General features: G+C 48.4%; 2 protein-coding genes, 2 long non-coding RNA genes and 2 other non-coding genes across 12 annotated transcripts; 3 read left to right on the plus strand and 3 right to left on the minus strand.

Moving 5' to 3' along the window:
• Positions 1 to 982: 982 nt before the first annotated feature.
• Positions 983 to 5,671, plus strand: LOC149336185 (uncharacterized). Of its 2 annotated transcripts, XR_016284179.1 has the most exons (3): positions 983 to 1,408; positions 3,833 to 3,905; positions 5,335 to 5,671. It is a non-coding gene; the product is annotated as an uncharacterized LOC149336185 (long non-coding RNA). The 2 variants fall into 2 exon arrangements; XR_016284180.1 differs by lacking the exon at positions 3,833 to 3,905.
• Positions 3,613 to 11,200, minus strand: LOC149336186 (uncharacterized). Its single transcript, XR_016284181.1, has 2 exons — positions 7,697 to 11,200; positions 3,613 to 6,269 (listed from the first exon to the last, which is right to left on the minus strand). It is a non-coding gene; the product is annotated as an uncharacterized LOC149336186 (long non-coding RNA).
• Positions 11,201 to 38,737: 27,537 nt separating this feature from the next.
• LOC149336187 (uncharacterized) lies at positions 38,738 to 113,631 on the plus strand. Of its 6 annotated transcripts, XR_016284186.1 has the most exons (19): positions 38,738 to 38,873; positions 38,961 to 39,145; positions 53,314 to 53,473; positions 60,414 to 60,502; positions 63,383 to 65,468; positions 69,125 to 70,091; positions 72,236 to 72,816; positions 73,717 to 75,823; positions 78,626 to 83,951; positions 84,615 to 85,234; positions 94,375 to 95,772; positions 97,247 to 97,438; positions 99,326 to 102,155; positions 102,964 to 103,477; positions 103,543 to 103,743; positions 105,461 to 106,559; positions 107,443 to 108,358; positions 109,493 to 112,732; positions 112,828 to 113,631. XR_016284186.1 is itself a non-coding variant. In XM_089552714.1 (18 exons), exons 3-5 carry the CDS (start codon positions 53,463 to 53,465, stop codon positions 63,637 to 63,639), a joined length of 357 nt encoding a protein of 118 aa, XP_089408840.1. In that variant the 5' UTR covers positions 38,738 to 38,873; positions 38,961 to 39,145; positions 53,314 to 53,462; the 3' UTR covers positions 63,640 to 65,468; positions 69,125 to 70,091; positions 72,236 to 72,816; positions 73,717 to 75,823; positions 78,626 to 83,951; positions 84,615 to 85,234; positions 94,375 to 95,772; positions 97,247 to 97,438; positions 99,326 to 102,155; positions 102,964 to 103,477; positions 103,543 to 103,743; positions 105,461 to 106,559; positions 107,443 to 108,358; positions 109,493 to 112,153. The 6 variants fall into 6 exon arrangements, 1 of the variants encoding a protein (XP_089408840.1); XR_016284184.1 differs by lacking the exon at positions 112,828 to 113,631 and having other exon boundaries at positions 97,195 to 97,438; positions 109,493 to 112,153; XR_016284183.1 differs by lacking the exon at positions 112,828 to 113,631 and having other exon boundaries at positions 78,889 to 83,951; positions 109,493 to 112,153.
• Positions 62,535 to 62,606, minus strand: TRNAM-CAU (transfer RNA methionine (anticodon CAU)). Its single transcript has one exon. It is a non-coding gene; the product is annotated as a tRNA-Met (tRNA).
• A 12,840-nt stretch (positions 113,632 to 126,471) lies between the features above and the next one.
• On the minus strand, positions 126,472 to 126,543 carry TRNAA-CGC (transfer RNA alanine (anticodon CGC)). The gene has a single exon. It is a non-coding gene; the product is annotated as a tRNA-Ala (tRNA).
• Positions 126,544 to 133,335: 6,792 nt separating this feature from the next.
• LOC149336190 (endothelin-converting enzyme 1-like) lies at positions 133,336 to 140,447 on the plus strand. The gene is made up of 3 exons (XM_089554091.1): positions 133,336 to 133,719; positions 138,516 to 139,328; positions 139,359 to 140,447. The coding sequence occupies exons 1-3, from the start codon at positions 133,336 to 133,338 to the stop codon at positions 140,445 to 140,447; spliced, it is 2,286 nt and encodes a 761-aa protein (XP_089410217.1).
• The last annotated feature ends 3,732 nt before the right edge of the window (positions 140,448 to 144,179 follow it).

Here is a 144,179-nt window from a genome sequence, read left to right on the forward strand (position 1 = left end):
TTTCGATATTCGCAGCTTCTGCATAGTCCGGTCGTTGATGACTGAACACACTGCACCAGAGTCCACCTCCATCTCTAGGGGACTTCCGTTGACGCGCACTTCCACTCTCACGGCTGGCTCTTCACCAGACAGCACGAACACGTCGTAAACGTCCGACGCAGCATTCTTGTGACGGCCTCCACTGGCCCGTTTTTTGTTCTGAGAGTTGGGTTCAGCCGAAGCGCGAGCTGCCGCCTTCCTCCTGCATGCTCTCACTATGTGCCCTCGTTGCTTGCAGAAGTGGCACTGCATATTCATGAATGGGCAACTGCTTGGCGAATGCGCACCCTTGCAGCGGAAACATACGCTTGTGCTTCCAGGCGAACCAGCCTGCTTATGGGTACCCTCCTTGGCTGTCACTGGCGCAGAGACCTTCGCAACACACGGGTCGAAACGCTGCCCGCTCACGCTGCCAACTTCACACGATGCGGCACTGCCGCGAATTTGCTCGGTCTGTCGCTGCGCAGATTCCATTGCAATGGCTTTCTCCCGAGCTGTATCAAACGTAAGCTCCGGCTCCGCCAGCAACCGACGCTGAAGGGTCTCGCTTCGCACCCCGCACACTAGCCGGTCGCGCAACATGTCATCGAGCGACGCACCGAAATCGCAGTGTTCCGAGAGACGTCGCAATTCTGCGATGTAGTCGGCAATTGACTCACCGGGCTGCTGTTGACGTGTGCCAAACTTGAAACGCTGTACTGTCACCGACGGTCGCGGCGAGAAGTGGTTTGAGAGACGCCTGACGATCTCATCGTAGGCCACGGCCGACGGCGCATCCGGAGAACAAAGGGAGCGAACGATGGCATACGTTGCTGGGCCGCAAACGCTGCAGAGCGTTGCTCGCTTCTTCTCGTTACCGTCGATGTCGTTTGCTTGAAAGAAAAATTCGAGGCGCTCCAAATACAAGGGCCAAGACGTCGCCTCTGTTGGCACGAATTCCCCAATCGTGCCCAGCGCAGTTGCCATTTTTACCTCGTCGCCAATTATATGTTACGTCCTTTATTGCTGGTGGCAGGGTACAGACTGGCGGGAAAGCCGCCAACACGTGACACATGGTAGCTCAGGGTTGCTTGGCCCTAAAGATTGTCCCGCTATAACAAGTTGCAAAAAAAATTGCATTTCGTAGGTGGCGCAGCAGCGCCATCTGCCTGGGACGGCCTGCCTATCGACATCAGCATCATTCTCTGCGTGCCGCGGGTTGTTTATATCTGTGGCTGGATTGGTGCTGTTCGTGCTGTTCGTGTTTTTGTTGCGGTCGTGTACGTTCCAGCTTCAGTTTATTGTGCAGTTGTAACACTAAGTGCATTTTTAAGCGTAAACAAAAAGTCATCCTGCAGTGTTCAAGTATGACACGTTGGAACCAGTTCAGGTGAGCTCTCCGTGCTGCGCAGCTGCCTACACGGCCTTCTTTGGTACTGTACTAATTTATGAGAAAACAGCGGTTGAGGTACCTTATGGTCACTTTTATTTTATCATTTACTTTTATTTTATCATCCAGAAATCTTGAGTCACAGTCATGACCTTGTGCTGCACTGCTATCTTCTATTTTGTCAGCCTCAAAAGTTTGCGGAATGTGGCTGTATAGGAAAAACTTCATTGCTGTGCCTTGTGTACCAGTTTCCTGGCATTACACCAGTGAATGGAGCGTGCATGTTCTCTCATGATTGCCTTGCAAATGTTGCTATGGGTTATGGCGCATGTATATGGGTTTTTCTGCGCACCCAAATTTCGTTGGGTTTTGTCAAGATCATACATGTCAGAAGGGCTGGTGGTTATTACATCAGAGCAGTGTGAATGTGAAAAATGTACTGCAGTGGGTAAATGAAAACTAAAAAGAATGGTACAAGGCAAAGCTGCCGAAACCGCTCACCAGTTCTTGAAACAAAGTGAACATAGCAGCACTAATTCTGTTTGGGCGAGTAGGTAATGATCCATTTTCTTCAGCAGTTGTGTTGCTTGTCTTCCTTTCATGTGTCCCCTCTTTCCGCACTGTTTAACAATGATATCACTACTATGCCTCACCATTTTTTACCTAATGTGTTTCTCTTGGGTGGCTTGCAAAAATGGCTCACGCTGGCATATCATGGTCCACTGAATGTTAAATTATGGAATAACTTGGATGGTTCTCTGTGTGCATTGCCGAATAATCAGTTTCAAAGAGAACTGCCATACCATTTCTTTGACATTGCTGTAATCAAATGCTGTGTAACCCATCCCTGTTATGCCTCTAACAGAAGAGACAGCAGTATGTGTAAGTAAATAAAAAATACTCGAATGCTTCCTTCTCAAAATTGACGCCATGTAATGACACCATTTTAGTGAGCAAATCAGTCATGAACTGATAATTCTTATCACATGCTTTGTAGCGTTTCAGTGCCTGTTTTTGTCAGCCTGTCTGTAAAGGCTTTCTTTGTTATTGTTTAGGCGAAGTAAGTGCCGATTATACCAATGCGCAGTGTTAGTGCATGAATCTGTCAATGAGAGCAGCATGTTTATTACTGAACAGGTTCCAGTTGACCTCCACTGAACGTGTTCAAAAATTGAGAAGAAAGTGCTCAGAAAAAACTGTCAACTCAGCATTTATTTTGGCGAAGTTTGCTCGGTTGTAGCACTTGATTTGTTTGTTGCGAGTTGCTTTTTTGTGGGGCTCGAAATTGAGATTTCCCGTGATTATGGAACAATTAGTAAGGCCTTCTAAAAGCGTAATATTGGAACAAAGGTTTGCTGGTTAGGATAAGATCAAGAACTGTGGTATAACGACGCGTGGGTTCAGAAATATGTTGTTGCAATAAAAAAACAAGGCAAGACTGGAGGAAAGTCTGAGCTTCAGGATCATTAGCTGGAGCTGTTAGTGAGGACCAACTAATTGCTGGAAAGTTAAAATCACCTATCAATAGTAAGCCTGAATTAGGAAATTGAACAGTAACTTCCCTTAACATTTTGCAGAATTCACATAAAATTAAATGTTCATGTCAGAAGGGTAGTAAACACCAATAATGACATCCGTAGAGTCACATTTCACACGAACCCACACTGGCTCGAGGCATGACATGACCTCAATAAGCACAGCAGTGACTTTTTTGTAATGGCAAGAAGTACACCCCTACGGCTTACGCGGTCACAATGAAGTATGTTAAATTCGGAGTCGCAGAGGAAAATGCAATTGTCAGGAACCATGTCATTTAACCAGGTCTCGGTAAGTGCGATGATAGACAAACTGCATGAATCAATTAGTGAAGAAAGAGCCTTATTTTCAGATGGAACGCTTATGTTAGTGTACAGGAAACTAACATGTGTCTCGTCCCCCCTTTCTGCGTCCTTCGTGAAGTTCGCGCTGTTTTCGTGTGTGTGCTAACATCTAAATCAGTGTGGCGCTGCATGTGACTGAGAGTGTGGTTTGACTGCCAGTTTATGAGGACTGGAAGGAATACATCACTCGTTTAACATCCGCACTGTGCAGAAGAGTTGTCCAGTTCCTTAACTTATGTTTCGAACAGAGAACTCGCAGTGCCTTGGTGCGAAGTACATTGTAGGAAATGTCTTGTTCGTTGAGAAGGGGTCTGGTCTCGCAGCATCAGTACTAGTAATTTTTATTTTTGGTTAAGTACACAGACAATGAAGACAGAGGAAAGGATGACACACTGCTGCTGCTGCTTGCCATTTACTGTTCGCACTCTTGCACAGACTTGTGCAGTAAAGAGTGCTGGCACTGTGAATGCATAAGCATCATCATGACTGAAGGTTTTTGCAGTAAAATGTCGGATGGAGTAGACGTGCATTTTTTTCTTTTCAGACTAGGAATTATTTCTGCTCAGACAATTTCTCGGTTTATCAGAAATGCTTCTTCCCGTGACAATATGTCAAAGGTATGTTGGCATCTGCATACTCTGCAACGAAAGTTGAGGAAACCACCATTCTGTGACTTTGACATTTTTGCAATGCTCATGAAAACAGTCATTTTAATGTACCCCAGTCTGCCGTTGAAGAAACCATACCTAAGACAGCGGGATCCAATGTACAGTGAATCCTGCGCACTGAACAAATCTGATATTATGTTTGTTTGTTTTTTCACATTCTTTTCATGCAAGAAATGGCTGGCCTAGTCATCTGGCATAACGATTGCAGCTCGTCTGGCACAGAAAACAACCACTTTGACATTGCATCACTGTCCGATTTTCTCTTGGCTATATATATGGCAGTTTGGTTGCTCTGATGAGCAATGAGGAGACAGTGCCTTAATAAAGGGCTGCTTCTGTACAATTCATTCCACCGTAAACTTGTCAAGACAGCTATCGTGAAGACAGCTCTTGAATGTCATGTTCACACCATGTTGGCATCAGGTCCTCAAACAATGCACACTTAGCAGAAGCACAGTACCTTAACTACATTTTGGCCAATGTTGCTGAAGGCTTCACTGATATAGTCTCCAGGGCACCTTAGCTGTCGCATAGCTTGAAGAAAATCAGACAGCGAAATAATGTCAGTGGTTTTTTCGTGCATAGCACAAGCTGCAGTACTTTGTTGGATGACGGGGGCAACCACTTCTGGAAAAAAAATGTTCAAAGATACATGGAAGGGAAAAAAACTTCACTGCACAATATTCATTGTATATTAGATTCTGCTGTCATTGGGCAGGTGTTTAGAAGGGCACACTGGGGTATATTTTTTCTTTCATCTCCTCATGCCACAGTTTCACCTGAGGCTGCAGGATGTGAAGATAAATGTTCAAATGGCCATCTCCATAAACGTTTAAACATTGTAAGAAAAGAATGGAAGCTTCCTCAACCTTTGTTGCGCCAACCTGCGTTGCAAATTAAGCAATGTTTGGTATTGAGATATGACTGCAGTTAAGCGCAGAAGAACTCAGCTTAACAGCAGTTCGAAGCTCTAAATTTATAGGTATAAGCAGCAGGAACAATTTTAGTCCAACCAATGAGGGATGAAACTGAAATTAAACTTTGGGAGTTAGACAGGTCCCACGCTTGACCTCAGCTTTGACACACACTCTAGCATCGATACTGCTGAACTGGGGAACGGCTCAACTCAGCAGTGCAGTGTCTGTCATTGTGGAGCAACATCAGAATTGGGATTTGCTCAGGGAACATGCAGATGGTGCTGTCATGAACAGAGAACCATATGCAAACAGATAGGTGTACCAGGGAATCTGTGACTCCAGTACAAAAGGTGCAAATGCACACACAAACCTAGAAGGATTCCGCAAAGCCAACAAAGCCCACCTATACATTGGCTCACCATCGTTGTCACAGATCAGCCAAGAAATCGCATTCTTTGCAGGAAGGTCACAGGCAAATGAATGTGCGCATCAATGACATCCTCCTTGCAAGTCTTCAGGAATGCCTGCAGCTGATGCAGTAGACCCAGGAAGTGGTGAACAACAAGTCATCTACAGGGCTATTGTGAATACAACAGCAAACGCAGAATCGGACACCCAGTGCTAATCCTGACATGTCTCTCAAGGCCTGGGAGGCATTTCGCACTGCAGTGCAATTTTTGTGACCAGGAAAATGTTCAAGTTTCCAAGATTATAATTTGGAATTCACTGCTTGCTGTTATGCAGAAAAGCATACTGTAATCTTAGTGTATATATCTGAATAAATGTGTGTTTGTTTTATTTTTCTTCCCAATTTGTTATGGACAGTTTTGATGGAGGACCAATGTACCATAATTAACGAGGCACGCCTGTATAACCATACAGTATCCAAAAAACACCACCTGGTTTTGCATGATATGTATGGCCTTCCTAAGAAACATCCCTCGTCCCTGCTATGACAAAACAAATGCAAAAATGGTAGAGCAGTTAGTTGAGCTCACAGAAAAGGTATTATGCAAAACTTTCTGAAGTAAACAGCAGCCAGCCAAACAAGTGTCGGTGCTCATTTTCAGAGTCCTTTCAATGCTCCTGTTATGAGGAAGCCCACTAACTTTGCATGCATCTTCTACTGCTGTGCCTGTATCAAAGGATGAACAGCACGATAAACACTGCCACTATAGTGGGAGCAATGTATAGGAAGACTCTCAGGATACCAATGATGGCAGGGGGTCACCTTTATTTTGGCCATGGTAGAACAGATGCAGTAACTTGCAGACATTGGCTATTTAAGAGGGCTAGAAGGTGGCATTTCTGGAGTGCACCCATGCCAATAATCAGCCTCACAGTAAAGGTGTTCCTGCATCACAGTCGGCTGCTGAAGTGTCGAGAAGCTTGATTTCTGCATATTTCCAACCAGTGTGTCGCCGTTTAGTGACTGCAACGAGTATGACCGCTGCTTCAAACTACATTTCTGGTCATGTACCGCTCTAGTGTCAAAAAGAGGTGGCACCTTGCTCATTTTAAAAGTTCACTCGCACTTGACAAGGAAATGTGAGAACCAGTCAGAAAGGCAAAGTAGCAAGCAGTACGGCACTTGATGTAAATGATAGGATTTCAAGTCAACGTAATGTGCCCAGCAGTACATTATTTAAAAATAATTTTACTCATCAAATGTCACTGTTTTATGTGCAGAAAATTATTTTCTGATATATATTTTTCCTAAATCTTATGAAAAGGCTGCAAAGCTAAGAAAATGTGGCAGAAGGCTAGTTCAGCATTCATTGCTCTAGCAGGGTGAAGTCATGTAATTTTTTTTTTTTTGCAAAGGTCAAATTTTTGTTTTGAATTTTTGAGATTCAGTGTTTGTTGACATATTCAAGTTAGAAGACAATTTCATACACGAAGTTTAAAATTTTTAAATGTGAAAAACAAAGGTTGCCTAGACTTGCCGCTGTGGTCCTAGGAGTGCAACAAAACAAGTGCTCAAAAAAGATAAAACTGTTGTGAAGAAGTATGCTCCAGGAGGCAGCATCTAGGCAGAAAACCTTAACAGAGAAAATTGCCCGTTTCTTGAATGTTTCGTCACAATTCACAGCCGCCGAGGTTCACGAAACAATTTTTTTACAGTACTTCCCAGTTGATTTCAGAAATAAAATTTGGGGACAGGAGGGTCATTCCACGCGAAAGGAGATGCGCCAAATTTTTGACATTTTAGATTTGGCTGAGGAAATTCATGCCAGTTAAGACCAGTCCCAACAGAAGTGTAGAGACCTTTCGAAGAAAAAAAATTTTTCTCCAAATATCATGCTCCAAAGTGTAAGAAATCCCCTTCATGTGGGCATTTTGTGAAAATTATTGTTCAGGAACCGTTCTGCCGGCAAAGTTTCTCTCCGCATGTAGTCTGGTATTGAGATGCCCTGTCATGCCTCAAAAAATAAACCGTGGATGATGCCATTTTGGTTTCAAATGGAAGTGCTTAACATGGTTTAAAATGGAAGTGAAGATTTCCGCATTTTTTGAACTAAACTTGGAGTCTAAATTTAAGCAAACTTTTTTGCAGTTTTGCCTGAAACCTTGAAATAGCACTGTTTGCATTAAAGGGTCAGTCTACTCACCGAGATGAGTGTATAAATAATGGCATATTCTGGTAGTTGGCACCCTATAACATCAATAACGAGGGGTCTGCGCCCGGTTTAGGCAGGAATTTATATTTTATTTCGGCGTTAAAAGTCGCGTAAAAAAGCATGGTGGCGACCCCAAACGTTCATTTTGTTCAAGAAAGTGGTAGTCTTTTTTTGTAGAAGCATAAGTGGATATACTACGTACCATTTGTATGCCCCAATGTCAGAGAAACGCATGTTTTGTTCTAGTAAACTGTAGAAGGCGCACCGCTCGCTTTTTCTGTAAATCACATGAATATTTATAGTTACACGTACGCAAAACGCAGGCACATTCCCACTTTTAGTTCAGCGTATGCTAGCAGAGACGCAAAAATAAACTCAGCCTATAGTGGCGCCATCTGGTCGTCAGGACGGGAACCAATGATGTAAACAAACCGACTCTACACTTAAGCCTAGGAACGGCAGAATCGTCACTCTAATTATCAAAATAAAGCAAATTTATCTCTTATATGTTTTCTTATAGGCGAGATGAGACGAAGCGAAAGACAGACGCCCCATTTATGGCCAGTGAACGTACTGAAAAAGGCAGCAACAACGAGAATTCAGTCCGAAGCGGGAGGTCCGGCTTCGACGGGCGCCTCCATGTTTGTCGCCGCGCGGCGGAAATCCAGATGGTTGCCAGATGAGACTACCATCTCGTACAGATGTGTTCCCACATTAATAAATTCTATTTTAAAATATTCTACCGCACTCCTTGGCACCACAGCTGGCTAAACGGTAATTTGAGTAAAGAGCTATCGGTTGCCGCAAAGAAAATATGGTCGATAAAATTCAGTAGACTGACCCTTTAAAGTTGAACCTTGCGTTGTTCTGTAATTTAATTAAAAGTATATAGATTTCTCCGAAAACGGCCACATTGTGGACCAGAAAGCTCTAAGTGGGCAACGGTGCTAGACAAAAAAAAAATCCAAATGGTCAACCCATTCAATTAGTTTCACATATAAAAAAAACTAGAAAAGTATTTTTTGTTGGTGAGAAATAAATTTTTAAAAAGGAGTTGCAGAATGTGGCGCCAGCATCTGTTATGGTACGGTAAAACACTGCTTTTATTTCCAGCCTCGCTAAACTCTAGTAGCTGCCATTAGCATTTGGACATACTGTGAGAAGCCACTGCACTGTTTCAGTTATCTTTAAAGAATATGTTTGGGCAGAATACTCATGGTATACAGGGTGTGCCATGTTATTCCCTATAGATCTGACCTAAACGCAGGATTTAAAAAGCCAGTCTGAACGGGTTAGATGGATAAGCATTTATTATTTACATTTGACTTGACTGAGGCATCAGCCTGTCAGATTATTCAACTTCCAAAGCTGTGGTGTATAGCGAATACATGCAATGTTTAATAGACCATTTGTATTGAATTAAACAGGATGCCCTGTATATACACAAAATATGAAGGGGAGATGGCATAGTACAACAAAAAAAAAAGGATTATAACATCATGTAGGTCTCTTCTGTGAATACTGAAAATTTTTAAATACCGAATCAAATATCCTGGTATTTTATTTGGTGAATGAATGAAACAGCGTATGTTTAAAATTATTTGGAATGAACTGAATCTGTTCTCAAGTTTACTAATCATAAGCAAGTCCAAATAGAGCACGTCAAGCAGAACCTGCTCTGGCATTGCACAACATGTTGTAGCTATCCGTCTGTGCAGAAAGGAGGGTCCAGCACCACGACGCAGTTAATTCGTGAGACAGCATTCATAATGCTCATATATCGCCTTCAAGATTGTGCGATGCTGCAGAGTTGAACCTGGTTTAGCAAACACTGCCGTTTTGCCCAGTCTCTGAGGTCATGGCCTAAACTGTCGTTCCTCTCATCAACCGAGATATTGCATTAGTTTGTATGCTGTCATCATCGGTAGCAAAAGGTAAATGCCCTATGCAAATTTCCTAAAGATCATAGTGGTAACATACAGACTTCGTGTTGCATGTCCCCTGGAGGACATCGGTGCTGCGTCTTTCGATTGCTACAGCTGCAATTTCATGACTTATAGCGTAGCCGTTGGTGATTCCTTGTTTCACTTAAACATTTGTTTTGCACTAATATTCGTATAAGTCTGCACAAGCAACTTCAAAGCTGCAAATAATCGCACATATATTCAATTCATATTTCATTCGGTCCTTTCACTGTTTGATTCCTGTTCGATTTGGTTTTTAATTACATTATTCATGTTTTATTCGCAAAGCTGGCCTGCTTGTATTAGATTCAATTTCAAAATAACGCTGTTCGCACGCCCCTAATGCTGGATTTCCCAAACAAGTTTGCAAATTGGGCTCTTGTACACCTATTACATACGCTGGAAGAGGTGCAGACAGTACTCTGCAGTGCAGAATTTTCAAATATCATTCAGTTTAGGAAGACTGAATAGAGGCTGATCAGGGGCAAAGAACGGCGTCCCTCATAGCCTGAGTTGCTTTGGGGCGTTAAACCGCAATAAACCAAACAGAGGCAAAGAACAAACTCATAGCAAGTTCAGCATGTGTACCATTGACTGCTTATTGTTTTGTCTTCTGCGGTAAGTCAGCTGAGTATGCTCAAAAACAAAAATGCACCAACTTGCCGAACTTTCACTTGTAACTGTAATATCCTAGAAATTAAAAATGTGTAATGACAGGCACAGTCCCTTGACCTCCGCAGACTGCCACTAGTGACAATTTCGGTGCACTCAACAAAAGCTCTTTTCAGCTCATAATAGGAGCATCAGTAACAATTCAATAAGTGAGTTGCTGAAAGACTGCCAAACAAAAAATACTGCTAGCTGCTTTCTATGCAAGGGTGTGCGTTAGCAATTTTTCAAAACCGAATCAAATACGGAAGTAAAGCTGGAAAGTGGATAGAATATGAGTAGGATAACTTTACAAATATTCACTATTTCACCACTTGAGCGAATATTTGTATGAAACAAGTATGATGTAAAACAGTGAAGCGAAAGTGGTGGCATTGTAGCACGCTGCTATGCTATAATTTATCAATTTTTAGCTACAGCTGTCAAAAAACAGCAGTGGTGACCTCAGCTAGGGGCTATGCAGCACTAAGAATATAAACTCTGACTATCATGTCCAATGTATAGAAAAAATTACATTTGCTATTGATTGCACTATGCTCTGCAAGACCTTCATGCGCGTGCGACTTGTATATATGTTATTATGTTAATATGTAAATGGATTAGTTGCCAGTGTACCTCTCCCCTGTCCTTTCTACTTTCCCCTCACCTCTTTCAATTCCTTTCTACACACTGCCTGCTATCCTTTATTTCAGCTGCCCCAGCTCAGATGCTTCCAGCAGCAATGGCAGATGCCAGGGCGAGCAAAAATCTTTTTCCTTCCATTTACCATGTTTAATAAAACTACTTACTATTGATTGCAACAGCAAATACACCGACGCCCTGCGTCGATAAACACATGAGAGGCAAGAAATACCTATAAGTATGGCCTCAGAGATCAGGGCCATTTGGTAAACCTGCCAGAACACTGTTGCGTCGCCCAATCTTGGTGGCCATGAGTGAGCATTGTGAATCTGTTGTGTCCCCATATTGCTTTTGTGTGTGTGCGCCCCCTCCTAACGACCACTCGCATTCCCCTCCTAACGACAGTTCGCATCCTCCTCCTAACGACCACTCAATCCTCCTCTTAACGACCGCTTGCCCCTCGTCGCACGCTGTCGCCAGGACCCCCCCACGGTGCGCCCCCGCACCCTCCTCCTGTTCTGGGAAGCCACTCCCTGCCGTGGACGCTTCTCCACTCCCTCCTTTCTTCGGGCGGCCAGTTCGGCTCCTGCCTCGGTCGACGCTGGTCGCACCCTCTTCAGCTTAAAATAAACGAAGTCTTAAAGTACCGTGTGCGTCTTTCGCTGCATTCAACACAGCGACCGGACACGACAGTGGCGACGAGAAAGTGGATTCGACCCGCGCTACGCAACGCTATTGACAAGCCATGGCTACGCGAGGGTTTCCCAATCAGATACCAGAGTTCAACGGCTCATCGTGGTCATCGTGGGTTGGACGCCTTCAGTTCTACTTTGAAGCTAACAACATCACAGACCCAGCCTTGAAGAGGGCCAACCTGCTGACGCTGTGCGGGGAGCAGACCTACGATACTGTCTGCGCCCTTATTCAGCCAAGCACACCAGCGGCAGTGTCTTACGACGACATCGTAAAAGCGCTGCAAAAGCACTACGACCCAAGGCCATCCGAGGTCTACAGCCGGGCTCGCTTCCAACGACGAGATCAACTGGGAGGAGAAACTGTGAGCGCCTACGTAGCCGCGCTCAAGAAGCTCGCTGCCGACTGCAATTTTGGAACGCTGTCGACAACAGCTACCGGGCAGGAGGGAGACGCAGCTTCTTCTGCTAACACCACCATGCTTCCCTTGGACGTGATGTTACGCGACAGATTTGTGTGCGGACTGAGTGACGAGTCACTGCAGCAGCGCCTGTTCGCTGAGAAGGACCTCACATTCAGCAAAGCTTACGACATCGCCGTTCGAGCGGAGAGCGCCGGTCACCAGCAGAGAGGGATTCGCCGGAACACCGAGCCGGTACACCAGACAAGCAACCAGGTGCGCAAGCCTTCTGTTGTTGTTAAATCGGTCAAAAAGGCACAACGCTGCTGGCAGTGTGACGACCAACACAACCCCCAGGGATGTCGATTCCAGTCAGCCACGTGTAACTTTTGCCACAAGCGAGGGCATATCGAAAGAGCATGCATTACGAAACGGAGACTTGCCAAGATAAAGTCACCTTCCCAGCCTAATCACAGCGTCAACGCCTCAGAGAATACGCCGCTATCTGATCTCCATGGAACAACATCAGCAACACCATCTGTGTTGTACGACCTGAACACCATGAATCTCGGCACGCGACCGAAGATTTTTACAGAAGTAAGCGTACATCACCAGCTGATTAAGTTCGAGGTGGACTCCGGCGCAGCCTGTACTCTGATCAGTGAGGACACGTTCCGAACTTCATGGCCATCTGACGCACCCGCCCTGCAACAAGACGACACGCACCTGCGAACGTGGTCAGGACAGAATCTGCCACTATTGGGCTCTGCCAACGTGCAGGTTAACTACAACGGCCAGACCCATACGCTACCTCTGCTTGTTGTGAAGGGCACAGGATCAAGCCTTCTAGGGAGAAATTGGTTTTCTCCACTAGGCGTGATGATATGCGGTAAACATCAAAACGCCGATGCGCTAAGCCGTCTGCCACTAGACGCAACTGTTGACGAACCATTTCCACCAGGAGACGTTCTGATGTTCGAAGCACTGCCAGAACCTCCGCTTACAGCAGGCACAGTTGCAGCATCTACGCAGAAGTGCGCAGCTCTCCGGCTAGTTTACACAGCTGTTCAACAAGGCAACGTGCATAAACTCAAAGGGGACAACTTCGACGCTTACCGCAGGCGAGCTACAGAGTTGAGCACCCATCGCGGCTGCATCATATTTGGGTCCCGAGTTGTGATGCCGAGAGAACTACGCGCACAAGCTATGTCTCTCATCCACGCCGGACATCGGGGCATCGTTGCAATGAAAAAGTGTGCCAGAAGCTACATGTGGTGGCCTGGCATTGACAACGACATCGAAACAGTGGTGCGAGAATGCAAGCCTTGCCAGAGCAGCCGGAGCGCCCCGCCGAAAGCTCCTGTCCCAGAATGGGAAAAGCCAGACACACCATGGCACACACTGCACATTGATTTTGCAGGACCAATTGAGGGCTGCACTTTCCTTGTGGTCGTAGATGCCTACACAAAGTGGCTTGAGATAAGGCAAATGGGACAGACGACTTCGGCAGCAGTCATTGACAACCTCCGATCACTATTTGCAACGTTCGGCCTGCCGCGCAAGGTAGTGTCGGACAACGGAACACCGTTTGTGTCTGCGGAGATCCTCAAGTTTTATCGCGACAACGGGATCTCATCAGTTACATCGGCCCCCTACCACCCAGCGACAAACGGACAAGCCGAGCGCTACGTAGCCGAGCTAAAACGCGCCCTTGAAAGAGATCAGACAGGCTCGCTGCAGCGCCGCCTTGCGCGCTTTCTCTTCAAGCAGCACACGACGGTTCAGAGCACAACAGGCGAGACCCCCTCGAAAATGATGTTCGAGCGTGAAATGCGAACCCAGCTCACAGCCATCCTCCCCGAGCCAAAGGCAGAGACGTTCCGGGAAGAAAAAGCAATTCCGCGCTGCGGCACGCTTAATGAGGGGCAGCGCGTCCTCGCCCGACAGTTTCTGAAAAAGCCACGCTGGGAGGAAGCTACAATTGTCAGACGCATAGGCCTGCGCTCTTGGCTCGTCAACATACATGGCACAGTAGCACGCCGACATCTCAACCAGCTGCGTAGATTTACGACGCCGTCTGAGAGCTGTCCGCCAGCGGAGAGAACACGTGCACCATTTTCCCACATAGCCTGGCACCTCTTCCCGGAAGAAGAGACTTCGCCCAGGACAGACCTAGGAGACACAGCGAACAACAGCCAGCCTACAAGTGTTTCTCCCCCGAGCGCACAAAGCCAGCGCGCCTCCACGCGTGAGCGCCGACCCCCTGCACGATACCAGGCAACTTTCTAAGGGGGAAGGAAGTGTTGTGTCCCCATATTGCTTTTGTGTGTGTGCGCCCCCTCCTAACGACCACTCGCATTCCCCTCCTAACGACAGTTCGCATCCTCCTCCTAACGACCACTCAATCCTCCTCTTAACGACCGCTTGCCCCTCGTCGCACGCTGTCGCCAGGACCCCCCCACGGTGCGCCCCCGCACCCTCCTCCTGTTCTGGGAAGCCACTCCCTGCCGTGGACGCTTCTCCACTCCCTCCTTTCTTCGGGCGGCCAGTTCGGCTCCTGCCTCGGTCGACGCTGGTCGCACCCTCTTCAGCTTAAAATAAACGAAGTCTTAAAGTACCGTGTGCGTCTTTCGCTGCATTCAACACAGCGACCGGACACGACAGAATCCCACCACACAAATGGATGCCGTCACGAAACTGAAGCCTCTATCTCATGCAGACCAGTACCAGCAAAATGCTGTGTGGTGTTGTAGTGAACGCTGTTTTTAAAATGGTCATCAAAGAAAACTATGAAAACTATGGTGTGCCTGATTCAAGCTTCATGCCCATTATACAGAAACTATTTGAGAACAAAAGAGCATATTCGAACCATTTCACATAATTTTGAATGTGTACTATTGAAGGCGATCAGAGTATTGAATAACATGATGATTCGCTATAACAATTTTTTAAACCTTTGCTCACCCATAGTTTCATGGCATAGCATCACCATCATTTCATCTAGCAACAGGCATGGGCAGTATTGAAGCTACATATATCTTCTATACTATTTTATGTATCGGTATTAGGTATCGCTTGCCAAAAATGAAAGAATCAGAGTATCCATATCAAAAACATATATTTACTATACCGTGCATTTTAAAGATACAGTGAATGAAGGCACATTAATGAAGGCAGTGATAGCATAGCAGTAGAGCATCTGCCTCACGTGCAAGATGACCGGGTTCAAATTTCGGTGTTACGCAATTCTCCACCGGGTTAAAACAAAAAACCATGTCGATCGAATTGCACAACCAGGCCTGGTTGTGAAATTCGATCAACATGTTTTTTTGTTTGAACCCGGTGGAGAATTGCGTAACCGGTGACCAGAACCGACAACGCACTCCCTCACCAGAACAGGATTTGGCCGCGTTTGAGTTAATGGCATGATCGTAATATTGACATTTTTTCATGCAAGTCGAAGAGTTTCAAAATGAGTGGTTGTGTCTTGTTTGTTTCCTTTTAACTCATCCTGAGGAATCTTTTGACACCACTCACTGTTAACCCTAGCCTTTCCATAAAAACACCATCAATTACTTCCTTTTCCAGGTCGTCACTAGTCTCCTCGCTTAGCTCTTTTATACTGTAAATGACCAGGTTATTTCTGCTGCCTCTGTTTCCTAAACAGAGGTTCCTAACTGTACTGAGCCGCTCCCGAAGTTCCAATATTGCCGATTCTATGTCTTTTACCTTCGTGACTAAGACATTTAGGCTCTACAGCAGTTTCTCAATACCATCAATTACGAATGCTCAGTTAAATTGGAAAGTTTGTTCTCAATTATGTTTTCAGATGCCTGCAAGCCCTACATTGTCAAATTAATCTTGGTCTGGCCTTCTAGCAATTCCAATAGCATTTGTTTTTCAGTCGGGCCAGGATTTGCTTCAACATCGCTACAATGTCACGGATCCCCCGAGAACACTCGGGCCGAAAGAATGGACTAGGCGAAAGGTGTACCCCCACAGACGCACATTTAATACACCCTACATGACACAAACACTAGCACACAAAACTAATACAAAACACAAAGACTACCAATACACACGACCCGGGAACACCCAGTCAGCAACTAGCGTTCGGCGTTCGTGCTCATGGTTTGGTGCTGATGAAGCGTTGCATGGGTCCAGTCAGGGGCATCTAGGTAGCCGACGTCGAGGTGGCATTCGAAGTGCTCAGGCTGGCGTCGCCTCTTTAAAGGAGGCATTCAGAGGGCTGGATTGGGAACAGTTGGGGATAAGAGTCAATGGAGAATGACTTAATGATCTGCGATTCACTGATGATATTGCCTTGCTAAGTCACTCAAGAGATGAATTGCACATCATCATCAATGACTTACCTAAAATATAACACGCAGAAAACTAAAGTAATGTTGAACTGTCTCGCAAGGGAACAGCAGTTCGCAGTTGGTAGCAGATGCTAGAATTGGTAGGGCAATATGTCTACTTAGGGCTGTAGTGACCACTGATCTGTATTATGGCAGGGAAATAACTAGAAGGAAAAGATTGGGGTGGAGCACATATGACAGGTTCTCTCAGATAATGAATGGCAGTTTACCAATATCCCTCAAGAGAAAAGTATACAACAGCTGTATCTTGCCGTTACTCACCTATGGGGCAGAAACGTAGAGGCTCACAAAAAGGGTTCAGCTTAAGTTAAGGACAACGCAGCGAGCTATGGAAAGGAAAATGATAGGTGTAATGGAGGTGGGCGGAGTGGGTGAGGCAACAAATGTGAGTTAATGACATCTTAGTCGAAATGAAGAGGAAGGAATGGGCTTGGGCAGGGCATGTAATGCGAAGGCGACATAACCGCTGGTCCTTAATGGTAACGGAGTGGATCCCAAGAGAAGGCAAGCATAGCAGGAGGCGGCGGAAAGTTAGGTGGGCAAATGAGATTAAGAAGTTTACGGGGATAAAGAAGCCGCAGCTGACGAGGGACACTTAATTGGAGAGACATGGGAGAGGCCTTTGCCTTGCATTACGCACAGTCAGGCTGATGATGATAATCATGCAGAAGATAGACGGCGTGCTCATATACTTTTGTCGGCATTCTTGGCGATATGAAAGCCTCAGTTACCTTCCTTTCAGTGTTACCTCTTGCCTTTGCAAAGAACACTGTGTTTTCAAGGACAGGGCAGCAGCCATGCTTCTTGCACTTACTACAGCGCATTGCCAAATGGGCATACTCCCACATGGTAGGCGAATCTCGGCCTGCATTCCAATGTGTGTCCCCTTTGAAAACATCCCTTTCAGCGATACCTGATTGGCCAAAATGCCAGAAGCAGATGTGCATTCACTTCCGCCATTTGGGCCAATCAGTTGTCACCGAATGGAATTTTGAAAAAAGATGATGCGCAAAACAGACAACACAGGAGAAAGACAGGCGAAACACGCGCAACTTTGCAACTGTTTATCCACTTAAGCGAGTGAATAAAAGGCAAGAGCAGGCTTCAGCAAGCTGGCTATCCTACTTTGCTGATAAGCTCAGTTGCCGAAGCATTACTGAAAAAGGTGAAAAAGTAAGTGCAATAACAGTGCAAAAAACGATGTTACCAAACAGAAACTTGTGATAATTGCTTATATTCATAAGATGGCACACAATCTGAAACATGTTGAGAGAAAGTTTAATGTTCCTGTAGTTTTTTCCACCCGCAAGAAGCTGTTCTCCTTGTGTGGCAAAATGGATCCCAACAAACTGAAAAAAGCAGAATGCCAGAAAAAGCATGTGATGCCGCTTGTAAAATGTGCAGTGGGCATAGTTTATCAGATCCCGCCAACATGTGGGAAATCTTACATTGGCCAAACGGGCTGATGTATTAATTAATGATTGCCTTGCTGACCATAATCGCGCGTTAAAGAAAGGCTCGGGTACTCTCTTACCACGTAATTGTAAAGCCTGCGGGGAAAAAGAGAAAAAATTTCAGGCGAAGCTGAAGGAAACAAAATTCTACGCAGGGGCAAAGACACCACAGCCCATGTAAGCACGCCCTGTCTTACAATTTACAAAAAAGAAGGTGTCTTTTTAGATATGTGCTGAGACACATTTTTTTCCTTGAGCCTTTTGTTATCTTTTTGTTTCTACTTGTGCGCATGTGTGGGTCCTCTCTGGTTTTGCCTGTTTGCCTATATATTCACTCGCTCCCTAGGTGAATAAACAGTTGCACTTGTTTCGTCTGTCTTCCTCCTGCATTGTCTGTTTTGCACGTCTGTTTTCAAAACCATGCACCAACTAGCCCCCCCCAGCATGTATTACTGAATGGGATGTTTTTGAATGAGCCGCAAGTTGGAATACAGGTCCTCGTTGATGGCCATGAGGCATATTGTGTTTGCTGATGTCTTTTTTTTTAACTCTTTCAGCTATTAATCTTTTGGTCAACCTTGGGTACACCTCAGCAAGCTTACGAGAAGAGGTCTAAAATTTTTGGCCTTTAGCTGATGGAACGAAAGACAAGGGTTGTACCAAAAGAGTGTATTCATGCAAACATTTTCAACGTATTTGCCACTGATGTCAGTGCGTTTTTTCTTGTAACAGATTTATTTTTCCTAATATGCTTTGAAATCATTCCTTTGTGACTTTTGCAATTCACTGTTACCAATGGCAGTGGTCTCATTTGTGGAAATAAACAGTGGTCCTAGATGAATCTTCACTCCAAAGATGCTGTTGTAGCTCGAAAAGTTGATAGGTGGGCCTGAGACCACAGTGAAAATGGTACAGTATCTTTGTTCATTTTTGTTCTTTCAAGAATGCCGCTGTTGTCTTTGTACCATCTCCACTTTTTTCTCATATTTATAGTCAGTATGTGTATTTGGAAAAGCACCATGAAGCAGTTATGGTTCAAAAACAACGTAGAAACACCACTGTAAGCTTGACAAGACAGAACATTCATGTATTGCCAAAGTTCACAAAAATTGGACCTCCTTGCATAAATGGCATCAAAAACAGGCTTACTCATTACCTGCCTGCAACTTTCTTGACGTTGTGGGAAACGTAATGCAGGTAATGCACAGAACACACTTGCTTCCTCTCTTCATTGCTCTTCAAATGGTGTGTGTGTGTGTAGTTCTCAGTTCTCCTCCTTCCTTCCTCCTTGCTTTTTCACGCAGTTTTTTTTAAAAGGAATATATAGCCACTAAATATTTTCTTGCATGTTTTCTTGTTTGAAACGATGCCTTAAGATATTAGTATATATGGATCACCCCGTGTATGCCAGGACTGCTAAATAATTTACAATCGAATTTCATCTTGGTGCTCTTTCGGTTCCAGTGGCTAGGAGATGGGATGGTTGTGACATCAAAGGTCTGCATATGCCACATGCGGCATAAAGAAAAACTGCAATATAATTGCTCCTTCTTTGTTTCCATTAAGTGCAATGCTAAAACCAGCCTGTCTCAAGAGCGATAGTGACTACAAATGAAGAAGCAGTGACCTATATTGACCTTTGATGTCATAGTGATTGTCTGGCTGTCTAAACTGTTCAAAAACAGCACAAGAAAATAAATTTAATTTCAAATTATTTAGCAGTTGTAGCTAAATACCATGTGGTGATCCATGTATTCTAATATTGTGTGCTTCACTACAGAGAAAACATGCAACTAAAACTAGGTGTCATTTTCAAAAGTGAGTGACAGTATGACATTCACTGCGACCTCCCTTTATCCTTGTTTAACCATGTTAGGACCTTGTTCATAATTCATCAACATTTTCATGCAGTTCAGATGATAGTGTAACGTACTTGTTGACGAAGGGGGGCTTTAATAACAAGTGCGAAGACAGACAAGGCCACGCAAGCTGGGGCAGCAAGGGCGACAGATTCCACACGGCGCGAGCCCTTCTTCGTCGTCGTCAGCAGCTATGCGCCACCTGGCAATGCTAGGTGGCATTATTCCCCCCCTTATGAAAAAAGAGCGCTGTCGACGAAACAAAAAATAAACAAGAAACGAGCAAAGTTCCGCAAGTGAACCGTTCCAAGACATCAACACGTCTGCGTCACCGAGTATAGTACGGCTTAAGCCGTACAACGTGCACAATGTCAGAGCTGGGCTGTCGGCGTCGGGGTTGCGCAACACCGTCCGGAACCACTTCATAGTTTACGTCACTCACACGCCGGATCACTCTGTAAGGGCCAAAATAGCGGCAGAGCAGTTTCTCGCACAAGCCTTGGCGACGGACAGGAGTGCATACCCAGACTTGGTCACCGGGTTTGTAGTCAACCTGTCGGTGGCGAAGGTTGTAACGGCGCGCGTCGGTGCTCTGCTGTTGCCCGATGTGCACACGGGCCAGCTGACGGGCTTCTTCAGCACGTTGGGCAAATTGTTGGGCGTCTGGGTCGAGTTGGTCATCCGCTGGGCACGGGAGCATGGCATCAAGCATGCTCTGAACTTCACGTCCGTACACAAGGCGGAACGGTGTAAAGCGCGTAGTTTCCTGCAGGGCGATGTTATAGGCGAAGGTGACATACGGCAGGACCTCATCCCAAGTTTTGTGCTGGACATCTACGTACATGGACAACATGTCCGAGAGGGTCCTGTTCAATCTTTCGGTCAAGCCATTGCTCTGCGGATGGTAGGCTGTGGTCTTGCGGTGCGTTGTGCAACTCAGCCGAAAGATGTGGTCGATTAGCTGCGCTGTAAACGCCGTCCCCCTGTCGGTAATGACGTGCGATGGGGCGCCGTGTCGCAAGACGATGTTGTGCATGAAAAACTCCGCGACTTCGGAAGCTGTGCCACGAGGGATCGCCTTGGTCTCGGCGTAGCGAGTCAAATAGTCGGTAGCAACTATGATCCACTTATTGCCGGCGTGCGACAAAGGGAAAGGGCCGAGGAGGTCCATACCGATCTGGTCGAACGGAGCGCGAGGGGCTGTAACGGGCTTGAGAAAACCCGCCGGCTTAAGTGGGGGCGTTTTCCGGCGCTGGCATTCTCGGCAGCTTTTAACGTAGCGTTTGACATCATCAGAAAGTCCAGGCCAGTAGTACATGTTCCGCACTCTGGCGAGCGTACGTGAAAAGCCCAAGTGGCCAGATGTGGGCTCATCGTGGCAGGCGAAAAGAACGTCAGCTCGGAGATCGACTGGAATGACCAGAAGGTAAGGTCTATCGTTGCCTCTCGAGTTCTTCTTGTACAAGAGGCCTTGCAGCAAACAGAAGGAGCCAAGACGTCGAGAGAAGTGGCGAGGTATAGCCGTATCGCTACCTTCAAGGCGGTCAATGAGAGGGCGAAGTTCCGAGTCTGCCCTCTGCCGGGTCAGTAGGTCGGAGGCGGTGAGCGTACCAAGGAATCCGCTGTCGTCATCGGGCGCTGCGTCGCCAGGATCAACTGGTGCGCGCGACAGTGTGTCGGCATCTTCGTGTCTGCGGCCGGACTTGTAGACAATAGTGATGTCAAATTCCTGGAGCCGTAAGCTCCAGCGTGCCAGGCGTCCAGATGGGTCTTGCAAATTTGCCAGCCAGCATAGGCAGTGGTGATCGGTTACGACTTTGAATGGGCGGCCGTATAGATAAGGGCGAAACTTCATGGTGGCCCACACCACCGCAAGACATTCTTTTTCAGACGTGGAGTAATTGCTCTCGGCGCGGGAGAGAGTACGGCTAGCATAGGCGATAACCCTCTCAAGGCCCTCTTGGTGTTGAACAAGGACAGCTCCAAGACCGATGTTACTGGCGTCGGTGTGAACCTCGGTATCGGCATCTTCGTCGAAGTGCGCAAGAACGGGAGATGTTTGAAGGCGCTGGCGGAGCGTAGAGAAAGCGGTCTGTTGCTCAGAGGTCCAGACAAAGGAGGTGGTATTCCTGGTGAGACGCGTCAACGGCTCGGCAATCGTGGAAAAGTCCGCAATAAAGCGCCGATAGTACGCACAGAGACCCAGGAAGCGCTGGACAGCTTTCTTGTCGGTTGGAACAGGAAAGCGCGCGACGGCGGCAGTCTTTTCGGGGTCTGGCCGCACTCCCTCAGCGCTCACAACGTGACCCAGAAATTTGAGCTCTTCATAACCGAAATGACACTTCTGGGGCTTCAGGGTAAGGTCAGCCGAGCGGAGAGCGTCGAGGACAGCCCGCAGGCGCTGGAGATGTTGATCAAACGTTTCCGAAAAAACGACGACGTCGTCCAAGTAGACAAGACAGCTTTGCCACTTGAGGCCTGTGAGGACGGTGTCCATCATCCTTTGAAACGTAGCCGGGGCGGAGCACAAACCGAAAGGAAGCACTTTGAATTCATAGAGGCCATCTGGAGTCACAAAAGCGGTTTTTTCGCGGTCCCGTTCATCTACTTCAATTTGCCAATAACCGCTCTTCAAGTCAATAGATGAGAAGTACTTAGCGCGCCGTAATCTATCCAGCGAATCGTCAATGCGCGGCAACGGGTAGACGTCCTTTTTGGTCACACTGTTCAGTTTGCGATAGTCGACACAAAACCGGAGAGTGCCATCCTTCTTCCTAACGAGGACGACAGGCGAAGACCACGGGCTTTGGGAAGGTTGAACAACGCCATCATCAAGCATTTCCTGAACCTGGGTTTGAATAACTGCCCGTTCTTTAGCAGAAACACGGTAAGGCTGCTGTCGTATAGGGCGAGCGTCGTCATAGGTGATGATGCGGTGCTGCGTGATGGGTGTTTGACGAACCTTCGAGGAAGAAGCGAAGCACGGCTTGTATTCCTTCAGCAGAAGCTCCAAAGCCAGTCGTTGTTCCCGAGGCAGGTGGCAGTTTATGTCGACGTTTTCAAGGGAGGGCTCGTCAGTGCCGGCTGCCGCGGAAGCAAAACAAACAGGAGTATCGATAAAAGGTTCGGCAGAAGCAATAGCGGTTCCTGCAAAAAGATGTCGGTACTCATTAGAAAAATTTGTGACCAGCACCGCAGACCGGCCACTACGAAGCGTTAATAGACTGCGAGCGGCACAGATGCCTTGAGTAAGCAGGAGTGAACAGTTAGCCTCGGCGACTGCTTCTGCGTCATGCAAGTCGTTGCAGGCGACTTCAACCAAAACACTGCTTCGTGGCGGCAACGTGACACTGTCAGCAGAAACACGAAGGGCGGCACTGCGGTGGCAAGAGTCGGCGAGGTGGGTGGCTTGACTGGTCGAAAAGCTGATGATTCGGTGGCGGAGGTCGATCACAGCACCATACTCCCGCAGGAAGTCAATGCCGATAATGAGATCGCGGGAGCAATTGCACAGAACTACACAACTGATGACGAACGTAGATCCATGAATCTGAACGCGAGCCGTGCAAATGCCCTTTGGGGTAACGAGATGACCACCGGCTGTACGAAGATGCACCACAGAACATGGAGTAAGCACTTTTTTCAGAAGAGTCGCCAATTTATCACTGATAATTGAATAGTCGGCCCCGGTGTCCACTAATGCACTGACTCTGTGACCGTCGAGAAGAACAGGTATGTCCAAAGAAACGGGGCTGTCTAGGTCGGATGACGGTGCCATCTGTTCACGGTCGGAACGTAGCGGCGGCGACGGGAGGTCTTCAGCGCAGCGACTCCCAGCGACCTCGCCCCCGAAGGTCGCCGGTCTCAGTTTTCCCGACGAGGGCTGGGCGAGCGACCCTGTGGTGCTCGCGAGGAGCTGTGGGGGTTCGGGGAAGAGCGCCTCGGAGACGATGAGCGCGGCTGATGCGGCGTGCGGGCTGAAATTCGCTGTTCCGCTAGGAAATCTTCAATGGCAGGGGGCCGATGGCCAAACCGGGGTCTGGGTGAATCGGCTCGAAAGCCCTGCAAACCGAGACGTCGATAAGAGCAGTTACGGTAGAGATGTCCTGGTTCTCCGCAGTGAAAGCAGAGTGGCCGGTTATCAGGTGTGCGCCAGATATCGGCCTTCCGCAAGGGCGCTCGGCGATCGTCGAAATACTGCACTGGTGGCACGGAGGACCGCGGCTCAGGAGGCGTTACCGGAAACGGTGGTGGCGAAACCGCAGCCGGGCGCCTCGCAATTTCAGCATAGGTGGGGCGGTGACATTCTCCTGGTAGAGGAGGTGTTTCGACAGCAGGAGCCCTGAACGCCTGTTGCACTTCCTCGCGAACAAGAGCAGAAATCGAACCTAGCGCTGGCTGCGAAGGGCTGCAAAATTTCAGGACCTCTTCACGCACGATGGTGCGAATCAGTTCACGCAGATCGTCAGGGTGGCTCCCGGAGGTAGCAAATGATGCGGTGACAGCAGCAGCATGCACGGGCCGGTCGTAGGTCGCAGAACGTTGTTGCAGCACCTTTTCCATCGTTGTGGCCTCTGTAAGGAATGCAGCAACGGTCGATGGTGGGCTGCGCACGAGGCCTGCGAAAAGCTGCTCTTTGACGCCACGCATCAAATGCCGGAGTTTCTTGTCTTCCGGCATGGCCGGGTCAGCTCTTCTGAATAGGCGCGTCATGTCCTCGACGTACATCAGGACAGTTTCGTTCGGCAGCTGGATGCGAGATTGTAGTGCACGCTCAGCTCGTTCACGACGATCAGCGCTTGTGTAGGCCTCCAGCAGCCGACGACGGAACTCATGCCACGAGATTAAAACGTCCTCTCGGTTCTCAAACCAGGTGCGAGCACCATCCTCGAGGCTGAAGTAAACGTTCCGGAGTTTGGCTGCGTCGTCCCATTGGTTAAACGCAGCTACGCGCTCAAAATGAAGGAGCCAGTCCTCCACATCCTCAAAAAGTTCCCCACGGAACGTCTTGGGAATCCGCGGAGTCTGCAGGGTGTAGTGAGATGGCGCGGCAGCGGCAGTTTGCAGAGGAGAAGGAGCGGCTGTCTCCATGGCGCCGCTCTCTACTAGTCCTACCTCCGGAGGCAGTCCCTGGATCCTCCGACTGAAGCGGTGTACCGGGGTGTCGAGTGGTACAGGGCTGGCGCGACGGCTGCCTGGAGGGGTCTCTTGCATGGGTTCACGGGTACCCGGCACACTCCACCAAACTGTAACGTACTTGTTGACGAAGGGGGGCTTTAATAACAAGTGCGAAGACAGACAAGGCCACGCAAGCTGGGGCAGCAAGGGCGACAGATTCCACACGGCGCGAGCCCTTCTTCGTCGTCGTCAGCAGCTATGCGCCACCTGGCAATGCTAGGTGGCAATAGTAACTGCATGAAGCTTATCTATCTAATAAGGTACACTACCTGTGCAATATATGACAACTCGGATTGGCACCTACAAAATGTGCCATCTTCTGTCAGGAGCATGTTTGCAATTCGTAACAGTGGGAGAAAGCTAAGCTGGCAGCACAAGCGGCCACTTCAGTAAGAATGAAGCAATTAATGACCTCATTGACACCGCGCCTGGCCTCTTCTTTTTTTTTAAATGCATATAATTTCGTGTTTGTAGAATTGCTAGCAAAATTAGCAGAGCTCAAAATGGGACTAAGAGCCTTTGCAAGTTTGTCCAGTGTTACACTATGTGTATGACCGTTTTAATTGTTGAGGACTGGCAGTGATTTCCTCACTAAATTCCCTTGAGATATAGTTTCATGCACCTACATTTCGAGCAATCTATCCCGAGTCAACATACACTGCAGCTGGGTGCAACACTAATGAGGTGTATATTTCAGTGTTTGCCATTCAGCAACTTTGTACACCACAGCTGTCTGGAATATGAAATTGCACATACGAAAGATCTATTTTTAGATGGACAAGCTTATTATTAATCATTACACAACCTCACTTACACAGCTTTAGACTGGATATCTAAGAGCAATCTTTGTACAACGTGCAGTTATGAGCAGGTTTTATTGCTCTCTCAATGCATAGCAATCGTGAACTTCATGTTAACAGTAAATTATTTAAAGAGAAAGTGCATTTTTTAAAGTAATTTTAAAGAAAGCTGCATAACTACACACAACTTAAGCTTCAGTTATCACTGGACAACCAACTGATCTTAAAAGGGAAGCCGCCGCTATGGCTCAGTGGTTATGGTGCTCGGCTTCTGACCCGAAAGACGCCAGTTGGATCTTGGCAGTGGCAGTCGCATTTCGATGGTGGTGAAATGCTACAGACCCATGTTCTGTGTGATGTCAGTGCACTTAAAGGAACCCCAGGTAGTCAATATTATCTGGAACCCTCTATTACAGCATCCCTCACAGCTTAAGTCGCTTTGGGACGTTAAACCTCATAAATCAGACAAAAATTAAAAGGACATTGAGGATAAATTAAAGTTGACCTGCTTTTCGACAGACTATGATATTTTAATGACAAAGGAACTGCTCTCGCCAAAAACTGAGCTTTAATAAGATGAAAAACACCAAAAGTCGAACTACAGGTGTTGTCATCACCAGCTGATTTTGAAAGTAAACTGCGTGCGTAAGCACCAAATTTTTGGGTGTGGATTTTAAAGGCTATGCAACACTGCCATTCACTTCAAAACAGCGGTAATCCGACCTTCTCAGTTCGGATATCATGAGTGTGACCATAGAGTATAAAGGAGGCTATGGTGTGACTCATGGGGCGGGGAAATTTTTAAATTCAAATTCCGCAGCCATAATTAGCGTTTGCCGGACAAACTTCAGCATATCAAAAAAAAAAACTCGAAAATACCAGAAGATTCTAAAACATTTGCATGACTGAACAAGATGAAAATAGCCCAAGTTGTGGGAAGTGGACAATAGTGGCTTCACCCCGACAACACACCAGCACACAAAGCTGCCTGTGTGTGAACCAAAAACAGCATTACCTAGAATATTTACCTCTACCATTCACATCACCTTGTTCTTCACAACTTCTTTCTATTCCCTGAAAGAAGAAAGTCCACAGGGTAAACTATTCTGTGGTCGTGAAAGAGGTAGAGAGAAAAAAAGGTGCAGCCACTGAAAGACCCCACTTCTCGCAAGAATTTCTGGACTGGTTCAAAAAAGTGAAAAACAAATTTCACAGCAGAGCATTGGATCAAATGGGCGTTACCTTGAAGGAGATTAAATGTGGGGCACCGCAAACTAATTACACAATTTTTTTTTATACCAAATCTCCCCTTTTAAAACAAGGTGTTTAGTTCATTTCGGCCATACATTTGTTCACAGTATGAAGGACGATTTTGTGACAGAGGTGACAAGATGCACAACAAAAGAAGCACTAAAAAAAAACATATCTCTATATGCGGCTCACAAAGTCATAATTTCACACATTTGTAAAATCATGCGTAAAGTTCGTCAAGTTAGTCATGTATTTCATGCAGTCACCGTGGTGAAAAATGCTACTTATTCAAGTCCGAGTTCCTCAACTATAACAACTGCTGTACAATGTTGAGCAAGTGGAAAAATAGATGTGAGAGTAAACTGTTACACTTCAAGAGAGAAATATAAAATGAATATGGTTTTATATCCCAAGCGGCAGACATCGTTGCTTCTCAAATGGCGTGTAAAATTACTCACCGGCATAAAATAGATTACCTGCGTTATCGAAAAGCACGACAAGCTGCCATCGAAAAGCATGAAAGCGAATAAATTACTCACCTTGAATTAAGCTTGTCCAAACGGCACTGTGATGGTCACCGCAAGCGGCAGACATCGTTGCTTCCGAACTGGTGGGCATCGATACGCCCTAAGCTTGCCCAAACGGCACACATCGTCGCTCCTGATAATCACCGCCTCACCGCCGTTAAATAAATTTACCTGCGTTGTCGAAAAGCTGGACAACTTGTTATCCTACCGGAAGGCGGCAGGGCGCCGCCATTTGCAATTACCAGCGTCGCATTTTCTTGCCTGAGTTGTCGTAGCAACAGCTGCTCCGCGCGCGCGTTGGCGTAGGCAACATTGGCGTGTTCATAGTTGTCATGGCAACAGGTCCTCCGCGCGCGCGTTGGTGTGGGCAACATTGCGTTTGTCTGTAGCGGCTAGCAAACGGAAACACGCTGCCGGGGCCTACGTGAAATAACCGGCGCGTCGGCAACTGAAGAGCACCCTATCCGCCACACAAGAACAGGGGGGGGGGACCCTTTCCTCCTCTTTCTGCATGGCGGCGACGGTGTTCTATGCAGTCACGTTATCTTGACTCTCTAGCGGCGTCAGCGGCATCCAGCGGTCGCTGCTAGCGCTGGGGGGATGAAAGGGGGGCGGAGCTGGTTACGAGGCCGACGACAACGCCGACGACGACGCGAAACCCAGGAACGGACGCCAAAGAGCTGCGCTCTAAAATTAAGAGCGGTTTAACTGCTGCTATCATCCCTCCTTCCCCACTCCTGCTTGCGCCCTATGCCCAGAACCCTTCGCTTCTTCCCTCCACATCCTATCCCTCTGCCCGGCGGACCCTCCCCCGCGGGACCTAGAGAACCTCAAGACCTGGGAGGACTGGGAGACCCTGCTGCACTCGGAGGACCCGGCCGTGCAGACCATCGCCACCGGCCGTGCTGCCAGTGTTATGGACCTCAGGAACATAAACACTTGAGTGCAGTGGGGTCGTGCGGGGACCCTGGGGCGTGCCCCGAATTCCTTTGTAAATAAAGTTTTCTCTCTCTCTCTCTTAACTGCTGCTGAACCTGGGGAGAGAGCGAAAGCTATGGCTTATCGGGCAACTATGCGCGGCTTGGCGTATGTATAGTGTGCCGAGGGCGCGCGCTCGCGTGGCCGCCGTGGCGATGCCTTCCCGAAGCCACCGCAGGTTGGCGCTGCCAGTCGCTGAGGTGCCACCGCGCAGCGTTCGCGGCCTTGGCCCGGCGTTGGAAACTAACCATGCGCTGCGCTTTTCGCTACGCAGCCCATCTTTCTCCGTGCTTTGAGAGCACTTTTGTTCAAAACCTTTCTCGACGGAAGATAAACTCAACGGCCTAACACTGTCCGTAGAAAATCATCAACCGAGATAGCGCCGCGAGACCGACGATGCGTTGTACAAGTACTATGGTTGTTCCGATTTACTACCAGATCCAATCCGTAAAATTTTTCTTTCCACCGTACACTGAACACGCTGTACACTGTACAGCGTCACTGTACAGAACCCCTGAAGTTAAAAAGAAAGGTAAATTAAATGCCGAATATCCAGCGAGAGGCCCAGCTTACCAACTTGAAACAAACACCGAAGGCTGACAGCTGCGGCCACAGTATCCCGGATAATAACGACTACACATAACCGGGTTCGGAAACGTATAAGTTTGGAGACGGCGCCAAGAGGTGGCCAGACTCTTTCTCAATGATTTATCAGCAGCGGGGTACTTTGTTCGATTGAGCCTATAATGTTGTGTGATTTCTCTGTAACCTACAAGACGATCCCTGTCTGCGAAGCCCTCGGTATGGCCACTGGCTCGGAAAGCAAGACCTCGAGCCAGTTCGTGAGCTGCTTCATTTCCAGCCAGGGATGCGTGTGCAGGTGTCCAGACTATGCGAATTTTGCGGTCGTCCCTTGCAGTCCGCAGGATTCCGTTTGTCAGAGGGGAGACCCTCCCCTTGGCAAAGTTCACCACTGCTACCTTTGAGTCACTGACTATCATTGACGCATCCGTGCCCACTATTGCAAGTGCGATGGCGGCTTCTTCTGCAATTTCGGGACTGTCCGTCGTGATCGAAGCGCCGGCTCGGAGATATGTCTCGGCGCTAGCTACCGCTATCACCATTCTCCCCCTCCCGCAATTAGCTGCGTAAACTCTCCGATCCGGATTCGTTGCTGATACATGGGAACTTTCGATCACGATTTTACTCGATCCGAATTCAGTCGACTGCGATCCGCGCATCTCAACCGCGACCGTAGGCTGTTGCGCGCACTGTCATGCTCAACCAGCAGTATCCAGGTGGCTGGACCTCGCAGCGGCGACCATTCTTAAATCGCGATAAAAAAAATTTCACCCCAAACGGATCGATAGCAATCGGAAGCGCCCGTGTGACACTGGTATTAGGAAATAGCATCCATAGCTTTTGCAAAGGTTATGACCCAAGGGATTTCAGTTCTACAGACCAGTGCTGCACTTCTGGACATGTTATGCCGATGCTTTTTGCAATTCAACCGCGCGTACTGGAATTTTGATATATCAGTCAGACAATATTTAATAGCGTCGTGTATGTGCAAAAAAAAAATCGCAGGGGCTCTTTCCCAACATTGCATCTGTTTGCGATGATCGTATGTAATGAACACATATGCAGCCTGAAGAGGACTCGTTGCATTTCATTTGGAAGTTAGAACTCGCTTTATACAGAAGTAGTTTTTATGCAGGTGTCTGCGAATTTTCGTTCCATCTTTTAAGGGAAGAAAAGGCAAGAACGAAAACAAAAAAGTGATCCTATCAATGATTCTCTTCTACAAAGGGCTACAATATACTGCAAACTGTAAAGCTACAGCTATAATAAACAGGTAAAAATAACTGGTCACTGCTTAAAGTTTGTACAAAGTAAGCAAGGTACTGAATTATTAACTGAACAAAATATCTGAAGTTGGTCGCTGGAGAGACCGTTCATCAACAGTTATAAAGAGAAGCGCCTAGAAACAGTACACAGCCATACCATTTAAGCAATGCACTTTACATATACAGAAAGGAAAACACTGTATTGATATTAGCAAACTAGTTGCAGTGTCTGAACTTCAACAATTTTTTTCGTTGCCTTTGTGCCTCTCTGTCTTTGTCTAGCCCTTTAACATAAAACGTAAAACAACAATCCACAGCCTGGTTGCTGCCTCGTGTTCGGGGCAACCAAGGTTTGGCAAGGCAACTGAACTGAAGCAACTTAAGCACGATTAGTCGCTGCAGCTTTCAGTTCATTTGCTCTGATCACAGCGCAAGCAAAACCAAAGAAACGCGCAGACGCAAGCTAAACACAGTGCACAACACAAGGCTTGGCTGGGCAACTGCAGCAATCCAGCACCTTTACGACAGGAAGCGCACTCTGGCGGCGAAAATTGGAAGGCAGCGCAGGCGCTGCCACCTCCTCCCATGCGGAGACCCCTCCGCTCGAGACACTAGCCAGTAGCGTCTGTAACGTTGAGTGCGTTCCGAACACTGGATAGGTAACGCGGCCACCCTGGCGGGTGGCAGTTAATGATTGGTCGGGAGAGTTTGCTCACCCAATGAACGCAGCGGCCTACTGCTGCAGTGCAGCGTGTCTGCAACACTGTGAGCGCTGATGCATGCAGTCCACGTCTCTCTCTCACCCCCACGTATACCTCAAAGCATGACAGGCGTCCACTGCTTTTAACATCATCGGTCTAAAACATTGTCAACGCCAATGAACACAATGAATGCCGACGGCCTATAGCTCCTGTGCCGCGTTTCTGCCCCATTATTGTGGCAAACAAACCAAACAAACAAAAGACGCAACAGAGGCAGGACACGGGCAGAAACGCAGGCAGTCCAAGGGAAGCATCGCCAAGCACGGCGGAAGACCGACAAAACGCAGAGCAATACAAAATAAAGACGAAGATGAGACCGCACGTTAACGCGGGGACACCGCGAAGAAACGAAATCGCAAGACGACCGACCCAGCTACGAACAGAGAAAATGGGTTATAGGATTCAACGTACGGAAGCGACTCAGGCTATGAGGAACGCCGTAGTGAAGGGCTCCGGAAATTTCGACCACCTGGGCTTCTTTAACGTCCCCTGCTGTTGCACAGTACACGGGCCTCTAGAATTTCTCCTCCATCGAAATTCGACCACCGAGGCTGGCGTCGAACCCGCGTCTTTTTGGTCAGCGACCGCGCGCCATAGCCGCTGTGCCACTGCGGCGGCGAAAGGAGAAAAGACCGACGCTAACAAGCTACAACAGTGAATAATGAATTAAACTTCATTTCAACAAAGGAAGAGGATTGATTAGAAGATGCTGACTTGGGCTCTCGGTGGTCTTTCTTGATCCGGAGTCCACTGGCGCTCGCTGTCAGCGTCCTCTACTCAACCAGCAGAAGCATGGTGAGCGCCTGAACCACTTCGTAAAGATCGGGTGTTGACCTTGGTGTGTGAGATTTACTGAGCCACTTCCTTCCTGAAGCCATCATTTTCCAGCCGCCGCGGTGGATCGGTGGTTATGGGGCTGGCAGCTGACCCGAAAGACGCGAGCTTCATCCTGGTCGCGGTGGTCAAATTTCGATGGAGGCGAAACTTTAGAGGCCCGTGTACTGTGCGATGTCAGTGCACGTGAAAGAACCCCAGGTGGTCGAAATTTCCGGAGCCCTTCACTACGGCGTTCATCATAGCCTCAGTCACTTTAAGACGTCAAACCACCATATAATAAACAAAAACAAACATTCAGCTTTTCTTGACCAGACTTCCCCTATTGCGCTCGTGGCAGTGTGGATACTGTAAAACTTTACTTGCAAGAGAATTAGATGCACGCAGGCCCCACTCATGGTCTAAAGTTCTAAGTGGTGTTGATCCATGATGTAAGCAACACGGTTGACTGCGTTCTGCCTGGCCAGGTCAGCTGACCGAAGTGAGGTCTCCCAGTCCTTCCAGGTTCGTAGAGATGGTTTAAACTTTTCGCTGTTCTCAGTCAAGGTAGTGCAGTGGCGATGCTGCTTCGCATACCTCCGATCTTTCTGCCGTGGTTGTACAGTCAAGCCGGAATGAAACGCGAACAGAGCATGTCAAGGAAACAAAATATTTCAATTGCCTACTTTCAGCTGAAGTGTACAACTAGCCAGGACAGCAGCTTGGGCATGTTGGTTATTCAAGAGCGCTTGTCTCTTGTCCCGTTGTTTTGCGCTGTTCCGTCACAAAGTGTACAACTAGCCTGATTCATGTGTCTTAGTAAAGGGCCTACTGAAATGCATAATCGAAAATAGGTTGTACAGGAATATCTCGCTGCAAAGCAGAAATGTATGACATATGCGTGTTCGCGTTTCATTCCGGCCTGACTGTACACTGCAGGGTTTTCCTTGGCATAGTTGAGGTAGTCGTCGTAATGGCTGCGAGTTGTTCTGTAGAATCAGGTTGTGTACCATCGTCACAGCTGATGTGGTGGTGTGAGTCGAAGCGTAGGCATCGTAGAAGCTATAACTGTGGCAGTGATTGGAAGGCTTGCAGGTCTTGGTGATGGTTAGGAGTTGAGTACGGCGTTCTTTCGTGTGTGTGTATCCATTGTCTGAATGTGGTTCTCTAAAGCGAAATTTGAGCGCAGCTCACCAGCTGTGTCAGCTTTTCGATACAATGAGGCAAATAATTCGAGCAAGACATGCACGTACAAATACAGACAACTTGTTATTTTTCACACACATTCCTTCTTGAAGAAACACTCCGCTAACAGTTCTTGATTGCCATGACGGAAGCTTGGTGAATGGAGAAATAGATGGATATATGCTCAACTTGCTGCCATGAAGCCTGGTTTCCGCATACGATGCCTGCGCAAGTATTTCGCGAGGTTGACACAGCTGTGGGAGCCGTTACGAACGAGAGGAACGGGATGTTCTCCCGGATGTGGAAAGAAATTCCTGTTTGTCTATATAACTACATTAGAGTTTCCACCAACCCTGTCACTCTGGCAGGTGGCAGTTAACGGTTGAGCGCGAGAGTTTGCTCACCGTTGTCAGCGCTAACGCATGCAGCCATATCTCTCTATCGTCACCGGACAAGCCTATAAGCGCGATTCAGGCGTCCACTGACCCAGGGAGCCATTTATGCTCACTTTCTTTCTTTAAATTGATCGGACGCCAATGACGCCAATGAACAAAACGAACGCCGACGGCCTATGGTAAATTGGTTTTTGAGGAAAAGAAATGGCGCAGTATATGTCGCATATTTCGGCGGACAACTGAACCGCGCCGTAAGGGAAGGGATGAAGGTGGGAGTGAAAGAAGAGAGAGAGAAAGAGGTGCCGTAGTAGAGGTCTCCGGAATAATTTCGACCAACTGGGGATCTTTAACGTGCATTGACATCGCACAGCAAACCGACGCCAAGTGGCGTTTCGCCTCCATCGTAACGCGGCCGCCGCGGTGGGTTCGAACCCGGGTACTCCGGCTCGGTATACGGGCGCCTTACCACTGAGCCACCGCTGCGGGTTAATTCCGCGCCGCGTTTCTGGCACAGCGTTGTCAATGCGTGTAGCCCACATCTCTCTCTCATTACCCCACGTACCTAGAAGCGCGATTCAATCGTCCACTGTCCCAGGCAGCCGGTTATGTGCATTTCCTTTCCTTAAAATGGTCGGAGTGGAAAACGTTGTCGACGCAAACGCCAGTGAACACAACGAACGCCGAAGGCCTATGGCTTCAGCGCCGCGTTATTGGAACAACATTGTGAATGCCAATGCATGCAGCGCACATCTGTCACTACCGCCACGTAGCTTAAAGCACCATTGAGGTGTGCACTGTTCCAAGAACGCAGGTATGCGCCTTCGCTGTGGTTCAGGTGTCCACCCAGATGTGCGAGACAGATAGTGCGCCATTTCCTTTCCTCAAAACCAATTTACCCATTTTGCCGTCTGCTTTCGATGCTCCCGCTCCATTGGTTTCGCAGCTTAAAGTGCGACTACGGTGTCCACTGCTGGTTGCAACGGACAACGGCGACGGCGTCGCAAACACACAAACGGGCGCCAAAGAGCTGCCCTCGAAAATCAAAGAAAAAGAAACAGAGTAGAAGGCTTCCAAGCGGATCGGGTCGGAGTCCAGCAGTTCACCGCCTGTGCCTTGGCCACTCCCCCGTAGTGGGTATGTGCAATTTTATTTGAGGCCAACCAACCAACCCGCTCAGTGCAGTGTTCCGGCCAATCGCTCGCTGTTATGTGTCATTAAGCCTGATTACGTCATAATCGTACTGTTCGTACACGCTCAACTCGGACCTGGCTCTCAAATCTTCACCCAGCGTCGGCCCAGTGCCCTGAAGAGCCGCATTATCCAACCACATTCTTCCCTCTTGCCTTCGAAGGCGGGGGCTGTCAGTGTTCTGAGGAGCTAGGCATGTTGACGATGCCACCGCCTTCAACGTGGTCGACTGTAGACACTGCACGGGATGTCATCGCAGGTGGTACGGAAGGAGGCCGCCTGCATTCTCTCAGGTTCCGACAATGGCGTGGACTGGCGGCGACCGACGTGCTTCCTGAAGCCCCTTCCCTGCTGCGTGCTGCTGTGTCCACAAGCGACTGTCCCGTCCAGCCGCGTCACTGCTTGCGCCGGGTGCTACGCTCAGTGCTTGAGGCTGAGCTACGTCCGCCTACTGGACGCGGAGGGATTCCGGGAACGCGACGTCGGCGCAATGACCTGCACCTGCGAGGGCGTGGCCTCTCGACCCATCCTGTGCCGGAACGCTGGCAGCTTCTGCGCTGGGGCGCGGCCGCCGCTGGTTCCTCTTGCCAGTAAGGTCACGGCTGTACTTCTGCGCTGCGCTGGCCGCTCCCTTGCTGGCCTTCTCACGCAAGTGACTACCCAGGATAGACGGAATGTAACGCCCTCGGGATCGCGATCGCCGAGGGTCCCACACGCCGTCTTGTACAAGTCCAAGGTGGCGCGGAGCAGAAACCACCACGGCTGCTTCTAAAGGAACGGCGTTCTCTACCTCTTCCTGTGCCGGTTCCCGGATATTGTGATTCTACAAGGACCAGAACCGGGAATGATGTCTCGTGCTAATTTAGTTTTTGCATCGGGACGACGATTGTAAGATTTTTTTTTGTAAATCCAATGAGTCGTTCTCTGATCTGGCGACTACTAAAAAATTGTCTTCCTATAAATTATCTACAATTTTTGCATTTGGTTTTGCGGATATATTGTTCTGAAGGCCACGAGAAGAAAATATATTTCTTGTTGAAGTTGGTCTCATGCGTATTCACGTAACTCGCAGTTGTAAACAGCGTCTATTGCCTCTGGGAGTGTGGGTAGCGTCGATGTGGTGCTCCGGAGCCACAAACCTAAGCAATGCAGGCTAACTGGGAAGGTATTCAATGCTGTCAACTTTTAACAGCTATAGACTGTTCAGTACTTGAGGTTACACGATAGTCATTCGTAGAAGGCTTACTCGTACGGCGCGACAGCAGCAGCTGAAGAGCTGTCGCACCTGCGTTCGGTGTGCCGTGGAACGCCAGATGGCTCTGAACATCCAAGGAAGCGTGAGGATGAACAGTCAGCTGACGATGTCGGCAAAAAAAAAGCATGACCTGACACCAGCACATTCTAATGAGGTCGCTATAGTGTGGAGCGGGCTCATGCGTGAGAGACAAAAATAGCTGACAATTACGTTACTTCCTAATGCGAAATTTGAGCGCAGTTAATCAGCTCCTTCAGCTTTTCCATAGATTGAGGCAAAGAGTTCGAATAAGGCAATTATGTACAATTACAGACAACTTTTTATTGTTCACACATTCCTTCTTCAAGAAACACACCGCTAACAGTCCCTGGTTCCCATGAAGGAAGTTTTGTCGTCAGAGAAATAGGCCGATACATGCTCGACTTCCTGCACCAATGCCTGTTTCTTAAAGACGAGGTCTATGCAAGTATTTCGTGAGGTTGTAACAGCCGTAGGAGCCGTTGCGAGCGGAAGGAACGGGATGTTCTCTGCATGAGTGGTAAGGAATTTCTCTTTATATGTACTTACATTAAAGTATTAAAGTCCCCATACCTTGCCACCATGGCAGGTGGCAGTTAATGGTTGATCGCGTGAGAGTTCGTTCACTGTTGTCAGCGCTAACGCATGCCGCCCACATCTCTCATCACCACACATGCCTATAAGCACGATTCAGGCTACCACTGACCCATGGAGCCAGTTATGCGCACTTCCGTTCCTTAAAATGATCGGAGCGTAAAACGTCAACGCCAACGAACGCCGATGGCCTATGGCTTCAGAGCCGCGTTTCTGGCACAACGTTAACAATGCGCGCAGCCCACATCTCTCATCACTTCATGTAGTACCTATAAGCGCGATTGAGACATCTCCCGGCCAAGGGAACCAGTAATGTGCACTTCCTTTTCTTAAAATGGCACAACATTGTCAATGCCTACGTATACAGCACACATTTGTGACTACCACTACGTATGTTAAAGTACGATTCAGGTGGACACTATTCTAAGAGGGCAGTTATGCGCCTTTCCTTTGCTTTCCAAGCTACCGCTCCATTGGTTTCGCAGCATCAAGCGCGACTGAGGTGCCCACTGCTGGTTACAGCGGACAGCGGCGACGGCGACGCCGCGTATCGCAGAAACTGGCGCCAAAGAGCTGCGCTCTAAAAAATGGTGCGGTTCAATTGCTGCTGAAACTGGCAACAGAGTGAAAGCTATGGCGTATCGGGCAACCGTAGGCGGCTTGGCGTCTGTAACGTTCTGTTTGTTCCGGACACAGGATAGGACGCTCACCCACCGTGCCACCCTGGCTGGGGGCACTTAATCGTTGACCACGAGGTTTGCTCACCCAATGAGGGCTGCGGCCTATTACAACAGTGGCGCGTCTGCCACAACGTTATCAGCTCTGACGCATGCAGCCCACATCTATCAACCCACGCTCCAATTAGCGCGATTCAGGTGCCGATTGACCCAGGGGGCCTATGTGCAATTCCTTTCCTCAAAATCGTCCCGTTGTAAAACGTTTTCAACGCGAACACAATGATCGCCGACGGCCCATGGCTTCAGTGCCGCGTTTCTGCCCCATCTTTGTCAATGCCAACGCATGCAGCGCACATCTGTTACTACCGCCACCACGTAGCTTAAAAATTACGAGGAGCTTTAGCGGCTAAACTGGTGAAAGGCGAAAGCCTGAGTGCTGCATTCTTTTACGCGATTGTTCACTTCACATTCTGTTGGTGCAATAATTAACTGCCAATAAATGACGCTTAATCTTTGTCTTTAGGAGCGGAACGCGACAGCGTGTTGTAGCGCTGAGAGGGAGTCCACGGAACGCCGCCACCCGTTCGGCGCGATGCATTTCCCTTTGAACGCAACGCTTTTTGAGGAAAGGAAATGGAAAGGAAATGGCGCTGTAATTCTCTGTCATCTCGGTGGACACCTGAACCGCACCGTACAGGAAGGGAAGAATTGGAGTGAAAGAAGAAAGAAGGGCCGTAATGAAGAAAATGAAAGTTGTATTTGAGGAAAGGAAATTACACAGTAACTGTCTGACATATTTCGGTGGACACCTGTCAAAATTCGCGGCCAGTGACGTCACGACCATTTCGACCAATCTGAAACGCGGACAAATTTGCTAACACGTCTTGGTCACGACAGTATAAACCATTAAAGGCTTTCGACTTAAAACACGGCTCAGGTCTCCACTGTCCCATAAGGCTAGTTATGCGCCTTTTCTTTCCTTTCGAAGCTCCAGCTCTTAATCGGTTTCGTTGCTTAATGCGCGACCAAGGTGCCCACTTTCCCACGGGGTCAGTTTTGCACCTTTGCTTTATCTACTTCGGCGTAGCTCCGGAGCGGCTCAAGGTCGCTCAAGGTCAAAGTGGTGTGGTCGGCGAAACTTGCTGGACATGCCGTAGTACAGCTTTCGCTTTTAAAAAGGAAAGACGCATAACTGCCCCCAATTTGTAGGTGGATGGCCCGCCTGAGGCCGCTACTCGCGCCCATTGGACTAGAGGTGTGTGAGACTCCAGCCCCGAGCAGTTGAGCCAACACCTCAGAGTTCGCTCATCGGCTTTACTGAGGCCCGTAACAGGGACTGAGAAAAGCCCTTGACGTTAGGATTAGCATTCCACAATTTCCCTGAAAAGCGCCGCCGCACCAGCGGCTATTTGGAGCAGCGTCTCCGCTGCGTTGCTTGCGCTTAGATTCCTGACAGCACAATATCATCATGGTGCGCACAAACAACGAGGCAGACGCGCTCCGCCTCGCCGCACTTACTCACATCCACAAGAACGGAAAAACTCTCGCAATTACTAAATACATCATCCGTATGCAGAATGTCATCCTTAACCGACTGCAAAATTACGCGGAAGACCGCGACCTCTTTCCTCCAACAATGTTTGGCTTTATATAGGGCTAGCTATAGCAACGATGGCGTTTCGTTTCTTCATTTGGCGTCATTTGATGACCATCGTCTTTCGTAGACGACGGTGATGGACCAATCCGCAAGGAGAGGAGGGGGTGTGACGTCGAGGCCGCGTGGCGCGTGCAAGCAAGTTTCTTGGAACGCGGCAGACGGACAGTAGCGAGCCTACGTGTCGGACGCAGGCAGCTACGGCTCTCGTGGAAGGTAGGCGCTCCAGAGATGTTCGAGGTTGCGAATCCTGGAAACTCGGACGAGAGAAGGCCGGATGTCTGACTCCCGGTTTCTGTGCAGGAGGTCTCCGTCGACTCGCCCCCTAGTTGTGCAGCGGTTCTCGGATACCTCGATGCCTGCGCTTCCGCTGGCATCGAGGCACCCATAGCGGCCTAAGCGAGCCGCGCCATGTCCACGTCATCGGACCCTCCTGGCTGCCTACCTGCGCCCTACACTGACGGGAGCGTCGCTCGCTGAACTTTTAGGTAAGGAAGCAAGTTTCTGAATCTGGAGGAGGATTCTATGCTGTTGTTGCACCTGGGGTGCAACAACAGCAGGCAATCTTCAGAAACTACACTTGTTACAAAAAAAATTTCTAAGAATTGTTGAAAATGTTTCGCATACCTACCATACGGTCGCACTTTTCTTAAAGTATAACTTACTTCCAATTACTAAGCTTTATGACTATCGTCTGAGCAAGTGTGTGAAAAACGAGGTGTTGAAGAATATATCTTTTCTATCCAAATTAGCTGGTTTAGAAAAACGAGATGCAATGTACAACACAAGAAATATAGCACAATGGAACGTAAAAACATACAGAACTTTCTATGGTAATCAAACATTAGAAAATAAACTACCACGACTTCTTAACAAACTCGCACAAAACGATATTGATCTCCAAAACACAACACGCCACAAGCTGTTCGAGTATTTTTTACACTACACCTAACCTTTTATTCTGTGATTTGTTTACCTAATTCTTCTTTCTTTCACCATCATTGTAAGTTTTCTTTCCAGCCAGGACAATGCTGTTGATTTTATGCTGACTACTGTAACCTGATAACAGCTCTGCTATATGTATTTTTTCCTTTGTTATCTGTGTTTCCCGTATTTTCATTTTTTTTCGTGTGTGTGAAAAAAAAAAACAAACCACTGCATTGCTGTCAAAGTGGGGGGCCCGTGGCTTTGTCAAGCTGTCAAACGGCAGCTTGTACTACGGGTCCCCGCCATCATCTGTACCATGGTGGCAAAATAAAGTGAGTTTGAATTTGAATTTTCAGCGTATAGTGGAGAGTGCTTTCAAGATATCCTTCGAATTTTCGCAGTATGTCTCGCGCCTAACATTCGTGTCTTGTCCACCGTCTTTTTCCATGCTTCCTTTTTGCGCATTCCGTTGGCCAGTTGTGACAAAACTGATGATTTATCGTACGGTTTATAGAGGATTTACGTCCCAAAGAAGCTCAGGATATGAGAGACGCTGTAGTGAAGGGGTTCGGAAATTTCAACCACCTGGTGCTCTTTAACGTGCACTGACATCGCACAGTACACGTGACTCTAGAATTTCATTTCCGTCGAATTTCGACCGCCGCGGCCGGGATCGAACCCACGTCTTTTGGGTCAGCACCCGAGTGCCATAACCACTGAGTCACCGCGGCGGCTATGAGTATCGAGCATTAGCAATATCGAACAAATATTAAGGCGGAAGCCTTTAATGTCTCATCGTTGTAAGCAGCAGTTGTCGACAGAAAATGTCACGCTTTTCAACTGGTGGAAACGGTCGTGACGTCACAGTGCGCGAATTTCAAACGGGGCCAATTGCACTTTGGCTAGTAACCATTCAAGCAATTGAAGGGATCGTATAGTGATGCTCCAAGTAAGTGGCACTGAGCTTAGTTAATTGTTTAATTATCCAATTAGCCTAATTAGCTTTACTAGTCAGGCCATATAAATAAATAAAAGCGATTAAGAGATTGGTCGAGCTCAGGAATCGAACCCCGGTCTTCAGCGCGAGAGACGAGCACGCTATCCACTCCGCCATGCCAGCTCGATGGTTTGGAATGAACAAAGGCGCGTCTAGTGAATACGGTGTCTTCACTCACTCTCATCCTCCTCCATTCCCTTCCGGCGAGGTTTAGGTGTCCACCGACAAATGAGAGACAGATACATTTCCTTTCCTCAAAAACCAATTTACCGACGAGCGAGGCGTAGAACCGAATGGGCGATGGCGCTCTATGGACTCCTTGGCAGCGTTGCAATACGCTGTCGCGTTCCACTCTTAGGGGCGAAGCTTAACATCTTAACCACACATCAGTGACCACACTTTAGGTCAAAAAAGTGCCCCCCTGAATTTTGACTAGTGTCCACCGAGATATGTGACACAGTTACTGCGTAATTTCCTTTCCTCAAATACAATTTTCATTTTCTTCATTACGGCTCCTCTTTATCTATCTTCTTTCACTCCCACCTCCCTTCCTCTACGGTGCGGTTCAGGTGTCCACCGAGATGACAGAGAATTACTGCGCCATTTCCTTTCCTCAAAAAGCGTTGCGTTCAAAGGGCGAGGCATCGCGCCGAACGGGTGGTGGCGTTCCGTGGACTCCCTGGCAGCGCTACAACGCGCTCTCGCGTTCCACTCCTGAAGGCGAAGCTTGAGCGTCATTAATTAGCAGTTAATTAGCATTCAGGCATTAATCAGTAATTAACAATTAATTAGTGATTTGCCATCACTTAGTAATTAGTACTCAAAAAATTCAGGGGGCACTTTGACTGTCTAAAGTGGGTAGAGGCGGAAGCGTTCTCCGCACCACCTTCGCTGTTTCTGTGGCACTGGTGGCGTCACATAAATTTGAGTACTAATTACTAAGTGATGGCAAATCACTAATTAATTGTTAATTACTGATTAATGCCTTAATACTAATTAACTGCTAATTAATGACGCTTAAGCTTCGCCTTTAGGAGTGGAACGCGACAGCGCGTTGTAGCGCTGCCAGGGAGTCCATGGAACGCCACCACCCGTTCGGCGCGATGCCTTGCCCTTTGAACGCAACGCTTTTTGAGGAAAGGAAATTGTGCAGTAATTCTCTGTAATCTCGGTGGACACCTGAACCGCACCGTAGAGGAAGGGAGGTGGGAGTGAAAGAAGATAGACAAAGAGGAGCCTTAATGAAGAAAATGAAAATTGCATTTGAGGAAAGGAAATTACGCAGTAACTGTCTCGCATATCTCGGTGGACACCCGTCAAAATTCAGGGGGGCACTTATTTGACCTAAAGTGTGGTCACTGATGTGTGGTTAAGATGTTAAGCTTCTTCCCTAAGAGTGGAACGCGACAGCGTCTTGCAACGCTGCCAAGGAGTCCATAGAACGCCATCGCCCATTCGGTTCTACGCCTCGCTCATCGGTAAATTGGTTTTTGAGGAAAGGAAATGTATCTGTCTCTCGTTTGTCGGTAGGCACCTAAACCTCGCCGGAAGGGAATGGAGGAGGATGAGAGTGAGTGAAGACACCGTATTCACTAGACGCGCCTTTGTTCATTCCGAACAATCGAGCTGGCATGGCGCAATGGATAGCGTGCTCGTCTGTCACGCCGAAGACCGGGGTTCGATTCCTGAGCTCGACCAATTTATTAATCGCTTTTATTTATTTATATGGCCTGACTAGTAAAGCTAATTAGGCTAATTGGGTAATTAAGCAATTAGCTAACCTCAGTCCCACTTGGAGCATCGAAAGTGCAATTGGCCCCGTTTGAAATGCGCGCACTGTGACGTCACGACCGTTTCCACCAATTGAAAAGCGTGACATTTTCTGTCGACAACTGCTGCTTACAACGATGAGACATTAAAGGCTTCCGCCTTAATATATGTGACGCCACCAGTGCCACAGAAACAGCGAAGGTGGTGCGGAAAACGCTTCCGCCTCTACTCACTTTAGACAGTCAAAGTGCCCCCTCAATTTTTTGCGTCGTTAGCCATCTTCGCTACCTCTGGTACAGATTATCCGTTTTATCTGGAAATCTCTTCTTTTGATATGCCAACGTATACAGAGCAAGAAGACAGTTGCACCTCAATTAATTTGCCTGTAATGAACAAATTAAGATTCAAGCAGTCATGGTTTGGGGAAACAAAGATCGTCGATGCCAATCCCTATCATGGGCTGTGCTTTGATCATAAGCTCCATAACGCGCCGAATAGTTTGATAGCACTCCGAATATTCTGCGCCAGTTAGATGGTTGACAATCTGTGTACCAATAGCGCCACCTACTGGTCCCACTTGACAATGTGTTTGATACTAAGGCGACCTTGAGTAATGCGTCTTCTAGAGCTAACGATTTTAATCTCAAACGCAGGCGCAAAAGCAGTGCCTGCACAAACACAGTGTCTGTGTTTGTTGTGTCCATTTCTTGTCTTGTCAGCGTTGCTACTTCGCTGCAGTACTGTTACTGTGTTCGAAGTATTTGGGAATAAGCCTTAATTAGCCTGTCTCTGAAAGAGATTCTATGTGGAAGAAGGTGGCATAAAAGGGTTTAACGTCCCACAGCGACGCAAGGGCAATGAGGAACGCCGTAGTGGTTAGTCCCGGATTTAGGCCACCGGAGATCCTTCGGCGTTCAGGAGACACCCAGGTGCCCATGTGTGCCTTAGGAACAACCGGCGTGGAGAAAGAAAGTGGTTTAGCAAGGAATGGAAAGAAATTTCCGATGATTATGTCACTTCCTAGTGCGAAATTTCAGCGCACCTCATCAGCTGTTTCAGCTTTTGGACAGATTCAGGCAAAGAGTTCGAGCAAGACGCATGTAGTACAATTTCAGACAACTTATTTTTCACACATATTCGTTCAAGAAACGCCACTAACAGTTTTTCTTGTCATAGGTGTACCTATAAGCGCGGTTCAGGTGTCCACTGACGAAGGGACCCAGTTATGCGCACTTCCTTTCCATAAATTGATTGGACTGTAAAATGTTGTCAGCGCCAACGGCAATGAATACTATGAAGGCCGACAGTCTATGGCTTCAGTGCCCCGTTTCTGGCAGAGCGTTGCAAATGATAACGCATGCAGCGCACATCTTTCACTACCGCCACACGTAGCTGAAAGCACGACGGAAGTGTCCACTGTTTCAAGAGGGCAGTTATGCGCTTTCCTTCTGCTTTCCAAGCTCCCGCTCCATTGGTTTCGCAGCTTAAAGCGTGACTAAGTTGTCCACTGCTGTGTACAAGGGGCAACGGCGACGCCGCGAAACAGGAACGGGCGCTATGCACATAGGCAGGCGATCTGCAGTGAGGAACGGCGGCGGCTAAGCGTTTCGGCTCGGGCGGTGCACATATCGAGATCCGCCGCCACCGATCCGAGTGCTCGGGTTCGAACCCGACCACGGTGGCAGCGTTTCGATGGAGCGAAACGCAAAATTAACTGCAGTTCAACTACTGCTGAACCTGGTTCGAGAGCGAAAGCTATGGCGTGTCGGGCAACTATAAGCGGCTTGGCGTCTGTAACGTTAAGTGCATTCTGGACAACAGATAGGCAGCCTGCCACCCTGCCACCTTGGCAGGTGGCAGTTAACGATTGGTCGTCAGAGTTCACTCACCGTTGTCAGCGCTAAGGCATGCAGCGCACATCTCTCACTCTCGGGGAATAACACAGCGCACTCTTTAGACAAGGATCAAGAAAGACAAAACGGTTCAGCGCTTAATCGTCTTGTTTTTCTTCGTCCTTGTCTTAGGAGTGCGCTGTGTGTTTCTCCAAGATGAACTACCAACTAGCCCGCTCTTCCACCTCTCTCTCACTCTCATCGCCCTACGTACCTATAAGCGGGATTCTGGCGTCTACTGACCCTCGCAGCCAGCTATGCGCACATCCTTTCCTTAAAACGATCGGGGCGTAATACATTGCCAAAGCCAATGAACACAATGAACGCCGACGGCCTATGGCTTCAGCGCCGCGTTTCTGGCACGAAGTTGTCAATGCCAAAGCATGCAGCGCGCATCTCCCAATACCGCCACGCAGCTTAAAGCACGACTGATGTGTTCACTGTGGCAAGAGGCAGTTATGCGCCTTCCCTCTGCTTTCAAAGCTCCCTCTCCATTGATTTCGCAGCTTAAAGAGCGACTAAGGTGTCCACTGCTATGTCGGCGACGGCGACGCCGCGAAAGAAGAAACGGGCGCCAAAGGGCTCCGTTCAGAAATTTGGAGGATGCTTAAGCCCCGCCTTTAAGAGTGGAACATGGCAGCGTGTTGCAGCGCTTCGAGGAAGTCGCCATGGACCGTTCGGCGCGAGGCCGTGCCCGTTGGACAAATCGCTCGGTGTCAGTCTCTAGGATGCCTTTGAAAATTAACTGATCAAATATGCGCTATAAATTTTCTTACCATCATCAGACATTCGCTTTTCATTCTGAGCATTCGACACTTTTGGACTCCCCTTGGTTGGTTTGTTAGTTGCTTTTTGAAGAAGGAAGTGACGCAGTCACTGTCTCACTTGGACACCAGAACCGTGCCGTAAGAGAAGGGATAAAAGAGGGAGTAAAGAAGGAAGAAAGAGGCGCAGTACTGGAGGTCTCCGGAAGAACTTCGGCCACCTAGGAATCTTTAACATGCACTGACATCGCAGTGCACACGGGCGACTTTTGCGTTCCGCCTCCATCGAAACGCTGCCGCCGCGGTTGGGTTTGAACCCGAGTACTTCGGCTCGGTAGACGAGCGCCGTAAGCATTGAGCCGTCGCGTGGGTGTTTCTTGAAGTAATATGTGTTAAAGATAACAAGTTGTCTGTAATTGTACATATATTTCTTGCTATAATTGTTTGCCTAGCTCAATCTATCGAAAAGCGGTGACAGCTGATGAGCTGCACTCAAATTTTGCATTAGGAAGTACCGTCGTCGGCAATTTTTTTTTCATTTCTTTGGTTACAATATGAACTCCTCATCGCCTATTGCACACCAATCATTAACCACTGGAACCACAAATTACCACGATCTTTTGATTTTTTTTTTGTCTCACCCCTGATTATTTCCGACACGTGGTGTCGGCTACGCTGGTGCCGACTACACCAACGGCTTTTCTACCGAACGAGCTGTATACGCTGTCGCGTAAAATCGACGGGTCAACGAAGCTGTTCACCGACCTAATTGGTATCGCCGCAACTGCGCCAGGGCAGGGGCAGGCGAGATGGGAACAAAAAGAAAAATTAGGCAACTTCGCGAGGGGACGTATCTCCTCCACTGCGTACAAAATTCTTCGTACGATGCCAAATTATCAGAAGGAAGTGAATCTGGTGTGGGTCCCAGCCCACGCGGGTGTTCCAGGGAATGAAGCCGCTCACGAGTATGCTCGAGGTTTTGTCAGCCGAGCTGGTGACGGGGTCTCGGACCCTGATGCCCCAAGGGGTGAGACGCTAATTACATATCAGGCCATAACAAATTATTGCAGGGAGCTTAGAGCGTGCCTGCCTCCTCCGCACGTTTAGCTCAGCCGCGAACATGCTACCACGTGGAGGCGGCTGCAAACGCGGTCGCCGCCAAACCCGTGGACATATTCCAATATCTTTCCAGATCTGGCAAATCCGTACTGTCAGCTGTGCGGCGAGACTGCCACCTTAGACCACATAATCTGGGACTGCACGGAGGATCCGCCTCCGGCAGATCTAGTCACATCTCCCACACTTGAAAAATTGGAAGCTGTTCTCGCTAGCCCGTACCCGGGCGTTCAGTCCAGGGCCACGGCAAGAGCGCAGGAGGTCGCCGACAGGCTCAAACTGCCGGCCACCTGAGCGGCTGAAGTACCCAAGAACTTAACGTATTGCTGACAATAGAGTTTTTTCTCTCTCTCTGTCTAGGCAGTTGGGTAAGTTGGCGCACATTGCACTGGGAGCACCACGATCACAGTGGAGGCGTTCAGACGTCCACACGCTGCCTGTACGGAGGAGGAGACGCGCGTGTAGTGAATACGGTGCTGTCTTAGAAGGTTCCTTTAGAGACATTCCTTTCGGGTGTACACCGAGATATAACACAAAGGCATTTCCTTTCTTTAAAACCAATTTTCTTTTCATTTTCCTTTCCTTGTGGCGTGGTTCGGGTGTCCACCGAGATATGAGAGTTTCCTGGCACAGTTTCTCCTTTATTTATTTTTATTTGTGCCCCGTGTGACGTCCCTCTGTTTTCCGCATGCGCAGCTCACAAATCTTGGCTCCGACGGCTCACGCGAAGCGCGGCTGTGGTGCGGGTAGTGAAGCTTTTCGCTGCAAAAGGGCAGGCGAATGTGAGTGAGACGCTGATCATTGGAGCGCGTGGATGACCGGGGAGAGGGGCAGGGAGGGGGAGAGGCTCGGAACAGAAGGGACAAGGCAGAAGGGGAACGTTGCGCGAGCTAGTCTGCGAGGTAGCGAGCACGTGCGGCCGAGCCAGACGCCGTTCGATTTTGGGGCCTAGCAGTCCAGGCGTGCCGACAGTCCTTGGCTGCCTTGGTTTGTGGTCGCTGCCCCGGGAGCAAGTTGGGCCTAGTGAACTGTTGGAGCTTTTCGAATCCGAGGTCACGGCTCCTGGAACCAGCCGTGTGGTACTGACGGTACTGAGCTGACCTGACAGAAGCGATCCAGGGCGACTCGACGCGGTTCCGCCGGACTTAGCCCTATTCGAGCAAAGCACGACCGCCGGCACCACGACCCGACCGACCACAGCGGGACTTCGCGAAAATGTGAGCCATGCCTTAGACGTGTTCATTTTTTGTGCTATAATGTTTTGTATCGCGTTAACGGTTCATAAACGTCTATTACATCCTTAGTGTGCGCGTAGCGCATCCACGGGTGTTGAGGTTCGCCATAAACGGGCACGACGTTTAGCTAGAAGGCACCTCATTCAGCTGTAAGCGTCATGGATCAGTTCGTTAAGTACTGGTGCGTCGTCACGACATAGCTCTTTAACCTTCAAACCTTCAAACCTTCAAACCCTGCACCGCCTGGTAGTAGCCGCATATAACGACAGTCTCAGACGACCATTTTCCTGGGTACGTGACCTCGGACGCGAGCCTCATCCGCGCGTAGTGGTTGTGATGAGCATATTGTTTGCCGCTAGTGCACGCTCCCAAGGTGGTCGAACTCTTTCTCGCGCCACGTGATGCGCTGTTCCGCCTCAGCCATACATGACATTGGGGTGAATACCTTTAGCACGTCATGCAGCAGCGTGTGCGTATGCATGCGTTCCCCTCCGCCGCTGTACGCGCCGGCATCGAGCGTCTGCGATTATGGTAATGCGTATATTATGGTAGTGCGTGTATGGTTCTGTGATCCACGATGACCTATCGCCTCTGTCCTCCGCACCGGCGATGGTGGCCACGTGATCGGATGGGTCGAAAAACAAGGCAAGCACGTGCTGTTCGAGGTCAGTGCACATGAAAGATAGCGAGGTTTGGTTTGTGGGGTGTAACGTCACAAAGCGACTCAGACCACGAGGGACGCTGTAGTGAAGGGTTCCAGAAATTTCGACCACGTGGTGTTCTTTAACGGCCAGTGACATCGCACAGTGCACGGGCCTCTAGAATTCAGACTCCATCGAAATTCGGCTGCCGCGGCCGGGATCGAACCCGCGTCTTTGAGTTCAGCAGTCGAATGCTATAACCACTGCCAACTATTTGCCTCAGAATGGTCCGGATGGTGTCATACGATTCAGCGTTGCGTGCTAGCTACGTTAGAGCCTAGCTCGTTAGAGCATAGTTATAATCGGGAGCAGCGTATCATGCGTGGTTTATGTGTCCACCAAGACAAGTGGTGGTGGTGGTGGTGAAAACTTTTATATTGTGAAAAAGAGTTTGGGAGCCACAGAGTGGCCCCGCTACATGGTCGGCGTCCCTAGTCCGGGACACCGCATTACGAGGCCCCGTCTCTCGCCCGTTTCACCAGAGCCCTTTGGGACTCAAGCGAGGAGCAGTTGAGGAGGGCAGTCTCCCATGCCTCTCGGGAAGGAGTAGGGGAAGGGGGGAGGTGGGGATTTTGAGTACATGCCCACACCACGTGGAAGATATCACAGGTCTCCCCACAGTGTGGGCATCGCCCATCCGTGTTAGGATCGTAATGTTTTATTATTGCAGGACAGAGTAGAGTACCTGTCTGCAGGCGCCTTAAAGTTCTCTCCCCCGTCTCACTCAGCCCTTTTGCAGGGGCCGGGAAAAGGCGGTGGTTGTCGCTATAATGTGTTATTTCCCTGAATCGCAGCAGACGCTTGTTAGTCTCCGAGCCAGAAGAGCTGGGATGAGGAGCCCGGTGAGTAAGCGCTCGGGCAGCCGCGTCAGCGGCCTCATTACCTCGTAAGCCCCGGTGACCAGGAGCCCAAATGATTCGTTTGGGTGTTGGATCAGTGGCAGTCCGTCGTAGAATACAAGCAGCTAAGGGGGAGATCTCCCCTGCCAAGTAATGTTCACATGCTTTTCGGGAGTCCGTGTTGATTATTCTCGAATTGGCGTGGGCGGCAGCAAGCGCTATCGCTACTTGCTCGGCTCGCATTGAATTCGGGGCTCGAAAGGAGAATCCATCAACGTGCATTTCCTGGTGAACGACAGCGGCCGAGTAAAATCCCGTGGGCGATGGCCCTGCTACGTCTGCATAATATACACCGGGTCGGGAGCCGTGTTGTCTCTCAAGAGCCCGAGCCCGCGCTTGTCGTCTGTTTTCATGCATGTCGGTGTCCATGTTACGGGGGAGAGGGGAGACCCAGAGCATATGGCGCCATAGTACTGGGATACGCTCCGCCTCCTCTGGAGTGCAAGTGAGACTGTTAGTGGACTCTTACTGCAGTCATTTCCTTCCCCAAAACAATTTTAGAGCCCAGCTCTTTGGCGCCAGTTTCTGCATTTGGCGGCGTCGCCGTTGTGCGTTGTAACCAGGATGCCAAACCAATGGAGCGGGAGTTTGGAAAGCAAAGGCGCGTAATCGTTCCTCAAGCTACGTGGCTGGCGGTAGTGACAGATGTGCGCTGCGTGCGTTCACATTGACAACGTTGTGCCATTTTAAGAAAAGGGAATGCGCATAACTCTTTCCCTGGGTAAGTGGACGCCTAAATCGCAATTATAGGTAAATCACAATTATAGGCAATTATAGGTGATGAAAAAATTCAGAGGGGACTTCTGCTGTGTACAATGAGAAGGGGAAAAAGGGTTTTCCGCACCACTCTGACTGCCTCTGCGGCACGCCAAATTAATGATTAATTAGAAAGTAATGAGAAAATAGGAATTAGTGGTTAATTACTGAAAATTACTAAATACTAATTAACTCCTAATTAATGACGCTTAAGCTTCGCTTTAGGAGCGGAACGCGAGAGCGTGTTGTCGCGCTGCCAGGGAGTCCCAGGAACGCCACCACCCGTTCGGCGCGATGCCTTGCCCGTTGGAAACACCTTTGAACGCAAAGCTTTTTGAGGAAAGGAAATGGCGTAAATTCATCTCGGTTGACACCCGAACTGCACTGTAGAGGAAGAGAGGAAGTTGGAGTCAAAAAGAAGAAAGAGAAAGAGGGGCCCTGATGAAAATAAAATTGTATTTGAGGGAAGGAAATTACGCAGTAACTGTCTTACATTTCTCGGTGGACACCCGTCATCCAGGCTCTGGATATGGAGGCCACAGTTGGCACAATTCCAGCGCGCGGACGGACACCGCGAGAATGGATGAAAACCGCGAGTATGAGCCATTAAAGGCTCTCGCCTTAATATGTGGGCTGCAGGCATTGGCAACGTTGTGCCAGAAACGCCGCGCTGAAGCCACAGACTTTGTGAGTTCATTGTGTGGTAACAAGAATGCGACATTGGGAGAGGGGCAAGTAACTAATTTTTTTAGGGTTCTTCCATCTGATTAACAGTCCAACTTCACATTTCTCGCGTCAAATATTGGTGATTATCTCAGCAGCTTTTTCCTCAATGCACTGCCATCCTTTGCTCTCACATGGGCTCAGCAATGGCAGGTATAAAATGGGGACGGAGGTGGAGTCCTGGAGATGTACTATACAGTGAACGCACTGCCCGTAGCATAACCCATTCTGGTTCGTTTTGTTTTGCCCAGGTCCGTGGGTAACTTAAGCTAACTGTATGGAACCAGACGTCGTGTAATTTTCGCACCTCAGCCTGAGCACGTGTTGCCGTCTTTCGCAGCATATGCCGGTAGTGGTTTATGCTAGTCGGCTGAACTCGCTCATAATTTAAAGTACGCACGCAATGTACATTGATATGACGTGGCCGACAAGAGTGGCAACAATGAGGCGGTACTCGTTCACATGATGCGTTGCGCGTGCTGAAGCGTGCGCGCTGGAACGAACGGGACGATTGCTGGTTCCCCGTTGGGCTTCGGGTTTAGTGAGCTGACGCCACAGACAACAACCCTACGCTGACTGGGCACACCGGGACCTTCGTCTCCAATGTGGGCCCGTCCATGGCTTAACCGGATTGAATCGAAGACAACATCAGCCTGCTAGAGGGTCGTGCCGCCCGCCCCCTGCCGGCACGAGCCAGGATCGGCTAGCCACCGTCGGAACGACGGATTTTGAAGCGAAAAGCTTCACTAGGCTAGTCAGACTCGGGTCTGGCGTATGCTCCGTGATCAGAATTAGCCCCAGCTGCGCATGCGCAGAACCGAGGGACGTCACAGGAGAGGCGCAATATAACAAACAAACGAAGACAAACAAAGACAAACCGTGCGCCAGGCAACTCTATCTCCGCCGACACCCGAACCGCGCCGTAAGGGAAGGAAAATGCAAATTTCTTCTGAGGAAAGGAAATGCCTGTCTGTCATATCTTGGTGTACACTCGAAAGGATTTACGTCACACGCAGCACAAATAACCCGAATCGCGCCGTAAGGGAAGGAAACTGAAAACAAAATTGGTTTTAAAGAAAGGAAACGACTCCTGACTCTCTTATGTCTCATTGGATACAGAACCACGCCGTAAGGGCCTTCAGAAAAATTAAATGAAAATTGCTTTGAAGGAAAGAAAATGCCTGTCTCTCATGTCTTGGTGTACATCCGAAAGGAATGCACACCACAGTACATGTCTCTAAAGCAACCTTCTAAGAAAACACCATATTCACTACACGCGCGGCTACACCGGAACGGTTCGCTTTTTGAAAGGTCCCCCGACAAATAAAAAACCCCTACACAACAGTACCCTTTTCCAGCTGTACTGCAAGTCTCGGCACACAAGTGACGGGACACACCGGAACCTTCGTCTCCAATGTGGTCCCGCCCATGGCTGAACCGGACTGAATCGAACACCACAGCTTCCTCCTGCCGGCACGAGCCAGGATCAGCGAGCCATTGTCAGAACGTCGGATTGGTGTTCTAATTTCGATAGACGCGCCTCACGTTTGTACAGCGTGATATTTATAAATAACTTGTGGCGCGGAAATCGCTTTGCTCATAATGACTGACATAGTTATAAAGTGACGAGGTCGCATCATTTAGCCACTTGATGTCATTTTGTGCGAACGAAGTTGCCTCCGCATGTCGTCACATGACCAGGTTACCACATGACCTGGCAAACCGGACGACTTGCGGTTAGGTGATAACCTGGTCGCCTTTTGAAAGGTCCCCCGACAAATAAACACCTACACAACAGTACCCTCTTCAAAGCTACGGTGCAAGTCTTGGCACGTTATGTAAACGATCGAACTTTTTGCTGCATTTAGCTACTGTTCGGTGTAGCGCTTCGTGCCGCCTCTGCAGTACACTTATGTTGCTTGTTACAATGCTCCTCAGTGGTCCTGCGGCATCTTAATGTCGCACACATCCCTAAGGAAAAAAACATTGACACAGACCCGTAATTCAGCCGAACTTTAACGCAGGGCGAAAGCTGCGTGAGACATTTAGACATTTAGAAAGGTTAGACATTTCTTTCTGTTGTTTTTAATTTTATGTTGCTTTTAGTTTGTTCATATTTATTTTAGAGCGCAGCTCTTTGGCGTCCGTTCCTGGGTTTCGCGTCGTCGTCGGCGTCGGCCTCGTAACCAGCTCCGCCCCCCCTTTCATCCCCCCAGCGCTATCGGCGTCAGCGGCATCAGTCAGTCGCTGCTATCTCTTCTCTCCTCCCTTTATCGTGTTGTCCGCTTGCTGCGCGCGCTTCTGCCCCCATCGTTTGCCGCTGGGTGTACACGCCGCCTCCCTCCCCCCTCTTCCTGCGAGTCTCCGGTTGTCAAAGCGCCGGCTCGAACTTAATTCCTTTCTTCGCTCCTCCTCCAATGCAACCCCTGTGCGGTGGCAATCAGAGAGCCAGATCGGTGGCGGTGGATCTGTATATGTGCACCGCCCGAGCCGAAATTGCGAATACGTGTGAAAAATAAAAAAAAAATTCTGTGATAGCGCATACATGTGTTGCTCGATTTCTTTGCCTCAATCTATCGAAAAGGTGAAACAGCTTATTTGCTGCGCTCAAATTTCGCATTAGGAAGTAACGTAATCGTCGGTAATTTTTTATTTGTTTTCTTTTTGTCTTTTTGTTATTCTTGGTTTCATTTTTATTTTATTTTTTGCTTTAATTTTAATTTATTTTGTGCTGCGCTGCTTCTCAAGGTCGTTTTGCACACTCACATCAATTTGAAGAACGGGAGCAGTAGCGTTTTCGCCATAAAATTCCGCCTCTGCTGTACCTTCCGGTTGCCACCCCACCGTGACACCATCAATCTGTGGCTTCTATGCAGACCCAGTGGCGCGCCACCATATGGTTTGGAAATGTGCGGGCACCCTTCACCTGCACATCCGCCGCCACAGAAAAGCCGCGTCGGATTATGGGCTGTGTTGTCCAGCCAGCGGTCTGCTTTTGAACTGAGGCCCACCTTCGCTGGCAAGAATGGAGGAAAGGTACACTTCTTCCCTTTTTTTGCAAAGCGCTCCAAGACACATTGCTATGATGTGGATTGTGTGGTGCCGAGAAACATGTTGCGATATAATGAAACACGGTTTTTGTTCTAGTGGTTATAATCTAAATTTCGAATGCCTTTTTTGGTATCTGCATAACGCATCCGGTTGTTTAATGAGGGCCAGGTGCATCCTTAGTGGTTGGCTGGCCAATCACTTGGGTAGTGTGAACCTCACCTTTTTTAAAATATGCAATGCACACGTGGCAGGTTGCAAGGTGGTGGTGAAAATATTTTAATGAAATGGTTTAGGAGGTTGTAGCCGTGGTTGGAGCTCTTAGTCCGGAACCCCATTGGCGTAGGCTGCTGTCCGGGCTCTTTCGATGAGTTGCTTTTGACTCTTTCCGTCCGAGCTGGACAGAGCTGCCTCCCACCCCTCCTGCGTTGGCTGGTTATTAACAGTGATCGCCTGATTTCGTTGGCAGGCCCATACCATATGGTACAGGTCCGCCTTCTCCCCGCAGAATTTGCATTGTGAGTCAAATGACTCCGGGTCTATGGCGTGTAGTCTTCGTGGGTTGTTGTAAGTGTTGGTCTGTAGCTTTCGGAGGTGTTGTTCCTCCCCTTTATCTAGTGTCTTAGCCGGCGGAGGGTAGACCCGACGGGATAATCTTAAGTGCTGAAGTATGTCATTGTAAGTTAGTAGTGGGGTAGGAGGTTCCACGGCATCCGCACTGGGTGCCCGGGGGAGAAATGCTCGGGCTGAGGCATGTGCGCTCTCGTTCCCTGGGATGCCCTGGTGACCTGGTACCCATATTAAGTGTTTGTGTGTGGGTTGGTAGCCACGGATGTAGCTATCTTGCAGGATTTTAGCTGCTAGCGGTGCGACCCTGCCCCTGAGGTAATTGCGATACGCTGTCTGTGAATCTGTGAGAATGTATATTGAGCTAGTGTGTGTTGCAGCTAGAGCAATCGCCACTTCTTCCGCAGCCAGTATGTCCTGGCTAGCCAGTACTAGTCCGTCGACTGTTGTATTTTGGTGCACTACCGCGACGACCGTCATTCCCTGCTCAGGACCCGCAGCATCGACATAGAACACGCCCTCGCGCTCGCCGTAGTGTCTTTTCATGGCTTCGGCTCGTGCTTGTCGTCTTGAGTGGTGAAAATCAGGGTGCATATTCCTGGGTAGTGGAGCTGCCTTGAGTTGTCCTCTCCATGAGGCTGGGATGTCGGTTTTGGTGTCTAGCTGTCGGGGGCAATTGATGTTTAAATCACTCAGGACTTGTCGGCCAGTTCGAGTTGTGGAGAGCCGTACCACCTGCGCCGTAAGGTGTGCCTCTATCAGCTCATCGATCGTGTTGTGCACACCCAGTCGCAAGAGCCTGTCCGTCGATGTCGCAAGAGGGAGTCCCAGGGCCTTCTTGTAGGCAGTTCTGATTATGATGTCGAGGTTTTTTATGTCACGCTTCTTAAGGCGGAGGTAGGGCGCTACGTAGACGACGCGGCTTACAACGAAAGCCTGCACCAGTCGCAGAGTATCGTCTTCTCGCATCCCTGATTTGCGCGTCGTTATCCTGGCGATCATCCTGGCGACTTGCTCGCTCACGAGCCGTAGTTTCTGGAGGGCAAGAAGGTTGTTGCCGTCGCTATTTATGTACAGACCCAGTATCTTCAGGGTCTGAACTTCCTTGATGGGTGAGTTGTCTACGCGGATATTGATGGTGTCTTGATTCTTGCGTTGACGGAAGACTATGAGTTCGGATTTTTCGGGTGAGCACGTTAGTCCACACGCCCGGGCATAATTTTGAACTGTTGTCGCCGCGGTTTGTAGTTGTTCTTCAATCATTCCCATACTTCCCGTGGTTGTCCAGATGGTTATATCATCAGCGTACAGGGCGTGGCGTATTCCCTGTACCTGATTGAGAAGAGGTGGGAGGTTTAGGAGTGCTATGTTGAAGAGAAGTGGGGATAGTACTGCCCCTTGCGGAGTGCCTCTCGTGCCCATCTTCACTTGCGTTGTGTGTTTTGAGCCGGTGCTGATGTTGACGGTTCTGTTCGTAAGGAAATCGCAGATGTACGAGTAGGCTCGCTGTCCGCAGTTCATGCTGTGGAGGTTGTTGAGGATTGTGGAGTGTTTGACATTGTCAAACGCTCCCTTGAGGTCAAGTGTTAGAAGCGCTCGGTTACTGTTTGTGCGTGCGGGATCAATGACTTCACGTTTGATTTGCAGAAGCACATCATGGGTGGACAAGTGTGCCCGGAATCCAAACATCGTGTGTGGCAGTAGCTCATTGTTCTCAAGATAATTGGAGAGACGGGTGTGGACTGCCTTTTCCATGAGTTTGCCTGCGCACGACGTGAGGGATATGGGGCGCAGGTTTTCAATGCTGATTTTCTTGCCGGGTTTGGGAATAAAGTGTACATTGGCTGTTTTCCATGCTTGTGGAATGGTGCCGGTACGCCAACATTCGTTTATGTAATCCGTGAGTTGCTGCAGAGCCTCCGTGCCGAGGTTGGCCAGAAGTCCGACAGTAATTTTGTCTTGTCCCGGGGCTGTGCCTCGGCGCATATCTGCTAGTGCTGCAATGATTTCCTCTGAAGTGAAATCTCTGTCTAGGTCTTCGTTCGGTTCCCCACGGTACTCCTTATTGTAGGGTTGTGGGTCTCGCGCGGTGCAGATATAGCGACGCGTGAGTTCATCCACGAGTTCATGATCCGTGCCTTGAAAGCTGTGTAGGGCTCGATGCAAATTTCTGTGTTGTTCACTCTTCGCTTTCGGAGGGTCAATTAGGCATCGCAGAAGGTTCCATGTAGCCTTGGTGTCTAGGCGGCCTTTGAGGGATTCGCACTTCGTTAGCCAATTGGTGCGAGCGAGGTCCCATGCGTATTGGTCTGCTTGAATAGTAAGCTTGGCTATTCGAAGTCTTAGTTTCCGATTGTGTCTTTGTTTTTTCCATCGTTTTATAAGACTACGTCTTGCTTCCCAAAGGTGTAGGAGGTGGTTGTCAACAGCTGGGTGGTCCTCCGTGGTGGCAAGAGACTTTGTGAGCTTTTCTTTAAGGTCGTGAATGGAAGCCGCCCAATCTTCGTAGCTGGTTATTTGTTCGGATGTGGTTAGTTTGGTGTCCTTTCTGAATGTCTCCCAGTCTGTAATTCTGGCTTGCCCTCGTGGTTTGCTGTGCTTGTTGCTTTCGAAGATGGTCTGCAGCACGTAGTGATCGCTGCCTAGGGTCTCTCCTGTATTGAGCCACTCATAGTTGCGGGCATTGCGGACGAGCGTGAGGTCGGGAGAAGTATCCCGCGTTACGCTGGTGCCGACTCGTGTCGGGTGCTGCGGGTCCGTGAGTAGGGTCAGGGCCATGTCAGCGATGGCGGATGCTAGTTTTCTGCCTTTCGTGTCTTCCCTGGGGTATCCCCATAGGGGGCTAGAAGCATTAAAGTCGCCAACTATAGCTAGGGGAGCTTTTTGGGCTTCTCTTAGGGCTTTAAGAAAGATCACGTCGAAGGCTACGCGGTGCTGTTTGGGGCGACTATATATATTGAGTATATAGGTGCCCTTGCTGTTTCTGTGCTGTGGCAGTATTTTTATGAAGGTATATTCAATGTCGCTGTCTAGATTAAGGTCTACAGTGATTGCCGTGCATGATTTGTGGACCAAGATGCATGTCGAGGGATTTGTTTGATGTGTTGAGTATCCTCTGATCTTAGCCTCCATATTCACTTCTTGCAGGGCTATTATTTGCGGCGTATCGGGATGAGAGTCTATGTATTGCTGTAATGTTTCCCTCTTCCGTTTTAGTCCTCTGCAGTTCCACTGTAGGATAGTAAGTTTATGTCTACGTTGTGGAGCCATGCTGAACACTAGAAACTTGTGCCTCATCATGTGGTGCGCCCTCAGGTTGTTGATCTGGCTGAGTGCTTGGCAGACGACGAGTTCCCATTTTACCCTGCAGCTTTGTGCCTCTGTTGTGAGAAACATCTGATAATTCCTGAAGTTTGCGGTCAATTCTGATCTCCTGCGATTGCATCCTTATTAAAACTGGTTCGAGGTTTTCCATCATGGGTTTAATAACTGATTCGAACATACTTTTGATTGTCGTCTCGATCATAATTTGTAATTTATTTTCAATGAGGTCTTGAATTGTTTTTTCCAAGCGAGTGATGCGTTCCTGGGTTTGGGGGTGCTCTGTATATTGCTGCTTTAGTGCCTGCGATGGTGGTGCCTGCGGAGTTGGTGCCTGCGGAGTTGGTGCCTGGTGGGGTGCGTCTGGTGTAGTTGCTTGCCTCTCGGGGGTGCTAGCATCTAACTGGTGTGGAGACGGAGGGTGTAGCTCTGCCCTATCTTCTTCCATCAGACATGCCTGTTGCGTCGATGGAGGTAATGTGTTGTTTGGATTGACTGCGATGACTAACTGCTGTTTCAATGTGCTATTTTCTGATTTTAGTTGTTCAATCTCTGCTTTAAGTCGTTTGTAAGCCAACGCTTCGGGGGAGGAGGCAGCTACATCTGCCCAGCTCACCTTGCTGCCGTTGCGCTGCTCCTTGTTATGGGGTCCTGTTGTCTTCTCGGCTGGACGACTGCCGTTGTTGTCCGTCACATTATCGGTAGTCCCCGGTCCATTGCTTGAAGAGCGTGAGCCGGGTGGTGCTGAGTTGTTGCTGGACTGGTCCTGGTGGGTCAGTCGGTCCCCGCTGCTCGATGGACCTCTGCTGCCGGACCGGTTCCGAAGCCTGGATCTTGACCGGTGGTTGAATTCTCCTGTCTTGGGCTTGGTTTTTTGTGATGTTCGGTACTTGTACTTGCACTGATTCGACCCCATGGGATGTGGTCCTTCGCAGACCGTGCACTTGGGTTGGCAGTCGTGGGATTCTGGAACATCTTGCTGACCGCACTGCGGACATCTTGACTTCGAAGGGCAAGGGCAAACATCCGCCCGGTGTCCAAGTTTCCCGCACAGTGCGCAGGCTGGCGTTGTTTTCTTGTATAGGCGTACTGGAACCGCTTCACCGTAGTAGAAGACGTGAAACGGAACCTTTCTTCCTTCAAACGTGATGGCCGCCACGTTGGAGGAACCTAATTTTCTCACGCTCACCACTGGTGCGTCCGGGGAGCGAAGCGCGTTCGTGATGTCTTCGTTGGAAACCCTCGGGTCCACTTGTATTACTCCTTTGCAAGTGTCGTCGGAGGGGCGGAGGTAGGAGTACACTGCCTGTGCCTTGTCCCCAAGCTGAATTTCGTGAATTGCCAGGATCTTTCTGATTATTTGGGCGTCTCGCTCCCCGACGACGATGATGTTCTGTTCCCATATGGGCCAAACGCTGAGCTCGGCTGAGCCCTTGTCGACGCCAGCAGCAATGTGCAAGGCGTTTCCGACCGCGTTGCTTCCCCTGAATTTGCTGAGATCCAGCGTTCCTTTAGGTTTGATTATGATCACTGCGTCTTGCTTGTCCAGACGCGGCTGCGGAGGTGGCTTCCAACGCTTGACTTGCGTGCGGGGCGTCTGCTGCAGCGGCGTATCCCCTGCCGCGGTGACGCGTCCATCTGGCGTTCGACCTTTTTGCCGTGCCGAGTGGTCGTCACGGGCTGATGCGCGTTCCCACTCTTCTATCTTGCGTTGGATAATCGCCTCCGTAACCTTGTCGAAAACTGGGGTTTTCGCCTGCGGCATGGTGACAATCTGCATCTCCTCCGGGTCGTATCCCATCAGGGTCGTCATGGTTTGCGGCAGAATTTGCCCGCGGAGCCGCGGCGGGCAGCTGAGTCGTGGCCTAACTGTTAGGCTTAGCAACTCGCGCGATCCGCTTGGTCTTCGAATTCTCGAAGGATTTGAGAAAACGGTCCCACCTGAACAAGGGTGAGTGGTCTCCTCGTTGTTCTGGAAGTGTAGCCAGATGGTGTCGCAGCGCTTCGGCAAATGCTTCGGAAACGTGGGGAATCGTGATGTGAATTGTGCACATGTTGTACTGAGTACGTTGTGCCGAGAAACACGCTGCGATATAGTGTAGGACTTGCCCTGTCTCCATAAACGCTGTTCCATGCGGGGCATAGTGTGTCTGTTATGGACGTGACGATGGTGGACGTGAGACGGTGGTAGCTGTAGGCCTTTTCTCTTGCATGACAATGTGTAGAAGAGAATTTTCATCTCGGTGTTATCTGAGCGCACCCGTGGCTGCGTGCTTGTTCCCGACGACCGAGGATCCCGAGGCGCCAAGTTTCCTCAAATTCCGCGGAACCTAACATTGTGCCTTAATTACAGCCTACAATACTGCCTCCGGCTGTAAACTTTAACAGATGAACGGGGGCATAATGCCATGTTATTATTTATATCAAAAGGTAGAGACACCAATATCCTGCCCATGAAAACCAATGGGGCCATTAAAGCCTTGCAGTTTTAGCCCAATAATAGCTTGACAGGGTGTAATCTCTTATATACAGAGCGGCCAACTCACATGCGAGCCAATGTAATCTTTCCATTCCATTCTAGATGTCTGGCAGCATAACCTACCAGCACAAAAATATCGGTACCAATCTGCCACGACTGTTTGCCTCTTGGAAGTAAATGTAGGCACGTTTAGTGAATGCACACATGACTAAGCAACGTGCCTTCGAGTCATGTACTGAGGTGTGCGTGTCTAATTTTTATTAGAACCATGTAAATTACACACCCCAATTAAGCGAGTAGCGAAGTAAATTTTCGAGAAATTTCCTTCGTGCATGGCATGCAGTCTTAGTGCCATCATGTGGCACACACTGAAACCCAAAAGCGCATAGTACGGTGATGGTGCAGCAGATGGCGCACGTCTAGTGAATGCATAGATGTCTTGTGAACGTATATTCGAGTTATATCCTGCACTGTCTCGTGTGAGGTTGTCGAAGTAATTGAAATTCCACGAACCTACAGCAAACAATCTACAGTGACCTGTGTCGTGCCCTTCATATGCAGCTCTCGAAAGGCACCTGAGTCGCTGCTGTCTGTCGCCTCGTATCCCCGGACAAATGGCCTATCCTCGAGGGACGAGGGCAGCGCCACTTGTGAGCAAAACAAGTATTTCGATGCTCTAAACTGTTTTGAGCAAGATTGGCCAGTTCATCTGATTTGGTGTATGGGGATGTAACATCCCAAGGCGACTCGATCGAACTGTGGGGGACGCGGTAGTGAAGGGCTTCGAAAATTTCGATCACCTGGGGTTTTTTAACGTGCACTGACATCACACAGCACGCAGGCCTCTTAGCATTTCACCTCCATCGAAAGGCAACAAACCGCGGCCAGTATCTAACCTCCGTCGTTACCAAAGCGCCATAACGACTGAGCCACCGCGGCGGCTTGGACAGTTGTTTGATGCCGCAAGTAGCGGGACTGCCTACTCAGTGACAGTCGATGAAAGTTGACAAAGAACTCTTCAAGTTGTTTAAGACCCACGAGTCATTTTTTCTTCCGTGCGCCTCATCGGACCTTGCTACATACTTGCGAGTTCGACGAACTTACCACGTTCAAAATATACGTGCAGGCCAGGCGCTTCTGCCCAGCACCTTCAAAGGGTACAAGGTCCAGAAATTTGACGTCACATAAAGCTCGGTTAAAGTGTAGCGGCTTTTCTTTGCTCCGTGCTTCGGCCGTGCATGGTTGCGCCCATTCCGACCGCTCTGTCTTTCATGCTCTCTGGTGGGTGTTTTTCGACATTAACGCATGGGTCGCTGTTAGTAGCGCTGCGTCTTCCTAGCTGAAGATTTATGGGATTGTTTTAGCGCGTGGGGTTCGTATGAAGACATTGAGAAAGTGTCTCGAGGTACTCTATGCCAGGAAATCGCGACACACCAACTGCGAGTTAATACGGCACCGTGGCTGCAGAAACGTATGTGCCATTTCATCAGCCCCGTATTTCACTACCGAGGTCACATCCAAATGTGCAAGGGATACTGTTTCTTTTTTGGTCGCCTGACGTTGAGGAGAAGTGAACGTGTGCCGAGATCGCCTTAACTGCAAACCGCTCCACTTGCTGGGCGATATTCATTGCCGATATCGCAAGCCAGGAGATATCCAGATATCCACAGTGCACTTATTTGTCGGCAACAGAGCTGAACACGAGGGTGTACGAGCACGTAATATAAAACCTGCGAGTCGTCGAGAGCTAGCAATAAGCTTCGACGTTGTGACGACACTTAGCCACATCACGTGATGCGCCGGCCTTGTATATTCTAAGGGCTGCTATCTGGCGTCCTTCCGCCATAGCGACGAGCGGATTCCAGAGAACAGGCACTGCGTTCCCGGTAGTCGTTGCTTTCGACACGGCGTCGCGCTGCATCGCCAGTAGAAAACACACGCTGCGATTGATGTGCAGTTCAAAGGCCACTAACGACGACTACTTCAGTCGCGACAAAATCGCGACCTTGAACTCGAGCGCCTTAGTGATGACCTCATCATGTAAAGGCACGCTGCGTGTGGGTCGCGATTCACAGACTGCAGTCGTGAAAGCTCTGCTCTGGAGATTTCTAAAAATGGAATAGGCGATATTGACAACGGTGAATTCATTAGAGTCTATGTTAACGCTCTATACAAGACGGATAGTGAACTGAGCACTGCATTGTTGACGCATGTAACTTTGGGCGGGTGTCTGTGCTTAGATATTTAAATTGCACTGCGCCACATATCGCACGAGACTAATGCCAAAGATTGACCTCACTGTTGGTGTGTTAAACAAATCCAATATTAGCTGTATCTTCATCTCTAATAACGTTCAGTCACCCCTCCTTCGGAGTGCTGCTCGCGGTTCTTCTAATCGCTAGGTTCAACATAAGCACGTAAAACAAAAGAAGAAGCTACCTCATAAGTGCAAAACAATAATACCACGTCTTGTGGGCCATTTCTGTGAAGACTGGTTCATGATATGAAGTAAGAAAGCATATAACATAAACCATTGACAGAAGCTAACAGCCACAGAAACCAAGGGGCACAGGGGATTTTTTTTAAGTTATTTATTTTGTGGTGTTGATCAACTTAGAATATTACTGAATATGTTATCGCTTAAAGCTAATTGATTAGAAAAGCAGAAGAGAAACAACCACATGCCGCCGGTGGGATCCGAACCCACGACCTCCGGATTATGCGTCCGGTGCTCTACCTCTGAGCTACGGCGACGGCTGTCAAACCTTCTGCTTTCGGGGGTATTTATGTTTACAAGTAACCTAACCTTGAGAGTGTTCATCAGCGCCACCCACGTTCATAAGCGGCGGATGTAGAACGTCGGTGGCGCTGGTGAACACTCTCAAGGTTAGGTTACTTTATCCCACCGGCGGAATGTGGTTGTTTTTTCTTCAGCTTTTGTAATCAATTAGCTTTAAGCGATAACATATTCAGTAATATTCTAAATCGATCAACACCACAAAATAAATAAATTAATTTGAAAAAAAAATCCCCTGTGCCCCTTGGTTTCTGTGGCTGTTGGCTTCTGTCATATTTATAACGAGCCCCTCATTCCTCTTCCCTTGTTTGCTTATAAACCATTCACGTTAGACTTCAAGACTGCGGCAGTGCAGTCAGGGGAGCAAGGTCCGAATGCGTTTGCATTTATTATTGTTAGTGGTGTTCAGATCCAAATACAATAACGTGCTTGCCTATTAGAAAAGCAATCGGAGCCACTCGTTCATTTACTATGCAGCCGCTCTTGTTTTATTCACCTGGTATTGCATGCCGCAGCAATACTTCAAAAAATTGGAGGCCCCGGTCGTTATGGTAGGCTATCAGGATGTCGCAACTTAAGCGAGCTGATTTGTTTGTTACCATGTATACAGCGCAACAAACCTGGACTGAGCAAAGATGCGACACAGCATTCTGCCGTCTTTCTGTAGTTAATTCATTGTAAGGTGGAGGCAAACAGACATCTCTAAGAAGTGTGATGTTTTTTTTTTTTGCAGGCCTTCTTTCCGCTGTCAGTCTGCCGGTGGTGATCTCTGTCGTGGCCTGCATACGCAGCTGTCGGCACGCACCCTTGAAGCAAGCCTCGGCCGTTGCTCAATGTGTCCCAAGGAATAACCAAGAGCCAAGGGACCTGAGAGACGGGATCCACAGCGGCACTCCTCCTGTTCCTCATGGTGGCGGTGCCTTCGAACCACTCCCTCGGCAGCGCTGCCGCTGTTCATCATGCCGGCAGCCTCCGCCGCACAGCCACTAACAATTAACAACCACCACAACAAGCGCCAGCAACAGAAACACTGGAGCCCTACGACCTTCTCACGCCTCAGATCACACTGCAAGAACACGCACAGCGCGAATCTCCGGGAAGCCCACAAGCAAAACAAACACAAAAGGACAGCGAACAGAGCATGCAAATACGCGACAGATTTGATCGAATGCGTGACCACAGGCCACACAACACAGAGAGCCCCGAGACGACTGCGGTCATGCAGCGATCACTACAAGAAGATCAACATAGTCATTGCGACCTCGGCAGCCATGGCAGCACAAAACAGCGGCCAAAGCAAACGGGCAGCAGAAACATACACTACATAACGCGATCCGCCTAGAGACACCACCGCGACAACATTACCGACACCTGTGCAATCATTTTTAGAAAATGGCGTTCTCCACACCGACACTATCACCAGCTACAACAGACGTGCATCTTGACAGCATGAAAACCTGACCAGTGAGGAGCCGGCAGACATCTGTTCATATTGATTACATCACCTGACAGTAAGAGACAACATGAAAACCTGACGAGAAAGAGCCGGCACACACCTGTTCATCTTGATTATATCACCTGACAGAGACATGAAAACCTGATGAGAAAGAGCCGGCACACACCTGTTCATCTTGATTACATCACCTGACAGTAAGAGACAACATGAAAACCTGACGAGAAAGAGCCGGCACACACCTGTTCATCTTGATTACATCACCTGACAGTAAGAGACAACATGAAAACCTGACGAGAAAGAGCCGGCACACACCTGTTCATCTTGATTATATCACCTGACAGTAAGAGACATGAAAACCTGACGAGAAAGAGCCGGCACACACCTGTTCATCTTGATTACATCACCTGACAGTAAGAGACAACATGAAAACCTGACGAGAAAGAGCCGGCACACACCTGTTCATCTTGATTATATCACCTGACAGTAAGAGACATGAAAACCTGACGAGAAAGAGCCGGCACACACCTGTTCATCTTGATTATATCACCTGACAGTAAGAGACATGAAAACCTGATGAGAAAGAGCCGGCACACACCTGTTCATCTTGATTATATCACCTGACAGTAAGAGACAACATGAAAACCTGACGAGAAAGAGCCGGCACACACCTGTTCATCTTGATTACATCACCTGACAGTAAGAAACATGAAAACCTGACGAGAAAGAGCCGGCACACACCTGTTCATCTTGATTATATCACCTGACAGTAAGAGACATGAAAACCTGACGAGAAAGAGCCGGCACACACCTGTTCATCTTGATTACATCACCTGACAGTAAGAGACAACATGAAAACCTGACGAGAAAGAGCCGGCACACACCTGTTCATCTTGGTTATATCACCTGACAGTAAGAGACAACATGAAAACCTGATCAGTAAGGAGCCGGCAGACATCTGTTCATCTTGATTATATCACCTGACAGTAAGAGACAACATGAAAACCTGACGAGAAAGAGCCGGCACACACCTGCTCATCTTGATTATATCACCTGACAGTAAGAGACATGAAAACCTGATGAGAAAGAGCCGGCACACACCTGTTCATCTTGATTATATCACCTGACAGTAAGAGAGATGAGCCCCTCTACTTTATGAAGACGACTACCAACTTCACAACCAGGACAGGACTTCATCCCACAGGACGTTGCACCTGCGACGCAAAGGCTGGAAGGAAGCTCATGGATTGCGAGGGTGTGCTTCGTGGGCCTTGTGCACTGCTTGCCAGCATTTCCATCATTGCTGCTCCGTCAATGCTGCATCGCAGTGTACGATTCACCCGCGCAAAGACTCTCGTGCAACACGGTGAGCTGACTCGCAACCTATCGATTTCTAAAATGTGGAGAAAAAGGAGGTAGTGTTTTAACGAAGATAAACCGAGCACATGTGCTGAAGTATGTCTTTAGCCTGGTTGGGTTAAGGGCTTGCTCTGCTGGGTCGTCTGAATGTCTGTAGGCGTGGATAACGGAGTGGACGCAAACATAAGGCAAGCGTATCAGTGGGCACAGTCAGGCTGATCATGACGATGATGAAGCTCTGATCGAGGTTCAAGCTAACGTGATCTTTTCGCGCCGCAGTTGGCAGTTGAAGACTACAGTGTGCAATGCACAGAGCAAGTGTGTTGCAGTTTAGCAGGTGGAGTGATCGGATGCCGCAATAGATAGAATAGTGCTGTCGTGCAGAAATCAGCGCAACTCTTTATTTCTGCATGCGCTGTTGCTTTCCCAGATTTATCCAAATTCATCCTCACGGTGATTGCTATAGGTGGCACGACCCTCCTTCGAACTTACCTGAAGTTGTTGCCATTGGCTGCACCTTGCGCGGCGCTCCTCAGAACTAACCCGCGAGCTTACCCAAGTTATTCCGAGGCACAAGATTCTTGCTCAGGAACGCATTGAGCAGTGGTTTCGCGCTTCGCAGAGCATATTTGAGCAATGCCTGAGCAAGAACGAATCTAGTAGACTGGATGAAACTGGTGCCTGGAAGCGAGTTTAACATGGTCAAGAACGGAAAATTACACTTGGCGGTTACCCGCCGCTGTGGCTCAGTTGTTAAAGCGCTCGTCTACCGAGCCGCAGTATACGGGTTCGAACCCGACAGTTGCGGCTGTGTTTCGATGGAGGCGAAACGCAAAAAGCGCCTGTGTGCTGTGGAATGTCAGTGCAGGTATAAAGATCCGCGGGTGGTCGAAATTATTCCTGAGACCTCCACTACGGCACCTCTTTCTAAAGTTCATCTTTCACTCCCACCTTCCTCCCTTCTCTTACGGTGTGGTTCAGGTGTCCGAGGTATGTTAGACAGATACTGTGCCATTCCCTTTCCTCAAAAAACAATATCCCTATTTCCTTCTTGGTGATCTTAAGTATTTACTGACACGAAGCCAGCCAAGCTATTCAATTTGTTCTTTATTGGTCAAATGTGTGCCGTATGATTGAAGCCAATTAACAGGTGGCGCCTAAAATTATGAATTTTTGCACCCATTGTGTTTGTGGTGGTGCACAATAGGTGCAGAAGCATCAAAGAAATGAAGTTTCTGGCCTGAAAGCATAAAGGCGGTTAATATAACCTCTTGCTACTTCAGGAAAATTTAATTAAGGAATTACCACGTGTAGCGGCAAAACTACTACCACATTCCTTCCTTGACTCCTTCTCCAGGGTATATTTAGGATCGCTGGTGATATCCAAAACGAAATCCTGTATTAAGTACGTTTATGTCTCGAAAGAAGACTATGAAATATAGGTTTCAAATCATCAAATTTTTAATGCACGCCCTCTTTTTCCTACTTGAATGTACCGATGGCTGAGTTACCTCACGACAAATATTCGAGCACTACTTTCAAATATTCGAGCACTACCGTCATCGACTGTCTCGAGCGAGACAGTCGATGACGGTGAAATCCAAAATGCCTGTGGTTAGAGAATGGGCCGTGCCTTAGATAATCGCTATTGGCAGCGTTTATCACGTTAGTCTGACGTCGAAACTGTCCACTTAGGACATCGCCATTTGACGCCATTAACACGGCGATCACTAAGGTTAATGTTTGCTTACAATCTCTCACATCGTTGAATGTACAACTGAGCCAGCAGACCAGTCAGTTACGGCGCAGTGGTTAGACGATGTCCAGCTGCCCTGCGATGGCAGCTGCTGCCCCCGGTGGGACATGTGCGACCCAGGTTGCTCTAAACGAGCGACCTCTCGTGACCAGTAATTTAACTGCCACCTGCGAGGGTGGTCAATTTGCTCACAATCCGATGGAGCAGGTTGTGATGAGGCCACAAGGTCACCTGATCCTGGTGGCCCATCCAGGTTGCTTCTCCTGGAATTTTTTCTCACAACGTTGGTGAAGACTCCGGATTTTTTGCATTACGGGACCCTTAGTGTTGTTGCAATAATAAAACAGGCCCGTGTGCACTGCGAGCTGAGCGCATTACGAACCCCACCTGATTTAAAACAATCCTCCGCCTTTGTCTATACGGCGTACCACGTAGCCTATATCGAATAGTGCCTGTAATCCTCGCAGTTTTTCTTACTGTTGATAAGCACAACTTGTTGCATTTCGGTGCGCAATTTCAGCCCGTTTCATCTGGAGGCTTGTGGCTGTGTTCATCTTTTATTTAACCTTTCCGTCCGCATGTGCTGTGCTCTTTATAACGCACTAGCTTCGGTGCGTGGTAAGCAACGTTACGTAAGTTAGATCTAAGCGCCGTGGTGGTCCGTACCTTTGGAAGTTAGAAGCAAATCGCCGACCAACCGCAAACATGGTGGTGTACTGCCAATCATAATGCTTCGACAATATGTCATCCGAGTAGTTCTTCCGTGCTGTAAGGATTTGAGAACTTCTTGCGCGAAAAGCAGTAGTTTTGAGAGAGGGAGATTGGTGGCACTCGGTGAACGCCTTCTCGAAAGAGACCCATGGTATATATATTTTTTTCAGGTCATGGAAGCAGTACCACTGCACAGGGACTCACTCGAGGTGACTTGTGTAGTGGCCTGATTGCACTAGAATGCGGTTAATGTTTTACCTGTTGGCTGTACGAAAGTTGGCTACTATGACTGATTAGGCAGGTACCTCGACGATAGTATTCGTGGGTTTTTTAACTGAAGGAATATTCGCCTCTCTCAATAAGTGCTAGGGCGTCGAGAAACTCATGTTCCCGCGATAGCATAGATCACCGTGAAAGTGTGCGATATTGTTCTTGAAGCGAAAGTTTCATTCTGCTATGTGAAGCCAAGGTCGCAGAACGCAGGAATATGACCTTCATTTGACCTTCAACGAGAGCAAAGTAAATGTGCATAACTGGAACCCTGGGACAGCTCGACACCATAGTCAGGCCTTAAGCTACGAAACCAGTGAAGAGCGATCATCTAAAGCAAAGCAGAGGCAGATAATTAGCCCCTTGGGATCGGCCTTTAATCTACGAAACCAATAAGAGCGGAGTTTTGAATGCAAAAGAAAGGCGCATAACTGGCCCCCTGTGACAGTGGACACCTTAGTCGCAATTTAAGCTATGTGGCGATAGTGACAGATGTGCGCGATCTGCATGCGATGGCACTGCCAACGTTGTGGCAGTAACGCGGCACTGAAGCCATAGGCCGTCTGCGTTCATTGTGCTCATTGGCGTTGCGTTAACAGCCTCGGATGATTTTGAGGAAAGGAACTGGCTCCCGGGGTCGGTGAGAGAGTGATGTGGGCTCCATGTGTTTGCGTTGACAGTGTTGTGGCAGGCACGCGGCACTGCAGCAATACACCGTAGCCGTAATTTAGAGAGCAAACTCTCGCGATCAACCATTAACTGCCACCTGGCAGGGTGGCAGGGAAGGCACGTTGCCTATCCAGTGTTCGGAAAGCCCTCATTGTTGCAGACTCCAAGCCGCTTATAGTTGCCTGGTATACCAAAGCTTTTGCTCTTTAACCAGGTTGAAGAGTAGTTGAACCACACCTAATTTTTTTTTTTTACAGGCGGGCGAGTACAAAGCACTCCTGAGGAGTCTGTTGGCGATGAAGTCTGCTGTGACCTCCGTGCGCTGGACCAATGGGCGCCTGTGAAGTCCACTGGGAACGCTTCCTCAGAATTCGAGGCAGAAAATGACCCCAGTGTCGCTCCAACACTGCACCCCGCATCAACAGACTTTTCCTTGGGAAATACAGCGGCATTCCCTCTGTCCTTCATGCGAACGGTAATATGCGTCTTTCGGACAATCCGTGTGGCGGCGCTGCTCTTGTTCCTCATGCTTGCGTCATTACACGCATTGAAACAGCTGCACCTAAGCACACAGCCCCACAGAATCCACGACACAGAACAGCAAATATTTACAAAATGACCACAACAAGCGGCACATAACCATATGACCAATGCGCAACAGATCATTCTGCCTTTTCCACCAAATGCACTAACCAAGCACTAAAATGCCCCTTAGCTATGATCACAAGGAGAAGCTATTCATGACAGACAGTGACGAAAATATGCACATGTCACGACGACTTACACTACCACCACCGTGAGCAGTGGTAGCACCAGTGACAACACCGCGACACCCGTCGGCGAAACCACCGCTGCACGTATAACCGCACTCATACCCCGTCAGAACTAAGCACTACGGGACTGTTATATGTCAGCACAAGCTTGATGCATCAAAGGTGTCGCCTTTAGCGACGGACGCGAATTTCCCAGTTTGACCGCACTGCAGCTCCGAGCAGCGCCATTACATCACAGCCATTGAGGAGTCACCTGGAACGACGTCTGTACCACCGTTATAAGGGCTGCACCTAACTCGGGACACAACGGCGACATGTGGCACATCAGGATCCCGAGTGCATCCAGGGCGACGAAGACAGCGTTGTGCACGGCAAACAGTCATCGCTGTGGCCTGTTCTGTCACCACCACGCCACGCGATTAGAGAAGACAAAGGTATTCACATGCAACCGGTGAGCTCCTGTGCTCTCTTGCTTACTTGCTTATTGCGAGGTTGCAGTTCATGTAATAAAAGGCAGCTTTCGAGGTATTCAAAACATTACCCTCTGAAAGTGAGTGGGATAGGGTGCCTGTGGTGGGCAGTGACAGGGTTTTCCTCAGCTGCGGACAGTCGGAAAAAATTCATTTGTATTTGTTTCCTTCATGGTAGCATACATATACCACAGTGATCGTTAGGAATCGAGAGGCTAAATAGATTCGTTAAGGTGGAGCTGCGCTGTAAATTACTGAAATTTAAGTATTTCATCCGAGGCCAAATCACTGTAAGGTTGGCCTCGAACAGTAAAGGTTATTCAACAATTAGTAACCTTGCGGCGCGACAGGGACTGGAACCAAAAATGACTTTTTCCTATCTAGCTGACGTGCCTGAGCGGTGAGTGTATGGGTGTTGACATGATGCAGCGGTAGTCATTCCACAAGGATATGGAGGCGGTGCACTTGATAGTGTTTGATGGAAGAGCCGTCAGCTAATACGTCATTCTTGCGACAGCTGGCTTTAGAGGTACAATAAGGAGAAATGCTTCCAATTACTGTTCTCAGTTAAAATTGTTTGTCTGGCTCTATCTCGCTATGTTGATGTTTTTGCAGTGGCAGAGGACGCATATCTTCAAGAAAATTATATTTATTCTTGTCGCCAGTCGATTACTTCGTGACGTCCTGAGTGAAAGTAAAGGTTCACACAGTTTTGAGGCTAGGGGAAGCAGCTTAGCCTCTGGGTTCCGCGTCCGACAATCTGTGTCGGCGCACGTAGTTTACTTACGATATCAGCCGTTGGTAGCGCCACCTGTATTTCGTGTTTGCGGTCTTTTATAGCTTGTAACTCTTTTAACACTCACAGACTGCCTTATCTTTGTTTTAGGCGTCAGTTTAAACGCAAATTCCTGCGGCATTTCCAGCTTAGTGGCCCGGTGCTTCCCGCCTTCTGTACTTCCTGCGTAGCGGGTTTTATGAGCGCAAGAGTTGGCAATATTCACCCTGGTGCTCGGCTGTTGGGGCCATGAACATGAGGCCCGAGATTTTATTGGCATGGATATTGAGATTCCTATGCACTACAACCAAGAACTCACGTAATTATTGAGCGCTCTCCTCGTGCTTCCTTTTGGTAGCCAGCTTTGATAATTGGTAAAGCATTAATTCCTGAAAATTGCATAGCATGGCTGACCGTGCAATGAGCATTGCATACAGATGTATGCGACAGATTAGAATTATTTTCGTAATAGCTTATGTGGTTAGAGTCATTAGGTATCTATTAAATAATGCCGCACATGCATTTCTTGTTTTTTCCGCATCATCCCACGAATACCTTGATGCTCTTTATTTGTTTATTTTTCTTGTCTTTCATAATTTGTAGTGTTTGCGTTAATTGTGTCTGCCTTCATCATGCTTGTATTTACCCGAACTGTAGCCCCACCTTATGTAATGCCGTCGGGCCCTTAAGGATGAAATAAATGAAATGAAATAAAAAGCTGCACCGGAGATAATAGTGCTCAGCACCTGGAGAGTTTATTTCAATGCTAAATGTACTATCGCCGTTACCGTCAGAGACTTATCGCACACATGCTCTAAACTTGGGAGCATTATAATCTTGCCAAAATACTGTAGGATACGAGGTATGCCGTATTGGACTCTGGGTTAGTTAACAAATCCTGGCTGTTCTTCCTCAAGAAATGACATCCCACAGCGACTTAGCAAATCGTCTGTATGCAATCCTGTCACTGCAGGCGGACATAGGCTCTTCAGACCTAATGCATCCTTAAGCCACTGCTGCGAGCGCTATTATTATTAGTGGGTTATAAACCTCATCAACCTTTATCAGGTTTCGGATAGGAAGTAGTGTTGGGACACACTATTGTTATACCACAAATCAATGCTCGTATATTTACTACAGACTGCGCAAGATAGTACGAGACTTCACACGATAAATAACTTTGGTTAACTCGCAAAGCACTCAATGGAAATTACTTGCCAGAAATAAATTTATCTGGCATAGTGTACTGTTCCCGACGCCTGAAGTAAGCGTTGTGATATTTAATATTAGAAGATGACGACCAGCGGCGCTTCTGTGCACGTTAATCTGCAGGTTATCGCTTCTTTGCAGGACTCGGAGCACCAGCTTGATACCTTGCGAAGAAGCGATGCTGCCTCTTACTGGAGACCAGAGTCTCGTCATGGACTTGTGCGTGTGTCGTGTCACGGCTGATTCGCCAGCTCTAGAAGCGTCTGCTATTTTTGGGCAGTGTGCTTCAAGGAGGAGCTAGTGTTCCATCCAGCGCTTCCTTTATTTCTCATGTAGAGGCCAACCGTCGCTCGCCCAGCATTAATGTCATCGGCATCAATCCAGTTCCTCTTGAAAGTGTCGGCTGGACAGCATGGTCCTAACCAAAGCAAGCACAAATGGAGACAAGCCTGCAGCAATACAGGGAAACCTTGCAGCACAACCACAGTACACACTCGGGTGACCACAACACGAAAACAGCGGTTCACCACCAGGAAACAGCGGTGCACTGCCACAGGAAACACGTCGGATGCATCCAGGAACGGACACTGCAAACAGAAGCAAGGCGTCGCAGGCGACATGGAAGTCCAGTGGTGAACGAAGGAGCTATAAAGTGTGCCGGCTCCAGGTGACCACATCTCAACCACGGACCCAATGGCTGCAATCAGCACGATGCAGTACCGGTGAGCATAGTACGAGTTCAACATTATTGCAGAGGCAGGAAGTAGAAGGTTGCGACTTTGTCGGCAAACGTTCTGGTGATTGTCACTTTTACGCGCCTGCAGTCGGTAGCGGTAATGAAAATTCACTGATAGCGACAAATTTACTATTACTATGTCAGCGTTCAGCGAAAGATGGTTTTTGTGATGAATATTATTCACGCAACACATGCGATCGCCTTTAGGTATTGGGTACATGCTAGCTAAGATTACTGAGATAATAAAAAGCGTTGAAATAAGTGTGTCTCGATATGCTGTAGATCTTTCTAAGTAACAACCTATTGAAAGTATTGGCGAAAAAGGTAGCTAGTTTACCTTTGTTAGTATGAATATCAGGCAAGTTAACAGGCAAGTTAAAATTGTGTCGTAACATTGTCAATGCGAGTGGAATCAGCGGAAATAAAAGGCTGAGTCGTCGTAAAAAAAAAGAAACTTCTAGATAAGCCATTTTTTGCCCTGCTCTCTAGAAGGCTGAAATCAAACTTTCGTTCTAACGCTGAGCATATTTCGGCACAGACGTATTGTTCACCTGATTTATGCACTCATATTTCTCGATCCTTCAACCCACTAAACTCTGCTCATCTGCAACCAAGAGATTAATTTGCCATGAGCGCTATGTGGTATTCAGCGTCTTGGAGCTGCACACGGATGCTATAAGGCTGGCCGAAGGGTTGGACTCCTAATTTGAACTACCTGAGCTTGTATGACGCGCGCAGACATCTCACAGGACAAAACGCGTTTTGCGCTTTGCCTGCATCAAAACGCGTCTGCTGCTGGGAGTCAATCCCACTACTTTGGGTGGGAAGCAGAGCGCCTGGTCAACATAAGAGTGTACGGCAATGCTGCGGCGCTTTGATTTTGCAGCTCTAGATCACCTGCGGCGTGGCCTGCAGACTCAGCTGCGGACGGACCCTTGCCAAGCCATGCATGCCCGTTTGTTGCGACCTCCAGAGCACCGAGAGACAGATGCTTGGTGGCCTTAGCAACAATTCTCCTGTTCTTCATGTTGGCGGCTGTGCGCGCATCTCGGCCGTTCCCCAATCCGGCATTCGTGCTGTTCTTCATGCCGCTGTTGGCCTCCGGCCTCGCTGCCTTTACCGACACTCAAAACAAACGCGATCATCTGAAAAACTGACCCAACACCTGGAAACACTGAATCGTCACAACCATAAACACTGTGTCCACCGCAATACAAGCAGAAGAAGCATAAAAACAACCATGACTCAGTGGAGGACTCGAGGAAAATAGGTGACAAGTTTCATCGAATGCGTATTCACAACCTCCTCATAACACAACATGCGAGAGTACAACAGTCAAACATCCCCACGAGACACAACAGCGGCCTCAGCAAACAGCTACAAGTACAGGCTGCGCAACCACCAAAACAATCACAGCACCTGACGTTAAAAATGTCAAGAACAGAAAGATTATAAGATACCCACGGAAGTGTAATGCAACAATCGCACCAAGAACACCGACGCACAAGTTCACATTGCAATTATAATTGAAGGGAAGGATTGCCACCACAAAAGCTATTCTGCAAATTTATGTTTTATACTGCGAATCTCACACATAATACGCAGGGTACTTAACGTTTCAGAGCTCAACCACTCGAACAAAAGCCCTGCAGTGGCCCGCGTTGAGTTATTCATATCCTTATTAAGAGAAAGACCAAAAGAAATGCATCGTCGCGTTCACTTCGCAAGATTTTACTGATCATTCTCACCTTTTTCTATTGTGATCACACTATTACATCATCTTGCCAGGTTATATAATGCGTTAATAGCACCTGTTCCTGAAAGAGCAGTCAGCGTTTTTATTTCGCGGTTTCTGACTGAAAGGGTACCTTGCCACAGACAAGAGGGCACCGTAGCCATGCACGGTGGGGGGGAACTCCCTGTCCGCTTTCTCGTGGCAATGCCTTGCAATGCTCGTTTGCCTGTTGTTTGATTTAAACTTGCATATAGCTAGCCATGTAGGAATGCCTTAGTTTTATATTTTGTATACACTTGGAATTTCCCCTTTAATACGCAGCATTTGTGAGGCAGTTCATTCCATTTATTGTAATATGTCAAGAACAAGCAGACTTAATGAAACATCGTTTTGGCGCTCATTGGCCTAAGTCGCCTTTGCACAATGAAACCTAAACTAGCGCAGTATGGCTTTTCTGCTATGACTAAGCATGGGCACCTCACAATAATAGATAAGCCAGGACACATCAAGAAATCATTAAAACTATACTGCTGTATGGCGACCACCGCAACGATTATGCCCCATGGAAATAGTCTAGCGGGGACATCTGGCATGGGAGCCAACCCCACAATGGTGCTCCTCCTGTTCTTCATGCTGGTGGCAATTAATGCCACGGGGCGGCGCTGCTGTTATTCCTCATGCAGGTGGCGTCCAACATCCTCCAACACACCTATATGCATCACAACCTCCAAGAGAAGTATGGTAAACTTGAGACACCGAAGCCACAGCATTTAACAAATTAATGAACACACTAACCTCGATAATCTCTTCCACTAGAGACAAAAGCCTCCAACTGATGAATTATTCGTACGAGTAGAGATATTTGGGACCAGGTAGTGATGGGATGCAATGACACCTCAGCACTGACACACGGAACATTATAAAACTACGAAAACAACAGCAATATATTCGAAACATCAAGACTACAGAGAGAGGCATCACGAACACAACGGCTACCCATCGTAAGCCACCGCAGGGAACAACCTTTATACCGAGGTCTTAAAACCCCCTGTTCACAAAACGACCACAGCTATACAAGCTGCATACGTTTTTTGGCCATCGAAACTAGAGACACAAGCACCACAAAGACCAATGCTGCGATTACGCTGCTGGAGGGCACAGCCAATAACACGAAGAAATGGTTGTGCACTGTGGATTGCCACTACCCTGGTGCCATCAGGCGTTCGCAGCTTGTGATTCCACCGGGAAAGAAAGCAAGGTAAGTCCAAACACAGCCGGCCTACCGCTCTAGGGCTCGCGGCTTACAGGGAAATTTGTTTTTTAGGAAAGAAAATGGTGCAGTATCAGCCTCGCCTCTCGGTGTACATCTGAACCCGCGCGTAAGGGAAGGGATAAAGGAGAGAGTGAGTGAAGACAGAAGGAAAGAGTTGACGCAGTGGAGGGCTGTGGAATACTTTCGTACTCCTGAGGATCTTTAGCGCGCACTAACATCGCCGTGGCAGGGAGTTTGCATAAAAATAGTAGTTGGGGCGGGAAACGCTGATAAATTGTGCGTTGTAAATAGCCGCAAATACATTCTAGGCATTCAATTAAGGCCGCGGCGGTCGCATTTTGATGGAGGCGAAATGCTACAGGCCCGTGTACTGTTCGACGTCAGTGCAAGTTTAACCACACATGGTCGAAATTGCCGGAGTCCTCCACTGCGGCCTCCCTGATAGCCTGAATCGCTTTGATGCGTTAAGCCACAGTACACGGGCCTCTATAATTTCTCCTCCAAAGAAATTCAACCGGCCGCGGCGGTTGAATTTCTTTGGAGGAGAAATTCTAGAGGTCCGTGTACTGTGCGATGTCAGTGCACGTTAAAGAACCCCAGGTGGTCGAAGTTTCCGGAGCCCTCCACTACGGCGTCTCTCATAGCCTTAGTTGCTTTGGGACTTTATATTATTTATTTATTTATATTATTTATTTATTTATTTATATTATTTATTATTTAAAAACAAAGAACCATAATTTCTGACACGTGTCGTCCGGTGACCTCCTCTACTGCTGTTTTCCTCGTAATAGGAGCCCCGCCGTCAGAAATAATGTACGAAAAGAAGTCACTCAATCTGTAATTAGAGGTAATAAAGTTTTCTGTGCTGCCTGGCCTATGTAGAAGGCAGTGGTACGTTTAAGGTATCCGAATGCAGCAAAGTAGTTAGAAATGTGTCGTATTTGTAGACAGCACGCGCAGAGCATTTTCTGGAAAGCACTCAATCAATAAACGAAGGAAAAACGACGAGGGCGCAACAAATGCGACGCTTCATCGTTTTTTGTTTCTTCCCCACTGCCAATATGCGTTAGAACAAAGGCGCGCCCAGACATCTGCTGTGGTCAGCCGCTTCCTTTCTTTGCAAGCGTTGAGTTTATTCGCATGCCCATCGTCTGCTAGCTCGCAAGGTAGCGAAGAGTCCTAGCAGACAGCAACGGAAGGAAAGCAGCGATAGCGAGCCAAGTTAGCTCTTTGCTTAGGCCACGCATTTCTACTAATGGCGTAGATGGCCCTCAGCGGTGTACAAATTTCCGCCCAGCTGGCTTTAAATCGTCTTATGCCTTAAAACCAGCACACAATTGTCGCTTGGCGCTGCTAATTTCGCACTATGAGCGCAAGACTAAACCAACTGAAGATGCTCGATTTTGGAGTTGGTGGCGCTAGATGTAGCGGATGTAGATGTGGATGTAGGCCTACGTATCTGTCCAAATAACGTGAAGTGGCGGCAGTCATACAAGAGTACGCGTTTACAGTAAAGGCGTGGTTTAGCGGAGACTGCAGCCCTAGCAACTTAACTGGAAATGACACAAAATACCTGGCTTTGAGAGCCACTAATGACTTTTTTTCTCAAAGCGCACCGAAAAAGATGTGCCACAACAGCTGGTTATCACCATTCAATCACACCATAATCGCTCTGGAAATCTCTGATGTGCAGCCTCTGCCTAAAGAAATGCAATCAGAGTAGGGACTTAGAAAGGAAAAGCACTGGAAATGTGCGCATTTGGCACTGTTGTCTGTCATATGCCCTGGCGCTGTGCACTGCACTGTATCGAAATGTTTATCCTCAAGCCTTCAGCAGTGTTGTTTTTTCCTTCACTAAATAACCTGGAAGAGCCTTTTCTCTTTTTGTTTCATTACGGACCGAGACCACTGCAAATATTAGCAGATTGCATTATGATGTTTATGAGTAAGCAGTCGATAATTTTGGAGCTTGGTGCGGCAAATCACAACGCATCAAAAAATAACTCTGAAAAAGTCAGCAGAAAGACTTGCGACCGGAAATTGCAAAAACGCAATAAACAGAATGCAATGAAAGTCTATGAATATTTGCAGTGATTAGACAACCGGCTTTGAAAGCGTAAACATCAATGTCTACTAACTGCCAGGATTAGTGATTCAAACTTCCGAAGTGCGGAGAAGGTATACATGAAAGAAATATTTTAGTTTGAGATAAAAATTTTGTCGATGATCGATGCGGGCTGAAGCAAAGTAGGGGCTTGCTTGTAGCCTGCTGCTCAGGAGGCAGTCTTGACCAGAATAGCATATGTTTGAGCTGCGGCTATGTTAGTTTACGGTTCTGTCATGAACCTAACCCAAAAAGTTCACTTTGAGAACAGAGCTTTTTGGAAAATTGATGCTTCAGTGGTTCGAAGATCTTCAGTCTGGATCCTTATGACAGCCTCAAGTAAGATTTCAGGATGAAATATCTGCAAAGAACTGAAGTGTCGATTTTCTAGTAGGCTCTAATTTCAGAAAATGGACCCATCATCACATAGTGCGAATTTCATGGTGCAAATATTGTGTTATCGCAGAAAGCCCATATAAAGAAACAAGCCATGGCTCCCATTCATTCTTCTGTTAAGAGCACGCGCCCTTCATTTTGTTCAAATTGCGATCTTGGGCCTGACCCTGTTCTACTCCATGAAATTGGCTGTACTCTGTGTAAAATCGAGAATGTGGGGTGGTGTTCCTACAACTGCTAAGGCGAAAATTTGTTCTTTCGCCCACGTGCTCTTTTTTACACAAAAGGTGCCGAAGGCTGTGGTGTCCTTATCTAAGCACCACTCTGACAGCCGTTACGTACTTCTTCGAGCCATTGTTTCCAGTTTAAATGTTTCGCAAATGCTCGAATACAGGAAAAGAAAACCCGGCACACATTTGCGCAGGAAATGATACACACCTTTCCGAATCTTCTCAAAACGAGTTGCGGTGTTCACAAGGAAAAAAAAAAATTAATGCTGTACGGAGGGAGAATTTCTTGATCCTGAACCCAAATCTCCAAATGCTTGCAGGTAATCGGACCTGGCTCATTGTCACCGACTCGCTGGCATTTCTGGAGCTTTCGTGGCACAATTCACGCTCCGCAGTCAGGGCATGGAGCCGCAGCCTTCGTGATGATCGTGGTGGCATTCCTACTGTTCTTCATGCATCGGCGCACTCAAGCCTTCTCGACAGATATGCTTGGGTGGCACCGGTCATGCTCCTTCTGACGGACCCTGTGCGCCGTATTGGCAACACTAATCATGGGCACTTGTCGCAACGAGACGGAACACTTCCGGGCCTAAAATATCTTACAAAAAACACCAATGCGTACAACCCACACAGTCACAGCCACTAATCGCGTCAGCCGCGATTTTCGCGCAGAACCACATTTTGAGACCAGTTGCGCTAAAGCACATACGTAGCCCCAGTCAAACACGAAAACATCTCCAAAATCACCGCTGTATCACAAAACAGAGGCATTCTGCTGTTCATCGGGAATAGGTGATCTCCGTCTTTGCAGCACATTCAGTTCGGCGCCACCAATATTGATCTTCTTGACTGTTGCAACCCGAAATTTTTGGGACCCTCTCTCCCCCTTCCCCCAACACACACATGCTCAAAATGGGAACACAACACCCAGCAGACAACACCATGGGCTAGGTGCCGATGCACCCCTCCTCCACAATCACAGCAGCAGCCATAATTTCAGCTGCAATGACTGCACTCAAGAAGACACCACGGGACTACCTCTAACTGTATATCAGCCATGGTCTCAATCAGGAAGCCTGGCGAATATCGCTTAAGAACACGACATTCCTGCTGTTCTTCATGTTCGTGCAGTACCCTGTACGCCCACACCACAAGCACAACCGAACACAACATCCGACTGAAAACACGTGCTAACCGCCAGTACATTGACCCTCCACAATCACAGCAGCAATGATTACAGCTGCCATGACGACTACACTTCATGTATATCAGCCATAATCGAAAACGCCCAAAGCAGCCTTACGAACACCACTCCTGCATCAAGAACGCCGTCATTCCTGCTGTTCTTCATACACCGGTGATTTCCGGCTTTGCAACACCTTCGCTGAGTGGCACTATTCAGGTTTCAGCGGTTGCAAGGGGACATTCCGGGCACCCTCTACTCTCACACCCTATGCAGAATAGGACACAACACCCAGCAGACAACAACGTGTCGATACGCACCAATACACCCATCCTCCACAATCAGAGTATCCATAATTACAGCTGCCGTGACAAGGACACTCATAACCACACAATAGAAGACAAAGCTGTGCTCTGGACACCATGACTTCAGAACTGCTGAGTCACAGCAACAGTCATTATAGCTGTCATACCGACTTTCACTAAGCGCTCCATAAAACTGTGGTAGATATCGAATATCATCTGCGCTTAGTAAAACTCCGAAGTGCCCTGACTACACACCACAGATTAGCCACGCCCTAAGCATGGGTGCGACAGTTTCAAAGGACTGCAACGATGAATGCTGAAGAACCACAACCATTAGCACTAGGATACTGCAGCACAACAGCAGCATAGTGCATCCGTAGAGTCAACAACGCTGAGAACCAGAACGGACAGACCTGCGATGGTGACGTCCATTGCAGGCATTCAGGTACCTGATGATGGATCGCCAGGAAGAGTCACGGATGACAACATATGAATTCTTGTCTCGGCGGCTGCCTTCATTAGGAGTGACTCGGCACAAGACCCGTGGGGACTCCTAGAAGTATGCACTGAAGGCACAGTGAGAAGAGCCGAGATTCTTGACACGTACTGCCAAGAAGACTCGAAGTAAGCATCTCAAACATCATGGAATAGAGGTGGCTGCTTCGTTGGCGAAGACTGCTGCCTGAAGCGGGGACAAGACGCTGCCTAATACCCCGGAAGAAATAACAAGTGAGTGAAGCAGAGAAGTGGCTACTTTAAGATCTTAAAGTGGAAGTTAGCATGTGCTACGTAGCCATGTACAAAAAAGAGCATGCCCTGGATGGATCGGGGTGGATTGTGACAGTGGCGAGCAATATGTTTCGAAATAGTCGGGGCATCGGAATACTGAGAGAACTAAATCGCTAATAAGGTGTGCGTCATGAAGTTATCCGCTACGATCGCTTTGAAGCTGGCTATGTACTCAATTAGACGTTAGCTATGTTCTCAGTGATGCAAGAGTGGATTTAGATATGAGGGATATTCACGGCGACCGGGCATGTTTACAAGCGTTGCTCAAGGCTTGTGTAGCACTGATTCAAATGTGAGGTACTAGACGTAGGAGTGCTCGGCTCAATAAGTTTCCCCGGCGCAGCTCCTACTTATGTGAATGTGGGACATTTTTGAGTTCCGTCTTACTAGGCAGTCCGCTGATAAATACCTGAGAAAAAGAGGCAGAAGGGCGAGGAAGCTAGAAAGAGGCGCATGAAAGCCTTGCTAACCTGCCATTGCTGTGATCACTTAATGGCCAGATCTGTCGGTACACGACTTGCCCTGGTATCAACGAAACATCACTTTCTGCGATTTTAACCGCCATTGTAATGTTTTCGGTAGGACAGTCGGAAAAAGCTTATTTATGATACAGATCATTCGATGGGCAGCAAATTCGGAGCCCTCTCCCGAAGTTTCAGAAAAGTTGCTTTGGTCTAGACATTAGGGGCGGGATAATTTAAAAATAAATTGTTCCACCTAGGTGTTTAACTTTCGCTCCCGAAGAAGCTTGGTTTGGTTTGGATTATTGGGTTTGACGTCCGAAAGTGACTCAGGCTATGAGGGACGCCGGAGTGAAGGGCTCTGGAAATTTCGATCACCTGGGGTTTTCTAACGTGCACTGACGTCGCACAGTACACAAGAAGCATTCGCATAACAAGAAAAGTGTAGAATCGATTTATAATAGAAACAATTGCATAGCGTTTTCTCAGAGGTTCATCAATCATGATATGGCACTAAATAAGAACCGCACGGATGCTGAATCAAAGCCCTCAATTTGTTGCAGGCTGCCTACGTGCCACACACCTCTTCTGGTCATGCCTTGAAGGCTGCCTCAACAGTGCTGTCTCTCTGGATATCTCCGACGCATGGTCTGCACGCCGAGTCTCAAAATTCTCGCAGGCAAGAACAGTTTACGGCTCGCAACAAGGCGGCCGCGGAATTCTCTTTACCTATAGTGCTCTTCTCGACACTCCTTTTGTTCTTCATGCACGGGCAAACGCCTTTTCAACACATTCGCCCGCACGACACCACTTCAGTTCCTGTTGCATGCGCCCTTGCGCCACATATAGGCACCTAAACTACGCACACAACGTCACAACACCAACTGATGAAGAATACCAGGCAGTGAACAACACCAAATATATGCATCCGATCACTACAAAAGTAATGATATCACTCGAAGAAGACTACCACCCATCTTCCAACATATACAACCCATACAATCATGACCACATTGATCACTGCTGCCATGACGACTACACGCATAACAACACCACTAGTTCAGCTGTCGCTATACTACAAGGAAGAGCACCGAGCATACCACCCTTCTTCACTATGGAAACGATGGTCTACAACCCCGAAACCCATCTTTACATTACACAAACTCCCTAACCGAAGCAAGCACCAACATTCCAGAAAGTAAAGCCTTCTGATAATCCGCGTCACAACCGTGATCAAGTGTCAAGTGCTACAGTGAGGCCTTCGCTAACGAGAGCTAGTACATGGGCAACAAACAGGACGGCCAGCATCAAGAGCTTCAAAAAGAGCAACAGAGCCACAACCTTTGAACAACTGAAGATAAAGGAACAAGAAGACTAATAAGTTAACATCGAAGTGCTATGGATGCAAATAACTAGTCGGGGAGAGCTGCCCTGATCGCAGAACACAAGGATCCACGACCAAAACAAAAGCCACAAACTGCACTTTTGTCTTTTACTACAGTAGTAGAAAGAAACGCAAAAAGCGAACCCCTGAAGACGATTTAGAGAGTATGTGGTGCATATGTGGTGCTCTTCGTCGTAGCAATATGTTCGACGCTGAGTGCCACGGAAACCCGAGGAATGCATGATGAACGCCTCCTCAGGCGTCGATGCGCAGCGTCTGTTTGAATTCGACCTTGCAACATTGCGCAAAGAGACTTCCTTGGTGCCCACAGCTGCACTATTACTGTTTTTTATGCTGGCAATCAAGCAAATCGCGCAGTCCGTGCGGCGGCGGTGGTGATTGCTCGTGCTTGCGCTGTTGGCGATCCTGACGGTTCACACTCGCCACAGGCACCATCAAAGCGCCACATGGACACATTGCGCCACAAAAACCACGCCACATCGAGCAGCTACAGGGAAATGTCACACACTATTATCAACAAATAGAACATAGGCACAAGCACAAGACGCGACTGGTGATTCTGCCAGTTCCCTCGGTTGCTCGAACAAAGCTCTAAGAAAGCCCCACAGCAGTGCTCGAAAACGACCATTCATTATAGCGAACGCAGCAACGAAAACATGTGGATGCCAATACAACATAGACCCCCGCTACCGTGAGACACAACAGGGCTAACACCTCACAGGCAGGACGCCCGTCACTGGAACCACTGTAGAATGCACACCCACACTCAGTTGAAACGCTATTATCACAACGGCGACACTATGGGACTATTAGTACTGTCGACTCAAGCTCTATGCAGCAATGAGATCTGTGTTTGCGACATACCTGAAAGAGGGAGAGAGGAGACGCGGACGGATGAGACTAGAGACACTAGGGGGAGAAGATGGCCGCAGCTGTGACAGGACAGGGAGGGATATATGGATTTTGGTCTTCTGTGGACGTGGTACTTTGGCGCCAGTGCATCCAAACCGTCAAGAAGCGCCATAAACCCAAATGTCACACAATTATTTCACCTAGTAATGCTACTACCATTACAAGGACGACGACTAACGTTGGAGGCACAACGGCAACAGTGGAGCAAAATTGGAAGCACCCGCGATCGAAAGCATGGAACTGACGAAGGTGTTCGCACCACGGGCTGTCTCAATGCGGCCCTTACAAGCATCACCATGGCCTGCGACGCCAGCTAGAATGCAACATGGTGAGTTGCTATGCCTTCTGGCTCATTTGTCTTATCGAATGTTGAAAGCTTGTGTGGCGCCGGCGTGACACTTAAGCGGTGTTCCAAAATTACTGACAAGTAACCAATCTCGCAACTTTGCTTTACTTATTTTCCTTCATGGTCACAAATGTGTCAGGATCGAATATTAAATATGAACGGAGAGACTGGACTGAAATGCAAATAAAAATTTGGCAGAGATGCTTAGGAGAATGCGAAAGCGTATGTAGAATTGCACAAGGCAGATGAACAGACGTTCTGCATGCTTCTGGCGCTGCTGTGCTCATTGACAGCGAAGCAATCTAGAGGTTCATTTATAGCTTGATTGCACTGTGTCATCCCCTGGTGTCCTAGAATAAAGTACCCTGCGCATGTTGACATAGAACGATGATGCAGGAAATACCAAGGTTACGACAGAGGTAGGTGAAAATCTTGATCCATATGTCCAAGTAATGCATGGAGGTGATGCACAGATGCTTTGACCACGATGACGTGGTACCGAAATGAAATTCGGTGCCGCCTCATTAGATGTTCTGATATCCTCCGAACGTCATTTTATGGAGGGCGGATGCCGGCTTTTAAGGTAATGGGACTTAGGCTGTCGCATTAAAACATCAGTTGATCACAAGCACGGCGCCTCTGCAGGTTATCGGTCCAGGCCACCTGGTGGATATTTGCCGCGGATGGAAAGGGTTCCATCTTCCTGGAGTCAACGGATCTTGGCGTGGCGCGTTCCGAGGCATGTATGCTTCGCCGCGTTTATCTGGGCGAAATCTGCGCATCCGGGAGGAATGTGCAGCGTCGCATCCAGGCAGCGACTGAAGTCACCGCCTGCCCGCTGTCCAGATCATCGGCAGCAACCCGGTTCCTCTTGAGAATGGCGGCCGCTCTTCAAGTGACGCTTCAACACAGAACACGACATGGCCCTAACCAAAGCAAGCACGAATGAAGACAGCACAATGCAATCAGCACAAATAATGACAGACCTGCTTTCTGCAATACAGCGAAAACTTCACAACAGAAACACACGAAAGCAGAGCCTCGACAAGACGGGACGAGGACAGGAAAGGTCCTAAGACAACTTAGTTGACCTTTGACCATTGGCGTCAACAGAACGTACAACACGTTGGCTTGCAACACTGCTGGTAGCACGACACAAGCGATAACCGAAGCTGCCTTTTTGGGCGATTTCTCAACACTGATGCCCGCACCATGGACGCCATCGAGGCGGATTCTTGATGCACATCACCGTGGACGTAGTACCGGTGAGCACAGCATTCGTTCGTCATTATGGCAAAGCGGGAAAATAGCTAATGACCTTGACCTAATCGCAAGCTTTTTGGCGGAATCCCTTTACGCGCTTGTATTCTGGCGCAGTAAAAACGCACCCATAGAGTGTGCTGACGATAGCACCAAGAATAGAAAATTCATCATGTTCTGGGAATGCATACTATCCCATACGGGCCTGTTCATAACAGATGGGGAGAATACATGCCAAAGTGTGTACGAGAACGCCTTTACTTTTAGAAGCTCAAGTAGCAATAACTGTGAAGTGCGATGTTTCTATATACAGGTGTTATTGAGACAAACATTTCCAGCATTGCTATTTCACAGATGATTTTGCCTTTTTACGCAACTTTGCTGAAAAACTCAGGGGGCACTTTGACGATCTAAAGTGCGCGAGGCGAAAGCCTTTCTACGCAACTTTGCTGGCGCTCTCTAGGTTTGCATTTAAGCTTGCCAGCGCAATCGTGCTCCGCCGTAGAATCCGGAGAGCTCGTGGGAGGTATCCGTCGCATCTGACTGCTGCAAGGCGTCTAGCTAGAGAGCATCGCGCGCGTCAGTGGCGCCACCTTAGCGCATGCGCAGTTATCCACCAACGAGACGACGGCCGTAGGCACACATGAGGCTCCTATGGGATGACCTGGATTGGCTAGTCATGACAAATTAGTCATGGCCCATGACTAGCCACTCATGATTGCTTGAAAATGAGATAGTATTGATTGGTTAATGACTTATTAGTCATTAGTGAGTGAGTGAGTGAGTGAAAACTTTATTAGCTCTAGATTCGGTTGTATTCGGCGGTTTTGAGATGGCTTCGTCCATCTTGCTCAAAGGTCGGTTGCCCTTAGTCCAGGGCTCCGCTGGAAGCTGCTGCCAGTTGTGCTCGCCGAATCAGACCATGGTCGACCCGGCGATCGCTGGAGAGCACTCCCTCCCATTGCTCCGCACTCGGGTTTGTTATCACTGGTACCACGCTTATCCTCTGGCATGCCCACGTTATGTGGTACAGCGTGGGGGGTTCTTGGCACCAAGGGCATTTGTCATTGTATTGTATGGGATATATTTTGTTGAGTACGTGTAGGTTCGGGTACGAGCCCGTCTGCAGCTGCCTCCACACGACAGAGTCCTCTCTGCTAAGGAAGTTGTCAGGTGGTGGATACCGCTTTCTGCAGCCCTTGTAATAATTTAGTATCGCCGAATAATCTTGGGGTACAGGTTCGGTCCCCTCGAGGTTGCCTACGTTGGATGCTCGGTAATAAGTGTACCCTCGAGCTATCCTGTCTGCCTCATGGTTCTTTGTTACTCCCGCGTGTCCCGGCGTCCATACTATCGTATGCCTCATTGGTTCTTCGTTTGTTTTGTTATGTGGCTCCCAGAGCGGAGTATGCGGAGCGCTCTGTGCCCTATTCTGCCGCGTATGTAGTTGCGGCATGCTGTTTGTGAGTCTGTAAGGATTTTTAGAGACCGTTTAGATCGATAGCCCTCCGCTGCCGCTAGAGCGACGGCCGCTTCCTCAGCCTCGACTATCGTACAGTCTTGTAGTGATGCGCTTGTGATCTCGCGTAGGGTCGAGTCAATCACCGTTGTTACCGCGTTGCTGTTGTGCTGCCCCGCTGTTCTGGTGTATGTGGCTGCGTCCACGTATACCGTCGTTTCTTGGGGTGCTAATGTCTTTTGTAGGTATTCAGCCCTTGCCTCTCTGCGTGCTTTGTGTAGGTTGGGATCCATGTTCCGGGGTATGGGCGTTACTTTTAGAGTGTTGCGATATTCGTCCGGAATTGTTTCTGTCCTCTGCATCTCTTGAATTTGATCGGCGCGGCCCAGTTTCTTTAGGAGCTCCCTGCCAGATGGGGTCTGCTGTAGTCTGCGCAGTTGGGAGACTAGTTGTGCCTCTCTGAATTCATCGAAAGTGTTGTGCAGTTCTAGGGCTAGGAGCTTTTTGGTTGAAGTGCTGTGAGGAAGGTGGAGTGCGGTTTTGTAGGCTTTGCGTAGAATCACGTCCACCTGTTGTACCTCACTCATGATGGGACTGTAGTAGGGGACCACACCAACTTGAGTGTGTCCTCCTCTCGCATGCCATGACGTCTGTGTGAGATGCGCGTGATCATGCGGGCCACTTGTAGAGTGGATGCTTTGAGCAGGGCGGGGGTGTGAGTCCAGCGTTGGTTTTAATGTATCCACATCCCCAAGATTCTGATGAGTGTTTTTTCCGGTATCGACTTCCCCTCGAGGTAGACGTTCAACTTTAAGTCGTCGCTAGTGGGGACTGTGCGATATTGTTTTCCTCTCCAAACTCTTAGCTCTTATTTCTCAGTGGAGCATGCTAGCCCTCTTGTTCTGACGTAGTTCTCTACGCAGGTGGCTGCCTTTTGTAATTTCTCTTCTTTCTCTCCGAGCGAGCCTGTGCTGACCCAGATGGTGATGTCGTCGGCATACATGGCATGGTGTATGCCGTCGATGGCTTTAAATGTTTTGCCAAGCCAATCATGACTATGTTGAAGAGCGTAGGGGAGATGACCGATCCTTGAGGTGTTCCTTTATTTGGAATAAGGAATTTGTTTGATCTGAGCTCCCCCAGGCCAATCGTTGCCGTTCTGTTTGAGAGGAAGGCTTTGACGTAGCCGTAGATTTTCCTCCCGCAGTTCAGATCGTTCATGCCCGTAAGGATAGCCTCGTGACTTACATTGTCAAAAGCCCCCTTGATGTCCAATGCCATTATTATGTTTTCTCCGCTCTTGGGGACGTTCCCAGGTACTTCTTTGATTTGAAGTAGTACATCTTGGGTCGATAGTTTTGCTCTGAAACCGAACACGCTGTGGGGATACAGTTCGTTGTCCTCCATGTATTGTTGTAGTCTCAGCGTCACCACTCGTTCGTACAGTTTTCCTAGGCACGATGTGAGCGAGATCGGTCTGATGTTCTCAATTTGTAGTTTCTTGCCCGGCTTAGGAATCATGACAACCTCCGCATGCTTCCACTCCTCGGACACGGTCTCCGCTTCCCAGTGTTTGTGGAGAAAGTCGGTTAATTCTGCGAATAGCTCATCACTGAGGTTGCTTGCGGATGAGTGCGTTATTGACCTTGTCTGCACCCGCGGCCGTTTCTGGTTGTGTTTCGAATCGCTGCGTAGACCTCTTCTCGCTTGATGGGTCTGTCCAGGGTGCCGTTTTCACTTCCCCGATAGCGCTCTGCGTAAGCTGCTGGGTGTGTGTCCCCGAAGCACTTAACGCGTACTTTTTCCAGGAGTGCTGAGTCTGGTCCCTCGAACTGGTGGATTAACCGGTAGATGGCTTTGTTGTTTTCTGCCTTGGTTTTTGTCGGATCTATAAGAGCCTTGAGTATGTGTCACGTCCTCGATGTTCTCAAAGTTCTGTTGAGGGAGTCCCTGAATTGTTGCCAGTTTTGCCTTGCCAATTGCGCCACGTACTCCTCTGCTTTCGCTGTGACTTCTGCGATCTTAAGTTTTAGTTTTCTGTTGTACTTTTGTTTCTTCCACTTCTTGGTGAGCCCGCGTCTAGCTTCCCATAGCTTGAGCAGCCTGGCGTCCACCTCGGGTGTCTGCGTCGTTCGCGCGATTTCTTTAGTGTACTTGCGCTGTTTTTCTTTCAGCATGTTTCCCCACTCTTCTATCGATTGGACCCCGCTCGCGGCGAGATTCCCGTCGCATGCCTTCGAAAAGCGCTCCAATCCGTAATTTTTGGCGATCCCAACTGGCGCTTTAGCCTGTCTGAGGTTACTTGCGTTTTAAGTATGTAGTGGTCACTGCCCAGATTTTCTAACAATGTCTCCCACACTGCCTGTTCCGCTCCCCGTATGAATGTGCGGTCGGGGTAGGTGTCGGTACAGACGCTGTTTCCGATTCTGGTTGGAGTGTCTGATTCTGTGAGGAGATTACAGTCAGTGTTTTCAGCTGCCGCTGCTAGTGCTTTACCTTTTGGGTTAGCTGTTTGGTATCCTCAGCTTTTGTCCATGGCATTGAAGTCTCCTAGTGTGATTAGCGTGTTGTTTTTTGCTAGTTTGCGTGCGCCATGGAAAAGTTCGTGGAATTTTGCTTTCCTCTGTTTTGGAGGACTGTATGCGTTCACAATGAAGATGCTGCCCCTCTTTATTTTCTTCTTTGGTATAATTTCTAGTATCACGTGTTCTACGTCGGTGTCGGCAATCTTGTCATGGTTTATGGCGATGAGCGCCTTACTGACTAGGCTTGCCGTTCTTCCTTTCTCTTGAGTCTCGTAGCACGTATATCCTGCGAGTGTTGGCGTAGTGCCCGTCTCTTGAAGCGCTATGATGTCGGGCGGTGCTTGTTGTGTACGAATGTGTTGTTGGAGGAGGCCCTGCTTCTTGCGGTAGCCTCTGCAGTTCCATTGCCATATATGTCTAGGGTTTCCTGGTTGCCTAAGGTTTTGTTGGCCATGTTTAACCTTCAGTGTTGTTTGTGGCCGAGTTGGCGAGGGCTGCCAGCGCAGGGCGGTGGTAGGCCTTTTCTCTAATGTTATCGGCGAATTTCTGCTTGCGGATGCTACTGCGGAGTTCTGTGACTTGTAGTTGCACTTGCTGCATCATCTGCTGCATCATCTGCTGCAGCATTTGCTGGATTTCTGCCTCAAATTTAGTGAGATACTCGTTGCCTGTTTGCGACGGGGCTTGGTTTTGTAATATTTGTGGCTGCGGAGGGCTGTTCGACTTAAGGTCTCGTACTGCCTTCGTGAGCTCTGCTATTTGGCGCTCTAGCTCTGTCTGCCTAGCGCGTGATAGTTCTAATTCGCGTCTCAGCGCTGTTTTCTCCGCGTCCTCTTGTCTAGGTTGTTCGCGGTTGCTTTTTGTGTTCTGCTGGTTAGTTATGCCTCTAGAGTGCGGAGCAAACCAGGGGTTTTCGGCTCCCCAGCTTTCGGGTTTGCTTCTGCTTGTTCTGCTGCTGCTGCTGCTGCCTGCCTCCCTTGATGGCTGGGGGTGGCAGGGGCGTAAAGGACCGCGACCGGCTCCGTGAACTGCTCCGTGACGCCCGGAGTCTCGAGCGGCTCTGGGAGGACTCCCCCTCCGAGCTGAACCACCTCGGTTTCTCTCCACAGTTGTTCCGGCTGCGGCGTCTGCTCTCGCGTCCGCCGCCCTTGTTGCCGCTGTTGGCCTTGCCTCGCGGATCCCTGGCTTTCTTTAATCGGTCTTGACACTCCTTCGTTCCGGTAGCGTGGTCGCCTCCGCAGATCAGGCATCTCGGGGTACATCGTTTGCAAGCGTTGGCGTCCGGTTTGGGGCACACGTCAGAGCGGTGACCTGGTTGGCAGCAAACGTAGCAGATTTGTCTTGTGGGCCGATACGGGTAGCACTTGTACTCGGCTCCGCAGTAGATTACATGTTTCGGTGTGATGGGTCCGCCAAAAGTGATGGCAGCTGTCTTGGTCTTGCCTAGTCTTCGAGCGCTGTGAATGGTAACACCCTGTGTGCGCGTCCACAAATCGGCCTTCAGTTCCTCCGGTGTCGCTCCGGGGTCAACTCCGTGTATCACGCCACGCCGGGTGTCTTCCGGTGCGGCCACGTAAGCGTTCACGTCGTATGAGCGTCCTTCGATCTTGAGGCTAGTGATGCGTCTCGCTAGCTGGGCGGCCTTTTCGTTCGGCGTGCTCACGATTATAATATTGGATCCTGTACGGAGCCTGGTGATCAGGTCTCTTCCTTCGAACTTGTTGCTGCATGCCGCGGCTACGGCCCGGGCCACTTGGAATTGCTGGAGCGACTTGACTACAAGTCGCTTCGGTCGCAAAATAATCTTGAAATCGTCCCTGGGGAGCGGGGGCAGCCTTCGCCTGGGCTGCTTTTGCGTTCCTTTCCCGTCTTTTTTCAGCGCGCCGGCAGCTGGCGCGCCAGCTGTCGGCGTAAAGGCCGGGGATTCCCTTCCGAGGTCACCTTGAGCGGCCGGGGAAATTGCGGCGTTTGCGGCGGCGTTCCGTCCGTTTTTTCTCTGGCGCTTCTTTTGGCGTTTGGTCAGGGCCAATTCCCAATTTGCCTCGTCTTCTTTTTGGGTGTCTTGCTGCTCCTGCATGGCGGAGTCCTCGATTCCCCCGCCTGCCGAAATCTCGGAGTCGGAGATGTCGAGGTAGGCGTCGTCCATCTCTTGTGCTTCTCACAAATTCTGGGCTATTCTGCTCGTTGATGGCTCAAAATCTGGGCATTCTGCGGTACGGGAGGCGGTTCCAGGCTGCATCGCTGTCGCTGAGCGGGCCTGGCTGCCCGCGAACGCCCGTAGTCTACCTAAGCCTAAGTAGGCTTAGCAGCGAGCGTTTCCGCCAAATAGTCGCCCGAGCCACGCGGGGCTTCAAAGTCCGGTAAAACTGCCACAATTGGTCCTACCGTCTTGAAACCGGTGTCCGGGTGATACAGTTTGTGAGGTCTTTCAAATCCAACCAAAGGTTGGTGGCCCAGTGGGTCGAGATAGTCCGTGGGGGTTGAAATCTGCGAATCCCATGCGACGCACGTCCGCACTCGAACAACTACGGCCGTGTCTCCTCCACTAGTCATGACAAATTAGTTGATAGCTGATTAATGTCTGGTTACTCATGGCTTATTAGTTAGGACTTTCACTACAGATGTAACGGTCGGACGGGCAGTCATGGGCGCGAGCATGAGCCATCAAAGGCTTTCGCTTAATAGCAAGTAATAACCCTATTTAACAAGCTATAAAGTCAAATGCTTTTTGTGAGGTGTGCAATTGGTCGGTGCTACATCTAGCGAATTTCGCAAGCAGCTGCTGACGTTTACCGATAACTGGTAACCAGAATGAATGGCGGAAACCTCTCTCAATAACGTCAGTCTTCCCCGTTATTGAATAAATGCTTAATTTTTTTCCCGTAAAGGTCCACCTCTTCCCGCCATGCAGCTTTGGGTTATTATTTAAGAGGGATCTAACAGAACAGAACAAAGATCGCATCAGTGAGTGATAAAGCTGCGTTATTTTGTTACAGTTCGCTGCAATCGGTACTTTTCCTATTCAGAACAGTAGAGTATGCAGGGATCAAGCACGCAGCGTATTGTAATTTTTCCTCGCCATGTCATAAGAACGCGCTTTACTCGCTCGGCGCACTCAGCACTGAATAACTCTAGAAGGCTTACCAAGGTCTATTTTCGGAATGATTTTGTTACTGTGATAGAGACAACAGTAGCACTCGGCGAAGATGACAATTGTCTGCGTGAAGCCTCGGCAACGAATGAGGCTCTTCATCCGCACACCAGCACGCCCGCAGTCCCCATCCCCGTCTCAACTCTGCCCACTTAAACCGTCTAGACCCACCCTCCACCACCAGACCACCTAACTCTGCCCTCCAGGAGCGGTACCCACCTTCAACCCAACTGCCCCCACAGCCCTCAGGGTCTCCATCTGAACCTCACGCAGCTACGGGAGCAAAGATGCGATTGCGAAATCCAATTCAGAGACGCAGTTTGAAAGCCAGGTGATCTCCAGAAGCACCACCCACCAGCTAACCCCTCCGGCTACCCACCCACCCCCCAATCTCCACCCTTCAGAAGCGTCCCCGATCGCAGCTCTTCTGCGGCCACAGCTAGGTGCTCATCTTCTCCGGCGTTTACATCACCTTCCTCATCCCCGAGCGGCCGCATAATCTTGGCATCGACATCACCGTCGAGTGGTTCCCTGCTATAGCCTACAACTTGCAAAGCGATCCGTTTCCACTAGACGGTTCCTAGCTCTACTGCCATCTTGTTACATCACATGGCTTAAACGCTTCCATGGCGACCTCATTAAAATGCACAACGATTCAGAAGGGTATGCATCCGTGGGTCGGCAATGAATTCAAAGCCTACTTAGCCGTATTGAAGCTCCTCACTATGCATCAATCTCACCAGCGCGCCCAATTGCGCTCAGTGCTCGGCTACAAACCAGCGTCGCAGCCGAGCGTTGATAAATACTGGCCTTGCTGATGAATAGCGCCATGAGACCTGTGCTCAAAGGTTCTCAGTTTATTGCTTTCCGGCGCACGCATTACGTAACCTAATGACAACTCACATCACTGTCTCGCAACTCAAGTGCCGCTGGGACTGATGTGTGCCTCTCAAGCTGCAGAAAAGAACAACGAAGCCTGTTGTTAACGCATGCGCCGCCCTTGTGACAGTGCAGCGTACGAACAAACCGGGGGAGAGTGGGGGGGAATTCATTAATATTCGTTTAGGTGGGTGGTGCTTCTGGAAGGTGAAGAAAGAATGCAGAGACGTCTGGCGGTCATGGAGGGCAGCTGGCTTTCCCACTACGTCTTAGAATTTCGCCCTTGCTTGTTCGTTCCTGTGGTGTGCGAGCCTACATTTGGTGGTGGAGGCCTTGCGCATAGTGAAGGTAAGAGGGTTGTTCGCGCGTAAAGCTACTAAATTGCAAAGCAGGATGATGGATGGCGCCTATGGAGGGCGGTGGTTGGTGGGTTGCCAGGCGCCTAGATAGGGGAGTAAATTGAGGAATGCGGCTTGTGTGGCGCGATTCTCGAATATGGAGGCTTCACTTCTGTATGCAGAGAGACGGCGCCGTTTTCTCATGGTAAAACTAGTGCACCTTACGTAGTAAAGAATCTGCTAAAGGTGCGAGATTTTTCTTGCCCAGAAGCCGATGTCCAATGCACTCCCGGATCCTGCATTCAGTTTAGCACGTGTCTGAAATCATGGAGTTATTTCCGAATAACCGTTCATCCGCACTGTAAACACTTCATATTGCTGATCACTAAGGAATAACATTTATGCTCACACTTAATAGAAATTACGAAAGGTGGCAGGCCCTGACGCTCAGCTTGGACTCGCATAAGCAAAAAAAAGCCATTAGTGAAGCCTAGGCGAACCACAACATCGCAAAGGTTCCTAGCTGACTCCTTGTCTTGTAGGTTAAAACCAGCTCTAATTTGATTGAGGAAATAGTCCCCCCGCTCTCTACTGCACATAGTGCGTGGGCTATGATATGTTCTGTAATGTAAGGTTCAGATATTAATCCTGAAATTTTTTTAAACCTGCTTTGACATTGTATATGCAAGGGCGTGTTTTGCCACTGCTTTAGTATTCGATCATGAGCATTTAGGTAGGAAAGGTTGCGGTCTGGTCAACACATTTCGTAAACTGGCCGCATTCTTTTTTGCAGGCCTTCGTGCACCAAGGACTGCCTAGCAGCGTAACGCACATCACCCCTGGCGTGGCAAGGAGTGGCAACTGCTGCGCACCCTAGGCCACATCTTCAGATATCCCGACAGAAGACCTAGATCAAAGAAACATCCTATATTCCCAGAGCGGCACTCCACCTGTTCTTCATGCTGGCTTCCCATCCATGCGGCAGTGAGCACTGTTGCTGTTTCTCATGCCGGCGGTCTGCTACCCGCTGCGCACCGACCACAAACACCAGCCCGTTCGTCTGAAAAACTAACTACAACTGCTGAAACACAAAAACCACTTCACGAAGCCACAAAAACATGGCGACCGCAGCAATACACGAAGAACAAAGACAATACGAAACACAAGACAACAAGAGGAAACAGAGAAAAATTAACTCGAAACAACGTCAGAACGTAACAAGCAACAGAACTGCCGTTAAGCATAAACACGTTACAACACGCAACAAACTGTTATAAGCAGAACGTGCAGAAACTCAAGGAACGTCCCATGGCGCAGTGACTAATAAAAAGGAGGACCATATTAGCGACGCCCATGCAGTTGAAACCCTGGTTTTAGACCCAAACGTAAATCCCCTTTGATCGCCGGAAACACCTTACTTTTCGAGAAGTATGGCCCGAGCGGGCGCCTGGTTATCGGCCCCAGTTACTAGTATTGCTGATACGAGTGGGACTGTTTTTATGCAGTTTCTCGAACTGAGGAGTATTGATGAGGGTCCTCCTGGAGGCTACAATCAGCGGGGTGTATTGATGTCGGGGCTGAACTAGACAACCGATGGAGAAAACAGCGGCGCCACTACTACTCATCAGGCGTTGTTTTTTTTTCGGCGCATTCTATTTTCTGTTCATGCGAGCGGGAAGAGGCTCCAAGCGGTGGTGCAATTTCTCATGCCGGTGGCAGCGAGCATCTACCAGACACCTTTTGTCCACCATAGCTGTAAGAAGAGCATAACGTTCTTGGGAGACCAAAGCCGCGACATTTTACAAATGAACAAGAAGCACTGGAACAAGTGTGACAACCTTAGAACACAGCGATCTCGACGGCCACTAATACGAGAGGCAACGACGGCCGAAAAAGATAGTCTAGAAAATAGTCGCCACCTCTACCATCGCAGGCGTTTTTGCTACCAAGACATCAAAAACGACCAAATATCTGACACCAATACGACAATAACGAAGCAGCGGCATCGGTAACAGTGAAAAGATACACCTGGTTTATAGAATGACATCAGCTATACTAACAACACTTACACAACACTTACACTTACTAACAAGACCACTGCTACAACACGGATATCCTGTCCACTGCGAACAGTCATCACCCTGGTACGGAGCCGTCCAGAGCTGGCGGTTCGGCAGGACAAGACGACTTGGTACGTAGAAATGCACCCAGCCAACTTAGCATATGGAAGCTACGACCTTTATAAATTAAACATAACTCGAAGCTTTTCTGAAGGTTCGGTCGTTTATTGACTCAGAAAGAACCCTATTGCTCAGTTTCCCTTTTGAGTGCCGTTCACGGTCATAAGAACAGAGAATATGACTTTTACAAATGAAAAAAGTATCGTAGGTCATGAAGGCTTCAGTCATGTTTACTTTTATTTGCTTATTTTTTATTCACTAGTTACCTGCATCATCCCGTAGGGCATTACAGGAGGCGGGGGGGGGGGGTAGAGACTTCATCAGAGGTATAAACAATTATTGCAGTGCATGGACAAATGCATCATTAGATGTTATACATAAAATGCTCGATGGCAAACTTTTCCAGTCTCGAGCAGTTCTAACAGAAAAAGAATAACGCAAGGCCTTGCAAGAAAATTTCCTGACCTTCAAGCAGTGGTCCAGTCGCATTGAGATATAGTGAGGTGCCTGGATATACTGTTCGCGGTTTATGGCAGTTTACGAATAATAAATCTCATGGAAAAATTTCAGTCGGATGTACCTTCTATGGTCCTTCAACTCTTGCCATTTAAGTATTTGTTTGCTTTCCGTCATACTAACGCCGATTATAGTTACCAAGAACAAATCTAACAGCCCTATTCTGAATTTTCTCTAATTTACCTACACACTCAGCTGTGTGTGGGTCCCAGCAAACACATCCATATTCAAGTATTGAGCGTACATGACTGAAATACACCTGTGTTCTTTAATTACTTGGTAAATGGCTAAAATTCCGCCGTAGGAAACCCAAACGTTATGCTGCCTTATTCGCAATATTATTATGTGCTTATTCCATCGTAAGTCCGATGCAAAAAATACGCCTAGATATTTAAATGACTTGCTTATATTTTGAGTAAAATAATGAATAATATACCTATACAGTTGATTAGAAGGTTTTCTTGTGAAGGTAACGTGAACAGTTTGTATACGGGATCTAAATAAGTTTGGAGGATTTGCAAATGAGAAGTGGAAATTTACTACTCTGTAAACAGCACAATCATCGGAAACCATCCTGAATGAAGACCTGAATGCGTCGGGGAACTCCCGACGGAACTGGTGTATATTGTGAAGAAATACCGTTCAGAACAACAGCCTGTTTTCGTAACGACAGGTATCCTGAAATCCACGCAATTACTTTACAATCCAAGTTATATGCTTTCAATTTGGAGCGAAGAAAACTGTGCGCGACAACAACAAAAAAAGTAGTCGCCTTCACAACCTGATGTAATTAGATTTTTTATAAGCAGCACTCTCTCTCACATCCTTGCCCCTGTGTTCACCCCTGACGGGTTAAATCATTTCGACCAGTATTGCACGATTATCTCTCTTAGCGCTTCACCTTTTGTCTCTCACAGAACAGGAAACAGCATAGAAGACGGTCCGAAAATGGCTCTACTTTTGTTCCAGAGGCACCGGAGACGAAGTGTGACCACCTACAGTCATGGAGACAGTGTGATGACCGGTCACCCACCACTTTGGACAGCAGCCACCACAACTGTTGTCGATCGGGACCAACCCTGAACATCGCGTGGCTCCAGTGACACAGCTCTTGGAACTAGACTTCCGATTGTTGCCTCCGGTATCGCCACATTTCGTCTGGTGAGCGCACTGACACCACTCGCACTTGAAGCTGTTAAGCGTATTGTCCTTGTTAATGAGTATAGCTTGGAAAGCCAGACAGAAACCCAAATCGGCGGACCTCATAAATGATGGCAGTGGTAGCATCGGCACAACAGATCCCCGAGAGCTTTGACATAAATCCTCACTCTCCAGTCAGAAGGGAAATAAGGAATGGTGGCTAGTGAAACCCGAGTGAACGTGTTAGAAGTGATGACCAAGGCGTTAGGATTCATGATTCCTGATTTTGCCTTTGTTCGTGATCGGACCACTGCACAAACATTTCTTACTCATCAGCAGATCTGGAACGTAAGGGGGTGGGCGAATGCGCAGTTAGGCATCGCGCGCTGCAAGACGGCTGGAGCCGCGCATAACTCTGCATAGCATCGATGAAGCCGTAGCTTCTGCAACATTGTTCAGCAGGCTGGGCATCCTAGAGCGACATTGTGGCCGTTTGCTAGCTATTAATGAGTGCTGGGTTCTTGCAGCGCCACTCGGTTAGGTGGTTGACATTCTGTTCTCGTTGACATTCTCATCCGATCCCAGAACTCAAGAAGCGGCAAGCAAGAAACGAAAAAGAAAAGGGGATCAAGGCTTAAGGCATTGCTCTCATTAGCACGTTTAGCATGGCGTCATGAAGCGTTGGCTAAACTAGACCGCACGTAAAGTGAAAATATAAAAAAATAAGAAAACAATATTGAGTTCTAGATGAAAACCGAACCAGGGTCACCGGCGTGCGACATGACGCGGGTGTATAACGCAAAATTTAGACAATGATGACCTCACACCCGAGCGGAGTCGCAATCGCTGCAACGTGAGAACAGGAGAGGTGAGCAATGACGGAAAGAGTTGCGTGGCACAAAAGCGCGTCCCCTCAAGCGACGACGCTGGTTTGAGCAAGGGATATCACAGATGCGGACCAAATCGCAGCGATGCCATCACTGCTTTCTCAATGTGGTGGCAGTATTCCCCCCAAAAATTCTCCATAATACTGACCAACCTTTCATCGTTCAGCGTTCCGTGTGGTATCATAGCATTTCTCTTTGCATACAGCTTACGTTTTGGTCAAGATGGAGTTAAGCATGCGAAAGGGGTACGGATGTGCCTGCTTTCTAAGACTACGTTTTCCCTTAAAGTGCGGTTGGACGCTGAGTTGCGTCAGGGTTTCGGACAGATGACATATGCACCCTCAGTTGCATGCTCTAAAGCGCAGTTGAGATGTTCACAGAGATGTCTAGAAGTGAGGGCTACTGCACCCTTTTATTTCCTCAAAACACATCTTTTCGCATTCCTCTACGGAAGCAGGCTTAAATTCTCTCAGAATAGTCTGTCCGCTACGGTTAATTGCATTCCAAATGGCCTGCACGTGAGCGCGGGAGAAGGCCTTAAACGATGACCACCCGCGAACCACGCAGGCAGTTCGTAGGAGAGAGGAAGGCAGAAGCACACGCAAGAAATACTCGATTATTGTTCCAATGATGTCAACTTCATGATCAGTTCAGTCGACGCATGACCAGAGAAATGCGAGCTGAAAGCGGCGTTTAATGCTGTAAATATAAGGTATCCTGCTATTTGGAGCAATCCATTCCATTGTTTTTTGAGGGACCTTGATGGGCAGCGCCTTCAGTGTCCGTTTGTCCCTTGACATGAGTTTTGATTAAACCGACAAAGGGAGTTAGGATGGAATCCTTTTTTTAATGTTTCTCGAAAAACGTTTTTCTCCACAGTTACTTTGAAGTGGAAGACACTTAGATCTGCGATGAACGCTTTTGTGGAACGTACTGAATACGGTACAGAATAGGGATTGTATTCATACTCACTAAACCACATTGCTTCTAAAACGCCCCCCCCCCCCTCTATTTGTTGCAGTTTGTTGTAGAAACCATGAGGGCTACCTCTTCTCGTCAGGGTTCGAAGACTGCCTCGTCGGCGCCGCCTGTGCGCGTACCTGGCGACGCGGCGGCCATATGATTTCCTGTGCATGGTGAACTTTTCGGCACTCCTTTTGTTCTTCATGCTCGGGCAAACGCCTTTTCAACACATTCGCCCGTGCGGCACCACTACTGTTCCTGTTGCTGAGCGCCATCCACCGGCGTTTCCCATAGAGGCGCAACGACACCGCTCACAGCGCCAGCTCCGAAGGACAAACACCTACAAAGAACACTAACAGACCTACATCGTGTCCACTACACGAGTAACGACACACCATTCCAGAAAACAGACCTACAGCCCATTCACTACACAATTCATGGCACCACTCCCAGCATCCTCACTGCGCACGACACGAGCCGCTAGGCACCCACCAAAATAAACAACTTGTGCAGTCACAGAGATATTCATCGTAACCTGCCTCACTACACCGGTAACCACAACACCAGCTTAACATCTTGTCAGGCACAACTACGTCAGGGGAGGCCGTTCTCCCAGAGCAGGCACTACACCACTTGCTTGCCTTGTAAAGCTGAAGCATTATATGTCCCATTAGCACAAAAGCCGTAGTCTGTTGCCGTGCCTAAGGCATGTAATCCTCGAATGACCTCACCATGCTCTCTCATGACGTCAGCAGTAGGCCATAAGATAGTGTCGTCGACAGCAAAGGAGAAACAACAACTCCGTTCGAAGATAATGGGAACTGAACCATGGACCTCCATATTGCGAGGCGTGCACAGAACCCATAGACCATAAAACGCCACCTTTTCACGAAGAAACATCAACGTAGCGTATGCGCCTCTTTAAGACTGTATGCTAATTATTAGGTATCATTAGAAAGAAAGAACTTTTGAGGATGGATCCGTGGTACCTTTATCTTGCAAAAGGTCTCGAGCTTGAAGGACGCCCATGTTGCTAGGAACCATTACATGCCAACTGTTTTAGCTAGTGCCAGGAGCTAGCCGACCAGAAAGTACATAGGCGTTAACAGCTTTTCAGTGCGATTTATTATAGTAAAAATTTAGTTAAAATCATTTGCATCTTTAAGGAACCAGCAAAAACTAATTTTATTTAGTTCCAGGACATGACTCAGTGGCTGTGGAATTCGGCTGTTGGGCTAAGACTGCGGAATCGAAAGCTGGGCGGGGGAACCACGTCTGTTGAAGGTAAAATGCAAAAGCGTCCATCTACGTGTGATGCCAGCGCTCGTGAATCGTCCATCACAAAATTCCCGAAGAACGTAACAAAATCGCCAAACATTTTTTTTTTATTTTTGGCGCTGTCAGACTTAAAACCTTCGCTATAGGCACGAAATGCTTTTTATAGGCAACTGCCCTCTAGCGCTGAAAAAGCAACCTATTCAATTGCAGACCGACTGGTGTTTGGCTGTGTAGCAGTGAAACATCGGGCGCGAAAAGTTTGACTAGTCATTGGCGATTTTGATGCAATCTCCCATGACGAGCACAGTTCGAGGCAGGAGAATAGGGTTAAAACATTGACGGAGCTATCCACTATGATGCTTCATAGCCAATGTGCTGGTTTGGAACGCTAAACGCCAAATATAATTATCCTGATTCCTAACTTGTGGCGGATAGAAGCTGTCACCTACGAGCTATAATAAATATCATTCATAGTTATACATTTATAAGGTAACTGAAATGCGTAAAATGCTTGCTGCAGGTCAGCTCAGAGTGAAAATACTGGCTAACTCGTAGAGACCACTAGGTCACTAAAAAATTGTGAGTGTAGCTTGCTAACGTTGAAGAACGAAATTTATTTTTTTAGTTTCTTCGTTTGCCTTTTGATACACAGTTGTATTGAGAGCTGCTGCAAGACGTATTATTCATGTTATAGCCCATGTGTTTCTTTAGTACGTTAAATCTCACAATTGTTAAGGTCCAAAAATTATTGTATGTTTTTGGACGAAAGATAGTTTGGTCATTTAGGATGTAGTCACGTAGAACACTATCAAAGAGCGCAGAATGAGCGAGCTACATCGGTAGGCAGAGGAATTCAAAACCGCCTGTCACGAATACAGGGTATTGAACATACTTGCGTGATGGCCATTGCTGACAACCTGCAAAAACATTTTTGGCATGAAAAAATGCACGCTGGATGTAAGCCACGGACCGGTCCCCTAAACATTACCGCTACTCGCTACGCTGCTTTTGCCTGAGCTCTGGAATACGGTGTTTTATATAAGCGCGCTTACTAATTAGCCACGTCTCTTTGTCCTTGCTCGTGAGATGGTCGGTGAAGCGAACAAGAGGACTGTGTTTGATGCCTCCCGCGACCATCCGCCCCACAAACACATCGGTCATCAATCCTGCTCTTCATGCAAAAGACAGTTGCCGTGAGCGATACACCCAGAGAGATTACCCGGAAATACTATAGCTAAATGAAACACAAACTACGCAATACGAAGTCATCTTCATACTCGCAGCATAATCACGACCACGATCAAGTGTCGTACGCTAACGAGCTTTAGCACGTGGACAACCTGTACCAACAACACAGCCCTGTAGGTGGTACAACGCACACTAACATCAGGCAAAACGCAACCACAGCCCTACGCCAATCTCTACTGCCAAGATGAAGCTGCAGTTATTCGGGCGTTCGGACAAATTCAAGAACCAGAGGCCACGAAGAGCGCAAGGCGGGAAGTCTGGTGTGGAAGCGCTATGTTCAAAGGCCTTCACTCATAGCCTCTCCCATTGTTATGATCCCGGAGACCGATGCTGACGGCGGCGACAGACGAGCGACAGCGAAAGTGAGTATGGCATACTTTCTCCTAAAGGTGCAGAACAGAAGCTAAATGCCCCAGCAGTTGAATAAGTTCAATCCTTTCCGACGGCTCATATAAAATAACATATCCGTTACTTGGAGCTTTCACAACATATTATTTAGCTTCCAAACTCAAAGAAACTGATTCAAGCAATAATTTGTATGCAAACCAAAATGAGACTCAAGGTTGTTTTTGAAAAAAAAAAATCAGTCAGAATGATAGCTGCAGTTCCATGCAGCGTCTACGCCATGAAAGGTTTTAGAGTGCCCGTCGTATGTTATGCAATTAAGCAGCAAGGCTTTATTCGTAATGTTTCCATAGGTTGTGCAACTGCACCACAATAGTATCATTATCAAGACTAGAAGTACGGCAAGTTTATAGTAACAGCCTTTGAAAACATGGTGCAATGATGTTGTGATCCTACTGCGTTAAGAAAAAGTAATTATGATAGTGTCAGGGATTGCTTTTGTTCACGATATTCGCTCTGACTACCCATATGTCGCAAGCAAAATTCGTTGCCGGCCTATTAACAGTGTCCTAATTTTTTTTACGTATCATTTACTTAATAACACAATCTGGCGGGCTAGTTGGTGGGAATCCATACGATTTCAGCAGCGCGAACACAGTTAGGAAAAGACAGAATGCGGACAGGACAGAGCGCTGTCCGCCTTCTGTCTTTTCCTAACTGTGTTCGCGCTGCTGAAATCATATCATTTACTTGTCAGGGGCGGAATACATCATTCTTTCATAAACAGACTCCCCAAATTTGTGCGTTGCTGATTTTTTTTTGCAGGACTTCAAGCACAAAACGCTCATCACGGGTGGCGACGTCTGCAGTGGAGTGTGTGCGCCGAGACCATGAAAATTTGTGAAATGCATCGCGAACGTACGTTTACAAGTCTAAGCCAGCAGTCATTTCGAATGAGACAATTCAACCTAGCATCCAAGAGAGCTCCTTGATTACCACAGCGGCACTGCTCCTGTTCTTCATGCTGGTGACAATCGACGTCTACCTCGCAGTCGGTCTAACGACTCTTTGATGCCTTCCTGATCAGACAACCACTACAAACCGCAATTTAACAGCCGAGACGTCATCTCGTACGACGACCGCCGCCATTACAAGAACTACAGGACTAAGGCCGATGGCGCAACGGCAACGGTAACCTACGCCACACGAAGCATCCCAAGCAGAGCCTGGGCACCGAAGACAGTGCTTTTCACTGTGGGAAGTGATCGCTGCTGTGGCTCTGACCAGGAACCATCCTGCCTGCGACGATTGCAGAGGGCACGAGATTCTCATGCAAAATGTGAGTTAATAAGCCTCTGGCTTATCGTAGATCGAAAGGTCGGAACGTTTTTTTTTTTTTTGCAGGCTGCCACAATCTTAGGACTGCTTTGCTGCCAAGTCGGGATGACGTGTGCCGTGACCTGTATAGGCAGCTGCGGACAGACAGCCATCTAGCCCATGCTCTTGCATACCCGTAGCGACTGATCCTGGTGGCCGGAACCGCCACCTCTCCGGTTCTTGGTGACAGCAATAACCTGACCATTCGTTTAAGGGGCACCACAACAGGTAAGATCTTAACTGGAACACTGAGACCGAAAATCGCGAACCCACAGCGCCCACGCTCTCAGAAGCAAAACAAAAAATGCTAAGGCGCAAAAGCATCACTTCCACAAGCACGGCTGCCAAGACCACAGGAGTAGTTAATTCAGGGGCAAGTTTTATCGAACGCGTACACGCAACCACATCAAAATACAAGCATGATAACATCCGTTAACACCATGATGCACAACAGCAGCCACAGCGTACAGCTGCAAGTACAAGCATTGCTATCAACATGGAAGTCACACCGCCCGACACAAAAAAATCATGGGAAAGAGAAAAATACTATTAATTCCAATAAGGTAGAAGGAGTGGCAAACCTTAAAGGTCAAGATTCCAGGAAGTGCCATGTCACAGCCCTTAAAGAGCTATAGGCACCATATTTTTGTTTGCGTGTTTTCCTCCAAATGATGCGCTAGACATTGATATAGACGAAGCACCCTGCGATATTTGTCTAGGACCGCTAAATAATTTAATTTAGTTTCTTCTTTACGCTTTTTTGGTTTGATCAACCGAACGATGGCTGTTACGTGTGACCTATTCTTTTGTGAAACATCGATTTGATGATAAGCGCAGAATCGTTTTTTGCATTCTTTTGTAAATGGGGTGGGACAAGAGGGCCCACTTGAAAGGCCGCAGGAAGAATTGCAGTAATCAAAGACTTTCATTCTAATTTGAAAATATCAGGTCCAACCCTGGGTGCTCACATTGTTCACTATGGTTCAAAATAAGCACCTTTAATTAAATTGGCCGCTTTTATTAGGGCTGCGAGAAATAGCAGCTATACTAACGCATGTCCGGCCTGACTACAGGCAGCTGAGCCTAAGTAGAATATTGTTAAATTTGGCGTTCAGCCTGTAATTTACAATTTAATTTTCAGTGCCATATAATGAAATGTCAAGCCTCACTCTTAAACCTGTAACAAGTGAATACGGTTAACTTTCAGAACGTTTGTTAGGGAGAGCTGCGTTGCTCCTCCTCCCTATACGTTACATCTGGCGGAACTCACAACCAGTCGATATATCACACTGCTTTGATTTTTGCGTGTAGTCTGGTACAACTCAAGAACGCAGCGGCTGTTCCCCATGAATGAATCCCCTTACAGCCAGCGGTGTCGCGCGATTCTCACGACCCTGCTAGCCTGGTAATGGACGGAGCGGCGTCACCGAGGAGAGAGTTGTCCATGCCCGATAATAGAGAGAACTGATAATCCCCTCATCTACCACTCCATTTTATCACACTACCAGGATTATGAGAACCGGCCGACGCCATTCCCTGGAAGGGCTCTTTTGACGGGGAAAAATCGTTGCGCTCTTAAGCTGTATCCGATTACGGTCAGACATTACGCACCTTTCACAGAGACTTACTTGGAAGCTTGTGTGCTGATTGTCGGACAATGAACTAGTGTTGTTGCAGATAAGTTCGCTTCTTCTTTGCGTCGGTCCGGTTGGTGCAGCCGGAGCAGCTCGTAGTTCGCCTCCAATTGTGTTTTTTCAATGTCTTCTGAATTTCGCTTGTGGTCATGTACATTTTCCTGGAATTTTTAACAGAATGAACATAATCAACTTTTGTTTGTTTGGTTTCATTGAGCTACGTCCAGGAACGTCAGTGGCACTGAGTGAGAACGGTGGCTTATGGTAAGCGTAGACTGCTTACAAAAGTGCAATATGTTCCTTTACTGCAGGTCTTCTCACACACTGAACGCTGCTGAGGTACCCACAAGTGGCGACAAGTGGCAGTGGTGTCTAATCGCCAGGAATGATGAAGCTATGTTTAAGGCGGAAGCAAGACAGTCCTCCATGGTCCTACAGCGGCGCTCCTCCTGTTCTTCATGCCGGCAGAAGTCGACTGCGTGTAGCGGCGTTGGTGCCATTTCTCATGCCAGTGGCGTCCAGCACACTGCCTGACACCTCAAATCCACCACAACCTGCAATTTCACTATAATTATTAGCCATCTAAGCCATAACAGTTCATACAGTAACAAAGTTAGAGCAACCACAACAATTACTTATAAAATTGTCATGATTCCACAACTCAAACCTTTAAAATTACCTCACTGACACACAACTGAGGCCAAAACAGACAGGCAAACAGTTGCACCTCCAACCATTGGACATTCCAAATGTAATTAATGTCTAATGCTATCATACCCTCTAAAACTAAGACAAGCTATTCATGATGACAAGATCGCACTCTAACACACGCACCGGCAACCGTGACCATAACAATCTTCTTAGTTTTCATAAAGACCTCGACTATACACGGAGAACTAATGTATTACAACCATCAGGACACTAGAAACAAGCACCATGATGGTACCGCAAAGACATCACTGCAGGGAACAACCAATAACATCCCACACAAAATTCCCAGCTGACATAAAGCGACCGAACCTGAACAAGCAGCATACATGAGCATTCCAATCATCAAGACTGCAGGCACAAGCATCTTAAGCGCCAAAGCTACTGACAAACCTTCACCGCAGGGGGTGACCTAAGACATCACTAGCTTAGAAACCCGCTAGAATATATCTAAAGGGCGATAGCTATACAAGCAACATGAATATATCTGTTATAATCATCGAGACGGCAGAAAGACAACTCTGGGACTACCATACACCAAAGACATCATAAGAGTGCAAAGCCGTAAATGAGTGCAGTGTTGAGTACGCCGAACTCTGATCATCCTGGTGCCGACAAGGCTCCCTTGCCTCCAATTCCAGTGGAGAAGGCTGCACGGGCTGTACAAACGGAGCCGACCTGTTTCACAAGCGCTTAAAAAAGGTACTTCCTGAATTTTGTCACCTTGTGAATAACGGCACTTGAGAATTCTCGCTAGGAAAGGTGATAGTGCTAGCGAAGGTGTCACGTCGTTGATTGCGGTTGTTTAATAGTTCAAGGGCAGGAAAATATAATATTCATATTCATGCAGTATTCAATCTTCATCCGAAATGTTGAGCTGTATCTCTGCGGCTATCCTTTTCTTGCACGTGAACATAAGCTGGCGAGTCCTGTTGCCTGCCAAGATTTCATGGAGGCAAACCTTTAAACAGGTCAAACAACTTCGAGCCTTCGGAACCGCTTGGTATTTCTATTTAGAGCTAATAAAAGCCGCTCACACATGAATATTCACGTGAATGTGCTGGAGCACAACAGTCGTATAGTTGTATTTCTGCGATATATAGGCGAAAGACATGACAATAACAGAATCCCTGCAGATTCTCTCAAGAATTAACTTTAACTCCCAGAATTTGCCCCGCGGTACAAGTCGACATAGGAGTCGCCGCAGTGGCTCAGTGGTTATAGCTCTCGGCTGCTGACCGGAAATACGGGAGTTCGATCCCGGCCGCGGCGGCCGAATGTTGATGGAGGCGAAATCTCTAGAGTCCCGTGTACTGTGGGTGCAGGTTAATTGCGATCATTTTTCTAAATTCCAGTGCTATGCTCATTCTAGTAACATTAAGGCGAGCATCAAACCACTGAATAAGGGCGGACCAGCATTACGCAGGATTCAGAAGTGCGCGTTTCCGTGTTCCATATGTGTCAGCAAGAGCTCCACGCCGTTAGTCGCGGATTATCGATGTGCGGCTGCGAAGCTGTGTAACTGGAACATTTTAAATTCTGTCAATGATCAACATTTAGAAAACATGCGTTTTTATTTCCGCAGGCAGTGAAGACCCTGGGCGCAGCTCAGAAGCAGAGCCTCTTGGTCAAAGCCCCTGCCCGGCGTCTGCAGGATTAAGGCAGTCTTTCTGCCACCGAAAGCCACCTTCCGCGCCCACAGCGACACCCCTTTTGTTCTTCATGGTGCCAGAAATCGGCGCGACGCAGGAGCTTCTTGCGGTGCTGCTGTTTCTCATGCCGGTGGCGTCCCTCATCTTGCCAGCATTACATACCGACACCACGCCTCACTGCAACAGACTCAGCGAACGCAACACAACCAGCACAGCCAGAACAAAAGCATGAGCGAAGCCCAAGAACACTGTAAGAATTACGTCACCATTCAAGGAGAGACAACAACGACGACAGAGACACAGTCAGTGCAGCCATACTCACGAACATAAACTTGACCCTTAATTGTATGACCCCGCAACCACCAACTGAAAAACCGCAGCGAACACAAACACATCGATCAAGAAAACAGCCAGCGAAGCGCACCGACCTGACACACCACAAACAATTATGACATTACTGCGTGCAAACACTATGATAACACAAGAATACTGCAGCACTAACTGCAGTCCGGCTCGGGCGACCTGTAAAGATTTAAAACATAACACCCAGCAACACCAACAGCCCATGTTTTACAGAAACTGAGATAACAAATAACATTATGAACTCCACAATACACTTGGACAGATGCCAATGGAACCACCTGCAGTTACTGCGACGAGCACGACCGCCAACACGACTACTGTTGGAATGCTGTGGGGATGCTGGCGACCTGTGTCACACGAGCATCACTGACCTCTAACAGTACGGCAGCAACAACGTTTTGCTGTGCGGACGATCACCGCTGCGGGAGTGACAAGCCTTCGCTGCATCCTGAGATTCCAGTGCTGATGAAATTCACGTGCAGCACCGTGAGTTGATTCGCAAAATGTCTTGGTTGGTTTATGGTGTTCCAAAGCTACTCGGGCTATGAGAGATGCCGTAGTGAAGAGCTCCGGAAGTTTCGACCACCTGTGGCTATTTGACGTGCACTGACGTCACATCGTACACTAAATATGACACGCATTTAGAAAACCTCACGTAAAACACACATTCGGAGGTCATTATTTTACTGTTTCTTGCTTTATAACAGCGTTATGCCTGTGCCTGCGTACCTTTTATTGCGAAAGCGTTACTAGTCCGATTACGAGAAAAGCCGGCGGAGTGTCCTTTTTCCAGACTGCATTCCGGCCAAAATTGTGAGCCGTAAGTCGTGCCACTTTCCAGGTGGTGTCATACGATTTCTCGTTGCCTATACCTTACAAGTGCTAGCCATCTTGAATGCTAGCCTGTGACAGGGATTCGAACCGACGACACATGCACTTTCAATCGCATTCCTTCCAAGGCGCTCTTCCTCTAACATATGGTTATGGTTGAGGAGTCCACCGAGACTGCGCTTTTTGCTTTCCTCAAAAGCCATTTTTTTTATCATAACGTCACTGGGACGTTTGTGGATTCCGCGTTCAGAGGCGTCTTCGTTCCATTTCTCAGTATGGAACCTACGTTCGCCTTCACATAAAAAGAAAAAAAAACAGAAGGAAAACAGAAATCGTATGACACCGCCCCGAGGTCTGTGCGACAAACAGTTGCACACATCGTTAGTACGATTGTATGCGGAAAAACTGGTACATCCTCAGATCACCTGATGGCAGCCCATGCATTCTTTTTAACGCTTTTGGTGTCATCAAAAGGGTTGCGCATTTATTTTGTACGTCACTTTTAACTGTTATGAGTTATGAGAAAGTGCAGGCATCTTCTTATCGCCAAACGGTACTTCCCCGGCATTCCGGCACATTTTCTCAAATATGAGGCTGAGAAAATATGCTACATATATACAAAACGTACAAAAACGCTGTGTAAACTTTGTCTGCAATCAGTTTTATAAATGTCGGCCTTTTAGCAAAAAACTGCTTGCGCAGGTTTCGTATTTTGAAAAAACATTAGTAAATTAGGGCGACATGGGGTCAGTATCCTTACCCTGAATCGCAACTGTCTATTTTCTGCAGGTTGACCCATCCGCTCTTCCTGCACCATCTATGTAGAGACTGGGAGGAAAAGCTCTGTGCTGACCATTCGAACATTGTGGCCGTTGAACTTCTTGTACGTCTGGCTCAAGTAGACACTCCCTGTGTTCATGCACTGGTGAACTACGCCGCTTCTGCATACTGACCCGGGCGGCATCAATCCTGTTCCTCTTGCTGGTGACTGTGTCCAGAAGTAGCCACCCTGTATGCCTTCTCCGCACGGCGGCATCCAACAAGCAAATTCAGCCACTGGACAGCCGCCCTGTCCTCCACCGAGTACGATCAGCGCTACGCGTTTTAGAGCTGCCATGGCAACTACACTCCGCCTACATTCCAGCCTTCGCCCACATATGCGCTCAATGCAAACATTGAAACAAGAACACGAAGGTATCCGTTGATAGCCACAACCAAAATTGCACCAAAGGAACCCGTGCAATCACAGCTACCGTAAACACCGGCCCCGATGATTGCACGCATAACGCCACTATTCCAGCTGTCGATACCGTGCTCACATTGTCCTTCCTAATTCAAAGAACAACACGAAGGGTCTAGTCCTCCGCAACACTGCCAGAAAACAACTAACACAATTAGGAGTGTGCACTCCGGCACATTTACCGGGCAACAAGTACTGTTATCGTGCTGGCGGCCAAGAGTGCTGATATTATTCATGTATTTTCGAAGTGCGCATTTTAAACACAGTCACTGGAGCGGCATCAATTCTGTTCCTCTTGCGGGCTGCCGTGGGTCGCACTAGTCCACCATACAAGACTACTCCACACGCAATTATGGGCACAACACCAGTCAAGAAGCAGCTCCAGGCAGTGGACACCCACCAAAGCCAACATTCGAAAAACAGTTACAAAGAGCTGCCATGAAAACTACAATCAGAAAGCCACCTTCTGTTTGTAGACGTCACGGTAGCTGTTTTCTGTAGAAGCCTTAATTGTAGGTATTATTATCAGACGAAGCAGGCTTAATCACGATGATCACAACCAATAAATACTACACCAAAATTGAACACACAAATCAGAGCAGCCACGATGGCTACACGCGTAAAACCATCGTTCCCGCTGTTGCTGCCGCACTGGCGTGTTAACATCAGGCTACACCATTTGTCGCAATGCAGCAGGTGTTTTTCAGGGCTTGTGCGGCACCAGCGCTGTTTTTCTTGCTGGTAGCCTACGAGCCTACATCCCGCGGACAACCGAACACCACAGCCAGCAAGCAACTCCAAACACTAGACACCCTTTTGGAAGTGTTTTGCGCTCACAACGGTGTGCCGTTACCAAAACATTTCCGTTAGTATGTGTAACTAACTCGTCCAAAACGCAACGCTTCTAATCTAGACGCCCTCTTGAACCTGCAGCCATACTATAACAGCTATATACGACGTATGCCATGACGACTGCACGTCGAACACCACAGACACTTTGATTGTCATGTACACACATGATTAGCCCTATAAACTGAGACAGAACACGAGGGCAGGCCTAGGACGACTACAGCAAGCACTACACCAGAAACAACCCGTAAAATGACTGAGGTTAAGACAAGCCCCGACTATTACACACAAACCACATCACTATTCGAGCTGTGCTACTGTATGTGCACGAGCCTTAAACATTTAGACAAGAAGTTGAAGGCAATGGTCCACAACAACAATGCCAGGAAAAATCTAGTCGAGAACTACAACAATGCAGTCGGTGACTATGACTGGGAAACAGCATTGTCAATGTGTTGATGACGGCACTCGTGATGTTCTTCATGCATCGGCGAATTGTGCCTTTTCAGCACATTCGCTAGGGTGGCACCACTTATAATTTTCCACCCTATAAGCCTCCACCTCACGCACAGCACAACACAGCACGAACCAGCATGCAGTTTTAGGCATTATACACATCCACAAAGATGCTACATCCCTACAATCAGCTACATAGGAGAGCAGCTGCCATGACCACTACACGACAACATGCTCTCCCACACCACCATCACAACTGTCGCGAAGTAACAATAAGCTGTTAAATGTCAAACAACAACAAGAAGGTAAATAAAATAAGAACTATGCAATAATTACCAGTACAATCACAGCCACGTAAACGCGGCAGCCTTGTAATGATCCGAAGAACACGACGGCACTTGCAGCACATGCAGAAACAGCAGCTAGCGTTGCCGTTGTGATTACGACGTCACCTCTTATGTTCTTCATGTAGCGATGAAATGAGCCTGGCGAACATATATCCACCAGGACGGCACCGCTCCTACTCCTCCTGCTCGAGGCTGTTCGGCGCATTGGCTGCCCTGACGCCTGCACCACATGCACAGCCATTACTACAGCCAACAAGCACCTCCAAACCATAGACACCCGCCACAACCTACACTCTGCATGATCACCGTTAAATGCATAACAGCTGCCATGACTGCACACATAAACGCACCTCCATCGGAGCTTTCGCGAACGCACAGCGCCTTTCGTGCAAGAATACGAACATACCCAGGCAAGGACTCTAACGAACATCGAGTATTGTATTCACAGCCATTTTAACGGGGGAATGCGGAGCTAACATCACAATTTTCACCAGAAAAACGTGTTTTTAAATTTGTTTTGGATTCTCGGTTGATAAAAAAAAACATTTCGCAAATCTTGCTTCTTATGTAAGAAATGTTTTTTTTTTTTCCGAGACTGTGATACCCGTTTTTCGTCGAAAGCTCCTATGCACGGGGCCTTCTGGGCTTTCTACTACGAAGTTGCGGACACTTCTGCTCACCAAGTAAGCAAGTTTAGAGCACTGTTCAGTATTGTTGAGCATGGCTTAACTCTTTCCTGTCCGCACCTATTCCCATCGATAGCCCGCTATCGATGGTTTCAAGTTCGTATTTTCCCGTTTTTTGAAGCGTTCTTGGACAACTAGCGGCATCCAGTGTGAAATAAAGGAACTCTTCTTTCAGTTTCGCTTTTGGTTTGACTTTTCCGCCAAGCGGTGATTTTTGAAGCCCCTCCGGAGTCAGCCGACCGGCGCTCCTTGTTTCCACCATGGCGTCGACGTCGCGCGCTGCTGCTGCGCCGAAACCGCGCGTTTCCACAAAAATCGATGCTCCTGAGAGTTCGTTTTTGGACGAGAACAGCAGCAGTGAGGATTCAGAAGACGACTTCGGCTCTTCAGACTTCAGCACCGACAGCGAAACTGCGTCAGACCGACCCGGAACGTCAACAGCCATGCCTCGGTAAGTTTCGCTTTCTCCCCCGAAATGTTCCGCTTTTGCTGCGCGCTTATCGGAAAAGATCAGAGTGTTCTGAAGGTCATAACTCTTATCTGCAGGGTGTCAACGTCTTTCGGGCGGGATTACTTGCCGCCGGCAGCGCAGAGAGTCGTGTTTTCGGCTCGAAGACAGCCAGGGGTCGACCTCGGCGTTGCGCGCCGGAGTGTCGCACGGCGCTCGGCGGCGCGGTCGTCAACAGCTTCATACTTTTTGACGCGCATCGCCAGGGGCATCGCGAAGAGCCAGAAATGTCGAGGACATCAAGATTTGATCAGTTCGCGTTCAGACTTGAATTGATCGAGCAACTCCTCGAATTTGATGAGCCACATCCTGAGGACCCCAATGTTCGCCCTCTGTATCCGCCGCGTGATTCACCTCAGGGGCTGCAGCACAAGCCGCAGAAAATGCAAAGTACCGGAACTGCAAACTGTGCTACGAAGAAAAAAAGGTGGAACAAAAAACAAATGTTTTCTGTGAGACGTGCGGCCAACCTCTGCTTTATGGCATCAAGGAACTGTTTCGCGCGGTGGCACGATAGTCACTAGGACTACTGTTTCCTTTCCTAGCCCAGCTAATACTGTTCGCAGCAAACTAAAATTTGCTGCAATGTTGCACCGATCCCTGTTGTAAGAAATTTATATTTTGAAATTTTTTTATGTTTTATTTTTGTGACGAAACTTTGATGTTTTTTGTGTTTTTTCTTTGTAACTACAATTTTCTTTCTGATAATTTTTTTTTCATCTCTTACTCAATAAACATGTTGACTGCGACTAATAACAATGTGAAGAGAATTTCCTCCTCTACAATTCGGTACCATACACTCCTGTACCAAGCAAGTTTTGTTAAAGAAAAAAAAAATATTGATATGACCTGAAAACCACCATTTTCCCCGCGGAGGAAAGAGTTGAATGGCTAGTAACATTTTGTGCTAGTGTTTTGCGTGGTGTTCAGGGTTGATGCTTCTCCTGGGGCCGAATCCACGAAAGAGTTCGCTTTGGAACGCGTTCGCTTTCTCTCTTGCCACCTCGCTCCATTGGTCGTGTGTCGTCACCGCTGGTGGTGACGTCAGTTCAGGGAGGCGGTAACACGGATTTTGTTCACGTCACGAGACATGTCAATCAAGTGAAAGAGAACTCGTTCGGTCGCTGTGTGCGGAACTCTGAAAGTGGCGTTCGCTTCAGCGCGAGGAGAGACATGCCGGTACCTCCCGCCGCCCCGGTGTTGTTCGCGGTGCTCAGCGAATGTGATCGGCCGCCCCGGCGGTCGCGCGTGCATGACAATCCTTTCGACATGCCTGACGATGCTTTCCGAAGGCACTTCAGGCTGTGGAAGCTACTTGTACGCCAGCTATGCGAAGAGCTCAAACCCCACCTTGGACCAACGAGGAAAAGTGCGCTCACAACAGAGCGCAAAGCACTCTGCGCCCTACGGTTCTTCGCTACCGGGGGCTTCCAGGCGGCAGTCGGCAGCGAGGCAACTATACGGCTCCCGCAGTCGTCTGTGAGCCGTACGATTTTGGCCGTCGCTCAGGCAATCGAGCGTGTCGGCACGGAGAAAAACTGGGTGTCGTTTCCTTCGACTCCCGAGGAGAAGTCCCGCGCCAAGGCAGAGTTTTTGGAGAGTGGTCTCATCCCCGGCGTCGTCAGGTGCGTCGAGCTCACACGAAGGCTTCACCATGTAGGTATGTTCCTCCATGAACTCAACGAGCACTTCACACTGGCGCATCGAGACGTGCGGGCTCAAGCGACAACCTTTGTGCGTTGACATGACGACTAGTGAAAATGTCAAGCTGACAAGTGCTGACGCGTGAAAAATCTCCCGCGCAAGTTCAAGATGCCTATCGCCCTCTCGCGAACACAAAATAAAAAAACAATTGAGAGCGCCCTCTCGGGAACGCAAAAGAAAAACCAATCAAGAAGCATTGAAACCGTCTCAAAATAACTTCTATGCTTATTTTATAGGCTCTGAGTAATAAATTTACACTATTGTAGACAAACGCATTCATTTAGAGGTTAAAAACGCAAAGAAGTTAGCATATGGCCCCTTAAAAATACAAGGAACCGAGATGGGACCGCCCGACAAAGCCGATTGGCTGTTGCCTGCTCCCTTGTCCTCCCGCAGTGTTCCTCCCACCCTTCTCCCGCCGATGTCAACGTCAAAATGACGTCACGGCAAAGCGAACGCGTTCCAAAGCGAACTCTTTCGTGGATTCGGCCCCTGCTTACAGCAGCCCTCACTCAGAACGCCCGCGAGCTTTACGACACTCTGAGACTCCGGCGCTGGACAAAGGCATTTCCGTAGTTAGGTGAGGTTCGACCTGCTGAACCCTGGAAGCATCTATGCCGCCGCACGTCACGCTCCTGCAGTGACTCGGACATGGCTAGCCAAGCTCCCTGCTGCCCCGTCTTCCAGATTAGTCCGACACACACCGTCACAGCGACGAACACCAACCGAAGTAAGGTTAGAACTCGTGAACGCGTTGTCCTTGCACTGTGTTTTCAAGTTGGGTCTTGAGTATACACCCATGCTAACGTCATGTTTATCTGCAGCTTTGTCTTTTAACTTCACTCCCTTTCTCTAACGAAACTCCTCTCTCGCGCATTAACTCGTTAGCCGCCCCAATAGCTCTGGTCAGGACGCTTTTCTACGGAGCCAGGATACCCGTCTCTCATGGAGGTCGCGTTTTATCGGAGGCGAAACGACAATGCACCCATGTCCTACAGGCCTCCAAGGTTTTACAAAACTACGCGGAGCAATGCGAAAGCTTCCGTTTTTGTTTTGATTTATGCGGGTTTAACGTCCCAGAGAAACTAAGGCTCTCACTTTAACCCCTGAACCACTTCGGCGAGTAGGTCTCTCACAACTATGGGTGAGGGACCTACCCGCAGCGGTGGCTCAGTGGTCAATGGGCTCGTCTACCGAGCTGGTGCACCGGGGTTCGAACCCGACTGCGACGGCCGCGTTTCGATGGAGGCGGAACGCAAAAGGCGCCCGTGTGCTGTCCAGTATCAGTGCACGTTAAAGATCCCGAGCTGGTCGAAATAAAATTCGGAAAGTGGTTTTCGAGGAAAGGAAACGGTGCAGTATCTGTCTCATACCTCAATGGACACCTGTACCGTGTCGTAAAGAACGGGAAGAAGGTGGAAGTGAAAGAGAGGAAGAGGTGCCGTAGGGAGGTGAAGTAGAGGTCTCCGAAATAATTTCGACCACTTGGGGATTTATATCGCACTGACATGGCAGAGCTATACTGGAGACATCCTCTATGGCACCTCTTTATCTCTTTCCTCATTTACTCCACCTTCCTATCTTCTTTTACGGCGCGCTTCAGGTGTCCACTGAGATATGTGCGACAGTTACTGCGCCGTTTTGTTCTCTAAAAAACCAGTTTACTATGAAGGCCGCCATTGTTCGTGAAGGGCTCCGAAAATTTCTACCAACTAGGGTTCCTTAACGTGCACTGGCATCGCACAGTGCAAGAATTTCGCTCGGTCGATCCCGCGTTTTCAGGTCAGCAGCCGAGCGCCATAACCATTGAGCCACCGCGGCGGCTCGCGAAAGCATGCTTTGTGGACGGGAAAGGCTTATGACCAAAGGGTAGGCAGGGAGTGGCTCTCAGATCTCAACATCTTGGTGGACACCTCAACCACTCCTTAAAGCATGCCACTGAAGATGCACATGTCATTGGTCTGAACACCTGTCGCGAGCTAGCCAGCCTGCAACTTCAAAAATTGGGGGGGGGGGGGCGCACTTTGTTGACCTAAAGTGCGGTGAGGCGAAAGCCTTAAGCGCGGTGTTGCTGCTTGTGTCACTGATGTGTGGTTAAGATTTTAAGCTTCGCCTCTAAGAGTGGACGCGACAGCGTCTTGCAACGCTGCCAGGGAGACCATGGAACGCCATTACCCGTTCGGTTCTTCGCCTTACTCGTCGGTAAATTGGTTTTTGATTACAGGAAATGCATCTGTCGCTCATATCTCAGTGGACACCTAAACCTCGCCATAACGGGAAGGGAGGAAGAAGGCAGTGAGCGAAGACATCGTATCACTAGACGCGCCTTTGTTCATTCGAAACTATCGAGATGGCATGGCGGTGTGGTTAGCATGCTCGTCTCGCACTCCGGAGACCCTGGTTGGATTCCCCAACTCGACCAACTTTCTACTCGGTTTTATTTATTTATCTGGCCTGACTAGAATGGTTAATTAGGCTAATTGGGCAATTAAGCAATTAACTAAACTCAGTCCCACTTACTTGGATCATCACTATACGATCCCTTTAAATGGTTGCATGGTTACTAGCCAAAGTACAATTGAAATTTGCGCACTGTGACGTCACGACCGTTAGGAGCAATTGAAAAGCGTGACATTTCTGTCGACAACTGCTTACAACGATGAGGCATTAAAGGCTTCCGCTTTAAAATTTTGTAGTGGCTATTTATTGTTAATAAAAAATAAAAAAATAGAACGAACAGATGTCGCTAGCCCTAGCATCTGCCTTTGAAGCCTGAAGCTTGTGTTTAGCAGCTAGAGGGAATAAAAGGACGGGATGAGGGGAAAAGGGGGGCGATAGAAGAAATATTTGGTTTATTGGGGTTTAACGTCCCAAAGCACTTCAGGGTACGAGGACCGGCGTAGTGAAGGGCTCCGGAAATTTCGACCACCTGGTTTTTTTTTAACCTACATTGACATCACACAGTACACGGGCCTGTCGAATTTCGCCTCCATCGAAATTCGACCAAAGCGGCCGGAATAGATCCCACCGGGATCGATTTCCGGTGATGCCGACATCACCAGGATTGGGCTAGTCCAGGTTGACCCGCCAGGTGCACTGCACATTACCGGTGGAAAATTGTTTCTAATTAATTATTAATGATGCGCATTTGCGTTTAGAGCGCATTTTCATTATTACTAGGCCGATGGCTTCTTTCAGGGCAAAAAACATAATCACCCAAAAACAAAAACTCTTCACAGGTGCCAGTGTATTATGTTTTCAGAATATCTGCTTACATGATTTAGAGAAATATCAGTTACTTCTCTAATCATATGCCCTCTGCATTAACAAACCTGCACGCCACGTGTTAAACACGGCGGGTAATTAGAACTGTCCTCGTGCAACACTGACAGCCCGTATTAACGGCACCGGTTCGTTGCAGTCTCTCCGGCCAGGTTCATCGCAAGCTGAAGATGCGTGCTGAAAAGGTGGCCTCGTGGAATCCATCGCTCCGGGTACCTGACCAGTCAGCACCACTCGCAACGTCGGAGCCGTGCTGCGAGCGGGGACATGGTGACTGCCGGCTTCCTGTTCAGAGTTGATGGCGACACTCTTGCTGTTCATGCGTAGGCGATGGGCACCTATTCAGCTTGCTTATACACCTTATACATCTTCCTCACGGACAACCAAGCACTACACCAGCGACTGAGACACCAAGCTACACAGCCCCTACATTGGTAGCCGCATTGATTGCAGCTGTCAGGACACTAACAACAGAAGACACGCTGTCGCTATCACGTATGTATTAGCCCTAAACAAGAAAGTACTGTAACAACGACGACAGGAAACATTACGTATACGCATCCCTGCGCACTTGCGCAGAATTCGCCACTGGGCATGAAACGAAAGTACACACAACCCGTATAATCATAACCACATTGATTGGTTACAGATTCTATGATGACTCCACTAACAAGAGACAAACCACGGTTGTCATCCATATCTCAGCCCTAGCCGAAGACATGAAGACTGACAATTATCGCAACAAGAATAAACAAGCACAAGCCTAAGCACCTGCACGACATTCTCAACTCGACGCAACAGCCGACAAACGACACCAATCACCGCACACCACGGCACACAACCCGTACAATCAAAGCCACATTATTTTCAGCACCATTCATGAATATACTCATAACGCCATAACTCTGGCTGTTTATATGCTTATGTATCATGTCACATAGCGTCGGTACATGCAGTCGGTACGTGGCGACCAGGTTTTTATGAGCGGCGTTAATGGCATCATCACTGTTCTTCATGCTTGGGCGAACGACGCCTTTTCAACACATCTTCTTGCTGGCTGTCATACACCGCAGTGACAACTGCATCACACCTACACTCAGGAACACCAGGGACCAAATGTAAGCCATAAAATGTCCTCCTGAAACTTCATACGTAATTTCAGCGCGAGGATTGCATTTAGACAGTGACGCGACTACCAAATGCGGCCAGATCTCTCCTGATCCTCCTTCCTCGACTGAGGGTATAGGACTGGGGAGGTCTGGATGATGTAGTCTCATTCTGTTGGACAATAAATATTTTTCACTCACTCACTAGACAGTGAATAAACGCACACGGACGAACGCCGCGCTCAGAACTCCTAGCCATCACAAAGACCTGCAAGCCATTCTCCCAAAGTTATAGCTGCTACAATGACTACACTCCCACTCACATCAACAATCCAACCGTCCCGATCGGACACGCCCTGATTCATCTACACAAGAACTCGCAGCCAGTTGAACGACTACCTCAACTATGCCACGTAAAGCCCCACAGTGTATATGTACGACAGAAATCTCGAATGTCTCCACTACCTTGAATGAGAATAGCGAAGAGTGGAACCCACCTCTCCGAACCTTGGAGGACTGGAAGACCCCACTGTGGTCAGCTGACCTGGCCAGGCAGAACCCCGTTTGCCATGCTACATACATCCTGGACCAACACCACATTAACGTTAAGACTTTGAGTGTCTTGCAAATTGAGAACAGAGATAATAATAAACTTCATTTGACTCTTTGAGGAGAAAGGCTTCATTCTGTCGCAGGCGTGCTACTGTCGCTTGGTGGCCATGATCTCATGGATCTCAGCGACCTGGTCAGCTCTGTGAGCAACTTGTGTTGCCACTAATCCGAACTGCGCAGCGCGGTCTCCCACTGCTCGTCTGTCGTCATTCGGCTGAAGGGGTTCTTACTGGAGGCCTACATGTTTTGGATGAGGTTACCGTACTCTCCGTAGATTTTGCAATCTGTAGAGTATAATCGATGAATTTAGGCTAGTGTTGCGGGGCATGATGGGGATGTGTGCGTTTGGAGCTGCCTGAGAGAGCATCAGCGTGGGGTTGGGAGGGGATATTCCATTATGCTCATTAGATATTCCATTCTGCTTCTTGCTCACTAGAGGAGAGTAGATGGTTCCTAACTGATCTGGCCCGGTGGTTTGGGAGCTCCTACCCGGATAGTTAGTCATCGGGATGTTGCTAACCTTTACGTTTCCTGGGAGGCCTGAGTGTGTAGAGGTCCATATTGGTTTGACTCGATTTTCTGGGCGGTATTTGCCAATTATTTTTGCGGCCGGGTGGAGTACTCTGCCTTTTATGAAGTTATCTATCGTAGTTTCCGAGTTCCTTCTTACGGTCTTTTCATGCGAGACTTATGCACATGGCGTATGCTATTGCTGCTGCTTGTGCTTCTTCCGGACTTTTCACTGGTATAGTTGCCGCTCCTCTGTATTTTTCTTTGTGGTCAGATATAGCCACAACATATGTCTCTTTGTGCCTGTACTCGGCAGCGTCGACATACAGCACTGACTTGTCTTTAAGTTTGTTGTGCATATTTGCCGCACGGGCTTTCCTTCGGCTAATGTTGTGAGAGGGGTGCATGCATGTTTTCAAGCGAAGGCTTTTCTACGGGACCTCGTGCTTCGCGGAAGCGTAGGCGCGATACTGGTAACCAACAATACGTGTATTACGTGGGCGTTGCCTTCCCACACTACGGGGGGCGGTACACGGCCGCAGTCGTACACAACACAAACACACTTAACGGGCTCACTTTCAAAGCGTACAGTGCAATACACACGGAGGAGATTGCCATTGCTCTGGCTCTCACTAATCCGAAGTCGAAACACATCATCGCCGACTCGCGAGGGGCCTTTCGGAATTATGAGCTGGGCTGGGCTCCCCCACTTGCCTGGCGCATACTGGAATATAGCTGCCGATGCGAAGGTCCAACACCGTGCAACCTGATTTGAGCCCCCGGTCACCAGGGACTCCAGGGAAAAGAACAGGCCGATCAGGGCGCCCGCGCACTCTCTCCCTGGGCTATCTCGTTGTCCTTAGAAGGCTACTCCGAATCTGACAATCTGGCGCTTACATTCAAACACATCACCGATCACTACAAGGAAGAGCACCGGCGCTACCTGGCCCCTTGTAAGGGTCTGGATCGCGCTGACGAGCGCCTCCTCATCAATATTGTCACTAACACTGTACTCTGCCCGCCGGTGCTTAAACATCTCAATACATCCTTTGATGGCGCGTGCCAGTTCTGTGGGGAGGTGGCTGACACCTTCCACATGGTTTGGGGGTGTCAATGAAACCCATCTATCTTCCCCCCAACCCCAGCAGAAAGTACTGGGAGGCGGCCCTGCTTGGCTGCCACGACCTAAAGACCCAGAAGGCATTGGTCCGATGGACGCGGGCGGTATTGTCAGCACTTTCGCATGCAGCCCATATCTCTCTCTCATCACCCTACGCACCTATGGACAAAGGGAGCCAGTTATGCTCACTTCGTTTGCTTAACATTATCGGAGTGTGTAATGCTGTCAGCGCCAACGCCAATGAACGCCGACGAATTATGACTTCAGTGCCGCGTTTCTGGCACAACGTTGTCAATGCCAACGCTTGCAGCGCACATCTGTCACTACCATTTCATAGCTTAAAGCACGGCTGAGGAGTCCACTTTTCCAAGAGGGCAGTTATGCGCCTTTCCTTTGCTCTGCAAGCTCCCACTACATTGGTTTCGTAGCTTAAAGCGTGACTAAAGTGTCCACTGTCCCAGGGGGCCGTTATGCAACTTTCGTTTACACGGAGGTGATTGCGGTAGGACCTTATTGGCCCTTTCCCCTCACTATGCTAGGCTGAGCGAAATTTTGAAGTGGCCCACACTATCGCATGGCATTCCTTCTCCGTCGTGGAGTTGCATTGGACGCTATCCATCTCTCTCGGGCTTTCTGCTTCTGGACGAGAACGGCGCCTAGCTCCGCATTGTTTGCATCGGTATGAATTTCGATTTCGGCGTTTTCGTAGAGCTGCCGAAGCACAGGCGGCGAATATAAGCCACGCTGAAGTTCCTGGTATGCTTCACGCAGCAATGTTTCTCTTTTGACTGGTTTGGGTTTATGGGTTTAACGTACCAACGTGACTCGGGCTATGAGGGACACCGTAGTGGAGGGCTTCGGATAACTTCCACCACCTAGGGTTCCTTAACCTGCACTGGCACCGCACACTACAGCGGCCCCTAGCGTTTCGCCTCCATCGACATGCGACCACCGCAGCTGTGATCGAACCCGTGTCTGTCACAGGTCAGCAGCCGAGCACCATAACCACTGCGCCACAGCGGCGGCATGTTTAAGATTTGAATTGCACTTCCGACAAACTGCGTCAAAGGCTTGGTAATGCGCGAAATATCTTAGAAATCGTCGGTAAAAGGCACACAGCACCAGGAATTTGCGCCCAGATTTCTTGTCACGCGGCTGTCCAAATTGTGCCACAACAGCTTTTGTCTGCGTGTCCGGGAGCGTACTCCATCGTTGCCTTATAACGTGGCCTGGAAACAAGAGTTATTCGTAAGCGAAATGGCACATATCCAGTTGAAGGGTTAGCCTTGATGACTTGGTCGCCTCCAGTACTCTACGGTGCCTTTTAATAATCGTCAAGGCTATAAGCGTAGACGACATTATCTAAGCATACGTGACAAATGCCTTTCTTCGTTCATCACACGCTGGAACATCGCTGGGGCAGAACGAAGTCCATAGGCATTACCTTGATTAACTCTCCCACGCCAGAAAGGTTTTCACCTAAGTCTGCAGTGAAGCTCCGCCCACATTGAGCCTCTGCGCACAAAATTCCTCCACGACGAAAAAGTAGTCAGCTGTTCAAACATTTCTTGTTACCTAAAGAAGCCTATCACAAGAAAAAGATTGAGCTGTGACATTTTGTTACGTGGATTGTTTGATTTAGTCCAATATTAAAAAGGGGATTTCGTTTACTTTTGCAATTGGCCAGCGGAGTAATAAAAAAAAACAGCAGTTGCTAACTGTATCTTAAGTTGTACCCTAGTATAAAAATGGTTATATCGAAGGGTGGTGATATTGTCACGGGTCGTTCAAACGACGCGGGTCGTGGGGACACTGGAGACCACAGGAGAGCAGGCGCCAGGTACAGTCCAAGCGGTCGCGGCCGGGCTCACGAGCGATTTCCCACCGAGCCTCTTCCTCTTTGCCGGCGATCGGCTCCCCGCTCGTTGAAGATGACGTTAAGTGGAAAATAACACACATGACAATATGAGGATGCCGGGCAAAAAATTTGGTGCCAATCGGATCATTAGTTAATTTTTTCGGCATCAAGATGAATTAATGTGGGCATAATGTGACGATATATTGGAATCAATTAAAGGTAAGAGTAAAAAAAAATTGTGAATGAAATGCATTGATTGTGGATTATTTGTGTCAAAATTGTGTTAAGAGTGCCCTCTTACGTTTTTATTCAGGTGGTCGTAGTAGTCTATATCAGATCGCAGGCGTATGCCGTTTGCCCGAGATTTTTTGGATTGTAAAACGTTTATTGCCAACAGTCTGAAGGGCATATAGGCCCCCCGCCTAAACGACGGCCAGAAGGTCTTGGCTCCTGGCGGCGTCTTCGGCCAGTTGGACGACTTTTGTTTGAGTCTCCGGATCGGAGCTGAGTAGGAGAGCCTCCCATTGTTCAAGTGACTTTATTTTTTGTCCCTCCAGGGGGGCAAAAGGGCATTTCCAGAGAATATGGTTGAGATCCGCTATGGCCTTACACTGCTTACACTCGTTTGAATATTGTCCCGGATAAGAACGACTACACGTAACCGGGTTCGGAAACGTATAAGTTTGGAGACGGCGCCAAGAGGTGGCCTGACTCTTTGTCAATGATTTATCAGCAGCGGGGTACTGCGAAGCCCTCGGTATGGCCACTGGCTCGAAAAGCAAGACCTCGAGCCAGTTCGTGAGCTGCTTCATTTCCAGCCAGGGATGCGTGTGCAGGTGTCCAGACTATGCGAATTTTGCGGTCGTCCCTTGCAGTCCGCAGGATTCCGTTCGTCAGAGGGGAGACCCTCCCCTTGGCAAAGTTCATCACTGCTACCTTTGAGTCACTGACTCGGCGCTAGCTACCGCTATCACCATTCTCCCCCTCCCGCAATTAGCTGCGTCCACGTAGGCCACGTCTTCTATCAGATAGTTTTTGCATGCTTTTCGGTAGTGGTGGGATCATCAGCCTATCGCGCACGCTCTTAAGCATATCCACTTTCGGACCTCGCTGACTCTCGTAATTTATTCCTAGTTTCGCGAGGATTTGCCTGCCTGTAACGCTTCCCGACAGCCTTTCGTACTGCGAGACTGTCACGCCTTCCACAATTTCCTCCAATGTGTTGTGAAGACCTAGTTCTAAAAGTTTTGCGGTGGAGGTCCGAATTGGTAAACCCAGCGCCTGCTTGACACTTCTGCGAATGATCCCTTCCAGCTTGGACTTCTCCGCTGCCTTGAGATTAAGGAAAGGAGCTACGTAAGCAATCTTACTTATTACAAAGGCTTGAACTAATCTGATTAGATTCGTTTCTTTCATGCCATAGCGCCTATTTGCGATTCTGCGGATGAGCCGCATAGTCTGTTGCGCGCATATCTCCAACTTCTTTATTGCTTCTCCATTGAAACCGTTGTTTTGAATGTACAGCCCTAAGACTCTAATCCTGTCCACCGTCGGGATATCGAGTCCCTGAGCCTTAAGAGATATCCGCGGGGGATCCGACCGTGATTTCCTCTTTGGTTGGTAAAAAAGCATTTCCGATTTTTGCGGGGAGCACCTAAGCCCCCTATCATTTACATACTTTTCAACTTCTCCTATGGCCATTTGGAGAGTCTCCTCTATTTGACCGTCAGTTCCTCTGCCAATCCACATAGTAATGTCATCCGCATACATGCAATGACTGAGACCTTCAATCGCTGCTAGTTTGCTAGGAAGCCCGATCATGGCCACGTTGAAAAGAAGCGGGGACAGTACAGATCCCTGCGGGGTCCCCTTGCTACCTAGCTCTATGTAGTCTGATTTACTTTCCCCGAAGTTAATTTGGGCCACTCTGTCGGAAAGGAAATTTTTAACATAGTTGTAGGTTTTCGGGCCTACTCCCAGGAGGCTGAGATTATCCAGGATCGCCTTGTGCGTGACGTTATCGAAAGCCTTCGCCAGGTGAAGACTCAGAATGACCTTCGCGTCCCGCGTTTGTGAGTCCAGAATTTCATGTTTTAGTTGCAGCATCACGTCCTGCGTTGAGAGATGAGACCTGAATCCCACCATGGAGATAGGATAAAGATGGTGGTCTTCCATGTAGTTGTTGAGACGTGTCTGCACTACATGCTCCATCAATTTCCCTGCACAGGAGGTTAGGGATATAGGCCTTAGATTCTCGATCGACAAAGGTTTCCCCGGTTTAGGAATAAGTACCACCTTAGCCGACTTCCACTGCTTAGGAATCTCACCCGCCTCCCAACATTTCTGCATGTAGGCAGTGAATGCTGTTATAGAGTTGTCGTCGAGATTTCTGAGCAATTTGTTGCTTACCCCATCCGGTCCGGGCGCTGAATTAGTATTTAATCTAGCAAGCTCTGCTCGCACTTCGGATCGAGTTGCATGCTAAACTCTAGATACCTGTAATATTTCACCAAGCAATCGAGCTTACCTTGCTCGTTTGTTAGACTGCTCCGTTAGCGAAACTGTTTAGTAACGGCTATGTCCGAAAAGGGAGGCAGCTGTTCCTTCTGGTCGTAAAGTTATGGAATCGAGTTGCATGCTAAACTCTAGATACCTGTAATATTTCACCAAGCATTCGAGCTTACCTTGCTCGTTTGTTAGGCTGCTCCGTTAGCGAAACTGTTTAGTAACGGCTAAGTCCGAAAAGGGAGGCAGCTGTTCCTTCTGGTCATAATGTTTTGTTTGGCTGAGGTAATATGACAGGGCTTAGAATCAAATCCTGTGCCACTAGTTGATTTTATGAAAGAAGCCAACAGCCACTGAAACCAAGGGGCACAGGGGATTTTTTTTTAATATACTTTATTTATTTTGTGGTGTTGATCAATTTAGAATATTACTGAATATGTTATCGCTTAAAGTAATCGATTAGAAAAGCAGAAGAAAAAACAACCACGTGCCGCCGGTGGGATCCGAACCCACGACCTCCGAATTACGCGTCCGGTGCTCTACCTCTGAGCTACGGCGACGGCTGTGAAACCTTCTGCTTTCGGGGGTATTTATGTTTACAAGTAACCTATCCTTGAGAGTGTTCATCAGCGCCACCCACGTTCATAAGCGGCGGACGTAGAACGTCCTGAGTAACCGCAGGTAGTGACGTGGAACGTCATCGGACTGAGAGGGTGGAAGCTGCGTGAGAACCCTCTTGTGCTTCCTATGGCATCAAGGCTGCCAGAACCGAGGCTCTCGCTAAGCAATTAAGCAAACAAGGGAAGGGGAATGAGGGGCTCGTTATAAATATGAAAGAAGCCAACAGCCACTGAAACCAAGGGGAACAGGGGATTTTTTTTTAATATACTTTATTTATTTTGTGGTGTTGATCAATTTAGAATATTACTGAATATGTTATCGCTTAAAGTAATTGATTAGAAAAGCAGAAGAAAAAACAACCACGTGCCGCCGGTGGGATCCGAACCCACGACCTCCGAATTGCGCGTCCGGTGCTCTACCTCCGAGCTACGGCGACGGCTGTCAAACCTTCTGCTTTCGGGGGTATTTATGTTTACAAGTAACCTATCCTTGAGAGTGTTCATCAGCGCCACCCACGTTCATAAGCAGCGGACGTAGAACGTCCTGAGTTACCGCAGGTGTGAACATAAATACCCCCCAAACATAAATACCCCCGAAAGCAGAAGGTTTGACAGCCGTCGCCGTAGCTCAGAGGTAGAGCACCGGACGCGTAATTCGGAGGTCGTGGGTTCGGATCCCACCGGCGGCACGTGGTTGTTTTTTCTTCTGCTTTTCTAATAAATTACTTTAAGCGATAACATATTCAGTAATATTCTAAATTGATCAACACCACAAAATAAATAAAGTATATTAAAAAAAAATCCCCTGTGTCCCTTGGTTTCAGTGGCTGTTGGCTTCTTTCATATTTATAACGAGCCCCTCATTCCCCTTCCCTTAGTTGATTTTATGTTGCTTTTAAACTTACCCCTATGCATACCTTTTATTTTCTTCGGTCCTTCCTAGACGCACATCGTTATATAAACGCCTTTTCGCGAAACATACGTTTCTCGCAAGACTTTGGGCGCCCCAGAGAAATAAATTACACCACTGATCGTTTTAAATCATGTTTTTTCTTGCCTTGAACTAGCCTGACGCACATCACCCTTCAAATCATTCTTTTAAGAAAGTTGTGGTATAATTCAAACTGCGCCTGTGTTACCCCACTGCAGAAATGCACGAATGTTGGACCGTACTGCGTTGCCACGCATATACAACTCCACGCACCCGATTGATTACGGTCCTCCTCCGTGACGCTACCAAGAACAGCAATTATCATTCAACTCGACCACAACACGCATATGCTTCAGCTCGACCGTTTTTTCCACAGTGGGTGCGTCATAACGTGTTCGACAAGGATCTGTTCTAGGACATCTTCTCTTGCTTTATGTTAATGACCTGCCTTTTTAACATATCTACAAAAATTCGCTTGTATGCTGACGAGCGTGCTCTACCACACCATCGATTCCTGTCAGAACCATCTCAAACATGTGGCCCGCAGAGCTGTGGCTTGCGGACCGCCAGCCCTTCAAGTTTCATCTTGTATTACGAAAGCCCGCGCCAACTTCAGGAGTCAATGAGTCGCTAACTTTCGTCTTTTATGGGGCGTGCCCTATTGAAATGGTAATAAAAGGCACCCATGATGCACTTCCGAGGTGCCACAGCACAGGTAATCGTGAATTGAGCCATTACCGGTGTGCCGGGGCGCTCGAGCAACAATAAACCACTGCTCTATGGTAGACACACAAATTGTGCAGTGCCATTTGGTTACTGTTGGGGAGAAACTCTGTTGCTGGTTTTTTGCTAGTTCATTGTTCAAAAGCGCCTCCCACTGCTATCGCCATCACCTGACCTTCGAGCACGTTCGGTGTGCGCGCCGGGCGCGAGACGAAAAGAAGACTGAATGCCTATCGGTGGCTGTTCCGCCGGGCTGCTGTTCATCAAAAACGCCGTAGCAGTTATCAGTGAGCTGACCTGCAACGCTGAAATGCTGCCTGACAAGCCAGGAAGTCCCAAGGGAGCTCGGAAGCCTGGATTAACCTCATCTGAGCGCCGCCGCCAGAGACGCGGTCCCGGCGGTCGAGACCAAGGCGACACCCGTTTGCCGGACATCCCTGGAAGCCCCTTGGGGAACCTTCCGGGCAGCGACAGTGCACCCAGCCGTGCCCAACCGGCATTCCATCAAAGACGTCAGCAAGGTAGGCTGTTCCAGCTGGAAGATGACGACATTCGGTGCCGGGGTCATATTCTGAGTCTTCAAGGATTTAGCGAGGCTCAGATTATTTTCCACCGGGGGTGTTCGATTTGAACCGCGCACATAGACTTGGAGAGCCGTATTAAGGTTGTTATGAGGCAAAATGAGCTTAATAAATTGGCTAATGTACAACCTCCTTTGTACCTCTTTGCGTGGATAAGAGAGTTCTTAAGGAATAGAGCAATCTTTTGTTCTAAGGATACGTTAACTTCTACAACATACGCCCAGTCTACAGGGGTCCCACAAGGCTCCGTTCTTTCGCCATTATTGCTATTCCTATTCACCCAGCTATCAAAGTTTATGTGTATGCGGATGATATTGGCTTTTTCCCTTCTGCCAAAGACATTCATATCCTGTGACAATTACTGCAAGAGTATTTAAATGCCCCGGAAGTTTCGCTAGACAGCATGAAGTTAACTTTAAATGTCAACAACTGTGCCATCCTATTTTTCCCACAGGCAACCCCTCTTTACATCTCTCTGTCTTATCACTCTATCCTGATCCCGCAAGTGGATTCAACAAAATACTTGGGTATAATATATGACCCGAATTTAGACTGGCGGCCACACATTAGAAGCATTGCGCTTAAGGGTGAGCGTGCCCTTGGCCGGTTGGTGAGGATCAGCAACAAAAAAATCGGTATGCGACGGGACACTCTACTCCTTCTTTATACGACCTATGTACGGCCAATACTTGAATTCGGCTCCGTTCTCGTTTCTGGGTGCCCAAAGTACAAGCGAGAACCCCTGTTTGTTATGGAGCGACGCGCTCTGCGCCTTTGCTTTGGTCTGCCTAAATCAGTAGCTAATGCTGTGTGGTACTTGGAGGCGCGGATACCTGATCTCAATTCGCGGTTTGAGCTTAGCACTGTGCGGACATTTTTAAGGTGTTTGGAGCCTGTTCCTGGGTTGGATAACCCTATATTTGCAATGAACCCAACTCTCTTCTTTGGTACTACCTGACCTCGGTAAAGCTCCCTCAGGTGGTGTTCACTACTTCCTTGCTGTCAAATATTTCTGTGTCAATGAGATCTTTAATACTAGTCAACCGCAGGCGGGCTGATACGGCAGTCTCCTTTGACAACACCATCCAACCTGCCCGCCAATGTGTTAAATGGGCTTATAGAGGAGTACCTAGAAAATTTCCCTAACCATATTGCCGTTTATACAGATGCCTCGCAGGAATATGAAAAGGCGGCTATTGACATTTACTCAGGGGCTCTTGATTGGAGCTACTTATTTCGGGCCCCAGACTATACCCCTATTTTTGTAGCTGAGTTTCTGGCCATGGAGTTGGCCTTAATAAGGATTCTCTGCAGTATCACTCGGGTTATTATACTCTCAGACAACCTTTCTGTTATGACAGCGCTCGAAAATTCGAGGGATACTCCTATGAGCCCAACAAACACAAAACCTCCTCAAAATCTCCCAAAAATGACCCATCAGGACATCTGGAATCTCCCCAGGAGGTGCTCATTTTTCCCGAACACATCTAAAAAACGTCCCCACAACTAGCAATGTCCAAAAAGTTGTGCGTCCCATGGAAAGCCCCAAAAGGTTAATGCTCGATTTCTCGGCTCTGGTTCAATAAAATTATTCATTTTTCGTGCAGCCTGCAGGCATCCAAGCGCACATATGTGCCAAATTTCAGGTGCATACTTACGTTACAGGTGGTGTAATCCACCTTTCCACTCGTCTGAATGCGAGCTGGCTCGGCTCGTCACCCGATTTGGCTCATATAAGAGCAAATAGCAGCGCCATACAGAAGTAATTTCAGTCTAGGTGTGCTCTTAGCACGAATTGCATCCTGTCGTCCATGCATGCCGGCGACCGCACCATACACCACCACAATCAAAATGCATTCATGTTTCAGTCAAAGAAAAACAATACAGACCGAATTGAAAGTCCGTGCCGAAAAACTTACGTTCAACGGCGCAAATCTGAATGAATACAAACAGCAGACGCAAACGTATGCACCATTTAATACACAGTGTACATAACACTGCGGCGCCATGCATATGATGGCCACTTTTTTCTCCAGCCCTGAGAAATCTGCAATATGAAGCAAGTAAAACAGAATACAGGCTGAAAGTTGATGCACCTTAAACGAGCAATCTAAGGGCTACAAAAGCAGATATGCACATGCAACAGCAAACGTATGTAAAGAGCAACTTCAGTGACAAAAGAAAAGACGAGATGGGCGTACGCTGCAGACACGCAGTTTCAGGTCACGTATTTTCTTCAAGTTGAAACCCCCCTCACGCTTAGAGACTCGGAGCAAGCTTCAGCGACGTGTTATCAAAACAGAAAAAAATATTAGTTCTACTAGGCGAAAATAAAAAAAAATGTGAAAAGGGCCTGCAGTATGCTTAAATAAATAAATTAAATAAATAATTAAAATAAACCAATATACATTGACGACGTTGCCTACGGAAACCCAGGGATGAAATACAAGGCTGCAACAGCTGAAACCATAAATTAAACGCAGGCTTCTGTCCTGCGCCTTCTCACAGCACAGCGAGCGCTCAAACTACGCGTTACACCCTCGTAACGATCCTGGGAGTTTTATTTTCTTGTGACTAAGTGTGGGGATAAGACTGCTTGGAGCCAGGCGGGAAGGTGAACGTGCTCAGGTACGTGCGGTGGCGCGCTGCATCCATGGTGCGGCAGACCGCGCATGCGGCACAGTCCAGCGTGGGAGTCGAGATCAAGGCACGATTAATCCAGTGGGAGAGAGTCAATATAACCACGCGAACACTGCACAAACTATACCGCTGCGGCAGTATGGCTGCGCGGTGGCGAAGTTGGTAGAGCAGGCTAATCCATGGGCACTCGCAGAAAGAGAGTGGTGGGTCTCGGAAGTTCCTTCCCGCCTCAGACCGTAGTAGACGGCCACGCTGCCACCACCAACGTGCTGCAGTCGTCGGAGGCGCTGAGGAATGCAGGGTGCGTGCGAGGAGTCACCTATTGCCACGAACTCCGCTGCCACGAACGCCCCCTCGAACAGCGGCATCAGTAGGGCCGTGGAGCTGCGCAAAGGACTTGCGATGCGCCGCCGCGGCATCAGTTCCAAAAGGAATGGTGTGGGCACGTCGAGGTGCGCGGGAAAACTTCCGTGAATCCGTAGCTACGAAGTCCACGACAGCCCAGTTGGCGCAGTGACGAGAGCAAGAACTGCCGCGCGCTGGGGCTTGTGCTCGAACGTCTGGGGCAGCGCGAATAAGCGTGCGCAAAATGGCGTCCGTCCAGCGAGGAAGCCGGGCGAGCGACGGGAGGCCATTACCGCACATCTGCTAGACAGCGGCGCAGCGAGGAGTGCCGATAGTCGGAGACGCCTGGAGGGACCACCACACAATTTTGAAGTTGGGCGCAAGCTGGGAAAACGCTAGAAGACGGGAAAGATGTTGACCGCCGCTGCCGGCGGCGCGATGAAAATGCAGACCGCCGCCGCCTGCGCCGGCGGCCCACGTGCGAGAAACGCATGCACCGAGAGAGATGCGGGGTTAACCGCTTCCTTCGGCTGTTCGAATGAAACTGCCGTTTCATCTCTCAAAACGACGAGTGCAAGATCAAAACCTTCTCTCCACGCAGCTTGTAGCGCGAAGGAGAGAGAAAAGAGAGCGCGAGCAGTCGATTTTTATTTCTTGTTGAAACGTTTCTAGACCTTTAGTGGGAGCACTGCCTTTTTGCTTGTGTTTCTATGTCGTGCCTCTATGATCTGGAAACGTTTGATAAACGTTGTACTGGGAGTGGGACATTCCATCCTTTTTTGGAGTTTCTGAGGAGGTTTTGTGTTTGTTGGGGCCGTTCCCTTCAATTTTTTATTCCTCCACATGTTACAGAAGTACGCTTTCACTGGGTCTCCGGGCACTGTGGCATTGTTTCTAATCAGAGAGCTGATTTTTTAGCAAAGTTTACCCTTGATGGACCTAGTGTCCCTTTCTTCCCAAATACTGTGTACTTGACTCTAGCACGCATTCAGTGATTCCAGCGTCTCCACTCCTTGAGCCTTGAGCCTCTCCTTGCTGCAACGCATTTTCAACACTTGACATTTCCTTGGAGTATGCCAATGTGCAGTTAGAGGCAATGTGAGGTGTCCATGACCCGTTTGCGCTCCAGGATACCACGGCTAAATATTTATTTATGTCGATCGGGGTTTTGATATCCAACCTTTGTGAGTCTAGTGACGAAATTAAGTGTATAGAACATTTTTTCCTCTTCTGCCGGCGGCTCGCTGCACTCCGTAGAATTTACTTGCGAGATACCCCTCGCTTGGCTCGGGCTTCCTCTATGTATTCCGATTCTCTTATCCTTCGGGGCAAGCGCGAAGGGATATGCCCTGAAACTAGTGTGCGATTATATTGACGATTATATAATTTCATCTGGTAGATTCTTCTGCTAGAATGTGAATTCACAACTGTTCCTTCTCCGTATTTTTTGTTTTGTACAAATTGCAGCTTTGTTTCCCAAAATTATCAAAATACTCCGTTCCCTGTACATGAGTGCGTTTGTAACCGCTATGCACCCTGGCCGATCCCCCGCCGTGGGTATCTGCCATTAAGCCTGAGGACATCATCATCATCACCATGTTGCAATTTCTACTTGTTTCGTTTTTGTGATGTGTGTCATGAATTTCTCAAAGCAGCTACTGTACTGAGCCTTTATCGACATGTGGATGCGGCTCTACCTTTTTTTAACCGACAGGTCTTGGAGATGTTGTGTCATGTAGAGTCATATTAGGCTACTCGGGAGTGGACAATTTCCACACCAGAGTGGAAATCTCTGGTTTATTGCTTATTTTTCCAGAAAAGAACTGGATCGCCTTCTGGGCTAAGAGCTGTGACGGTGCAAGGAGCATAACATGGCCTTTAATCTTTTAGTCCAAGCTTGCCATGCATGCAATAGCACTTGATGGCTTGAGAACCCCCGCCGCCCCAACCCTGTTAACCAGTGCGAATTTCAGGCCTGTCTGACGCACGAAAATACCAAAAAAGGAGACATGGTCGCTTCCCTCCACAACCACCGTGTCGTGCACTCATCGGCAGGTGTCAAAAGCCACCATGTCCGACCAGCTGGCAATCGCAATGCGGACCCTGCTGGAGGCATCCATCCAGAAAGTGCCGATCCAGCCAGTCCCTCTGATGCGCCGTCGCCGGTGGGACGTGGCCACGCTGTGGCCGGGACCTCCAGTGGCGCTGCTGTCGTCGGCTCCTGCGCGTCACCGCGAGCACCGTCAGTGCCCGAAGGCGTCCACTCGGGAGCACTCAGCATTCAGTCTGCGCTGTCGAGCAGCCCGGGGGATCTCGAACAGCCGGCCCTCGGGCAGCCGCACGGCTTCCGCAGCAATCCGTACTCTGGCCAAGATAGCATGCAATCGCCTCCGGTAAGCGCCATTGGAACCGGGTTCACCCACCTAGTGTAACAGAAGGGTTGGAGTTTTAGATTGCATGCCCAGAAGAAAGTTTACGCGTGTAGGTCGATATCTTCAATGAGCACACTTCCCCCCCCACACACACACCCGCAGGCACGCAGACACGCACGCACACGCGCACACACACACACACACGCGCGCACACACACACACGCATACACACATGCCCGCACGCCCGCACACACACAGGCACACACACATACATGCACACACATACATGCACACACATACACACACACGCGCACATGCACATCACGCGCACGCACACGCGCACACATGCACACGCACATAGACACACACACGCAAGCACGCGCACACACACACACACAGACGCACACACACACACAGACGCACACACACACATACACACACGCGCACACACACATACACACACACACACGGAAGCACGCACGCACACACATACACAAACTCACGCCCACACGCACACACACACACAAACATGCAAGCACGTACGCACACATACACACACGCATACACACGCGCCCGCACACATGCACACAATCAGGCACACACACACACACATACACACGCGCACACACACGCACGGAGGCACACACACATACACACACACACACGCACACACATACACACACACGCACACACACACACGCCCACACACACACGCACACACACACACGCACACACGCACGCAGGCACGCGCGCACACACACACGCGCGCACACATACACACACACACACGCACACACACACGCAAGCACGCATGCACGCACACACGCACGCACGCATACACACACACACGCACACACACACACACACACACGCACACACACGCACACACACACATACACACACACACACGCACACACACACACGCACACACGCACGCAGGCACGCGCGCACACACACACGCGCGCACACATACACACACACACACGCACACACACACGCAAGCACGCATGCACGCACACACGCACGCACGCATACACACACGCACGCACACACACACACACACACGCACACACACACACACGCACACACACACATACACACACACACACACATACACACACAGACGCACGCACGCAGGCACGCGCGCGCACACAAACACACGCAAGCACGCACACACACACATACACACGAATGCGCGCACACACACACGCAAGTACACACACACGGAAGCACACATGCACACACACACACGCACGCGCACACGCACACACACGCACAAGAACACACACACAAACACGCAAGCATGCACGCACACATACACACACACGCACACACACATACGTGCGCACACACACTCACGCACACACGCACGCAGGCACACACACATACACACACGCACGCACGCACGCACACACACGCACACGCAAGCACGCACGCACACACACACACACATACACACGCACGCACACAAACAGGCAAGCACGTACGCACACATACACACACACGCACACACGCGCTCGCACACACACACACACACACACGCACACACACGCACGCAGGCACACACACACATACACACACACACGCACGCACACATGCACGCAAGCACGCACACACATACACACACATGCACACACGCACGCACGGACACACACACACACGCACACACACACACGCATACACACACGCACGCACGCAGGCACGCGCACATACACACATCCACAGACGCATATGCGCACACACACACACAGACGCACATGCGCGCACACAAACACACAGACGCACACGCGCAAACACACACAGACGCACACATACACACGCAAGCAGCCATGCACGCACACACATACGCACGCACGCACGCACACAGGCACGCGCTCACACACATATGCACACACGCACACGCGCGCACACACACACACACTCAAGCACGCATGCACACACACACACATACACACATACGCACACACTCACGCACGCATGCACACACACGCACACACACGCACACACACACACGCACACAAACACACACGCAAACAGTCATGCACACACACACAATCACATACGCACGCACGCACGCACACACACTCACGCAGACAAACGCACGCACGCACGCACACACACTCACGCACGCACACGCACTCACGCACGCACACGCACTCACGCACGCACGCACACACACACGCGCGCACGCGCGAACGCACATAGACGGACGGACGGACGGACCGACCGACCGACGGACCGACCGACCGACCGACCGACCGACCGACAGACAGACAGACAGACAGACAGACAGACAGACAGACAGACAGACAGACAGACAGACAGACAGACAGACAGCTAAATGCGGGGATGGCTGCCATAAGTGCTAGTGCACAAAAGCGCCGTTGTTGTGTCCTTCGCGTGGTGACTACGATGGATGTGGGATGGTTTATGACCGGCTCGTGAATCTACTTTATGCTGGTGCAAACAGCCGCGGCTATGGTGGGAGCAGTGGGAAGGAAAACGTCTCGACTTTGGTCGTGCCGGGATACCGCACGTCTGGCAAGTGAAGAGTCATTTATATATTTACTTAAACATACTGCAGGCCCTTTTCGGGCGGGAGTGTTTACAATGCGTCACTGATCAAACAGAGTAAAGACAAAAATTCAAAAATACAGAGATATTTTGTGACCCAAACACAAAAAGAGTAGGAGAGAATTCAACAGAAAAGCCCATTTTTTCGATATAATTAAGAAATAGTTCCACGGACGTACACTTCACCGCATCTTCAGGCAACTTATTCTAATATGATATAGCAAAGTGTTTTACTATGGTTAGTTCTAGACAAGTGTTTGAATGGCGGGTGTAAGTATTGTGAATTGGCTATTTTGAAGTGGCCGTGAAGAAGCTAATTTGGCGTAAATAGTTTGAATAGACAAACCTCACTGCTAGTTTTTGGATGCGCTCTAATTTGTTGATGAAATTTTTTTGATGGGGGCTCCAGACTATATCCGCATATTCTAGGGTAGGTCTTGTAAGAGTTTTATAGGCATTAAGTTTAATATGGGCCGGCGTGTTACGGAGCTTTCTCCTTATATAATGTAATTTACCTTCACCTTTAGAACAAATGGATTTGATGTAGGGCTCCCTACGGAGGTTAGATCTTAGGATGAGTTCCAAATACTTCAGCTGATCATATTTTTTAACCTGTGTGTCACCAAGTGTGTGTAAAACTTAGAGGCTGCTTCTTATTAGTGAACGTGGTCTTATCTGCGCTAAGTTTCATTCCCCAGGTCATACACCGAGCGTGGATTGATTCTAGGGAATTGTTAAGGAGAATTTGATCGTCTGATATATTTACAGCTATATATACGACACAATCGTCTGCAAAAAGGCGAAGCTGGATCGATGAACTAACACAGGAATGAATATCATTTATGTAAATGAGGAACAAAAGAGGCACAAGAACTGATCCCTGGGGTACACCCGAATACACATCCAGGTTCTGCGAAACGTATTCACCTATTTTAACTCATTGTTTTCTGTTCTGCAAATAGCAGGAAATCCATAACACAATGTTGCGATCAATGCCAAAAGAGTAATTTTGTTATAAGGTAATCGTGAGGAATAGCATCGAACGCTTTAGAGAAGTCTAATTATATAGCATCTGTCTGGTAGCCTTCATTAATTGTGTTAGCGATGTCATGAGTAATTTCAGATAGCTGCGTTACCGCTGAAAGCCCTGTTCTGAAACCATGCTGTTTTTCATAAATGAGGTTATTATTTTCTAGATATGAGATTATCGCTTTAAAAATAATGTGTTCCATCATTTTACTACTAGTGCTTGTTAACTATATCGGACGATAATTATTCACTTCAGCCTTCGTCGCTTTGGGACATTACACCCCATAAACCAACCAAACCAAAACCATAACAGAACTAATCATTACTGAAGCTGGAATCCTTTCCCTTTCACAAACACTTGACACAAAAAAATCTACGGGTCCTGATACCATCTCAAACACATTTTTAGCCCGATACGCTGACTGGGTGTCTAAATACCTGCATAAAATTTACACAGCATCTTTACAAACACTCGTAATTCCAGATGACTGGCGCTGTGCTAAAATAATTCCCATACACAAATCGGGTTCTAAAACTGGTTTGGTTTGGACTAAGGCTATGAGAGACGCCGTAGTGGAGGGCTCCGGAAATTTCGACCACCTGGGGTTCTTTAACGTGCACTGACATCGCACAGTACACGGGCCTCTAGAATTTCTCCCCCAAAGAAATTCTAGCCGCCGCGGCCGGGATCGAACCCCCGTCTTTTGGGTCAGCAGCCGAGCACCGTAACCGGGGAGCCACCGCGGCGGCAGTTCTGTTATGGGTTTCTTGATTGTGTATGCGGGTATAGAGCGTGAGAGGCTGTTCTGGTGAAAACGGACTAAAAAAAACTTAATGAATTCATTTGCAATATCATTAGGTTTACTTAGGGTGTCGCTGAAATCTGTAATGATAGAACCAGTTGACTGCTCTTCAGATAAGTAGCGCCAAAACTTATGAGGGTTGTGGGCCATGAAGGAAGGCAGCGTCAAATCAAAGAAGCGAGTTTTTGCATCTCGGACTTTGCTCTGTAAGAAGTCAACAAGACTTGCAATGTCATTCTTGTTTCCTTCACAAAGACACCCCAAACGTGCGCACTTTGTGTCAATATCGATGACTTGATCACCAATGGTTGCGCGCAAAAGTGCTTACTGCTGCTCAGCAAACCAACATTTTGTGATCGGCGTTTCCATGTGTCCCAGCGTTTTTCTTACGGCCACATCCTTACTTTCCAGGACCCAAAGAAGCTGAACTCGCGGCTCAGGCTTGCTGTGGGCGTGCTTGGGACTACTGTCTTCCTGGCGCTTGTGGCCTTTGCGATCGTCTCGCTTGCATGGCACTCTCCAACGCGCTCGTGGAACTCGTGCACGACGCACGCCTGCCTCGCCTACTCGACCAGGCTCCTCGCCTCCATCAACGAATCGGTGAACCCGTGCCAGAGCTTCACGCACTTTGTCTGCGACGGCTGGCGGCAGAAAAACCGACACGATGTTTGGAAAGACCAGTTCATTTCAATGTTGGACAAGGTGACCGCGTCGCTGAAGAGCGTAGACGTGCCCACGTCGGGACAAAGCATGGAGCAGCGGGCCGCCCTCATGTACAGGAGCTGCGTCGATGTGCTCGAAGGGGAGAGAGACGAGCTGCCAGCCGTGAAGGATGCGCTGGCTGAGGCAGGCATCGTGTGGCCGAAGCCTTCCAAGGACGCAGACGTGTTGTACACGCTACTCTGCAGCTCTCTCAAGCTGGGCTGGGACGTGCTCCTCGACTTCGACGTGGCGCCCGGTGGCGGTGTGGTCAAGCTACTTCCTGGCAAGTTCCTGTACTTCGTAATCAAGAGGTATACGCACTTTACGACGGGCACGAATGAAGCGTACTTTGAGTTCCTGAAAGAACGCTTTCAATTTGAGGGCGAGGATAACGTCACGTACCAGGACACCCACGCGTCCGTCGATGAAGCCCTGGCTTACCTATCTGAAGCTCATTACGAAATACCTGGTGAGCATAGCGCTGAGAGCTTTCTAAACACGGCTGAGCTTGGCCTCGCCGAAGTGAACTGAATGGCGGCCCTTCTAAAACTTCACATCAAAATGAACGGTAGTCTCACGCTGACGACCACATCTCCCCATTATCTGGCGCGAGTGTTGAACCTGTGGTTGCACAACGGCTCAGACTCATTTCATACATTGCTCTCTTGGTGCACCGTTCAAGTGGCTGCCCTTTTCGCGAATAAAGACTTAATTTTCAACTATTACAACAGTGACTACACGGCAACACGAGTCTATCACAGGATTTTCTGCGTCACAAGAGCAATGTCCTTCTCCGGGAACACACTGTTCAACGAATACAACGCTGAAGTCCTCGAAGGCGAAGCACTGAATTTCGCAAAAAATATGGTTCTCTCCGTGGCAACCGCTTTTTTCCGCCGCCTTTCCAACTGGACGCACTTTGACGAAGGCATCACCGTGGTCAACAATTGGAGCTCTACAGAAACGGTCTTCCGGAACATCGAGCACACCGCAGAGGACGAAATCCCGGTTTCAGATCAGATGCCTGACTTGAATAATTCGTTCGTGAGGAACTGGCAACAGTCGGTGCATGTGAGAAGGGCAGCAAAATTAGAGTATGTGTTGAACTTTATGCTCGAATTGGAGGTGAGCATCGTGTCCTACGAAGAGCGACAATTCGAGCTGATGCCTTACGCTCTATCCTTCCCTCTATTTGATTCGCAGCTGCCTTCGTCTTTAAACTACGGCGGCCTCGGAGCTGAGGTCGCCGTGGCTCTGGGGAGCTTGTTCTTTTACGCCTACTACGAAAGCAACGCTTCGCTCATTGAGCCTCTGATAGACTGCATGAAATCAGGCACGTCTGGCAACGTCGTTTACCTAGAGTATTACGCAAAACAAGTGGTCGGCTATGGCGCTCTTGTGGATGCCTACGATGCCGAAGAGAAGGCTTTGGACAACAGCGTCTTCGGTTTGGAGAAGTACAGCGGATTACAGATGTTATTCATCTCGCTGTGTTACGTCAATTGCTATGGCAGCTCTCAAACTACAGACGCCGACTCGATCTGCACTCTCGCTCTCCGGTACGTGCCCCAGTTTGCCAAGGCTTTTCAATGCGCTCCCGGGGACCCGATGAATCCCACCGAGCAGTGCAAACTGTTTTGAGGTTTGTTTCTGTTCGCGATTCGACTTTTGTTTTTGTTTGCGCGTGATTCCTGCGTTACCGCGGTGTGTGCATTGGTGATGTGTCTATAATTGTTTATAGATACTGAACATGTGTTTAGAGAACTATGGAAATTACGATAGCAGAAGGCGTCATCTTCTTTGTGTGTATGTCGAGAGCCATTAGCTTGCTTGTACTGGCGTATAATTTGGAGGATGAGACCAGTGTGTGCTGAAGCGTTCATATAAGTGTTTAAATATTGTCGAACAATTTGATCTCATTGCGCCGCGAGCGGATACAAAAAATGTATGGTGGTCTATCGGACCGCCCAAGCCTGATGCCGTTGTGGCAGTGGTCAAGACCGGCAACTTTCAATTAGAAGCCGCGCCTTTAAAAATGCTACTGCAAGTTTGCTGTCGCAGGCGGTGGCGGATTTTTGATCTAGATATCTCTGGGTATTTGGAGGGTGCTCGCTGCATACAGTACGCTTGGTTCCAAGGGGTGGCCACTAGACTTGTACGAACTTGTCGTTGTAGCTGATCCCGAAATGTCCGAACCTTGCTGTAGTTCAGGCTTCCATTTCGAACCATGGTGTCCAGAACGACATCGCAAATGCTTTTCCTGAGCATGATCAGGCGCTGCTAGCGCTTCCGGATATGAAGTTGGACACCTTTAGCGGGTACTTTGTCACGACTCCATGATGAGATCAAAGAAAGATTCGATTAGGGAATTCCCGGACGCGAAGTTTGACGCGCCGTTTACAATTTAAAACTAATAAAGTTTCTGCGGCCTCAGTGTTTGAGCAGGTGGCCTTGTATCACTGATAACTGCAGTTTTAATGACTGGTGCGATCTTGACGCGTTGACTTCTTTGGCGTCTGTATAGTCTGCACACACTTATGAACAGAGATGAAACTGAAAAATTAAAACTTGATACTTCGTACGAGAGATTATCTTTGGGAAACATTGATTAATGAAAGTTTTAGCATCCGGACTACAGACAGTGATCCAGCAGGATGTTAGTCCCCATCAGACAAGCAGGATCAAAGGACGATTCATTGGTACCAACATGCTTAAAGCGAAGTGACTGCTGGATGTTGTCTTGTGATGCTGCATGCGATGGCGTAGCCGTTCACAAGTTCCATTAGATTCGCAGTCCGTTACACGCTGGAAAATCGCTGGGGCAAAATGAAGTCCATAGGCATTACCTTGATTAACTGTCCCACGCTTTGCCCACAGTAAACAGAAAACTAAGGCGAAAACCTTCCTTGGTCGACGATTTCGTGTCCGCAAAACGTGTCGACAGCAGTTGTGGGGAAATATATAGATATCGTATATAGTCGGGTACAACTTAAGTCTGCTTTGAAGCTCCGCCCACATTCAGCCTCCGCGCACAGAATTCCTCCACGATGAAAAAGTATAGTCAGCGGTTTAAACGTTTCTTGTTACCTAAAGAAGAAGCCTATCAGAAGAAAAAGATTAAAAAGCGGATTTCGTTTACTTTTGCGATTGGCCAGCGGAATAATACAAAACGCGTTACAGTGTTAGCAACTGCTATTTTTTTTATGTTGTACCCTACTATGAAAGTGGTTATGTCGAAGGGTGGTGATGTGAAGATTCCGGGCAAAATATTTGGTGCCAATCGGATCATTGGTTAATTTTTTGGCATCAAGACGAGAGCTTTGGAGTTAATCGAAATCTGATCAATAATAACAAATTATAGAAACGCCAGTATTTACGGAAAATGAATTAACGTGCATTAGAGTGAATTAAGGTGAACTAATTATAAATTAAGATGGATTAATGTGGCTATAACGTGACCGTACATTGACCAACCGCCTATCACCTTCTAATTACGACTATGCATCACTGCAAAGGGTTCATGAATATAAATATCTTGGCGTCGTTTTTTCTCACAATATGCAATGGTCAAAACACATCGATTACATCACAGCTAAAGCTCTTAAAAAGGTAGGTTACTTGCGGCGCACAGTACGTGATGCTCCCAAAGAAGCAAAATTGTTCATGTACAAAACTCTAATTCGCCCTATTCTTGAATATGCTTCTAATGTCTGGAATCCATACAAGCAATGTGAAATTGATCAAGTAGAATCTGTGCAACGTAAAGCTGTAAGATTTATTTTTCGCCGCTACGACTTTCATTTTTCACCCTCATCTGCGATGTCTTCCCTAAACTTAAGCCCGCTTGCATCCCGCCGAAAAACTGAGTCCTTAAAACTTCTTCACTTCATAGTCCATTCTGCTAATTGCCTTTCAGAGGGTAAGCATATCTCGTTTTCAAAACCATCTGCAACCAGGAGCCATCACGATCTTAATATCCAACCTTTGTTTGCCCGCACTAACGTTTTCAAATAGTTTTTTTCCGCGCACTGTGTAGAGTTGGAATTCTTTGGATGGCAACATTCGTGCACTATCAATCTCTGATTTTGCGTCGGGAATTGAGTCGTAGCATTGTATGTTGTTTTTCTAGCGTTTATATTTGTAATGCTTGTAATGTACTCTTGTATGCGTGGAATTGTTCCACATTTTTGTACCCACTGCTGCTATATCCCCTAAAATGGAGCTGCAGTATTTTCAAATAACTAAAATAAATAAATAAAATGAATTAAAGGTGAATTAGAGCAAACCAGTTGTGAAGAAATTGAAAAATTATACACAAATAAATGAATCAGTAGCAAATAAATGAATTAACTGTGAATGAAATCCATTGATTGTGGATTATTTGTGTCAAAATTGTGTTTTAAGAGAATTAAGTGTGAATGAAATGCGAATTAATTATACATAAATTTGCATTAACAGTGGTTTAAAGCGAATTAAGTGATCTAATTGCCAGACGCGACGTTACAATTTACACAGAGGCCAAGAGGAGCAATCAGAGGCGCGCTTTCGCATTACTCCAATACGGTTTCTGCAGTGCCCTCCAACGTTTTTATTCAGGTGGTCGTAAAATGGTCTATATCAGATCGGAGGCGTATGTCATTTGCCCGAGAAAAAAAAAGAGCTATGAAAAGTAATGTTTTGTTTGGATGAGGTGATATGACAGGGCTTACCCCTATGCATATTATTAAGTTATTTTCTTCGCTTCTGTATAGACGCTCATCGTTACATAAACGCCCTTCGGGAAATATACGTTCCTCGCATGACTTGGGCCGGCCCAGAGAAACAAATTACACCACTTATCGTTTTAAATCATGTTTTTTCTTACCTTGAACTAGCCTGATGCACATAACCCTTCAAATCATTCTTTTAAGAAAGTTGTGGTATAATTCATACTGCGCCTGTGTTACCCCACTGCAGAAATGCACGAATGTTGGACCATACTGGGTTGCCACGCATAAACTCCATGCACCCGACTGATTACGGTCCTCCTCCGTGACGCCACCAAGAACAGCAAGTATCCTTTAACTCGACCACAACACGCATATGCTTCAGCTCGACCATTTTTCCACAGTGGGTGCGTCATAAGGTGTTCGACAAGGATCTGTTCTAGGACTTCTTCTCTTGCTTTATGTTAATGACCTGCCTTTTTAACATATGTACAAAAATTCGCTTGTATGCTGACGATTGCGGGCTCTACCACACCATCACTTCCGTTCAGGACCATCTCAAACATGTGGCCCGCAGAGCTGTGGCTTAGGACCGCCAGCCCTTAAAGTTTCATCCTGTATTACGAAAGCGCGCCAACTTCAGGAGTCAATATCACAACCAGACTTG

The sequence above is a fragment of the Amblyomma mixtum genome, chromosome 7 (genome assembly GCF_055824585.1).
Source record: "Amblyomma mixtum isolate Tamu chromosome 7, ASM5582458v1, whole genome shotgun sequence".
Lineage (NCBI taxonomy): Eukaryota > Metazoa > Arthropoda > Arachnida > Ixodida > Ixodidae > Amblyomma > Amblyomma mixtum.

Bases quoted from the DNA above. Each gene is read 5' to 3' on its own strand.
- LOC149336187 (XM_089552714.1), top strand. The intron at 60,503-63,382 runs GTGAGCAAAACA...TTTTTTTTGCAG, and splicing joins GGACGAGGGCAGCGCCACTT to GCCTTCTTTCCGCTGTCAGT.
- LOC149336190 (XM_089554091.1), top strand. From the start codon at position 133,336: ATGGTCGCTTCCCTCCACAACCACCGTGTCGTGCACTCATCGGCAGGT. The intron at 133,720-138,515 runs GTAAGCGCCATT...CTTACTTTCCAG, and splicing joins ATAGCATGCAATCGCCTCCG to GACCCAAAGAAGCTGAACTC. The intron at 139,329-139,358 runs GTGAACTGAATG...CTTCTAAAACTT, and splicing joins CTGAGCTTGGCCTCGCCGAA to CACATCAAAATGAACGGTAG.